This window comes from Capsella rubella, unplaced genomic scaffold, assembly GCF_000375325.1.
Source record: "Capsella rubella cultivar Monte Gargano unplaced genomic scaffold, Caprub1_0 scaffold_4, whole genome shotgun sequence".
Taxonomy (NCBI): Eukaryota; Viridiplantae; Streptophyta; class Magnoliopsida; order Brassicales; family Brassicaceae; genus Capsella; species Capsella rubella.
Genome location: NW_006238920.1, coordinates 5,740,160 through 5,878,379, shown reverse-complemented (window position 1 = coordinate 5,878,379; position 138,220 = coordinate 5,740,160). Strand labels below are relative to the sequence as shown.

The window sequence follows — 138,220 nt, the reverse complement described above, 5'->3', positions numbered from 1 at the left end:
AAATTTGAAAACCGAATTAAACTGAAAGCCAACAAAACCAAACCGGCTAAGTTCAACAACATTTTCAAAACTAAGAAAAAAAAAACCAAAAAATCCGAAATAACCGAATATGAAACTGATTCATGCTAAGACAGGGGAATTATGGCTCTTATGGGTGGCGTTCTATACAAGAGGGGCAAGGCTCTCCTTCATCAAGGGGCTTCGGTGCGTATTGGTAAATGGTAAATCAACAAAACATCTGGTCTGATCCTTGGCTCCCTTCTCTTCCTCCTAGTCCAGCTTCTGGCCCAGTAATTGATCCTACTATATATGACTATTGCTGATCTGTGGTTAGAAAATAAGATAGATTGGGATAAAAGTGGTAATGTTTTGTCTTCAGGTTGCGCTAGGCTTCCTCCTTCGAATTCCTCTCTTCAAGCGGAAGCGTTCGGCTTCCTTCATGTTCTGCAAATCGCTTGAATGCATGGTTACAGACATGTTTGGTTTGAAGGAGATAACAAAGAACTAAACTAATTTGATTCATTCAGGTGGTGATCATAATCATATTGGTACTTTACTTATTGACATACGATACTGGATGATGAAGCTTCCCTACTTGCTCTCTTGCTCATGTTCGAAGGGATCAAAATGCTGATGCCGACAAGTTAGCACAAAGGGCTTTTCCTTCTAATTCTTTGTTCCAAACTTTTACAGTACCACCTCTGTGGCTTATTAACTATTTGTATTAGCCCTGGGCACGAAGCGGATATTCGGAAAATTTGTGATATTTGTGATTTGCTTCGCTTCGACCGAATAGTTGATTTTGCTATTTGCTTCGCTTCGTAAATTTTCGAGTATTCGGAACTTCGAATATTCGAATATTTTTCGTAATATTTGCGAATTACTTGCTTCGCTTCGCTTCGACCATCTTTTTTTTTTTTTTAAACTAAAAACATATAGTACACAAATATAAAGTGCAAAATATAAGATATTAGAGGTTCTTGTTTGACATGTTTTCAAAATAAGAAGAAAATGTAACCACCGTCCATAGAATTCTCACATTTTATTTTTAATATTGATTTTTCTAATAAAATTTTATTTGCTTAAGAACAACATTTAGCAAAAAAAACCAAAAGGACCAAAATATAATAATTTGAATAATAAGCCTATAAGATATATATCCAAATCTATAAATACACATATATTATATATATTATAAAATAATTTATATTAATACATATATATAAATAAACGAAGCGAAGCGGATATTCGGCACTAAGAAAATCAATATTTGTTATTTGCTTCGGTTTTTACGAATACTACATTTTCATATTTGCTGCGGTTCAATATCTTATACATATTTGAATTTTTCGAATCGAATCGAAACGAACCGAATCTAACGAATATTTTGCCCAGGGCTAATTTGTATGACACAGTTTGATTTTAATATAAGAGCAAGGCGTTAAAAAGAAGAAAAAAATGAAACTGAAAAAAAATTGAAATTATTCTCAATCAACCTCTTGTAATATTTTTTCATTTTACAAATTTTATTCTCTCGAAATCTCAATACGTACGTGAGAGACGACTTGGCCTGCATTTAAGCCATACGTATGTTGTGTGTATCAAAAACCAAAACAACCTCATCCTCACTTAATTTTTATTAACCCATGAAATGATTAAAAAATAAATATATTAATTTAACTAAATAATTGTGTTAAAAAAAAAAAAAATTAGAAAAAGGTGAAAAGATTTGGTTTTTCTATCTTCTTGTGACTGACGAAGGAAGAAAAAACAATGGCGATGCTTCTACAAGTTCCTCCTTCTTCTTCTTCTACCTTGTTGAACACCACAAACCCTAAAATCAGATTCTTCTACTCTTCAATTCGAGTTTCTTCAACGAGATTCAGATGCAGAGCCGTTCGCGAGAAGGCCGAAGAGGTTGAGAAGAAGAACGTTTCTTCTTCTTCTTCCTCTGCTGAGGAAGTTACCAAGAAATATGGACTTGAAGTTGGTTTATGGAAGGTCTTCTTTCTTCCTCTTCAATTTCATTCTCAAGTTGTTGTTAATTCGTAATCTTGATTGTATAAGTTTGAAATTGATGGTTCTGTCTCCAAATTTTGGGATTTGTAGATTGCTGTAGAAGCTTTTTAAGTGTAGTAAATTTGGTGTTTTTGGATGAATATATAAGCAGATATGATTGTTTCTGAGTTCAATGATAGGTTTGATTTAGACAAATTTTGGTGGGTTTTGAAGCTGTGGAGGAAGCTTTAGGTGTACTAATTGTTGTTTGTGAGTTCAGTGATAGGCTGATTTAGACAATTTTTTGTGGATTTTGAAGTAGTGTAAGCTTTTAAAGGAACTAAATTGGTGTTTGGGATGAATAGTGTGAGCCGATATGATCGTTTCTGAGTTAAAAGATAGTGATTTAGACTAGTTTTGGTAGTTGTAAAAGCTCTGTGTTCTAAATTGGTGTTTGGGGTGAGTAGTGTGAGCAGATATGATTGTTTCTGAGTTAATTGATTGGCTGATTTAGACTAGTTTTGGTTGTTGTAGAAGCTTTTGTTTACTAAACTGGTGTTGTGGATGAACATGTGATTTAGATATTGAGCTCTAAAGATGAAGAAGGAGTTGATGGAGAGAATAAGAAGAAGAAGTCAAAGACAGATGAGGCTAAAGAGTTGCTAGCTAAGTATGGAGGTGCTTATCTCGCCACGTCAATTACTCTTTCACTCATTTCGTTTTCTCTGTGCTATGTCCTTGTCACTTCCGGTGTTGATGTTCAAGCTCTTCTTCTCAAGGTTTCTTTCACTTCTTGATCATACTAAGTTTTATGTTTTGTTTTTTTCCCTTGTGGATTGAGTGAAGCTGATTTCGATGTTTTTGTTTCAAGGTTGGGATTTCGACTAATGAGACAGGAGAGAAAGTAGGAGCCTTTGCTTTGGCTTATGCAGCGCATAAAGCTGCATCCCCGATAAGGTTTCCGCCTACCGTGGCTTTGACTCCTATTGTAGCCAACTGGATTGGGAAGAAAGTGGACAAAGAAAATGAATAGTATAGCTTATTTTGGAGGTATTGAAATGTAGATGTTATACATATTATAACCACCATACCAAATCATACACATTTGGAACATTCTTGAATCTTAACTTTTCTACTTTCTATGTAATATGATGATGAGTTAGAAAAGATACAGAACCAAAGTGTGGTAGAATACAAGTTGTGAAGTATAGCTTTAGACTTGTCCATTTGAGATCTCTTGTTGGTAGTAGATTATGACTTTACCCTTCACCTATCTGTACACAGCTGACTAGAGGGTTGTTAATCTTACATTCTTACCCATACCAAACTGATACAAACCAAACAAGAAAACCGAATTTTAATAAATTTGATATTTGGAGAAGGTAGCTTGCACGGTATATCGTTTAGGATATGATCAGTTGAGGTTAGTGAATAAAATTTGTAGGAAGATTCAGATAGATGAATATGTGACGAAGCTGAAATTGAGTTACATTCCAATGGTTGTATTAATTGACACAAAATCATATATTTATGATGATGAGGATCAAGAATTCAACTTGTGTCTTGGTTCGGGTATATGCGAAGATGCATAAATGCTCCGGGACTACCTTTAGTACAAGATACAAAATGAGAGACATATCACAATTAGTTGCATCCTTTTGCATGAAGATTTTCCGGGTCAATTTGAGACACCAAGATTATAGCGAAAGTGGTGGTCAAGATCAAAGCCAAGATTATGTGTTTGTACTTTGTACTATGTATAAAATTAAAACTTTTGATTGATATTATATAGGGTGGGCCTTTTTATATGGGTTGGGCCTGTTATTAACCTCAATATAACTAGTATTCTAAACGACAGTAGTACATGTATTTTATTTGTTATCCAACTAGGGTTTTCGTGATTCTATATAAGGTTTTGAAATTATCATAATCTCTTCTTTCATTTTCGTTTCCGCCGCAGTTCCCAGAATAATAAAATTTCAAATCCTTTGTATAGATTAAAAACTATTTGTGTGGGAGATTAATTGAAACAAAGAAGAGATTTCGAGTTCGGATACACATTCACTAAAGGTATGTTCATTTGATTTTTATGTTTGATTATCAGAGACGTGAATAAAGTTTTGTGTTCTAGTTATCAATTTATGGATTTTTGTTTTCCTTATTCGATTATTTGTCTGTTATGTTGTATATTATTTGTATTATTCGTTATTTGGCTGAGATTCATGAATATATAGTACAAATGTTAAGAAAATTAGGTTATATACAGATTTATACTATAGATCTACTACCATCTCATTGAACTGATAATGAGAATTGGAGCTTTATAAAAAAGTAGTATCACTACCACAAATCCTTTGATTCACTAGGGGAATAAAGTAGCAAATCTTCATGCTTACATATTTTTGTTTAGAGACAATAATTTTTCAATGTCTTTTTATTATTATTTTTTTCTTATTTAATTGTTTAATGTTTAGGGACATATTTATTTGGATACATATCCATATTTATACATGAAGTTCCAAAGCTTGCAAATTTTCTTCATCGAAGGTAACTTTAAATCTATGTTTGGTTGTTGATTGTCAACTACCGTATATTCATTTTAGATTGAATTCTTTTGTTCAATAGGAATATATATGAGATTTGATGCTTCAAAGAAGATATATTAACACCAATTAAAAATTCTCGTGATGTACTTATAAAAAAATTATATTTCAAATTATTCATTCAAGATAGAAATAATCTCTTACTTAGAGTGTCTTATATAGTAATATGGAATGTAAAAATAAAATACTTAACAAACAAAGATTTCATTAAAATGGAAGTAAGAAATTTTTGAAATCTTATAAAAATAAAATAGCAAATTAGTTCATAGAGAAAAAAAAACACATTATGATCCATTCACTCTAAGAAAAATAATTAATAAATGTAATATATAATTATTATCCTTTATATATGGAGGATAGTCTTATTTGATCTTCGAGTTCTGTTTAAAGCATATTATAAAGAAAAACTAAACACAACCATAAAATTTCTAACTTGTAATTCAAGGGCCCAAACTTGTAAGCTAAACAACTGTGTCATAATTCCTAATACTTAAAGACCAATTTTTAAACAATGTCTATAAAAGTATAAATTTTTGAGTTGTCGCCCTTAAAAAATATTTCACTAATTCCATTTCAACTCTTGCCACAATATTCTTCACCTCTAGTATAATGTGATGAAAAATACTATGGTAAAAGTTGAAATTCAATCAGGGGAAAATAGTTTTGAAGGATCACAACTCATAAAATTTATGAATTTAACAATGATGAAAATTTTGTCCTTATGAATTAAGACTTTATGGCAAAGGTATATAGTTTGTCTTCTAAGTTTAGGCTCTTAAATACAGCTTTTAGCGTTGTGTCTATCTCGTATTGTGAAAGTATGAATGGTTAGCTGATTAGTACTGCTTAAAATTTAATTCTGAAAAAAAAAATCATCTCTTTACTGAAAAATATGTTATTGAAGAGGATCAATGATTGTGTAAGCTTTGTTTTAGCAACCCAGTTTATGTTTTTGGGTTGCTAAAACATAGCTTACAACATCTATTGATCCTCAAAAAAAATATTTTTCAGTAAGCATAGATAATCTGAATTTTTGCTTTTACTAATTCAGCATATATCTAGATTTGTTTCTTCCGAGAAAAAGTATGTAGCTATCAACACATTTGATAAGTAGGTTTAAATAATAAATATTTAGTTAATTATATTTTACCATACATAGTGTGGATCTTTATTTGTTTATATAAACTTAATAATCTATTTTTGACATGTGTCATAATTTAATTAATTGAATGATTAAATTGTACTATATATATCACTAATTAAAATGTTGACATGTGTTAGAGGTTGTGGTTAAGTTGATTAAACAATTTGTGGTGATGTGATACCGTTTTATTTTGTGGTTATGCAAGAAGCTCTCATGCTTAATGCTTATTAAGAATGACGAAGAGGATGACAAATGTTGGTAATATAAAGGTTGAAGGAGTTAATTTTGTAAATAATAGTTTTTGACAATTTGTGGGTTAAAGGGAACATAAGTGTGGCCAAATTTTGTAATAAATAAATGTTAAAGATTAAATTTTGTAACTTAAAACTGAATTTTTTGATTTATTTGAAAATTTCAAAATTTAAAATTCAAAATTTAAATTCAAAATCAATATAAAAATTGTTAAAAAAACAATAACAATATAAAAAATACTATATGTATCAAATCTGTTATTGCGGGACCTATCCAACGAATTTATGCTATTTTATATATTTACTATCTCATTCTTATTAATGTAATTCTCATATTTCAACTACTATATTATTCTCCAATCTAACACATCATTACTCGTTAAAAGCCTTTAGTACAACATAATCCTCATATTTCAATTACTATATAATTCTCCAATCTAACACATCATTACTCGTTAAAAGTCTTTGATCATTTCATTATACAAATCATGCAAGAGAGGCTATACTCTGATGAGAGACCACAACCATCGCAGAAGGAGATGTTTCTTTAACCATTTCTCACTCTCGACTCTTAAGCTTTTGTTCTCACGTGCAAACAATTCATCAGTGTGAAGACTAAACCGTTTTCGAGTGTTCGATGAGAAGGTGGAACCAAATCTTTGATAGTGTTTGGCCTCTAAATCTGTTATGAAGTTCACGAAATCCGTATAAAAAGCGTGAAACCTAGAATCATCGGGCAACTCCCGTGCATGTACTAGAGGTTGTTATTGGTTTATTGATTTGTAAATCCATATAGGATTTGTGAATCTTTATTATTTATGAAATCAAAACACATGAATTTTGAAATAACATGTTTTATCTTTGGATTTGAATCTTACACTATCAAATTCTTTCAAATCCAATTAAAACATACTGCGGATTTTAAAATACAAAAAACAAATCAGTAAACAAATAACATAGGATTTTAACTAGTATTTATAAATCATAAACCAATAACACATAATTTTGATAGTTATTTTAAAATCAATGATTGAATAATATATGATTTTTGTTTGGATTTCTAAATGCATTAAACTCCTTGAACCAATAACTCCCTAAACCTTAAATTGTATACACTTCCCACATTAAACTCTATCACAAAATGGTTAGAGTTTGCAGATCTGATCTATAGGCCTCATAACAGTTTATCGGCCCATTATAGTATTGGGCCGTAACGTTATGGTCTCCTCTATTGCTTTTGCTTGATCCACCCCCTCCCCCTTTCCTTCATCGTCACTTTAGTTTCTCGATTTCTTTTACTTTCTTCCATGGCACGATCAATTTTTTGAAATTGTAACCCTAATTCTAATTGATTCTACAGCGAATCGACCAAGCTTTTTAATTAGGGTTTTTCTCCCCAGAATCTGCGGAAAGCAGGATTTGCCCTAATTTCCCGAATTCTCAATCGATTTCGCAGAGACATTGGTTGGTTCGTGGAAGAGAAATCGAAGATGAAGAAGTACGGATTACAAATCAGAGCTCCTACCCAGAAAAAGCAATCATCATCTCGACCACCACTACGACCCGCTGCTTCGATATTTGGTGAAGATGAAGATCACGATGTCGAGAAGGAGATTTCTCGACAAGCTTCAAAGACTAAAGCTCTTAAAGAAGTAAAGCTTTTCTTTTTCTAATTCATTATTCTGACTCTGTTCTGTTTTTTTGTTCTCTTCATTAGTTGATTTGGGTGTTTTTGTGTTTGGTTTAGATTGAGGAGCAGCATAAGAAAGCTTTAGAGGAGGATCCTTCTGCTTTTGCATATGATGAAGTTTATGATGACATGAAACAAAAGGCTGTTCTTCCTCGAATACAAGATCGTCAAGAGCGTCAGGTAATTGCAATGTTTATGTGTTTTGCTATAGGCTTGAAGCTTGTACATAGCTTAGAGAATCCAAATCTTTGTTTCCATGTGGTCATCTAAGAATCTAAGATCGAAATATAGAAACCCTGATGCTTGTCCCACTCCCTTTAGAAACCACCAAAATCTTGAGAAGAAACACATCCTGTAATACCCTAAAATGCTAAAGCGTAGATACTTTGTTTAGGTAGAGGAGGAAACCTTTGATACACTCACATCTAATAGTTTCGTATAGTGTTGCATTAGCAGTAGGTGTTACACTTTTAGTAGATTTCAGCATGATTAAGAGCGTCAGGTAAATTGCTTATCTCTGGCTCTGGGGAACAGTATTTGCAATGTTATGTGTTTGCTATAGACTTGAAGCTTGTACCTAGCTTAGAGAATCCAAAACTTTGTTTGCATGTTGTTAAGAGTAATATACGATCTGTGGTCATCCAAGATTGAAGTATAGAAACCATGTGCTTATGGAGTTACAAAGAACCTAGCTTGTCCCACTCCCTTTAGAGACCACCAAAATCTTGAGAAGAGACGCATCCTGCAATACCCTGAAAGTCTAAAGCTTAGATACTTTGTTTTAGTTAGGTAGAATTGAAATATATGATCCCCTCACATATAATAGTTTCTTACAGTGTTTCATTAGCAATAGTTGTTACACTTTTAGTAGATTTCAGCGTGATTTAAGTTGTTTTGCTTATGCCTTGTTTACATTGTTTTGTAATTGCAGCCAAGGTATATCCAGAATTTGATGAAACAGGCAGAACGTAGAAACAAAGAACATGAAATAGTTTATGAGCGAAAGCTTGCGAAGGAGAGGGAAAAAGATGAACATCTTTTTTCAGATAAAGAAAAGTTTGTAACCGGTGCTTATAAAAGGAAACTCGAGGAACAGAAGAAATGGCTGGCAGAAGAAAGGTTGCGTGAACTTCGAGAGGAAAGAGATGATGTACGTTATGCTTCCTCTTTCATTATATATCATGTTTGTATTTCTATCTCACTGGCTTACTAAACTAGTGGTCACCAGGATATCCAGAGTCTTAGTTTTGTCCTTAAGTAGCTCTTGGTTAGGAACTGTTTCAAGGTAGTTTAAATTATGGCAAAATTTTCTTCTTAGAATCTTGTTACTGGTTGTGGCTTTTAGTGCATGATGGGTGGGTTTAGAAATCACTTAATTGTCTCAGGGTTTGTGAACTGAGTCAAGTTAGTTTTGTCGATCCCTGCTTTGGTCTCTGGTTTGATGGTTGCACGTGCTAATGCTTGATCACAATCTTTTATTCGTACCACCTTATTGCACGTCGTGACCGCCAGTACATGATGGGTGGGTCTAGAAATAACTTTCTTGTCTCTGTATATCTTAGCAATGGGGAGAAAATATAGGCATTTAGCTTTGATGAAATTTTAACTGATTTGTATTTATAGCTATAACTCATGTCAACTCTTTTCCTTGGTTTTCATCTTCTGTTAGGTTACAAAGAAGAAGGACTTGAGTGATTTCTACTTCAACATTGGAAAAAATGTGGCATTTGGAGCTCGAGATATCGAAGCTAAAGAGGCAGAGATGCTCGAGGAACAAAGAAACGCAGAGAAGCTTGAGGAACAAAGAGAGGCAGAAAAGCTCGGAGAGCGGAGAAAAGAAGAAACAAGCAAAGAGAGAAAAAGGAAATCACCAGAGAAGGAAGAGACTCCTGAATCTGGAGATATTAGATCAAGTCGAACGAAAAGTATTGAACCACAAGAAGCAGAGCAAGCAGTTTCTGAAAAGAAGATGGGTTCAGGTGATACAGAAGAGAGACACTCATCAATCGAAGAGGCACCAAAAGAAGTGCAGAAAGCTAGTAACGACCCCAAGAAAAGAGAGGATGCGGTTGCTGCTGCGAAACAACGGTTCTTAGCCCGTAAGAAGGCAAAGCTTGAAGAATAATTGTGCTGTTGCAACTTGGAAGATTTCAATCCAACGTTACTCTTTGGTGAACTCGTCTCTCTTGCTGATATCCACCACCTCTGTTTTATTAATGTAACTTTTCAAGATAACGCTTCTTAGGTCCTTTTTTTTTTAATTAAACAAAATGTCCTAAAAAGTTAAATTGAATAGTAAATAAGGAAAAAACCTAAATAAGGAAAAGTTGGAACTTGATAGATTAATTATAAAGAAAGTCCCAACACAAGTTGAAAAGGGTTTTAAGCTGTGTTTCTTCTCGACAAATTGTTTTGAACAGAGAAACAATTCTGATTAACTCTTACATAGAGGAGATGAGACCCTCGGCGTTAACTTTTAGTGCAAGATTCGATCCTTCAACCCCATTAGGGTTTTTGGATAAAGCCCTTGACTTTATCGAGAAACAGAGCAATTTCCTTAGGAAAGACACGGCTGAGAAAGAGATCACCGACGCTGTTACAGCCGCGAAGGAGAGGTTGAAGAAGGAGGTGGAGAAAGTGAGACCCACGACGGTGCCGTTTAATACAAGTTTTGATCCTACAAACCCATTAGGGTTTCTAGAAAAAGCGTTCGACTTTATTGGGAAAGAGAGTAATTTTCTAAGGAAAGACAAAGCTGAGAAAGAGATCATCACTGCTGTTATGGCCGCTAAGGAGAGGTTAAAGGAAACAGAGAAGAAGAGTGTGAATCTTAAGAAGTACGGACTGCAAATTAGGGTTCCTTCTCAGAAAAAACAGTCATCGTCTCGACCACCACTTAGAACTGCTTCAATATTTGGTGAAGACGATGAAGACAACGATGTAGAGAAGGAGATTTCTCGACAAGCTTCAAAGACCAAGGCTCTTAAAAAGGTATGTTTACGGTTTGTCCTAATTATACTGACTCTGTTTTATTATGTATCCTTCAAGTTTATTTTCTAAGTGTTTTGAATGTGTTTGATGTAGATTGATGAGCAGCATAAGAAAGCTTTGGATGAGGACGCTTCAGCTTTTTCATACGATGAAGTTTATGATGACATTAAACATGAAACTCTTCTTCCACGAATCCAAGATCGCGAAGAGCACAAGGTAATCTACTCTCTTACTCTTAATACAGTTTCTTATGGTGTTACATTCTCTATAGTATTTTTTGCTTTATATATATCTCATTTGATTTACTCTTTTGGTTTTTCAATTGCAGCCAAGATATATCCAGCATTTGATGAAACAGACAGAACGTAGAAAGAAAGAACATGAGATAGTTTACGAGAGAAAGCTTGCGAAAGAGAGGGCGAAAGACGAACATCTTTACTCGGATAAAGAAAAGTTTGTAACTGGTTCATATAAAAGAAAACTAGAGGAACAAAAGAAATGGCTAGCCGAAGAAAGATTGCGCGAAATTCGAGAGGAGAAAGATGATGTAAGTCATATTTTGTGTCTATCCTAAACGTAACTAGTGCTTTTCTAGGATCCTAGTTTATGTTCTTTTCTTCTTATAACCTTGCTGGTGTGTAGAAGTCATTTGGCTTCTATTGCTTTTTAACTCGTATCAGCTCTTTAACTTTGTTTTTTCATCTCTTGTAGGTTATAAAGAAGAAAGACTTGAGTGATTTCTACTTCAACATTGGAAAAAATGTGGCGTTTGGAGCTCGAGATATCGAAGCTAAAGAGGCAGAGATGCTTGAGGAACAAAGAAATGCAGAGAAGCTTTGGTGGATTATTAACTGATTTTGTTACTATGGCTTTTTTTAATAACTTATATCAGCTCTTTAATTTTTTTTTCATCTCTTGTCGGTTACAAAGAAGAAAGACTTGAGTGATTTCTACTTCAACATTGGAAAAAATGTGGCATTTGGAGCTCGAGATAATGAAGCTAGAGAGGCAGAGACGTTTGAGGACCCGAGAAAAGAAGGGAAAAGGAATGAGAAGAAGAGACAATCACCTGAAAACGAAGTGTTGCCTGAATCTGGAGACATTGGATCAAGTTGTAAGAAAAGTGTTGAACCACAAGCAGGGCAAACAACACCTATGAAGAAGATGGATTCAGAGAGAGTCTCAACAATCAAAGAGGCAGCAAAAGAAGTGCCAAAAGCCAGTACCGAGGATGCGATAGCGGCTGCTAAAGAACGGTTCTTGGCTCGTAAGAAGGCAAAGATAGAAGAATCGTAGTGCAACATTGTAGATTTCAGTTAAACACTGATTACTTATTAAACTACAGATGAATTACAGTTTCACCAAAATGTTATATAGACCAACTTCGATGTATTCGGTCTTGTATGTCTTACATTTGGTAATCAAAATTGCACTAGATTCACAAATTTGTAAAATAGACGGTGTACAAATATCATAACAAAAAGTAAGAAAAATAAAGATTCCAAGAATTTTCCAATATTAAAAATGTAGTTTCCTCAAAGTATCATGTTATTAAAAAAAATGGCCATATCTCAAAACTCCCATATATGTGTTTTGTATGAAAGAAAGTTCAAAATTTTGGATGTAGAAAGTGATGAGAGAAAGTTCACAAATTTTGTAGACGAGAGAAAGGACGATGAACAGATTGTGCATACCATATCAAAAAGTAAGTAGTAAAAGAGAAAATGGTTTTCGTATGAGGAGATCAAAAATCTTGTTTATCTCGTGGGCCTAACCGGAGATCTAGTTGTTCTCCTTCTTCAACTCTTCTTTCCAGGGCCGGCCCTATGATAAGGCAAGTAAAGCATGAGTTTTAGGCCACATTGATTTCAGTAAATTATCAAGGCCACATTTTTTTTTTTATATAGGTTTTATTATGGTTAATACTCCTATAGTCCTATATATTATTAATTAATATATACTTCATTATCATCTGTTTAGTGTCAGATTCTTTTATTACTTGAACTTACGTGGCCTCCATATATAATATCGTGGCTTTCTTTCATCAAATGATTACAGTCCAGTTCGTTTTTTTTCTAATTGTCTTAGTTTCTTTTAGTTTTAGTTATTATCTTCAAAAACCTATAGTATTACAAAAAAAACTTGGAAGAAATCTCCACTTCTTAGTATCCAACGAATTTCACTGGAAAATTTATAAAATGTTAGCGTATAAAATTATCTTTCATCATATACAAGCACATTGAGTTATAATATAGTTTCAACATATGTTTTTGGGAAATAAATTCGGATCATATTGATTCTAAAAAGAAGTATATATATATAAAGGCCACATTTTTAAAAATGCTTTAGGCCTACGATGATCTAGGACCAGCCCTGCTTCTTTCATTCCTTAAATTTTTTCGGTCATTTTGTCCTCGGATTTAATCTGTTGTTTTACTTTATAATTATCCATTAAGCTAATATATGTTGGATAATAGCCTTCATTCTTTACATTAAATGTTGCAGAGAATATCCCATTTGACAATTTTTTTTTGCAAATATAAGCCACTGAAACAAAACAAAGCATCTGAGAGGGTATTCTTGTCATTTTGCCTACCTAATATGGCATCGCAGAAAATACTTTGGGAAAAATGGCATTTTTAATTTTTTGAGTTTCAAAAAGGACAGAGAAAAAAATTCCCAAAATTAATGCGCATTTATTACAAAAATATTTATTTGATTTTTAAAAAAACATTATGTTGGAGGAAAGCTTTGAACACGGATTATATTGACACAAAAGCAACTATACATGGATTGTATGATGGGATGGGTTTGAATCGATATTACTAAAAATTATTAATCTTATAATTCAAAACAGGTTAAAACTTCATCATACTATTTTTTAATAACACCAATATAAGACATGTCCAATTGAACTGATTTAATTAAGTTTGATATTATTCTGTTTTTAATGATTTAAAAAAAAAATCCAGCATAATAGAAAAAAAATTGAGTCTAAGAATAAAAAAATAAAAAATTTGTCCCGCAGCGAATAATAATTTTATGTTTTAGTATTTAAATAAAGTTTGTGTGCTAGTTTTGGAAAATGAGAGAGTGTATGATAAATGTGGAAGAAAATTTAAAATTTATAAAATAATTTATAAAAAAAAAATTAGAAAAGATATTTTCTATGACCAAAAAAGAAAAAAAAATATTTTTCAAAATGTAAAATTTCCAAAAAGATATTTTTCCAAAAACACAAATATATTTTTCAAAATGTAAAATTGAGATTCAACTCTTTTACTGAGAAACATAATCACACCTTTGTTTCTCACCTTGGGCCTCGAATTGCAAAGAGAAAATTGTGTTTATTTGGGTTATTTAGAAATTAGGGCTTAATTGTGTGATTTGGGAATTTTTCGATTTTTTGATTCACAGACAAAACGCTTGTTTATAAATAACGAATGGAGTTTAGTTATTTCGGTTTATGATTCTACGATATATGTAAATTGGTTTGGTTAATTAAATTTGATATTCCTATTTAAAATAGTCAAACAAAACTACATTATTTATTCAGTTAGGCAAAGTTTAAATAACAAAGGGTTTAATTTCCAAATTTAATCTTTTGACACTCTGATTTCCGATTTCTTCATCTCCGATAAGACACTCTGATTTCCGATTCCTTCGATTGGCTCTTTTGAGGTTCGTCTCTTTCGATTCTGCTCTAAGAATTTTGATTCCTATATTTGAATTTTTGATTCCTGGGTTTGATTTGTGATTTCATCATCTGTGATTTACTCATACAGTTGGTAGTTTGAATCTGCTCTTAGATATATCGAATCACTACAAAAGATTTGGCTCCTTCTTCTTCGTCTAAGCCATGAATGAACTCCCAAGCGATGTCCTAATGAACATTTTCTCAAGAGTTCCTGGAAAGTCAATAGCTAGGTTTCGTTGCGTATCAAAACTCTGGGAATCCATACTTAACCATCCTGATTTCTCCGAGTTTTACTTAGCTACATCTCATACTCGTCCACCTCTACTCTTCTTCACCTTAGAAGACAAAGACAACTTCTTCTTCTTCTCCTCACCTCACCCTCCACACGACGAGAACGCGTCCTCTCTTGTACCCTCCCGTTACCACATTCACCATAAGAACACTCCCACTACTCTTACAGCTTATCTTGCTTCACCACTTTGTGGATTCATCTGTCATCGTGATTGGGGAAGTCATGATTCCTTGGTTGTTTGTAACCCACTCACTGGAGAGTCCATACCCTTACCCAAAGTAAGTTTGAAGAGTAATAATACTCAGACAAGACCTTATCTTGGGTACGATCCGATCGAGAAACAGTTGAAAGTGTTGTGCATCAAGTCCGATAACCTCCCGTATCGGTGTGATGAGCATCAAGTCTTGACATTGGCTGAGAATGGAAAACGTTTGTGGAGAACGTTACAATGCAAACCACATTATCCTATATCTGATGGAATATGTATAGATGGTTCTTTGTATTATACAGCTGGGTTCGCTATGCGGACAAGGGTTTATGTAATAGTGTGCTTCGATGTTAGGTCTGAGGAGTTTAGCTTTATCAACATTGATGAAAGCATTTTGATGACTACTTCTTGTACTTTGATCAACTACAAGGGTAAATTAGGTGCACTTCGGTTTACATCTTTCTCTCCGAAGCGTTTTGAGTTATTGGTTTTACAAGATGCTGAGAAACATGTATGGTCCAGAGGTATCTACACATTGCCTCCTTTGCAGAAAAACATAGAAAAGAAAACACAGTTAGTTATCGTTGGTATGACTGGTGGAGGTGAAGTTGTCTTGGCACCGGCTTGTCTGGTAGACGGATTTTACGTTTATTACTTCAACCTTGAGTTCAAGAGCCTCAGTGGAGTTGACATACAAGGTTTTGGGATTTCTAAGCGTACGAGAGTTTACACCTCTCTCGACTATGCTGAGAATTTGAAACTTATGTAAGTGTTCAACTCTTGTTTTAAAGCTTTTTTAGTTTATTCTTTCAGTTGATTAGTGTCTTCTATATTCCACTCTTTTGTTCAAAGGACCGAGTATGCTAGAGGAGCCAACACATTTTCTCCGCAAGGGACGCTGTTTCAAGTCGAGTCTGCCACTGAAGCTAGCAAGGTAAACTTTTTATTAGGGAAAAGTTGAAGAAGTTAAGGGTTTCCCCTTGGAAAATGATTAGGTGTTGTCCTTGATAACATCGTTTGAGTCTGCCACTGAAGCTTGCTATGTTCTGTGGCCATTATGTATTAGTTTTTAGTAAGCTAGTTTTTCAATAAAAGGACAAATCACACATTTGGTGAAAGGAAAGAGGCAAATAGCAATACGGTACATTTTGTGAGTGTGATCAGCTTATATATGTGTATTCTAAACCGTGTTATCTTTCGTTGTTCACTATGCAGTTATCAGAGCCAACTTGTCAAACAAAGAGAAAGGTACAGCCAGTTACAGCGTATCTTGGAAACCCACTTGCGGTGCACATTTGTTGTGCCATTTGAGGATATTGATAATTTTCTTGTCTCCTTTAGAATGATCAACTTAACAGCTACCACTTGTAAATTATGTCTGCAGCTTTTCATGGCAAGGAATTGCACGGATTATTCCACAGCCGAATTGGTGGACACATTCATCTTTTAACTGATGGGACTGCGACAAACAATACATCTACTAAGATCTTCGATAGGATTTGCCTCCACTCTGAAAAAATATACCTAGGCAAAGCCAAGGATCGTTATTGGAAGTTCCATCATTTAAAAAGATTTCTCTAAATAACATTTAACCACAGCAAAGTTGTATTTAGTATTGTAGTTAAATTTAATTTATCATTACAATAAAATGCTCTTTATGGACTTAACACTGGTTCTGGTTTAGCAAAGTAACAGCTGAATCTATTAATATGAACACGATGATGCTTCTTCTTATTCTTATCCTTGTTCCAAAACTCCTCCAACGAAAACGGTGTAAAAATCTAAGGCCTTGTAGCTAAACTAAAGATGACCATTTTAATAGTGTCGCATATGTACTCATCTGTTTCTCTATTTGTATTATGTTTAACTACAATATGTTTCCAATTTCTTTTGAAAAAGTTAAAAAATGTTCTGCAAAAGAGAGTTGAAAGGTTTCTGAGTTTTGACTTTGCTCTCTCTCTCTCTCTCTCTAAATGTAGTAAGGCATATACTTGGGAGTTGCTCTGAACTTTTGATAACCTCTAACCACTTTGTTCACTGCGTTCAGGAAGTCGTCTCACTGCCTTTCTCCCAGCTCTGATTGCGTACAGCCCGGCTTCTATGCAGGAAATAATTGCTAGGATCCTAGTTTATATATGTCCTTTTCGTTTCTGTCTTTAACTCTTAAGTAGCTCAGGTTTAGGAATTGTGTCAAGCTAAGTTCGCTTAATCGTTAGATCACAAACTTATATTGTTACAACCTTGCTTCTGTATAGAAGTAAATTTCTTGTTTTAGTAGTGATTAGGAGATTAGCTTTTTGAACTCCTATCAGCTCTTTAACTTTGTTTTTCCATTTCTACTTCAACATTGGAAAAAATGTGGAATTTGGAGCGCGAAAAGAGGCAGAGACGCTCGAGGAGCCGAGAAAAGAAGGGAAAAGGAACGAGAAAAAGAGAAAATCACCTGAAAACGAAGTGTTGCCTGAATCTGGAGACATTGGATCAAGTGGTAAGAAAAGTGTGGAACCAAAAGCAGGGCAAACAACATATGTGAAGAAGATGGATTCAGAAAGCGACTCAACTATCAGAAGGCAGTAAAAACAAGTCCCAAAAGCCAGTACTGAGGATTCGATAGCGGCTGTAAAGAACGGTTTTTGGCTCGTAAGAAGGCAAAGATAGAAGAATCGTAGTGCAGCATTGTAGAATTCAGTTAAACAATGATTACTTATTAAACTACAGATGAATCACAGTTTCACCAAAATGTTATACTGTATATGAAACTGAAGTTGTATAAAATAGTTTTATTTGTGACTTAAATGTCTCTTATTTTTGTGGAACAACTTTGATGTATTCGATCTTTATGTCTTACATTTTCGTAATCAAAATTGCTCATAAGAAGGAAAAGATAGAAGAATCGTTGTGCAACATTGCAGAACCTTAGCAAATTAAAACGTTATATAGTATTGAAGTTGTAAAACTATGAATGCGATGTATGATCCATACACATGTATCAAAACCGCCGGAAATATAAAGAATGTTTCTATATTACATAACCAGAAACTAAAGCTAGGATATTTCTATTTATTCTACTTCTTAACAATTCCAGTTTCCCAATTTCGATATTTTTGTCTCTTTACAATTCTTGTTTATAGAACATTTCCAAAACCATATAACTCTCTCCACCCTCTTTAAGTTTTTCTATATAACTCTACGTTTCATATAGTTTACCCCAAAAACCACACAAAGAGGATTCACCAGAGCTTAAAGAAAAGAAACAACGATGAAGAAGAAGGAAGAAGCAAAAGAAGAAGGCGCAGCACCAAAATACAAAAGGATATGGGTTGCTTCTTCAGACAAAAGAAGAAGATGTATAATCTCCTTCGTCCCCGTTTTAGTTTTTCTCATAATCTGTCTCTTTGTACCTATCATCAGCTATGTAGTTATCCAACCTCGAGTTCCACGGTTCGTGCTCGAAGATCTCTACGTTGATTCCCACTCCAAAAACTCTAGTGTAATTGTAAGTATTCTCAAATTTTCCCTTTTTACTTGTTGAATAAGTTAAAGAAACCATTCTAACCCTAAAAATATGATTATTGGTTTCTCTAGGTGAAACTGTCATCGACCAACCCAAGCCACAATACCAGTGTTAACTACATTAATATGAATCTACACATACGAGTCCTAGGAGGGTTTGAGACAGAGAGAGTTTTCTTGGGAGGCACGTTTCAGCAGAAGCCACGCAGCACTAAGACTTGGGAAGCTGTTGTAGCGAAAAATAACGACACCGGAAACCCTACCGGGGCTTTTCTTGTGAGACACGGTGAGGCCAACGGTGATGTTATCGCGGATATGAAGATACAATGGAAGAGAGGGATCTTCTCGCCATTAAAGTTTGGTCTGCAAGTAACATGTCCGGTTTTGCTCAATTTGAAAGATTTAAGCTATGCAGATACCATACGAACGATGTCTACTTGCTCTCATCACTTTCAGTTTTGAAATCTTGATTCATAAAAAACATATATATGGTGGAGTTCTGAGGAAACTACTCTATTTTTAATATTGGAAAAGACTTTGGAAACCATTCTCTCTTTATTTTTACTTACTTTTTGATATGGTATGCACAATCTCTTCATCGTCCTTTACTCTCGTCTACAAAATTTAAGAAACTTTATTTTCTATGCTAATGTATTTTTATTACGGACTGAGAGAGATAAAGATCAAAAATACATCGAAGTTGATCACTACACTAGCTAGCTCCATGACAAGACTCGACACCATGGAGATTTTTCTAACGACTTGTTAGCCGTACATTCGCACGCTCGTATTAAATATAAGCCAACCGCGGATGTTAAGACCAACATTATTGGTGGGATTTTAGAGGTAAGATGATACATTCGCACACGGTGAGACCAACATTACCTCTAAAATCCCACCAATAATGTTGGTCTAAGAGGTTAGAGTTTAGCAAATTAAGTATTAAGATGATATATTAAACGTTTTCGATCTTGGTTCTCAACTATGAAACTATGGAAAACTACGAATGCAGTGAAGAACAAGTCGTTCTTAACAGAATAGACTAAAGCCAAATACTATGGTTAAGAGCCTGATTAATTATAGTAAACAAATTTCTCAAATATATTATTATTTTGAGTAATTTAATATTTTTGGATACATTAATTCGATTACATTTGTACTATAAATAACAACTAATATTTTAGTTTTTTTGGAATACTTTTAATATTTTGGATATTTCTTTTTTTAATACAAATATCTCAAGCTAAACTAAAATTTAAAAAATACTCAAATAAATTTAGCCCTCTTGTCGAAATAAAGGATACTTGATAGTTGAAACCATGAGGGAAGAATCTAATAAAAACTGTTATCCCAAAAGGTTTTACATTGCAATTTTGTATTCACTGGATTACCAAAATTAAATAATTATATTATATGCTTGCAGAATCTTACGCACTTTATATATATATATATACTTTTAACATTTTTTTTTTATGTTAGCTCTTAACTCAAGTAGGGTTGGGTATTAGCCAAATAAATTAACCAATGAACGTAAAAAAGATTAAAAATAAAAATCAGAATTGACCTTTGTGGCTTCTTCAATCAGTCTCTTGTCGCTTAACGTTACACTCGTCTTTTCTAGTTTTCTAATCTCTCTTACCCCTTCATTGCATCTTCCAGGCTGTTTCATCTTTCTTTGACATCACTGTATCGGTAACGATTCGACCACATATATAGACAGCGACATACTTAAATATTTTTATTACTTAACAGCAAGTTTTACAATACTTTATGGTGTTAGCTTTGATGTAAACAATTAAATACAAAAGCATAGTATAGATGGAATAAATTGGATTTATAAAATGCTAAATTTGTATCCATTAGGAGTGGTCAGATGGATATAACGTAAACACTCATTATTTAGATTCAGTATTAACTAAACATTTGATGTATGAAAGACCCTAACCCGAAATCTAAAAATTCATCGGAGAAAACATTTCGACGAGACTTCCGGCGAGAAATCAACTTACCAAAAACATACTTAAAAACATGCTTAAACCATTTCAAACACATTTATAACAAACATAACTCCATACAATCATTACTAAGAACACATTTACCTCAATGTGTTCCTTATAGATTTGGAGTCTCGGATCGACAATCATTCATCCGCGTCTTAATGCCCACGATCCAGCTTTCATAACTCCAAAGCTCACATTACCGAGCATCATCTTCCTCGTTCACCGATGACCATCCCTTATTGTTTCTTAGTCACACAACCAACCATCCCCAAGTGACAGAGTAAACAATAAGAGCTACCAAATTCAAAATTTGTTTAAAATTGGTGATGGATGAGATTGATCACAGCTAGGTTAAAGAGTGTTAAATTCAATAATTTCTATCTATATGTTTAACATGTAAAATTTGAATAATTGTAATGGTTAAAGTGAATAAATTAGTTTGTGTATCGAACGCTTTTTTATCTATATCTTATATTAGTGTGAATTAAAGAAAACAAAAAAAAAAAATTTTTTACCGTGGATTGGTTATGATTTATGAATCCTTTTTACGTAAAAGTAAATTCGATTTACAGCAAATTATTGTCCACTCAGAAAATAGAACAAATTAAACCATAGACGATCTAATTTATTTGACTTGTAACATCTTTTCGAACGTAATTCATTTTATTGTATGAAAAAAATATAATTATTATTACGTAAGAAAAAATATTTCCATGAAATTATAAATGGTGGTAAATCAGTAAATTAGTTAATCTAAAAAAAACAGTAAATTAGTTTAAGAAGTAATCGGCCCAAAAGAGTAAGCAACCGACGAAGCAAAACGGAATCTGAAAAACAAATTATTAAAAGGAGATCTGAAGTTATTTTATTTGGTATCATCGGACGGCTGAGATCTGATAACATCAGACTGACACGTGTCAGTAGTACTCCAGGTATCATTCTCTCTGCCTCAAGTGACATCAGCCGATGGTACCCTCGATACGGCGCCGTCAAAGGCTAATCCCTTTTAATTTAAATGTTTGTTTTGCCTGTAATAATAGATTTGGTCGATGTCAAAAAAATAAAAATAAAGATTTGGTGATGGATTTGATACTCTAATTAAATTTAAGGTAATGCCCATATTTTTTCAAGTTAATAGTACATGTAATGTAATTTTTATTTGTTTGGATATTTAGAAAGTGAAATACTTTTTAATATAATAATTTAATTTTTTCTTTCAAATATATCACAATTTTTTATTTTTTCTAAAACTAACACAAATTTTGATTTTTTCAAAAATATCATAAACATAAAAAAATTAATTTTGATGACGTATAGTTTTCTTTTATTATGTTTGGGTTGATTATTTATATTTAGGTTATAGTTTTTAGGGGTATGATTTAGTATTTAGAATTTAGAAATGAGTTTTGAATGTCAAAAAATTAAATCTTTTTTGTGGTATTTTTGATAAAATCATATTTTAATGGAATTTATGGAAAATAAACTTCATAATGATATTTTTGAAAAAGATTCATTTTATTGGTGTTTAGATAGAAAAATTCCCCTTTTGAAAATCCAAATTTTTTCAGCTCTAAGAAAAAGAAAAGGGTTATAAATATTTAATATAGTTATTGTTTATAAAAAAGTGGAGGAAAAAATGAAACTACACACTTAAAACATGGGTTTAAATATTGGTAATAATAGAGAAACACCATTGATATATTAATAACTATATGTGTAATGTGCAATAATGTGCTGTTCATGAAATTAAACATGTTAATTTTTTCACAAGGTTTATTATAATGCAAACTAACCTACTTGTCATCTGCTTACGATATTTATCATATCTATTAACATAAGTCCACATTAAACCACATATACATACATATTCGAGATTTATAAGTTGGGTCGCTAAAATCTCCAAATCTTGTGAAGGCTTAGGAAATAATTAGAAGTGGACCAGAACTTTGAAATCTAGTTATATATACTTTGAAATCTAGTTATATATACTATATATATACTAGAACATATAAATCATATAATATACAAAAGTAACCAACAAAATATACCTTTTCTAACAAATAAAATGATTTATGAAATAGATCCCATTCCTCCTCCATGTAGGCTTACGCTATAAATTGGACTGTCCCCTTCTCATTTCTTCACCACCGCAGTAAAGAAAAAAAAAGAAAACAAAACAGTTTATATCTTTCTCTCTATCTCTCTTGTTCAGTTTCTCTCTAAGTAATGGATTCATCAAGAAGTCTTGTGCTACTACTACTCTTCTGCCTCTTGTTCCTCCACGATGCTTCTGGTCTCTCACTCTCTCTTTCACTCTTCTAAAATCTCTATCACTCGTTCTTAGCTAGAACTATCATTTTAACTTGGTTTTGGTTTTATTATCTTACTAGATCTCACGCAAGCTCATGGCCACGTTACTTCACTTCCCACCCGCAAGGTTAGCTTCAACTTGTACTAGTACCTCTAAGTATATCATGTTCATACATATATGTAGTCCAAGTCCAACCACTGTTTCATCGCTTTAGTTTCCATGTTCTACACGCATATACATATCTAAGTACTATGGTGTGCAAGTGTCAGTATGAAATATATTGAAATGGTCTTTACTTTGGCAGATGATGATGATGAACAAGGGTAGTGAAACTGTAGGAGCAAATGAAGAGAAAGAAGAGAAGAAGATCAAAGGTTTAGGGCTAAATGAAGAGCTAAGGACCGTTCCTTCAGGACCTGACCCTTTGCACCATCATGTGAACCCACCAAGACAGCCAAGAAACCACTCTCTTCTCCCTTGATCTCACCTAGCTTGTTGCTTCTACTTATTTCTTAGTATTGTATATTATTAACTCTTCTGATGTTTTATCGGTTTTATCATCTGAGGAAACTTTTTCTTGTGTTTGTGATGTATTCAGCTTCGTTTGCTTAAGCTTTGTTTCATTAAACTGAATGTAAGATATGCACTACTTTTTGTTGCTCACCTTATCTCTCATATGATCATATAACGTTTCTATTTTACTCCATATAAGAAATTATGGTTTTAACGTATGAAAAGACAAGTATATATCTCTACAAGGCAATGTACCGTTGGGAGAATTTATGAGTACTTTTTGCAATTGTCAATGCAAATAATTAATAGAAGTGATAGTCATAATTAACCATACAATGATGATGATGATTTGATGATGTGGTGGTAAGAGATGCTAAACTAACAAATCGTGGCTTTGGGGCTATATAGCTAAGCTAGTGACAGGCAGTGTCAGTGTCAAAAAGATGACCATTTGGTGTACTCACAACTTCTACCGGAGGATGCAACTGGTGGAGGAAGAGCATCAAGAAGACGACACACATACTTGAAAAGGTTGTTGTTATGTAATAATAATGATATGAAAATATATATATTTGGTGATGGCGTAATAACAAACCTAGAGAGGTAATTATTATCCTTAATGATACCAAATCTATATGATACGATATTTTGTTTTTTTAAAAGAGTCTCTGACACTTTGAGATGTGACACTGGCGATTTCGCTCACGTACGTCACTACCTTTCCCACCTCAAATAACGCTTACGGCTTTATCCATTCATTTTTATATAATTTTAAGTTCTTTTTTTTTTTTTTTGTTCTTGCCAAATCTAATTGATTCTTACTAAATCGATGTAAAAAGAAGTATATAATTGTTGTCATAACAAGTTTATGTTCTTACAATTTGGATATTTCCTCCTATGTTATCCCAAGACTTCTTGTTTTAAAAAATTATCTAACTTTCTTTTGAATCGTATGAATTAGAATTTTATAACATATATCTTCACATAATACTTAGATAATTGAAAACCAGTTATTTCAAAGAAAAGAAATTGCTATAAAATGCTATAAGAAAATAGAAACAAGACCATTTCATAAAATATCTCATTTTAATTATTACTTCTAGAATTTAAAATTATTAAACGTACATACCAAGGTAATATTAAACTTTAAATTACCATATTGGTTTTTACAGAATTTGAAGAAAAAATTCCGTCATCAATGGTGTGAATGGTGATATAAAAATAAATTCAACTCAATTCATGAACTTTTTTTTATTTATCAAATATATATGCATGATATGTTGGATAATATGAAGATAATGTATTGGTGATTTGAATATATAAAACCATTCGTCGAGAGATTAAACGTCATATTCACGACCTGGTAATTTGCGTAGCTAAGAATAATTTTGAATAATTTTGTAAAATTTTGGTCTGAGGTATTTTTAATGATTTTAATAAGATACTTGTATGAGACATTTAAAATTTTACGAAAACAGTTCATAGATATGCTATATATTATTAATAATAATAAAAAATAAAAAATGTTATGCTAGTGGAAACTTTTTTTGACATGTTAATTTTAAATGTTTTACTATCAAATTTCAATAACTTCTTCAAGCTTTTTCATAATCATTTCATGTTTTCAGTAGTTCAAGAAAATCATGGAAAAAAAATCAACATTACCAACCAAACTATCATTTAATACCGTCAATGAAAAACAAATGTTAATAATTTCATATACTAACCCATCATCTCATTTTCATTTAAATAAAAGTTTCAATTATTTTGTTATTTTCATAATATTTGATTAAATTTAAGTTATTTCACCTTATTTTTTGTTGCTATCATTTAAATATATAAAATTGTTTTGCTTATGAGTTGCTGAAAATCAGAAACAAATTTATTGTTATTCATCGAAAAAAAAAAATTGAAAACAAATTGTTGTTAAAAAAAATTGAAAACAAATTGTTGTTATTCTATATTCATTAACAGTGTCAGTCAAATTTACATTAGCCATTAGCCAATATCTCATGTGATTTGGTTTTGGTCTAAGCTTTTGGAAATTTGGTGTTTCAGTTTTATAAAATTTTGTCGGAATTGGATCAGGTTTGGTTAGAAAACTAGTTAGGTGTTATTGGTTTGTGAGTTATATGGTGTTTTAATGACTTTAGATGTTATTCAATCAAGATTTTACTAAACTCTTTCGAAGTTTGGTGTTATTAGTTATTGATTTGTAAAAATTCATTCAAAATCTTCATAAATATGACGTTATTAGATTCAGAGTTTTACTAAGTCATTAAAAATTATGTGTTATTCAATTAAAACCGAGTTTGAGAAAACAAATCTGCCAAATGTAAATTGAGGTTTTAGACTGATTCGGTTTGAAAGAATTTTTCCATAACAGTACAAAGGCTTTTATGTCCACTAGAACACTGTTTGGTAGTGCAATGTGCATGGCAAATATAAACATAAAGGAGTCTACAACTATCACAATACATTAAAAATTCACGTCGACACTAATATACTTGTTCATAATTCAACCACGCTTACAAATGATATATCATCTCTTCTTTACACTTATATAATTCTTGATACTATGTTTCACAATCTACCCAAGAATTTCTTTTCTACAAGCCATGATCTCTTGATTCTCTGATGAAGCCTTGGTCACACATATCTAACGAGCTTTACGGGAGTTGTTAATATTTCTAACGAGCTTTAGGAGAGTTGTTGGTGACACACGTTTTACGCTTTTGCTACCAGATCTTCTGTCTTTGTCCTCCGTGAGTCCCTCAAACAATGGTGTTGGATTTGGAATTATCTTCAATTCATTTTGTAACGTTTCTAATGTCTAATTTTGATGTGATTGGAACGGTATTTAATTAATTGATTAAACATCTTGAATAATCAATTTCATGAAGAGAAGCTTTGTAAAGATTTGATAAAAATACAATAGATATCTTACTTTGTTTGTCCTCCTATTGAAGTAGATTTCTTGATTATTTGAGAAAAAATCGTACTATGTAATCATTTTTACAAGATTATTTTCATTAAGTATACCTAAGTTTCTCGGAACCTCGCCGTAGCAAATTCGGACATAAGTACCATAAGAACTTGTTAAAAATTTTATGTTTTCATTATTCGGATTAATTTCTTAACTGGGGTTCAAATCATTTTGTGTATTAACTTTGCGGATCACCATTATCGCTAAATTAATTATTTTAAACGCTTTCATTAATACTATTTTCAAATTATTCAAAACACTGAAATAATCTAAATGAATAATGGAATAAATTATAATACAAATACAAAGAAGACATATTCTAATATTAGCTTCATGTAATTCTTGAAATACACTATATATAGAGGGTTTATTCAATCATTGATTTGTAAATCTATATAGGATTTGAAATTTTTTGGTTTATTGGTTCATAGAATTTAATTGATTTGGAAATCCATACAAAAATCATGTGTTATTCAATTAATAAATAAATATCAAAATCAGGTGTCATTAATTCTATGATTTATAAATACTAGTTAAAATCCTATGTTATTTGTTTAGCGATTTATTTTTGGATTTCAAAATCCACAATATGTTTTAAATGGATTTGAAAATTAAAAATAGAAGGATTCAAATCCAAAGAACAAACATGTTTATTTTGGAATCCATGTGTATTGATTCTCATAATCAATGAAAATTTTCAAATCGTATATGGACTTACAAATCAATAAATTGATATTGAAAAAACTATATATGAATTTTAAATAACATATTTTACTCAAAAATTTAGTTATTCTAGTTTTCACTTTCAAATCTATTTACTAAAGTAGATTGTTAATGGGATTATATTTTTAATAACATGTAATACTTAAAAGGCATTTCTAGGAAATTTCATATAACATTAAAATTAGGTTCTAAAATGTACTTTCTCAAATCATAATATAGTAAGACTTCGATAAGTGATAATTTCACAACATATATTAAAATCAATAAAAATAATAATCAATCATTATGAATTCTTGTAGGTTTAATTATACCATTATCTACATTCTACAACATCACAAAGACATGTGTGACCACATGAAACACATCTTGGGTGTACATGTGTATCACCAACGTCTTCATGTTTCCCCATGGTTCGAAACCTCTTTCATCTTGCGACTATCATTTTTTGATGTGTCATCATCATTACCATCATCTTCAATAATTGTGATCACATGATCATCATCATGACATTTGATCGGCCGGACACTAACAATACTTTTGGCACTTGTTTTCTCGGGTAACAAATTAGGTCGTTCAATCTTGTTCTTAAACTTTGCAGCGGATGCTAGTTCATGTAAGGATTCCAAGATTTTCTCAGTCAGATTAATGATATCGATGAGTAAAGAGATCGCGGTCAGAAGTGAGATCAGTTCTAGTGGCTCAACTTCTTTCAAGATGCCTGAATTAAGCAAGTTGGTAAGAGATTTGCATGCAGATCGTGCGTTTTGAACATGGAGTTCACAAGAAGATGGTTTGGTCATGTTCTTTAACGACATTGACATTTCTTTCATCGCTTTGCCAGATTCCAAACTCATTCTTCTCAATGGTTCTCGTAGTTTCTTTTTTATATCAATTGATACCTAATAAGTTATAACAAAAGGATGATTCAATAAGGTTTCAAGATAGATAGATAAGAATTATTAATTTAGACAAATTAAGTTGCATATGACACATTATATATGCATCAAGAACATGATTTTAATTTCGATTTTACGACGATTTAGTGAGTTAATACCTTAGTATCATCATTAAGATATGAATTGAGAGCATGGATACGGTAAGCACATTGTCGGATTAGTTCACCAAGAGCTAGATATTGTTTCCAAGGGTGTCGGAATCTGAATTGGCCGTGACCAGGTTCCCATTTTGCAAAATTAGCCTATACAAGAAAACGACAAAAAAATACATGGTGGAATGAGATGTAGTGGTGAGAATAAAGCAAGAAGTGAAAATTTTCAGGGTTCACCATTCACCACTAACCAAAGATTCTTCATTGCTTTTTGAGTTGAGAACACTTTTATAGTTGTCAAAATCATTTTTTCGTTTGTCAACCTCTTTGGTGTCATCATTTCCTACAGCTTCACAATACTTGTCCCCAAAACCTGCCAAACTCTAATTTTTATTTTTCTTGATAGTAAGAGAATAAATATTAAATTTCATATCATAGTTGAAATACAATGTCATATATATTTGGAATTTAAATAAATATTAAAATACATAGGAAAAAATATATTTTGATTTCAACTTTGTAAACTATTTCTTAAAAAGTAACATAGCTGATTGAAAATTTCATTATACCAAAATTTTAAAATACCTAGAAAATAAATATTTTTATGTCAACTTTGTAAACTATTTCTTAAAAATTTGCATTCAATCATGGAAATTGTTTATAAATTTAAGTGTGGTTGACACTTGACAGAAAAAAAATTTACAATATTCAAAAAAATGAAAATGTCAACCGCTATATATATATATATTTCTTTTCATAAGTATATCAAATGTCATTCCATGAAATTATTTTTTAACATCTTTACAAATAAAGAGTTACCAAGGAAACATAAATCTCTAACATGTTTATATTTGTTAAAGATCATTATCAAAAATATCCTTATCAGTCACACAATCACCACACAAAATAGAAGCAAGTATGATAAAACTTGAAAACTTTTCCAACGAGAAAGAAGCATGACCAAGTGGCAAAACACCTACCAAGCAAACCAACCTTAAAAAAAAAGTTATACACTTCAAATCAGAAATAATAAAACATGATGAAAGGGAGATATAAATACCTAACAAGAAAAAGGAAAGTTTCTCTAAGTTAGAGGCTAGGAGTGAATGAAGATCTTGGCCAGCCCAAACAGGACAGACAAAGATGGAGATCAGGACACAACTAAGTCCTCCGATGATCACTGTTGAGATTCTCTTATGGGTCAGCATTAGAACCTGTTCTTCTCTAAACCCCGACACTGATATCAACGCAAAGGTGAGTATGAATATCAATAGACTGTAATCGTATCTCGCCTTCACCCGTGGGAAGAACCTCACAAACGTTGACAACGCAGCTATATATAACACCCAACCAAAGAAAAAAAAAAAAAAACATTAGTCCGAGTACTGATCAAACTCTAATTAGAGTTATAACTTTTACATTTTCTGGTACGTTACATATAAAATATATACTTCAAGACTCAGTTCTTGTGTTTATATACAACTATACAAGATACTAAAGTTATAGTTTCATTTGAAAAGTAAAATGTTACATATCTTTCGTTTTTTTAACCGCTTAACTATATATTTACAAAAACATATACATATATATAAGACTTAGTCGTCCTTATGGTTATACATATAAGACTTAGTTGGTATATATTAATATACCTTGTACAAAGACAAAGATTGCGAGAAGAATGGGTTCTCCTGTTGCACCGGACATGCTAGCCAAGTGATGAGCTCCGATACCAAGCCCTCCGGCGAATAGTGTTGCCGCCACTCTGTTAAGTCCTTTACCAAGCGTGGCCCCTGCATATAGATGTACACACATGACACACCAACTAAGTTTGTTATACACAAGATAATCATGAAGTCTTTAACTATAACAAGTGATCATGATGCATGTTGTTATCCAAACTTTGGTTCTTGTAATATTTACGTGTTGCATGGCATGCATGCAACGATCATGAAGGGTTTAATTATAAATAACAAGAAGCTTAAAGTAAAAGAATACGAAGACGGACCAACAGAGAACTCGAAGACAACAACAACCGTCATAACAGCCCACATTGCATTAACACCGAAGCTGTCGTAGAGAGGTTGGTAATAATAGAAAGAAGAGACTAAGGCAAGAACCAGACCAACTTTAAACGAGTGAACAACTCTCCTCGGGTCTTCTTTTGCCACTCTTCTCCCTTCTCTCACAATCTCTCTCACTTTTTCCATATCTGTCGATTTGTCTCAACAAACCTTTTTGATTATCAGTTGTTAGAGAGAGAGAGATAGGGAGAGGGAGAGTATATATGAGAGATGTTTGTGTGTTTAGGCTTTATCACATGTTATCATGATGAAGTATATTTATAAGGAGAATGTAACGAGAGAATCTGATGAACACCTTATAAATTAAAATGATATTAAATTATGTATATCTTGGCTTTTGTAGACCACTTATCAAAAGAAAAATATCATGTATCAAAAGAAACCTATATATATCACGTGTTTTCTTTAATTAATTTTTGGGTATTAATATATAAAATATTGGCTTTTATATTATATTTTAATCAAAAACATATTACTTTTTTGTTGTTGTTAGGATAGCTAGTTCTTTAAATGAATAAATATGGGTTTCTATTTTTCTAGTATCAATCTCATTTCATTTCCATCTCCATGATTAACACAAAAGATAATTTTCATAATAGTAAATGTTGTTAAAATAAATGCACACTACTATTAATTCATGAAAAAATAAGTTCTCAAATTCTTATGTATAGATTGAAATAAAATTAAACAAAGGGATCAATATTCATACTTTGCTATTATTGGGAAAATTTAAAATAAAAATAATAAAACACAACATAAAACCAGCTACATAAAAATAATGCTCGTTATTTCTTAATGTAATATCAAAATTTTGGCAATATCCGACTTTACGGTCACTGAATACCATGCATTATTTCATTAAAAGTATTTATGTGTATATATATATATATATATATATGTATTAAATTGCAACGGGCAAATCCAACGAATCAATTCGAACCGGCTATATACGCCGAAAATTCTCGATGACCCCTAAAATATTTCTTGATATAAAACACTGGTCATTTGCTTTCAACAAACCGTTGACAGACATTTTTCTTTGAAAATTTTGAAGAAATTTCCAACGGATTACAATTTTTCGAAGAGTTTATGAGAAACTTTTTCTCGTTAGAACTCCCTAGGAAAATTCTTGAAAATCTTTCGGAAAACCGCTAAAACTTTTCTTAAGATTTTTTTCCCTTGAAGATGGACTTGCTTTCTTGTAGTGCCAGCTTTTAATCTGTTACGTAAATATAGAATTTTTAGAGATTTATTTCTAGTTGTATGTAATATATAATATCATAAAACAATACTTGATCAGGTACTCTGACACAATTGGGAATTAGTAATGTAGAATCCACATGCCGACATGGGCTGATGCACATATTACTTGATCACTGATCACTGATCATGTATAGTGAGCTTAATCCTCCTAAATATATTTTTTCTCACCAAATTTGGCATATTCTAAGGCTGAAGGTTCTGGGTGATTCTTCGTTCCTGGGCTTAATTAGCCAGTTAAGCTCTTTTTTCCTTGTTTTGTTTTTACATCTCTCTTATATTTTAACTCTTGCATCATATATAGACAAAACCCTAAAACCTGATCTTCACTATATATATATAGAGTCATAATCCTACATTATGTTTTCAACTCACTTTGGCATTTTGTGAGTCATATTATATATATAACTTAACTATGTAAATGATGTTCGTGAAAGTATAGTGTCATTTTGTATTCATAGCATATATATAGAGAGGTTGTACAATCAAGGACCATGGTAAGCATCTAATTTCAAGTTGGTGTTAACCTCACTAAGTTAGCTCAACTTGTAGCCTCTACTTCTCTAATCCATACCCAAATGAAGAAAAAAAGTGATTTCACTATTTTCAACTCGTCAAATTATTAAGTTTTAGAACTAATTCATCCATATGATGATCCCTTAAGAAAATCTTAATTATAGACTATAGCTTAGTGTGAAAACAAGCCTCATAAACTCTCTTTATTATATCAAATTATATTGCTATAGGAGTTCATTCTACGAATGACGACCACTAAAATTCTTATAATCTCCATTTGGATTACGACATGTGATAAAGTAGATGAGTTGTCTCTTTGCCACATTCTAAAATTATATACTTACCCAACTTCTTATCAAATCGATTTGGTATGTGGTAATGGGAAACAGAACCACAAGTTGTCCTATAAAGAAATAAGTATATAGTGCATGCATGTCCTTATATATATATCATGAAGTTTCTATCCTACTTCCTATTAAACCACTTTTGTTTATATCTTTTATATATTTTTTCCTAACTCATTAATCAAAACATCTTTATACTAGTGTTTATCTAGTTTTGCATGCGGTAACGAGGATTAGAGAGGGTTTAATTTCAACCTTAAAGAGTATAGTTTGTAAAAAAAGCAAAAGATATGATTTGGTAACAGCTAAATGTCATTGACTCTATATAGCTTTGGTTACATGATTTGATGGTTTTGTACTTACAATTTAAACCAAGTGGCGCAATAAGATGGTGACATGGAAAATGCAAGTGCTGACTCACCCGCACTCACTATCTATTGTGTATGTTGTAATAAGGAATCAAACTCCAATATCATTTTTTCTTCCTCTTTCATAAGTTGATGTGTTGATCAGTTTCAGCCTCAAATCATTCTTTATATTTTTTGTTTCTAAAGTTATAGTTTACACATCTCATTAATGACTCAATAGATAAATAACAAACTCACAAGATATATGAACAAGGAGCTAATTAAGAGAGTCAACAAGATTATAAAGTTGTGATGTATACAGTCGTAGGTGGGATGAACCATATACTTCCCTTATTATACACTCCGTACATAAATTAGCTTTGTGATGTTTCGAAAGCTATCTCCAATGAATTAACAGTCTTTAGACTAAGAAAATTGGATGTATACTATCTATGATGTTGTTAAATCAAATAATTGTCTCTTTATGCCATTGCTGAGATGAACATATTAACCAAGTCGCTTTGGTCCAATAGTAAAGGAAAGTACGTTCCACCATCTTGTTTCCAGGAACATTGGCTTTGGAGGTTCGAGAATTAACATAGTTTCTCCTGGCTCCGTAGAACAACATCTTCTAGTAGAATTAGTGTCTATAGCTACTCTAAAACAAAACCTTGAAAGAACTTGACACTAGGTAGTCCAAGAAAATAAAAGCGTAAGGAACATAGATCCTTGATGTTGAACTACCTACGTAAAACAACCAATAAGAGATTTCAAATCAATATAGTTCTGGTGATAACAACATAAGCAAGAAACATGAATCATTGCTTTTTAACAAACAAGGTAGTATCAACCCAAAGACTATGTGAAACCATAAACAAGACATATTAAAAGATTAGATTTGTCGTCGTGAATCTTGTTTCAACCTAATAAAGAGTGACTTATACCGTCTATAAACAAGATTTGTCTTAGTATCACTCACCATCCATGATTAAATTGCCGATTTTAACAACATTAAACTGATTTAGAGTGTCAACATGTAAATGATAAATGGGGTAAGAATAATTGCTTTACTGCTATAACAGTAATACAGTATATAGATATAAATAGTACTATTTTTTTCTTTGCTTCTGATTTACTCTACAAGCTATAGAAAAAAAATATCAATGAAGTAAGAAAAGTTTGGTATTATTAAAAACCATTAATCATGTTGACTGATTCTGATAAATTTTTATGATTCTTAAACTAAATAAATACTCCCTCTGTTTCATTATAAGTGACGTTTTAGCCAATTTTTTTTTGTTTTAGTATAAGTGATGTTTTCAATTTTCTATGCAAACATTTAATATATTTAATATTTTTTAACCAATTATATTTTACATCATATTTTCTTATTGGTTGAATTCATATTAGTTACTGATGTTTTTATGGAAAATGGGTAAGTTATATGTTTTATTAATTAGTGTGTCAAAACCTTAAACATCACTTATAATGGAACATAGAGAGTATAAGTTAACTGATTATAAATCAATGAGATCTAATTATTCTGGGGTTACTAAACATACAAGATACAAGTATTAATCAGTAAACTGTATCCCCAGGCTCCATCCTTGAGTGGAAGGAGCTCAAAGATGGTGACCATTGTGTAGTAGATGGTAACGATCAATACGACCATTTAACGATTAAAAGCCGAAACATATGATTTTCTCATATATGTTCTAAGTCTCAAATCATGAGGAGTAAAGTTTTTTTTATATATAAGATTGAATTAGTGAAAATATATATTTGATATCATTTTTAAAATATATTCTCTATGTTTCACAAAGAAGATTATTCAGATATGTTTAACACAAATTAAGAAAACTATATGAAATTCTGTTATATCTCTTACAAACACACTTCAATAATTTTCTTTCTAATTAATAAGTTGAAAGACATTCAATTATATTCTCTTTTAACTAAAATTTAGCTCATACTTTAATTTAGCTAAAAAGATTATTACAATTTTTGTTGTTGTTGTTGTTGTATGGATCCTCCCCAATATTGGATTTTTGAACTTTTTACTTTTATATTGTGAATGATTTAATCCTTGGTCTTATATAACTTAATCAGAATGAAAAACAAACAATCACATTTTTATCTATAAACATCTAATTTTTCTTAGCCTAATCTAATCTACTCATATAATAAAAGAATTTGAGATCTTTGTTCATTATTTTTAACCTCCAAACAAGACAAATCAATGAATCATGCTATATCCTTTAAGAAATTTGGGGGAATTTCAAAAATACCCCTTTTCATATACCTCTTTTTAAAAATACCCCATTTTCAAACTTTATCAAAAAACTCAGTAAAAATGTTGAAATTTATCCAAATATGTGTGTAAGCTGACAAAATATATACATAAATTACCTTTATATGTGTATAAAACTTTATATACCTTTCATAAATAGCGTAAAAATAAATTATAAAAACCTTATAAAAACCTTATAAAAACCGTATAAACCCTTTTAAAACCTTTTAAAAACCTTATAAAACTTATAAAAACGATTTAAAACTATTTAAAACTATTTAAAACATTTTAAAATATTTGTATCGAATCTCCCAGTAATAGTTATTATATAGAAGTACCTTATAAACTATATAAAACTCTATAATCTTTTATATTTAAAAAAGGGTATTTTTGAAAATGGATAGATAAATAGGGTATTTTTAAAAAGAGGTACACCAAAAGAGGTATTTCTCAAAAATTCTCAAGAAATTTTAATAGTCGTATCTATTTATATTCATATTTACCCATAAACTGTATAAGATACTATAATATATACAACTTGCGGTTAATTTCCACAACTGAAAAAAAGTGCACACTGTATATTAGTATAAAGGAAAAAAGAAGAATATACAACATCTGTAGCCTAGTGGGAAAATTATCTCTCTACTAGACTGTAGATAAAAGTATTCTTGGAAGCATATTTCAAAAGTGATGAAGAAAATTGAAGGGCCCAAGAAAATGAATTTGTGTGAAATCATAATAATGTGCTGTCGATTAAACCCATCATAATCTCTAGAGTGGAGGAGAAGGCTAAAGCAGGACAACAAAGATGTTCATGGCCACCTTTTGCAGCAAAGTTTATGTACCTCAAAAGGGTAAAATAATAAAGCATATATTGAGACAACAAACAAAAACATAACATAGTTTTTTAAATTTGTATCCTCCAAAATTTAGGATTCGAATGGTTGCAACGATTGAGGCGGACAAATATGTTCTATAAATTAGATCGCTTTTTATTTACCATTCATTGTATATATTTTGTAATGATGCGGTTCTACAAAAATAAAAGAAAACTGCTGTGGATCAACTACATACCACTTTTACATACAACTGGAATTGGTTTATGACGGAAAATAAACGGACTAAACCGCTAACTGTTGTAACCATTCAAAATCTTAGACTAATTTTGATCCACTAATCTATATGAGAAATTGTAAAACTTAGGAATGGATTAAGACATCCATTAGATATAATAATTAAGGCTGTTAACTAAAGTATTATTTAACAACTAACCATTATTAGCTTTTTATTCTAGGCCTCCCATTTTTTAATAAAGAGTAGAGTTTATTGAAAGAAGAGCTTCTTGTTTTTTTTTTTTTTAATAATAAGCTAATTATATACATAGAGTTACTACTAATCAAAGTAACATAAAGTTACTTGTAACATGTGAAAGCTTTTGTTGTCTACTGTTAAAGCTGTTCATGATGGACCGGTTCTTTCACCGGTTTCGAAATCCGTGAGAACTCTTACTGGTTGAGAATAATTTCAACTTAAAAAAATTTACAAGTCCAAAACATAAAATTAAAAAGTGAACAAAAAAAAAATCCACACAAAATGATAGATAATTCCCAAAAATCGCAAAATGTACAAACAAAAAGTACAAAAAAAGAGTGGAAACAAAAAAAAAACACTTAGAAATAATTCCATCTTTGTTTTCAGACTGACTTGTTTTAAGTTAGTCATAGCGAGCCTAAGTCCTTGAGAGCGGTCCGCTCGTAACCTCTATATGAATTTTAACCAATCCGGTACGGTTTAGAATTTGTGTTGGTTTACATTGAACAGCCACCAGTAACCGGTAGAGGCATTGTAGCTTTGATACCATCCAAAATAGTCTTAGAGTTGCCTCCACATTTCATTGTTTGCTCCAAGATATTCACTAGTTGCATAAAGATTTCCATTCTTGTCACGTCTCGATTCGCCTATAATGCAATTTGTATCGCGGTTTTGGTTAAATCAAGACACATTCTAACACAAATTCTAATGTTTCCAAGCTAAATAAACTTGTAACTTATGATATGTATGTACCTCGACAGTGAAGCGAGCCCAAATCTTGTCTATTCGAGTTTCGATGACACCCTTCAAGATCGTTAAACCTAAGCTTCTGATCCAATCAGCGATTTCTAGGAAGAATCCTCGTTGTTCGCATAACATCTGTCGCGTAAAAATGGAAACGGATTTGATGAAAACCAAGACCATGAATGGTTTTCTTTGAAAGCATTTAGAAGGTAGCAATGTGTTACCTCAACTTGGAAAATGCGAGGCGGGTTTATATCCTCTACGACAATTGGACACACCATAGACTTTGACCCAACTTCAAATGCCCATGTTGCTCCTCCACCTTCCTCTTTCATAACCTTTATAACAAGAAAACTAAATGTCAGAACAAACAAGAATCCAGCATAGATACCAAAATATAATTATTCGTTTTACCTTGGATTCCCCGGTTTGTTTCAGCTTATCAGCATGCTTCGAGACATTTTGCAAGAAGAGCATGTGCTTTATTGTACGTTCAAGGAGTGCATCAATGCTACACTGTTAATCAAAAACCACATTTACTACTTGTTAGTAATAATCTTTCTAAGGGACTGCTTAATTTCGCCAGAACAGATAATTTTTTCACTTACTTTTGCACCGTTTGGTATGATTTCACGCAACTCCTTGACACGATCTTGAATCATCTGGCGATCTTTAGGCCTTGGTCTTGGGTTCTCTCCTGGTTTAAGCCTTTTACGGTTGTTAGCCGGTTTTGCAGTTTCATTCTTATTCATCATCCTTGGACTGTCCTCGCGCTTCAAGCTGTGCGCTTGCTCAACCCAAGAACTGATCTGAGACCCGTAGACTGATGATGGCCCCGCTGCTTGCCTGTTTTTCTTCTCAAATAACTGGTTACCTTGAGGACTACTATGAGATGGCGTGGTAACCGAAGAATTACTAACTTTAGTCAAAGTGGTTTTGCAAGACTCAGATGTTTCATCCGAGATCTGCTTTGTGGAGGAGCAAGCACCCGAGACCACAGCATCTAACAGATGATCTGTTCCTGAAAGTTCATACCCCGAAGAGCCAAACTCAGGATCCATTTCTTGAATGATCCTAAAGTCAGATAACTCCCTAGTGAGCACTTCTGTTCTCATCTGTGAAACCCCCCAACTGTTGTCACAACCTTTATTCTTATCATCCAAACCCAACATATCGAACAAGTCATCGCTTCCAAGCGAGCGTTTGGAACTGATGTCATCACACTGGATTTGTTGCCCTGCTGCATCCACATTAGACATACAAGAGAAGTTTTGATTCAGCCATGCATCTGGATTCGAGGGTACTGCAACTTCCGGAGCTGGTATATAACCCATTGTATTTTGCCATCCTCCATCATTTCTCTCTCTCATATTTGCTTGGTTGATCTGTTCATCCACGAGATTAGAGGGAGCTTCTTCAACCATTTGATCATCTCGATGATCTGATGATCCAGTGGAGTTGAAATGTGGTTTGCTAGTTTCAGCTACAAAAGCCGATGATTGGAGAATCTTGTGTCCTTGAGAAGGTACCATCCGGGACACTGGCACACCAATAAAATCAGCAGCAGGTTCATATGTTCTGTAATTTTCAGATAAGAGAGCTCCAGGAACACATCCTAGTTGCAGTATAAGACCCTTCACATCATTCACAAACCCCAAGTTCTCCATAATCTGAACACAAAACAGTTTACAATTTAGTTAAGAAACAAGAGTCTTTCTTTACACAACAATGTAACTTGTAAGACTTAAAGAATAAAGCATGTCACAAACTAACTTACAGGCAGAGAGGAGCCGAGTTGAACAACACCATGAGGAACAACAGGAAAAACTGCAACAGTCTGAATACCAGCAGAGAATTGGAGAAGCATCTCATTTATAACCTCAGGTGGATGAACATCGCGGTTGAAACTATTAGCTAGAATCCATTGATGATGTCCAGTAAAAGCAGCTCGGCCAACTAACCTGTTAAAACACCAGTACATTAATCCCAAGTGAGCTACTCAGACCATCATCATAATCATAAACACTTCACAAGTACACAGATACATACCCTTCACCGACTAAAATGATTCGATTGTTCAACATCATCCTATTTGTAAGTAACTGAACTTTATCATTCCCTTGTGTATCAACACCAAGTCCACACACTCTTCTTGGATGTGAGCTAGATGCAGTTTCATTATAACATTCCTCCCAAATCAACAAGCTGCACAAAGAAACAAAAACACATCCAAATTTTTTCTTAAGTATATGATTAAAAAAGATGACACACACACACGACAAAAAGATGCAACAATGGTTAAGTTAGAATACAAGAAAAAGACGATTTTACAAAAGATTTTGAGCTAAACAAAGACAAAACGAACAAGACAAACTGAAATGACATGAAAGTTAAGAACTTTGAACTCTTTTTAGACAATTCATTAACCAAAGTGAAAAGGATATGGCTTTTTTTTTTTTTTTTTTTGACTAAACAACAACTACAAATCGAAAGATTCTTTAAGACAAACAAGATCAAACCAAACACAAAACTCCAAGAAATCAGGGAAAAACAGAGATAAATAATTCTTAGTCATCCTCGAGATCTGAGTTTTATCAAAAATTCTTTAAAACTAACAAACATGTCTCAAAAAAATCTGACTGAATAAAGCTTTTCATTCAAAACTTTTGTCACATCTAAGAGACAGAACAAGAACAGTTAAGAGAATGAGAGAGTGTTACCTAGAATTTTGACAACCAATCTTCCAAAAAACAGCATAAGACCATTGATTATTAACACACATAGACCTCAAAGCTTCTCTTAACAAAACCCCCATAGCTTCTTTCTTCTCTTTACTCTTTCAACTCTCACTTCAGCTCCAACAAGAACTAATCTTTTCACTTACAACAGTGCAATTTCAAACTGCCCAGAAGATAAAAATCAAAACTTTAAACTTCAAAACCAAAAAGAACAAAACATTCTAACAATATATGAAAAACCCATTAATATTACATTAAGAAGATTTGAGGAAAATGGATTTTGAACAAAGGACTAACTTCCACGGCAAGATCCTCTTCCAGCTTGTTTTGTTCGAAGTCCTCCACTTTGTTTTCTCTCAGGATCTAAACTAAAAGCGATCATACTCCGACATGCCATTACTTCTTGTAATAATAAAGAAACGAAAAGAAAAAAGAAACTTCAAGAAAAAAAAAACCCAGAAAGGTTTGGTTTTTTCTTCTTTCTTCTTCACAAGATACTCCAAGCTTCAAGCTTTAAGATTCCAGTAACACCAGCCATTGATACACACAGAGCTTATCAAAGAAAATTTAAAGAAGAAGAAGAAGAAGAAATCTTTGTTTCTCTCTTTATTATTTTTTTTCTCTAGTTCTTGGTGAAAAATAAAAAAAAAGTAATGAAAATGGGGGAAAAGGTACTGTCTTAAAAACAAAGAAGACGATGAATTCGAGAAAGGGTATTGATGTTTAGTAGAAATTACAGGATTGTGCCACTGAGTGGGGTAGTCGAAGTCTTTTGTCTTTTTCCGATGGTGGTATGACGAATAATTTAATTTTTTTTTTTTTCGTGAGAGGTAATATCCTAAAAGTTTTGTTTTTAGATAAAAACAAAATAGATAAAAGGAAATAAAGAAAAAAGTGTTTTATATAAATATTTTTTTTTTTTTACAAGATTATAATTTAGAGGATTTGTGTACTTTGTTGTTGGTAGCTAATAAATATTTTCTTTTTTGTTATTGCTTCCCGTACACACACAAAGTCACATAAGTTCAATGTGTTTAAAATTTGGATTATTCTAATATAATATGTATTAGTTATATGTGTTTTTCTAAGGAAATTTTTAGAATTTAACACATTGTTTAATTAATATACAGTTTATGAAGATGAATCACTAGATAATCGTTGCAAACAACTTTCAAAACAATGGATTTAGATTTAGTTATTTTCTTGGCTTTTAAAAAATATTTTCAGAGATAGATTAGGTATTTCAGTGGGAAAAATCAAAGTCATCTTAAATTTCTTTTAGTGATAAGTCTAAATGATCATAAACGAAATGAATTAGAAGTTGGCGAAATATTGGTAGTTTATATAATTTTTTCGTTAAAGATTTAATAGTTAATGAATTAGAAGTTGGTGAATTATTGGTAGTTTATATTTTTTTTTCGTCAAGAAATTTGAAACTATTAAGTTTTTATAAGAGAGTTTTAGCCAAATCAAATCGGAAGATTTTGGTGCAGATCTACAACAAAAATAAATATGCAGTTAAGTGCGTATTGCTAAATTGAAGGTTGTCTTGACTATGTGGATCTAACTAAATCAGTTGAAGATATATGTATTCACTATAATTTGGATATTTTTTGTATTATTTTTTACTAACCATATTTAATGTTTGGATTATTTATTGATATGATTTAAGAGTCGATTATATTTGTGTCGCGAATGGAAAAAACTTTTTTATATTAATACCCCTTATACCTTCTTTATGTCATTATATGCAAGAGAAAGAAGTTAATAAATAGAATTTTTTAAGCGGTCCGATCTACAAGTGGTAAGTAGTGTCTAACCTTATTTTTGTGAAGTTTTGGTGAGAATGTGTATGAATTTTACTTTTTGTAGTAGAAGGCTTTGTTTTTTGCTAGTATCTAGTTTGTATATTGTATATTAATTTTAAGAGAAAAAAAAAAGATAATGAAAGGGAAGTGAGAATCGATTATTTTATAAGAACTCATTCAACACATAAGTCAGTTTATTCACTTAAACACACATTCTTAAAATTCGATCAAACTGGTATTAAAGAAAGAAAACACATGAACAGAATTTTGAAATATCAGTGAAATTACTTTACTAATATATGTTGCATGCAATCTTAGCTATTGATTATTTCAATGGTGCATATTTATTTAAGAGAAAACTAAAATGTAAGCATCATAGTTAAATTTTATATATTTGATATTAAAAAAAAAAACTCAACTCATGGTACATGGATAAACAACCAAACGAGGTATAGATAAATCTTGCGCTTCTATAAACATCTTCCACAAAGTAGTTTGCTCCTAGTCGTTTAAAAACCAAACCCTTAAAGGCTTTAAAAAAACACATACACATCATAAGCATGGTAAGAAAAAAAAACCACAAGCCTCTCAAGAATGTACACACAAATAAAATCATTGCTTTGACTAAGCTAAACCTATTAGGTGCACCTTTCAAGTATATTGTGTTATAGGTTCCTTATATGCTTAGCCATGATACTTACTAAACCATTATATACTTTGTCAAACCATTATAATGCCTATGTCCAACAATGTTTTAGGCTTCCTAGGTGTTCTTTGGTCTATTGATTTGCCAAGTAGTGTCGAAGTAGTGAACTCATCAGAACTAGAACCCAATAACCTAATATACAAACTTGAGAAAAGTAGAATTAATATTAATATTACAAAATTATATCACTAAAAGAACATCATAATATTTTGACCAGTACTAATACAGAAAATATCATATGATTTGAGCTTTGTGGGATTGATCTTACAATGCACAATACACCAATTTCTCAAATAATTTTGATAGTTTAAACCAAATATCGTATGATTATTTACTGTCTAACAAGTTGACCTAAATGAAATTTTTTTAAAACATGTGATTGCTACAGAAGGATAATGAAGACTTCACACGAGAATAGACCATACACAGCTTCTTATTGTTTAGTTATCTATACATATATATATTTGAGACAAAATACCATATTTTAGCTTTACAAAACTCCAAATAAATTATATTTCGTAGTGAAGAAACATATCAATTCTGTTCATGATATACGACAGCAACAAAAATAAGAAATAGTTCACATGACATCAATCACGATCAATTTATCAGTAGTCTTCCACAAAATCTACTGTTTTTTTAATTCTATATTAAAATCTAGTGATAGCATAAAAAATTATGCATTACCACTTATTGTTAAATCATATAGATGAACGCAACATTTCATGTAATGCTATTCTTGTCCATGTTCAGATGATGAAGGGAAAAAAAAAAATCAAACTTCAAGCTTTTGTAACGTACGATACCATGTAAGAACACACATAACATTGATTGTAAATTTGCATCGTCTATGTTTCTTATGGAAGAAAAAACATTTTGCTATGTTACCAAATGAATATAGACATATCCCTAGTTACTTAGATGGTACATAAACTATAGGTGGTAATAAAGTAAATAATTTTTTGTGGTAGCTAGGTTTTGCAATTTTTTGAGAAAAACAAAAGCAAAAAAAATAAGAAGAAAATGATTATTTGTTACAAACAAGAAAAGGTAGTAGATAAGCATTTGGGAGAAATTCACAAACAAATAAAAATGAAAACATTTTGCCAAGAGAATAAAAATGAAAACAAAAACAGAAAATAATAATTTGTTACGATGTTAGAAGAAAAGTTTGCGGAACTATGAATGGTTCTATCTTGTCGGTATGAAGATTATGATATGAATTTTGTTACTTTTAAACAGTTTGACATTTTAATAAGAGGTTTGGATTATCGATGGTTGATCATAGATTTTTTCGAAACATATTATTATAAAATTAAAAATAAAATTATTTGACGAGTTTAGTTTGTTTATTTTGTATCTAATTTTTCAGTTTTTTATGGTCTCGCATATAGAATTGTTCATCTATTTTTAGATATTTTTTAGTATTAAACTCCGAATAAATCTTGTCTTCAGCTAACTTATATTTGTATTCCTTAGATTATTTTACCAAAATATTATTAATAAAATTTCACACAACAAAGAAAAATAAAAAATGAAGTAAAAAAGAAATAAAAGAGGTTTGAAAATGGTTAGATGTGGAGAGAGTCTTGTAAACCATCGAGATTGAAACTAGTGGTTGTTGCTGTCTTGATGACGTCACCGGTGACAATTTTTTGCCATTCACTCTCTGAAGTTTTCACAGAAGTGGCAGTGCCTTTATTTTTTTTACTCTTAGAGACCACCTATGGCAATAGAGGTCCATACTACATTCTCTTCTCAATTACATCCACTGAACATTAAAAATAATTTCTTACAAAGAATATTGTGCAAAATTAAGAATGATGTTTACTGCTTTTTAGATTTTTATTTCATTTAACTACTACTTTTTTCTTCTTAAAAACAGTATATATCATAAATGGAAGGTAAAGTTACATTTTAAAGCAAAACTTCATGTAAATAAGTTGTAAATTTATTTTCTACATGAAAATAAAAAAAGAGTTATAATTTTTATTAAAATATAATAATTAATAATAAGAGAAAATGTTTAAAATATAAATAACATGATGGTGAAAAAAGTGAGAGGAATTCTGATTGGTTCTATCTTGCCGAATTATAAAATTTAACATTAGAATTTTTCTACTTTTAGGTAATATAATATTTCAGAGAAGGATTTGATTATCGATTGATCTTCGTGGATATCTTCGATTTATTCAATCAAAATACCTCTTTAGGATAATGATTTTTTTGTTTGGTTTAGTTTGATTCCAGTTTGTCGAGGTTCTTGTGTTACATATGTTTTTGGTTATAGTTGGCCTCTTCTATTATTTTCTTTTTTTATTTAACTTTATAGTATGATTTTCTTTTATAAGATTTTAAACTCCAAAGAAATTTTATCTTCCACAAGTTTACGTCTAAATGGTTTATCTTATTTTGCTTTATGGATATACTATTTATAAAACATGTTCATCTTTAATTAAATTAGTCAAGTTTGGTCTTAAAATATATATATCTATAAAACGATACATAAAATTTAGTTGAGTTATTTATTAGATATATAGTTGTTAAATATTTAAACTTTTAAAATACAAAAGAAAATTATATGACCATGTTGTTTGATAATTGTATGTTTATACAGTTTATTCAGTTATTTTAGCTTAAAAAATACTATAAAACATTTGGTTCCCTCTTCCATATTATATATACTAGGTGGACATACGTATTCCAAAAATAATAATTAAAATATGAGATATATTTAAATCATACTCACAAAATGTAATAATTTATGTGGAAAAAGAATAGAAAAAGAGAAATGATAAAATATACCGACATGCATAGGAATGATAGAATGAGGATGTTGGAAGGTTGGAGAGATGAAGAATGCCACGTGGGCAGTGTTGGTAGGGTAAGAGATGTGTGTTTGTGTAATAGAGTGCCAATAATGAAGAATCATGAGAGACACCTTTGCCTTTAGACACCTTTGTTTCAAAATTCAATCCTCATTTTCTCTTCTTCTTCCTCAAAATCAACATTGTCCTCTTATTTTTATCAAATTATTTTGTATAAAAATGTGTTACTTATTTAATGAGAAGTTGTGATTTAAGTTGACATACCCTACCATAGAAGAAAAAAAATATTATTAACGAGTTTGTGAAATTTGGTTTATGTATTTAAGTTAGTGATTATATGAATATTACTTAAGTTATCTAAGAACATTTTGAGGTGTTGTTTAAATCTCAATATACTTTGAAAACGGTAAATAATGAAGTTTCGAATATATTTATAATGTTAAATCGTAAATAGAAATAAAACACAATCATTTTGGTGCTTTAGTCTAAAGTTTTTATTTTCTCATTCTTATGTTAAAAACTCATAAATTATTTAAATCGCGTTCTAATGCGGTATTAATGAATTTAAGTCTATCATTAAATTATGCTAAAAATATTTTATAAAAATAGCAACTAAAGAAATTTGTGATTTGGCCAAAGTTTTCATTTGCATGCACTATGTAAAACAAAGTGAATATTGTTTTGAAGTTCCCCATAAGATTAAATACTCTGAATAATGGTTTCTTGATTTTGGGATGTTTTATTATTATATGCAAATTACAAAGAATAGCCTTTGATGTTTGAACCAAGTGATAAAAAACAATTATGTTTGGTTTGCAAATCAATGTATATACCAATTAGTATAGCCTTCTAGAAGTTGTATTTGTTATCATTTACCTTTTAGATGTTTGAATATTTTATATTTAATGGAAACCTTAAATTTTCTCAGTTTTAAGGTGAAATAAGTAAAGTTATATTTCTTAAAACTTCTTCAGGTTTTAACATGACTAGGTGAAATTTTCACACTACTGCGGTTATCTTTTCGAAAATTGTTCAAAAAAATATTAATTGCTTGATTACTTGTTGTAAGTTTGTGTTCATTTGTATGTGTTTATATGTTAATTATAAAGTTAGATCCATCTTATATTGTTATAACTTGTATGGATAGATACATCTTTGACTCAAAATATCATTTATATAATCTTCGTTTATTAAATCTGATTATATATAGATAATATGCACAAAATTTCCTTAAAACCAAACATAATATTATAAACAACTAGTTGTTGATCCGCGCTGCGCGCGGGAGGTTTATAAAATTTTTCTTTTATTTTTAGTTATATTATAATTTTTCGTTGATTTTTTGTTTTGTTTTGCATTGTTTGTTTTGTTGGCTTTTTACCGTTGTTATTTTTTGTTATTCTATTTTTCATATTGGTTATTTTTTTTAGTTTTATAGTAATTTAGTATTTGAAATGTTTATCATCATTTGGTATTCGTCAGAGGTCGATGGAAAGTTTATGCGGCATTCTCTCTTTTTACTAAGTATGTGATTAGAGAGATAAAGTTTTCGGTGTCTGGGTTTGATACATTCTAGGATCTGGCTTGTTTCCCGTTTTTCCTATGTTCGAATCTGTGTATTCCGGGCAATGATTTTGAAATCGGTATCGTTGTTGCAGATGTGTTGCTCTTGTAAACGATGGTTTTAGAAAATGTTTTCCCTGTTCCATTTAATCATCCAGTTCCAAACTCGTGTATCCCACGTTTTTCTGATTTTTTTAACCGGTTTGATTGTTATGTATTGGACCTCAGGCCCATGCTTATTTAGATTTTGTATTTTGATCGTTGTTGAAGTGTTGGACCTCAAACCCATATTCTTTTGGATTTAATAAAAAGAAAAATGATGATGTGGTGGATGATGTGGCGCTGACGTGGCGGAAGGAGAAGAGAGGAAATGTAACTTTATATATATAGATTAAGAAAATGATTTCATTATCCCTTTTTCATCCTCTATTTTCGATTTTAATGAAAGATATGTTATCACTGTTTTAGTCACAATAACTCTTAACCTAATCTTTTTCACCATAATTCTCATCGGAACACTGATAGTTTTGTCTCCCCCTCTCGCTGGATCTCTCAACGACTCACTCAATCATCTTGCCAAAACATTTACGTACAAGATCCCAATCTCTATTGACAATATTCTCAATGGTATCCAATAAAGCTCCTAGAAAAAAATGTCTACACCACCCATCAAGTCATATATATCAATAAGCTTGGACGAATTGGTTACCTCACTAATCCTTTTTTGAACATGGTACATGCCTCACAAGATTATTTCAACTATCTTTTCCTATATGTCCAAGACATGCATGAGGACGTGAAATCAATGAGAGATTACATTCCCATTCGATGTTATAACTTGTTGGTCTCTACATGTTCAATTTCAAAAGTATTTGCATGCAAATTAACTCTCTCGTAGATGATAAAACCTAATTACTTAACACTTAACAAGAGTGGTCTTATACTTGAATACAGTATATCATATTCAACCACGGAATTTATTAGAAACTATGAACTTTTTGTATAGGTTTATATGTGCATCTCCCTTCTCTAGCTAGTATATACTATATAAAACATTAATTTCAATTTTAATCGATTTTTTAAACTCATATTTTTCCTTAAATCTTAACATTCAAAATATAATTTATATAAATTAATTTCACTATAAATTAATAAAATATTATAGACTTAATATTATTAATTTATAGAAGTTTTTCTGTATATGCTTAATCATTTTTTAAAATCTAAAAGACTTATGAAAAGAACAATTACTCGATTAACGTTTTGAGTTTCTGAATTCTCTGTTTACTAGTAAATGAACTATTAAAAGCAGTCGCTGCTATACTTTGTTTTTCTTCTGTTTGCTGCCATAAATGTCAGTAATTGTCACACTTTCTTACAGGAGTGACTGGTGAGGAATGAGGAGTCAGCATTTCAAGATTCCACCATTGAAGCTTATTATTGCATGTGTGATGTTAATTAGAGAGTGTTTATTCCGATAAAATCAAACGAAAAATTCCGGATTAAAAATTAAAATCCGACAAAAATAAATGAAACGAAAAGATGGATTTAAAATTAAACCGTATTTAACATGATTTTAATGATTTCATTTTTTATATACTAAAAACCAAATTTGGATTCAGATCGAGAAAACTGATTTAAAATAAAAATAAAAATATACTTGACTAATAACTATATCATAATTTGATATTATATTAAATTTGACTTTATTTAATAAATATTTATCAACCAAAATTGTAAAATGGAATCTAAGAGTTTATATATTTATGTATCAAAGAGGGTAATCACACCATCTAGTGACATGACCCAAAAAAATGAGATATTACTCATCAACTAGTTTACATTTTTCTAGCTAGAATATCTTTCATGACAAATCATTTGTCTAGAAAACAAATGAATGAAATAAATAAATACAAACAAATTCACCTTAAAAATAAGTTATAGCCAAACATATAGTAGCATATGTAAGTTTCCTATTATTATTTTGATATGTAATACAATATAATTTTCATAAATTCGTATCTCAATCAATAAAATAAACTTATTTTATCTGATCCCTATTTTTTTTTTTTCATTTAACGTATATATCAATAAATTAATAAAAGTTATAGAGGTTTTATTGTATATATATACTAAAATGTGGAGAAAATGGTAAGGAGCTAGGCCCATATATCCCACCAAAGAGTTAATAATACCAAACGCTTGACAATATTGACTCTATGCAAAAGTGTTAATAGGCAAATGATGATTCTGACTAAAACTAGATGTCTAATGTAAAGTCGCTTAATGTTATGACCATTCTATGTTATGAATGGTCAAGAACAAAGATGCTCTCTCATACACAATACACTAATCCCAAATGTGTTCCTCATTGTCTACTCTACACAATACATAAAGAGTATATTGTAGAGTTGGGCCACAATTTTGAATTAGTGTTTATTGGGCAAGGCCCATGAACACTTTGTATAGTCCAATTACAATAATCATACCAAAATAGCTCTTGTTTTAGAGTTATCAAGAAATCAGAAAATGTGTGAATATATTTTGTATAGTAAATTACAAGCATACCAAATTATATGATGGTCTTCAAATTATGAATATATTTTGCATAGTCCAATACAGTAAGCATACCAAATTATTCAAACTTAAGAATTTATTTTACATTTAGACATATGATCTTCGAGCAGATCCCATGTAAACAAAATATGTAACTATATGTCTCAAACTTAGATCTAGATTATTACAAAGTCATTCATGAAATTTCAATAGTATTGGAATGCATTTTGAGCAAAGTAAAATGCATGAGAAAATATACAAATACCGAATTCTCTCTATCGCCAATGTATATCACAAGTACACAAGGTTGACTAATTTTATACTGGTTGGTGAAATAATTTCTTAATATATATTACAATATCAAAATATTGTAATTTAAATATGGATGGTTGCCTAACTTGAACAACAGTGAACCCCGAAGTTGTGGACATTTTGTTCTAATTAGGGAAAAGTTCAAATAAAAATGTATCTATATATAATTTGCATCTATATATCTAAAAAGTATTTTCTTTTATGTGCTTTCTCAATTTTTATTTTGACATGTATCATTTTTATAATTCATTTAGTAAATATTTTAACCTTTATACAATGAATATTGAAGTCCAAATTAACAATCTAAGCTATTTAAAATTAATTTAATTAGATAAAAAATTAGTTATCGATGTATCGTTGCAATATAGCTTCTTTATTTATAAGTGAAAACATTAAAATTTGGAAAATAATGTGCTTATAAGAATGAATTTTCAATCTGAAAATATTAGAATATTTTTATTAATGGTTGTTTTAAAATAAATTTTAACACATGAAGTATTTCTAATGCATACGTAAAAAATATTTTAAATTTTTAAATAAATGATAAGTTAATAGCAATAAATTTTAAATTATCTGATGATAATTTTTGTATATCTTTATTCATGTTTTTTTAATAAATTTTAATTTATTTAAAATACATTTCAATTATCGAAGATAAAATTTTACATAAATTTTTAGGGAGAACTTCAAAAATACTTTTTTCCAATACCACTTTTTAAAAATACCCCTCTTTCAAATTTTATCAAAAAGTCACTAAAAATTTGAAATTTATAAAAAAAATATGTGTAAACTTATATATCTGTGTAAATATAAATATAGAAACAAATTATCTTTATATCTGTGTAAATTTATATATCTATTTCATAAACACCGTATACTCTTTAAAGATCATTTAAAAATCATATAAAAACTTTGTAAACCTTTTAAAAACATTATAAAAACCTTATAAATGTCGTTTATAACCTCTTCAAACTTTATAAATATATATATATTTTTTTTTTATATTTTGAAAACCAAAACATCCCAAATGGGCTGGGCCAAAACCTTACACAAAAGAGACCCAAAAACAAAGGAAACCCTAGATCTACGGGGAAGGAAGAAAAACTCTGGCTCTGCTGATCGCCGGAGGCAGAGTGACCGGAGCATTAAATCCGGCGGACTCAAGATCCACAACTTTGCGGCCACGACGAAGGATTGAAAACCAAAGGCGAAAGAGACCGGTTTCCGCCGATGATCCCTTTTCCTCCACCGTACCAACCCGTCACAGATCTCCCGGAAAGCTAGTCACTCCGACGACACGGTTCCGCGGTGTCAAATCCCGACCTAGCAATTCGACACACTCAAACCTAACATTTCTCCTCCTTACCCGGATTTCATGGGATCTCCGAGTAACTCCTCTTCAATCTGGACGTGAGGATGCAAAAAGACGGCGGATTCAGATGACGGTGGCTCATACCCGCCTGCTGAACCCGAAACTCCGCTCAGCCATCTAAGACCATATAGATCTACAGTTAACCTCCTCGTCAAACAGCGAAACCCACCAAACCTTCACCAGCTTCCGCCATGGACGCAGCGTACAGAAATAACGGCTGAGCCTAACAGATCTCCAAAGCATCCCGCCGTCTTCAAAACAGGAATCCACGCTGCAGAGAACCACCACCGCAAATCCGAAGCCACAACCACATCGGTGAAGAAACCACACCACCGCTGACAGAGAGGAAGAGCTACTCACTTTTGGATCTCCTTTGATTGACTATGGCAACGTTGAAGAACCGATTGGAAAAAAGGAAAAGAAAAAAAAACTAGATCTGAGAAACTTTTCGCAAGAGAGAGAGAATCTCGACTTTCAACGCAACGATTGTGCCTCTTTTATTTAGATTGTGTCTTCCAGTAGTAATTATAAATATTTAGATTGTGTCTTCCAGTAGTAATGATGATATAGATGTACTTTATATAAAAGTTTACAATTTTTCATATTTAAAATGATATATTTTTGAAAATAGATAGATAGAGTTACACCAAAAATGGCATTTCTCGTAAATTCTCAAATTTTTAACCCGTGTACACCTTATCTAATATACGTTATGAATAATCTAAAAAAAGTAAACGGAAGAAATTTTAAAAATAAAAGAAGACCTATGCAAAATTCTGAAATTTTGGCACTTTTTTTTATATATGTATTTTGCATTGCAATACAGTTAGTCGTTTACATGTAAAAAAGAAAAGAAAAGAAAAGAGTGATCACTTGTCGCAAACTAATATGCTTATTTATTTTTAAAATAGAAAGAAAAAAGTAGACTTTTGATGTGTGAAGTAGAAGTAGACTTCAACTATCATGCTCTTATTGTTGATATAAAAAAACCTTATTATCTTTTATCTTATATTGAACAAGTGTACAAGTCTGTTTCCCTTTGTGTGTTTTGTTATTATACAATCTTTATTTTGGTTTATATTGGAAATTTACTAAAAAAAATTCTATCATGTTCATCAATCTCCTAAACATCATTAAGCAACACTAAGTCAATAAGAAAAAGTTTCTTATAAAAATGAAAAAGTAATAAATTGTTTCCATAATGGCTATCTAAGATTAGAAGTTGCATGATAATCAATTAGCTTTATTTTTTCACTTTATATTTTACGTTGCTCTATAGTGGCTTTTAGCAAGCTAAGCTTTAACTAATTAGCTTTATAACTCACTCTTAGCATTTTTAATGATGGTCGTTGATCAGTTATGATGGTTTTGACAAAGTAAACAATACACTTGTCAATCTCTGATTCTAACATGCATGGCTTTAGGTTAATTCATGCTAACCCAACTTTTTTCAATATCTTAGTGGAATCTCCAAGTCACCTCCTTAATAATCAACATGATGTGTTTTCAATGTTATCGTGTCCAAAGTTGAGGTTTAGGTGCTATTTTTTGTGTGGACCATCGATCCACAACTATCATCAACCGTTGGTTTTGAAATTAAAGAACAAAACGACTTACAATATATATGCACCAAAATTCTATAAAGTATATTGAATATCCTTCTTTCCAATAATGAATGTAAAATTGTATTCAGTCAGAAATCTCATTACAAAAGAGTTTGTAATCAGTAACATCTTGATCTCATCGATCTACTACCTCCTAATTAACAACATAAATAGTTTTTTTTTTTTGTTTTAACTCTTGATTTATTATTTATTGCAAATTATGAGAATTGTTACAATGACGATTCTACTACCGGCAATTCTGTCCGACCCTTTTAGATTCACCACAGATTACACCCTTTCCTGACGACACCTCCTTCTCCATGCGTAGAATCACGGCAAACGGCTCTAATTATGCATTGTTATAGATCTCCTGTAAGCTTATCTCCTTAATCTGCAAATTAAATAAATCGCATTACCTGGATGTCGAACCCCAGACCTTTTGGTGTAGAAGCTTTAAACAACCCTTCGTCAACCACTAAATTAAGGGAGCTTCCACTAAATAGTTTTCTTTCAGTTCAATTTTTAAAAATAATAATAATAAACAATTAGTCTTATCATAAATTTTCTAACATTAAACCGATAGAACTTTATGAAAATTTTCGAGAAATATATTTTTTAGTGTACCATTTTCAAAAATATCGTTTTTATGTATTTATTTTCAAAAATACTTCTTTTTAAATATAAAAAATTATAAAATTTTATATTCCCATCGCAAAACTTCTTTTAAACTCTTCTAATATGCTTATTTATAATTTAAAGATTATAAAGTAGACTTTTGATGTGTGGAGTGGAAGTAGACGTTTCCTCGTTCTTCAACTATCTCCATGGTTCTGCTGACCCACCTCTATTTGTCTATTTGTCTTTTCTCAAATATATTTACTTATACATAGATTCGTTGTAGATTTATAACATTAATACTATATAATATAAGTAGTAAATAATGTTGACCTAATAAGCCATTCATGTAGATCATTTACATGCGCTGCCATATATTAAACGTGCGTACATATGGTAGCTACACTTATTATACTTAGATTGTATTTGGTAGATCTATATTTTGGAGATTAAACAAGATAATGTGATGTGAATGCTTATGGCAAAATATGATCGACTTTTTAAGAATTGGAGTGGTTAGATATATTAGTCAATAAAAACCTACAAATTTGATTTCAGTAACATATTTGTGTGCCCCATGACTCCCATATAAAGTGGTTCAAGTTCAAGTTCATTGGTGATACATGTATACAAATTTACACATTTTTGCGTTTTGCATTAAAAAAAAAAGTCTAGTATTTTATAATTACTTCATCTGTTTCACAAATAGTGTAATTTTAGAGTTTTAATTTTGTTACACAAAAAGTGTCATTCTACATTTCCAATGCATCTTTTACACTAGATTTAATAATTTTACGCTTAATCTAAAACTTATTAAACTCATAATTCACTTATTAAATAGGAACATATATGTATATATTAATATTTTCTTAATTTGTGTGACATGTGTCAAAATGACACTCTTTGTGAAACGGAGGAAATATCATTTATAAGTCATGTTTTAACAATTGATTTCGATATATACAAGGTAGTATAAATTACTAAAAACATTTGTGAGTTATTATATAAAAGGAAAAAAAAACATGTTAGTAAGCTACTAAAACTATTATGGTTATATTTTTGCATAAACTCTTGGGTGTGATTGTGTGAATTGTTTATGCCTAAGATAAAATCATCTTTGTAATAGAAACTTTGAACTTGAGAACATATAACAAGAAAACAAACAATCGTGAGTGTCACTGTTTAGTTGTCCAATGAGATTAAAAGAAGAAAGTATATATATATTTCACATTCCTGAAAAGTCCAATCACATTTTTATTTATAAAGGAGACTTATTGGACTTTCTTGTTGATGACAGATCATTGAAGCAGAGGACAGTCTTAGATGATCGATCATCGCAAGCAGAGAGAAAGACACGTTGAAGAAGACAATGAGAAACTCACAACCATAATTTGCTGCTCATCATCATTTCTAATTATATTTAAAAATGGTAAATTATATTTTCTTAATTTCATAATCTTTTTGCTTACCTTTTCTTTCCTATGCTCTTGGAGATATAATGTCATATCAGTTTTATAATATAGTTTGAGATTGTTCTTGAACTTTATATGTTTTGTCAGAATAATATGGCTTCTTTCTTCAATGGAGAATCTGATATGAGAGATCAACCCTCTTCTGATCTTTTTATGATGAATTTGAATCCATTCACCGAGCCGACAACAACCACTAATGGTCATAACCATCACTTCTACAACTTGTGTTTTGTGTCTCAACAACATGGACCGCGAGATGAAGTAGATCATTTAGAACAAGGAAACTCTTCTATCTCTACGTTTTCAAACCAAGAGTTAGTCTTTAAGGCTTTGGCTCCTATCTACTTGAGGGCTGCTCAAGAACTGCTGAATGAGATTGTAAATCTTGGAAACGGTAGCCATGGCGCGAAACAGAAGCAACCAATGAGTAAAGAGTCCGGGATTTATGGAAATGGGGGCATCCTTGGTGGCCATAAGCCCGGCGTGGCTGGCTATCGCCAAGAGTTGGAGATAAAGAAAGCAAAGCTCATCTCCATGGTTGAAAAGGTAACTCATTTATACCACCTAGATATATATGTGTTGCATAAACCAATGTAAGAAAATTGTATGTATAAAAACTGTATGATAAAATGGTTTAGTGTGGCTATTGTGTTTAAAATGTTTCCGAGTTTTTAGGCATCAAAGATTGGTACAAAGCATAGGGCCTTGGGGGAAGAAATCAAAAACAGATTTAGTAGCTCGTTAAATAAACTAACCTCTTACATGAGAAAGGGGGAAAAATCATATATATGTACATTTTAAGCCGTGACAACAAAAATAAAAGATCTAAATTTAAGTATGTTTTGTTGATCGGTAAAGGTTTTCAAATATTTGATTTGGGATATGATTTATGTAAATTACACAGGTTGAACAGAGATACAAGCAATACCAAGACCAAATGCAGACTATAATCTCATCGTTTGAGCAAGCCGCGGGTTTAGGCTCAGCGAACGCATACACAAATATGGCGTTACAAACAATATCAAAGAAGTTCCGTGTCGTAAAAGACATGATATGTTTGCAAATCAAACACATAAACAAGCTGTTGGGAAAAAAAGAATGTGATGATGAGAAGCTTAAGCAGTTGGAGAAGATGGCAGATCGCCATACAAATGCTTGGAGACCGCAAAGAGGTTTGCCCGAAAAAGCTGTTTCCGTACTACGTTCTTGGCTCTTTGAGCATTTTCTTCATCCGTAAGTAACGTTTACTTCTATCTTCAATTTTAGTATCGATTATAGAGTTAGTTTTGTGTAGACGTGCATGCTGATTAACTAGTTGTGTCTTGTTTTGGTTTGTGTAGATATCCAAGGGATTTGGATAAGGTAATGCTTGCTAAACAGACTGGACTTACTAAGAGTCAGGTAAATGAGAAGTTTATTAACATAATGAATTTTTGTTAATGTTAAATGTCCCATAGTACATATACAATTTTCATAACATCATCTATCAAAGGCTCGAGCCTAAAACTTAAGCTAAAAACGAAAATCTCTAGCAAAATTTATTTTGTTTCCCAAGAATTCTTAAAATTGAAACAATTTTGTAATATTATTAGATAGATGATGGTCATATATACATTTTCAAACTGATGTTTCTATTTTTAATTATAATTATCTTAATAAGAATGGTGATGATTGTATAGTGCATATATATATTTATGAAAACCTTCTAAAACAAAATCAAATGTAATTTTGTAAAGTTACTAATTATATCTTCTTGAGGAATGGTAATATTTATGAAACTTTGTATAAAATGGATGTAGGTGTCAAATTGGTTCATAAATGCTCGAGTTCGAGTGTGGAAGCCAATGGTGGAGGAATTGTATATGGAAGAAATGGATATTGAAGAAAGCAAAAAAGGAAATAACCCGAATGAAAACAGTACCAAGGCTTCATCTTCTAAGCAACCTTACAATAATACTACTTCAGATGAATCCTCCAACTCGATCCTACCCGTCTTTTATCAAAGATTCAATGAAAATGAAACCCCTATGCAAAATTCATCATCAAGTTACAGCATAGGGAGGTTCAAGAAGCATCACATGAATCAAGATAACTTCATCCATTTCCATGGAGGGTTTGAAAACTATCACACAATGGTTGGAAATGGTGTCTCCCTTTCTCTTGGCCTGCCTCATTCTTGTGACCAAACCTTTAACAACATTCAGTTTGGATCGACAAGTCAAGGAACTGAGATCTCGGGGATATATCCCTCTTCAGCTTATCAAATCATGGATTAAGAACTAATTAATAGGGATGATATTGTTTTCAGCTTGTTGCTTATGTATATTTTGTGTATAGCCTTGGCCTTTGGATGGTTTCGAAAAATGGATGTGTGTAAGATAGATAGAGAGGAGATGATTTAAGTATAGGGGTTTGATAAGAAAAAATGTAAATGACTATAGTAATATAAAGAAACTAGGTCTAGTATGGTTTCTACAGTCAGGTTTTAGTGAGTATTGTTATGGAGATGTTGATCAAAACGGTGATCACGATGGCGTAACAACGAATGCTTGAACAGATAGGTGTAAATGGAGATGAGATCAACCATGAGATCCATGTTCCCTTTTAGTTGTGTTTTTATGAATGTATGTGTGTGTGTGTGTGTGTGCCCAAAAGCCCCAACTAATCTCCCACATCTCTTGTATTTGGCTTTTTAATCTTTTGTTCAGCAAACCTATATATGTTTTAATCTCTTACTGTCCCAATGATAAAGCTACAAATCCATTAGTTATGAGCTTAGTTCTTTAAGTTCATATTTTATTTTTGAAGTTGGCTGTGAGAGTAGCTAAAATGAATACACAAATTCCATCTATATTTTGAATGGCTTGATAGGTGAATGTCCATAGGGTAGGGAACAAAACTAAGTGGAACACTTCCATAGGGTATCATAGGCATGTGCCCATCATTCCCAAGGTACTTCTAAATGGTGGTAAAGGGAATGGAACTGAGTTGAACACTTCCATACCAAACAATGATCCGGGAGATTTTGGTGCCAATGTAAGCCATCGACTTCGCAATGAAGAATTGGAGCCTATGAATCAAATCCAATGATATAGAGGTTTTCGAGGAACTATTGAGAAACATGAGTCCAAGAATATACGGTTATATAAACTCTGTTTATTCAAAGATGTTCAATTCCACAACTCTTCGTATAAACTGAGCTGCCAAGTAGATGGTGGCCTAAGGATAACCAAAGATGGTCGAAATGACCGGAGATTAGAAAGAAAGAAGAAAACTTTGGAATATGATAGAAAAAATGGGAGAGAATTTTTGGTAACATAAACACACACAAAACGGTGGTTACAAATTACATAATGAAAAATATGAATGGAGAAATTACACAAACTCTCAAACACCTCTCTCTATATGCTACATAGAATACCCCAAAACTAATACACCTCTAAGACTCCTCACCTTCTACTCACTCGTGTGGTGTATCTCGCCAAAAGACCAATACCACATATATAATAATTAATCAATACTACGAAGAAATCATATAATTATGACAAAAAAAACCTTATACCCAACAAATACTCTTCCTCACACCACTACTCAGTACTCTAGTACTCACCACCGACCTGACTTCTTTACTCTTTCATCATCTGACCTGTGAAATTCCCCAAAATCTCAGACCCCTCGTCGATTCTCAATGTGATCTGATCCATCTCGTCGGTAAAATAGCACATTGTGGATCAAGAACGGTTTGGTTGGATCTGTACGCAACATGAGGATCACCAAGAGGCGGCTATCGGGAGAAGTATGTACTCTCTCATGCGTCTCTCTTTCTCTGGGGGGGTTATATCCAAGCAAGAGAACCGCGGTCATTTGGATTTTGTGGGCGTCCTCTTGTTGGTGTTGGTGGTCGATTTGCGTTTAACTCCTGCAATATATAAATGCTCGGTTATGCCATTTTCCAGGTAGGAAAAAGAAGGAATAGTCTCTGTCTGAGAGATAAAAACCTGCATCCATGTGTCCTCTATATGTCTTTCTGGCGAAGTTTCAGGTGAGGTAATTGCTGGAGGCAATGGATGGATAAGCTTAGGAACCACAACAAGATCTCTCCCCAACACCAAGATAGCCCCAGCATTGTTTGCAGTACCTGAAAAGGAACATGATATGATTTTGTAAGATTCAGGCTTTTTTTGGCGGCTTACTAGAGAGTGTTTGGTTCCATAGACATACCACAATAGTTTGTCGCCGAAAAGAGCGTGATCAAATGCCCCTGAGCGAAACGCTCAAATCCGTCCATCACACATTCATGCGCTCGTACAATCAATTGAAGATCATTGTTGTTGCAGAACTCCATGACACGGTCAGGCTGCAATCACCAAAATCTTTGTCAGTAACAGAACCAGCAGATGCGAATTAGAATTATATTATTCAGTATCATTGTCTTGATATAGAAATTGAAGCGAACTAGAAGTATATTGTTCAGTACTGTCTAACAAGCTCATGAACAAGTCTAGAGTCGTAAGGGTCAACCAAAACAAGTACCCTTCTCCACACGTCAGAAACTTAAAATGACGAGGAAAGGAATGAACAACAAACGTATGTAAAGAATATGAAGAGAGGAGGGAAGGGAAAGAGAGTATGTAATCAATCAAAATGTATGAATTAGAGGAGGAGACCACTCACCCCGAAAGTAACCAATCCAGGACCTCTAGCATTGGGCCTTAAACCTTCGACACTGTCATTTTCAGTTGGATCGGACCTAACAGATTGCAAAATGACATACTGGTTAGACAAGGGTCAAGAAAAAAAAGTAGAATGATTAATGATATAGCATTAGACATGGACTTTACCATAGTAAATCCATAAGCACGATAGAGCCTGCTTCCATTGTAATCGGACGTTGTATATTTTCAATCTGCTCCACATGATTTATCGACCGACCAATTCCCCCATGCATACAGATTATTTTCTTTTCAATCAGTGCAGCCAGAGGTAGCCAATTGAATAAACGGTTTATCCGGTGCCACACCCAGATCCCATCACGTTCACCCTGCAAAGTAGCCACGACATGAGAACCAAAAAGTGAAAACAAGAGATTCACAGCGTTGAGACACTACCATCCGCTCAATACACTCTATCCGGAAACCAAAAAGGGCATTAATATCGGCAGCTTCATGGTTTCCACGAATTAGATGTACGTTATGTTGGTATTCAACCTGCAGTGTCAACCATTGGACGTTATACTCTTTCCTATCAAGCGTTTATAATACCTGAATAGAAAACACTAATATGATGCTCTAGTACTACCTTTAATGCAAGCAGAAGTGTAATTGTCTCTAGGCTGTGTTGACCCCGATCAACATAATCCCCTAAGAAGAGGTAATCGATATATCTGAAAACCATTGTACACACTCAGCAAGTCAGACCAACGATAGCAATATCGAAAGTAAAAATCATATAGCATTGAGAGATTTAGCTGCACACTTACGATATGTCTCCAGCTGTTGAGGGTGAACCATATTCATCAAAAAGGCGCATGAGATCCCCAAACTGACCATGCAAATCACCAAATATCTTAATAGGGGCTCTAAGCTGTAACACAGTAGGTTCACTCGAGAAGATACGTTCTGCACTGTCGCAAAGATCAGCTATTTCATTGCAATCCAAGAAAAACTGGCGTCGAACTGGAGGCTTCCACCCTCGAGGTTTCAAAAGATGAGCTACAACCTAATGAAATAGAGTTGTAACTTCATTAGAAACTATTGAATGTCAACTCGGCACCTCATACTGTTGAACAATACCCAAAAAAGTTTACAATCCTATTAAACCAAGTGGTAACATACCTACAGTATCTAACAACACTTCTTATTCCTATCAGACCAGCAAGAAAAATTATCTACAACAGTTCAAGCAAACAATCTTCCGTAGGAAAATGTAACAAATGTATAATTGTTATTCTAAATCCACATTCATGAACATAAAGCTTTCTGGAAGCAATTCATTTGGAGAGCAAAACTCTCTACCTTTTTCGGAACACTATTGATTGACATCTGCCGATCCAATAATTTCCTTGCTGCTGTAGCACTTTCAGGTGTCCCATAGCTAACACGGCGTCCCTCATTTTCAAATTGATCAATGGATAACTGTCTAACCATTCCACCTAAGGCTCCACCTGTTTCTGCAGCAACCACCACCTTACAAAGTTCCAAAATAAATGTGAAGTCAAAATAAGAAATTAGAGAAGTACGCCACTATTACATAAGGACGAAATATGTTGCGAAGTGTCTGATTTTATTTGATAAGTTAGATTGACTCACAGCTCTATGATGAAGTCGAACCCCCGCAGGAATAACACTGTTGGGTACTGCAGAATCAGGCTTAATTAATGATAATGAAGCTTTTCCACTGGGTGTAGCCTCAGCACCACGATCCCTATCCGGTAGTTCAACTTCACCGTTGACCTGTCGTGCCTTCGCAGCAGCTAAAGTTGCACTGATAGCCTCGGCTTCCGCAGCAGATGCTTCAACGAGATACTCTACACCCTTGCTTGTTCTCCTACAATGTTGTTTGATAAATATTTTTCAAGAAAAAATTCACAGGTTCGGTAACAATATGATACATCCCCAAGTAAGACACTAACCGAGTTCCTGGAACTAATGCATTTTCAGTGCTTATATCCGTATACATATCACCATTTACAGGGGGTGCAACAGGACTTCCCAGCACCACGGCATCAGGAGCTGATTCCGGTGGCTCTCCAGTCCTTTCATCAGAAAATCCATATCTTCCAGGTGAACGGCCAGGTTGTGAGTTTGTTGCTGCAGCAGCCGCAGCAGCATGAGAGGCAGCAGATGTTGTTTCCGCAGCAGCAAGATCTTCAGCAACCAATAGGTCATCAAGTAACACTCCTACAGAACAGCCAGAATACTGTTAAGTTTTGCAGCTATAATTTGTAACTAGATGCATGGGTCTACAGGAGAAGGAAAAGGAGAGCAACATCACCAAATAACAGGATGTTCAAACTAACTAATGTTGATAATACAAAGTCCCAGACTTAAAAAAAAAAGATCAAACTACTAAATTCTACATTACCATACATTGGCAACTCGATGAAATATTATACCAATTTTACATAATTATTTGGGTCTCAGATGCTGTAAGAATGGTTCATTTTCCTGGTCAAATATGTAAAAAGGTATAAAATTTGTCAAGCTTTTTTCCGTTACCTCCACGCAAACCACCATAGATAAATATCAAATCACCCACTGCAGCAGCAGCATGCCTGCAACGCCTAGTTAACTCAACAGAAGCATCACCACCAGGTGCGTCAGCACTATACCTACCAGTTCTAGGACTAGTAACAACCGATTTTGTATCACACCATACACCTGCTGCAGTATCCAACACTGAACAAAGGGAAAACATGAACCAGTCAGAGAAGCTTAGAGGAATAGATGTACTATTTATTATGAATATAATTTTGTAGCCCTTTCTACAATAGATGAGTGAACCATTTTTAACAAAATCTCTGTTTGGTCTGTTTTGGACAAAACTCAAATCAAATTTGGCTTCTAGAGTCCATTGGGAATAATGATACAGCTAAGAGAAAGGATGACTATAAGTGTATAACCATGCCTTTAGGAACAATATGCTTCAGTCACAATCCATCGATTAAAATAACCTAAAGTTCTATAGAAAACAACATATTTCATTGGTTTAATTATTGCATGTATAAGAAAAAATCATATGTATTAGCTCATTGAAAACTCCAAAACAACACAAACATAAGATTATTTCTTTCCTTTTGCTAACCTGCAACACTGGAAGAGTCTTCTACCATGCGTCCACCACCAAGTGCCCCACCAGAGACATGGAGTCTGGCGTTTACAAAGACCTAAAATACCACAAAAGGTTAGTTTTTCTGATGGAACTACATAAGAGAAGAAAATAAAGGAAAAGAAGTGTTTCATACTGCTGCATGCTGGTATCTGGGAGAAGGTGAAACACCAGGGGCTATGGCCCATTCCCAACGTCCATCTCTGTGCTTGGCAAGTCCATATGCACTTGCTAAGGGCTATCATGCAAAGGTACGAAAAGACATATTAAGTATGGCAATAAAACATTTAAGATCAAGACAGACAAAGAACCTCCTAAACTCTAATTCCCACTTTTATGAAAGCATGGTAAATAATATTCTACTTGAACTCTTATTTGAATTAATTTACAAAGAGAAGCTATTCCCTGTCACCTCACTGCAGAATTGATATAATGGTAGCGGAGAGCAATATTGCATTTGGATTCCCTCCAGGTGACAAATTTAATTACTTAATGTACAACAACTGTCTATTTTCAAACAGGGGATTAACATGGAAGCAGAAACTCTTAGGCTTACCACACTATTCGCATCTCTTCCTCCACAGAGAAGAAGAAGGCCATCAGACCGTGCACTTGCAGTTGCATACCTAGTTATAACGTACAAACCCAAGAGATCCAAATCACTTAAGAGAACCAAGATTACATCAAACTAATGAAGCCAAGGAAGCTAAATTACATGCATGGAGGTGGACCTTCCCCTTCTGGTTCCAGCTTACGCCATTCGTAAGGTTTGGCAGCAGTGTCCAAAGCCCATACATCCGCTAATGGACGTTTTCCTGGTAATTTAATGATAAGAGAAAAAGAGCTATTTAAGGATAATATAAATACACTTTAATGAGGAAGCGAGTAAAACTGCTTACCATCATTTCCACCAATTGCCATGAGATACCTCTGTCCTACCAGTGCCATAACATGTCCATAACGCGGACCTGGTCCAGGACCCTGAACAACAACCCTATATAAAGATATTCTAAATCAAGCGACAAACTAGCATAATGAATTTCAAACTGAGCTCGCCATAAAGAGCAGATATCTATTCTAACCTGTGCCATCGTGGCCGTTGCTGAGTGAGGTCAAGAACGTGAAGGTCCTCAGCTGATAAACCAGCAGGACCTATTCCACCCTGTGCACCACAGAAACAATTCAATAGCAGGTTCAAATTGCTGACCATAAATGATAACTTTGCTAAACTACAAGAGATAATTTCTCCCCTACCTGAATAACTACCATGGTCCCAACAGCAGTAGCAACGTGTGCAGCTCTTGGGCTAGGTGGTTCTCCATATGGTGTAAGTCTGAAGCATTATTCCATCATATTAAACTCCACACTTACTAAAAATGACTAGATCTCATACATTTTGTCTTATAAGGATACAAATTAACTGTCCAAGATACAGACAACACAATTCATATCTTATACTCACCTCGACCACTTATTAGTAAGAACATCATAACAATGGACATCAGCAGTTGCACCAGCAAGTCCTGCATAACAAACATTCTTCCAAACATCAAAATACAGCATTGCAAGTCTAAAACCAACAAGCCAAAACAACACTTCAAGAATAGAACTAATACAAATCTAACATTAAGGAATGATTTTTCCCATCGATACTACAAATGCTGAGAAAACAGCTTCACCCTCACAAGCAAATAGCTTTATTAGAACACTAAAGTAACCGAGAGAAATCGAAAAAAACATACTAATGCCAGCACTTCCCGCTGAAGTAGGCGTCCCTGTTCCTCCTGAATTACCCTCAAGAGCCGTAGCACCACCAAACAAGATCAGTCTAGGTCCAATATAACAAGACGTCCCTTCCTCACCAACAGCCGGAACCGCCGTCAACGTATGACCACATCTAGGACCAGGACCATCCTCTTTCTTCTCAATAACAGCATTCACAACCGAATACGTCGGCGCACATCTCGGCCCAACCACCGGCGTTACCTGTTGTTGTTGTTGTCCTCCTCCCTGTGACGACGGAGACGAAGGAGTCAAAGACGCCGATTCGGATTCGGATCCAGTTTCCTCCGTTGATTGCTCAGACGCTTCTTTCTCCATAGGTGACGATGAAGCCGTCGTAGTAACAGGATCTTGATCGTTCTCTGATACCATAGACGAATCCAAATCCATTTTTTTCACAACCCTAAAAAGCTTTAAATTAAGGGAAAAAAAAGATCCAAGCTAAAATTCGCAACACATCTTTCTCTTAATTAAAGTTCTCGTTTTCCAAAAATCTTCACTTTTGTGAAGAAGAAAAAAAACCCTAACTTTGCTTTCTCCGGTGAGATCCTCCCGGAAAAAGTTAATCGGAGTAAAAGATTCAGAGAATTTGAAAAATGTGTTTTTTTTTTTTGGTTTACGAGAGAGAGAAGACGAACTCAACGCCCAAACAAACAAAACCTGCCCTTTTGTTATTTTTATTTAATTTTATTTATTTACTGTTTCTCTCTTCAAGTGAATTAAATTTTAATCACTGAAATTTAATTTTATATTAATCACTTTTGTTTTTGTCGTCATTAAATTAATTACTTAAATTTAATATTAAATTTAAGCATTATGTTTTTAGTTTTTACTAGTACTTACTAAAATAAAACCAAAACTATTTATTTGAGGAAATTAAAAAGACTTATATTTGTCAACTGTTTTAACGAATTGAAGCCATTTATAGTTTTGTACTAAGGAACAGTTTGATCATTTATGTTGATACAAACAATACACATGGAACCAAATCCAAATTTACTTTTGTGTGTAGTGTGAGTAGCCTCAGCTTATAACATAGTGTAGTCATTATTAATGATGGGTTTTGTATGTATGTATATCAAATATGTGTAGCACATTTTGCTAATAAATTTACTCTTAAAACTATATAGACGATTTTAAATATTATCTATTGCAAATATTATACAATAATTTTTTTTTTTTGGTTAAAAGCCTAGAATTTTAGTAGTAGCTAAGAAATTGTGTTAAACATGGTATATATGAACCGAAACACATCAATATAGTTATCAAATAGTTTGTAATAATAGAAATTTGGGTTTAAATAAAACAATCTGAAACTGAATGATACTTAAACAAAGCGATATGGTTACCAATTTATAGTTTAGTAGGTATGTTTTCTTTGACGATTAAGCTGAAACCAGAATTATCCGATCTGAAATTTGGAATTGACGATAAACATTATATGAAACTCATTGATCAATATGGCTCCCAATATGTATGATACAATTTGCTCTCTCCATTTCCACTAGAAAGATATCTATTTCTTTTTAAACAAACAAGAGTTTCCATTCAAAGCCTCAAAAGAGAGAGGTTCATACAATCGGAAATAAAGATAATACAACTTAAATAAAGATAAGGGTTCTATGAGTTCTCTAAAGAGATGCTAAACTTTGAGAGATTTGTAGTGATTGAAAAATCTTTTGGAATCATAGCGGATACAACCTTGAAGATGAGCTTCACGAAATCCTCAACCAACTAGTGGTAATAGACGGCTTTGAAAATAAGTAATGTATCTCTTCTTTTATGTTTCATAAATATAGATTTCTTATATTTTCTCTAATAACGAATTGTAAAGTTGTAAATATATTAATGAAAAATTTTAAAGGGAGATTCTCATAGATAGCATCATTTAATGTTTTTATGCCACAAATAACACACGCTCCAACAATTTCCAATTATAACATTCGTCACGTTTTCTTTGTCTCACCTCTCCTCCTCACCTAGCCTCACCTCGTGTCGCCTCCTCCTCATCACGCCATAGACTCTTCAGATTCTGCAGATCTAGGCTCTGGAGCTGCCGGAGACGAACCTGCTCGAACTTTGAAACGACCATGTCTCGTTTGGACGCCGCAGCTGCATAAGCGTTTCGTTGATGCGGTCGCGCATTTAGGGATTAAGAACGAAGTTCCCCAAACCATTATGCAGCTTATGAGTGTTGATGGGTTAACCAGAGAAAACGTTGCCAATCATTTGCAAAATTATAGGCTTTATCTTAAGAGAATGCAGGGTTTGTCTTCTGGTGGTGGAGCTGGTTCAGATCCGGCCATAGATCGTCTCTTTGCTAGCTCTCCGGCTTCTGCTCATTTTCTTCATCCGAATCGAGTTCCAAGCTCTGATAATTTCATGCCGTCTTTTGTTCTCGTTGCTACTCTTCAACAGCAACAACAAATGGCTGCAGCTGCTAATCCTCATTTACAACCGCCTCAGTTCTACCACCGACAAATCGCAGCCGCTCATATTGGCTCGCCGACGAATGGGGGATTCCACTCACCGACGAGTAATGGGCAATTTGGATAGCCGACGAGTAATGGGTTTGGATCACCGACAAGTAATGGGTTTGGATCGCCGACGAGTAATGGGTTTGGATCACCGACGCATGGGAAGTTCGATCCTTCGTTCTTGGCGAGGCAAACTCAGCAACAACAGCAGTAACCAATTCACAGAATGCCAACACCATCATTGCATAGTCCAGTTGGTAATTACGCTGAGGATTTGGAATCTGCCAATGCTAATGGAGGAAGAACAGTCTTAACTTTATTCCCTACTCGAGACTATTAAAGTCTAAATCTTTCGGTAATAACACTTATTCAAGATTCTGAAGACATTCATTAAGTTTAGGAAGACATTCATTAAGTTTAGGAAGACATTCATGAAGTTTAGGAAGACATTGTAAAATTTAGGACAGCCTTCCTAAACAGATTTAGGGATTCGTAAAAAGTTTATGAATAACTTAGGAAGGACTCTTTAAACTTCATGATGGGCTTCATAATAAAATTGGATTTTCTTAAACACGAGGATGTGCACAAATTGAATCATTACCTCTCACTGATGGATTGATATGTGAGACATTGAGGCAAAATATAAAGAATTAAACACATATTTCTTTGGATTTGGGAAGGATTACATGACGTTCATAAAAATTTATGAAGGATTCCTTGAAATTCAAGAAGGAATCCTTGAAATTTAGGGAGGAATCATCGACATTTAGGAAAACTATCCTAAAACACCAAGTTGGATATTCTTATTTTTTACCTATGTAATAGAACACCATGGTGTGCACAGAATCAAATCATTATCTCTTACTAATGTAGTAAAACATAGATGCAAACCATAGATATAGAGATTTAAAAACACATTTCCTTAAAATTAGGAAGAATTCTATAACTTTTAGGAAGGAGTTCTTGAATTTTAGAGAGGTCTTCCACAATAACCTGAATTCAAACTTAAAGTCAAGTATTTTCTTATCTTTATCATCAACTCCTAAAATATATGCACCATGTATATCATAGGTCACTTGAGTGTAATGTGAACAGCCTATAGAACCGGATCAAGAAGAAATTGAGGAACCCCTTTTTCAGCAGTTGAAGATATAATCGAACTGAGATCTCACTTCCCCTTTGTCGATGAAACTCCTATAAACAAAAACACATTTAGGTAATGAAAAGTTTAGGGATACTTTCCTAACTCGTTAAGACTATATAAGTGTTATAGCCATACGTCTCCTTCTAATTCAATATCTAGGGGAGAAACACAAAAGCACAAAGATATTTCCAAGTCCTATATTCAGATTCCATAATCTATACTAACAACCACGAATATTGCAAAAAGCATTTGTATATTTTATCATCAAGTAAAACCATTGCTAGAATTTTCCTATTTACCGATTTTCATTGGGAGCACATATAGATATAAACACAGAATCTCTCCCAAACATGTGAATGGATTGGTAACTCGTGAGAAGAGATTGGAGTGACTGCATTATTAACACTATTAATATAGTTAAGTTTCTTTTTAACATTGCTTCAAGTGATATCTTATTTAGCATCCCATATGTAAACTAGTTCTGCAACACTACGAAACTAATTAACCTTGAAACCCCAGATAAAACACTATCAGATTGATGTGTGTCATTAGCTAAACAATTCAAAAACACATAATACACTCCTAGACAAAAAAAAAATGTGTAGAGGTTTAGAATGATAGCAAGTAAAATTATTCGATTAAGCAAACAATTGGTCTAATCAAGCAGTTAGAGCATAGAGAATACCTTGTCACCAATTCTATTAGAGAAAATTTGACTTGCAAATTTGCTATATTATCATCGAGGTTAATTGCTCAAAGGAATTGAAGAGCATGTCGAGCCTAGGGACGAATTGGTCTCAAGCACCATCGACTCATGTCCACAAACCTTCTTCCGTGCCGCGACTACCAAATGAACCACCACTGTTGATGGTTGCGTCGCGGGTCTAGACACGTTGATGGCTTTGGAAAGACCATTGTTGTTGATCTCGACCTCGAACTCGACAGATTCATCAGAATCGAGGCTTTACAAACCCTCAGATCTGGTGGAGGATTGGTGAATGACGAGATTGCTGTCGATGGAAGTGAAACGCTTCTAATTGTCAAATCAGTTTCACGACGTCGGAGGAAGACGAAGATGAGCAACGTCGTAGATAGACAGAGTACTCTCATCGGAGACAATAAGAACTCACCGTCTGAGCATGACGATAAAGACGGTAGAGAGATGGAGAACGAGATTGCAAAAGCGTCTCTAATCTTGAGTTTATAAGAGGGTTATAATAGTCTTTTTAGTTAATAAATAATGGTATTAGTGGAAAAATAAGTAGTGTGTGGTAGATTAGGAATCAAAACTATATTTGATGGTACTTAGAGGAATTTCTCAATTTTAAATTTATTGAACTACTCTTGATTAAAATTATGGAAAGTTGGATAATAAATATTAATATTTTTAACATGTGTAAAAACTCTTTAAAAAGAAATCATTTCTAGAGATATATAAAGTATAAAATTGGAATAGAATAAATAAATAAAACAATAATCATTTTCGCAATGTCATGATGCCATGAGGATGTCAATAAATGTCATCTACAAGACTACAACAGAATGACATCAAGTCAGATTTTATTTTCGTACAAACCGCCATAATAGTTATTACGACTTATATATATCTTGGTACCATAAATATTTATCAATCTAAATTTATGATTGTAGTTTCAAACATTTTTATGTTCATGAAAAAGAAAAATCACATTTTTGTAGTTTCAAGCATTTTTTATGTTCATAAATTTTATTTTATTTTTGGTCAAATTTGCATGGCGTAAGTATCAAAGCTTAGACAGTGTTGATTTCATTACTCTTTAAAGTTTCTTTGCTCTCTCATTTATTGGAATCCTCCAAAGTCCATAGCTATGGAAAATATAGCAGACAATGCAATATCAAAATTGTTCTGAACATTGCATGTGCATTGATTTAGGTACAAGTGTGATGCTGGAGAATAAAAAGGTTTAGAAAAAGTTTAGATTCTCAAATCGAAAAACACAATAGAACTTTGTGTATTCCAATACTGGAGTTTAAGTTACCCGATTGAACTGCTTTTGCGTATGAGTGAGTCTTGTGAGTGATCAGATCATATGTCAAAGAGAACATATATTACAAGTTTACAACTACAGAACCTGCTTCAAAGGATTCTTCATCGATATATCGACTAGCATCACTCTCGTATTTGCCACAGACATAACATCTATAGCCAACAGTTGTTAGAACATTTTCACAATTTCTACATAAGAAAATTTCACAAATGTATCATATGTTTCAGCATTTGTCGATCAATGTATCGTGATTGTTTGTCGGTTTCTAGGAACTTCTCAGCACGATTTCCATCAAAAACCGAATCAATTTTTCCTATGTGACTTCTTGTTCTGTGTCTTCTTTGATGGCCCAAGTCCATTTGCTAGATCAAATGAGCTCAGATCATCTAGAACTTGTTCAAGACCAAGACTAGGTGCTTCTTCACTTTTCTCCACAGGCTGTGAACCTTTAACTATTTCGGCTCCCAAAGTATCATCTGCTGTTTCGTTTTCATCTTCTCGGGTCATCTCTGGAGGCATTGCGAAATGTGGAAGCTTACCTTCAATGTAATCTTTCAGAATCTGTCTAGCTGCTTTGGTTTCATCAGGTAGTCCACTAGAGGCGACGTAACCACGAGAGAGGCAGTACGTTCTTAGAAGCTCTGAGGCAAGTGGTGGGCGGGACTGAGGCTCATAGGTTTTGGGTTTAGGTAGAGAGATGTTGTACACATCCTCAATCGCATTCCGAGGAACACGTTCGGCCACAACCTTAATGGCTTCACGGTGCTCGGTCATCCGGTCTATTGGAAGAACTCCAGAAGCAATCATTTCATATCTTGAGCTTGAGAATGAAGGGAAGACTAAACCAGGGCAATCGCAGAGCATTAGCTCTTCAGAGATAATCAATGTCTGGAAATGCTTTGTTTTTCCCGGGGTAGATGTGACACCTGTTCGCTTCTGACCAACCAAAGCGTTGATTGTCGAACTCTTTCCCACATTGGGGTACCCAACAAAACCAACCACAACTTGTTCACGGTGCGATTCAGCAGAAGTTGCGGAAACTCCTCTAGATTTCCTCATTTTTACTATCTCTTGAGCCTCAAGTTTTAATCGAGCCAATAGCTCGTCCCTTCCATATACTTTAACAGCTGGGTCATCTGTCTTCTGAGAGGTATGAGGTGCTCCCCACTGTTCTTTCAGGGGTTTACCTTCTAGGGTAGCCGTAGCAGCTTTGGCTGACCAGAATACAAACAAAATATTGTTGCGGGAAAAGTATTCAGCCCATTTCTCCCTGCGTATACAATATGTACAACCCAATTGGTAAGCGAAAAACAAAAATAAGTTAAGAGGCAAAGAAGCAAGGCAGAATTTTACCTGACATAAGTAGGTAAAAGATCCGCCTTGTTTACCAGAAGCATTGTTTTTTTATGCTCATCAATTTCTTGTGCATATGCCTGCGTCAGAAAAATTCTTTACATAAATTTTTGGTATGATCAGGAAAATTCTACTAAGAGAAAACTTCGAGTTGGCAGAGATAGAGTTACCTCAAGATCAGGGCACCGATAAAAAAGAGGATCTCTAGCATCAACAACCATAACAATCTGAAAGAGAAGTACATATACCCAATGAGATTTTACATTTAACGTAATCCAGGTAAATGAGAGAGACGGAAAAAAGTATCCTGGAAAAAATGACATACCAAATCACTTCGTTCAAGCACTCGCCAAAGCTGTCTCCAGATGTCAAGGTTCTTCTCGAATGGAGTCAACACAAGCTTTTCATTTTCCTCGAGGCTGAATACAGGAGAACAAGTAGGTGGGCATGCATAAGTATAGAGTACTAAGTCCCAACGTAATTTGCACATGCAATCAAACCATACATCTAAAATAGCAGCAAAATAATATCTTGAGTAGACTATAACATGCTTCAAGATGCGAAATGGATATTTTTTTAATCAGCAAAAGCAAAATTAATTTGACTGTTCTGGTACCATATCCCAAACTCTTCCCAACTTTCCTTTAAACACATAAAAAAATGGTTATCTTGAACACACAATGAGCTTACATATGTGTTGTTAAAGTAGTTCAGCTTCTTCAAGTGCTAATGTTAGATAAATATATCAACTCGAAACCTCAGAGCCATCATTTAACAAAACAAAATCGATACTAATGCAATTAGGTGACTTAAGTGATAACCAAAATCTTGCAGTTTGTAGCAAGCAACACTTGGCAAATACAAGAGTAAATATTGTTGGTAGCTTATGAGCACTGATTCAAGTATAAATTCTCCTCAACTTTTCATTAATTGTTCCCACATCATAGATAAGTATTGTAGTATTGTACAAGACCACTGACAAAAACGATTTGACTTTGTCGAAACTGTGTAACTGTTCGAGCACTTGCATATAAGCAACCCTCAATTCCACGAACAGCAAAAAGCCTTCTAGTGACATATATTTATCCTGTTTATTGCCAACACTAGCAAGAAGAAGAACGAGGTCAAACAGAACCAACCTTGCAAGTTTCCGGCGCCAAGTGAGAAAAGCTTGTTTTTCATTAGCATCAAGTTGCTCCACATGCATTTTAGGTGTCCAGTGAGGTCTAAATATAGTCAAAAAGAAAGAATATTACACTAAAGGAGACTTTATATAGCTCCTGAACAAAAACTAAAGAAGAAGCAGAAGAGATGGATACAAACCACACACCTTCGTGGCACTTGAAGGCTACTAGCATGTAAAGCCTCTTCTCTCATCCGTTGCTCTTTCCATTCTTTAGCTGTTATACCACTTGAACTCGAACCTATGTCCCTATTTACACACAAAGAACAATTATCTCATGAGAGAAATGACTCAATACAAAGAAGCTTCTTCAGATTCAGAAGCACCAACACAAAGCAAATCTCAAAGAACACAAACAGTAATCACCAATTTAGGCATCTCCACAATCAATACACAAAGCTCTAAGCCAATTCTTCAGATTAAGAGCATAAAACACATTCAGATAAATCAAATACAGAGCTCACAAGATTGAAGAACCGATCAATTATACAAAACGAATCGAGAAACTCACATATTGATAGGCACAGGGGTTGCGGAATCGTGATGAATCGCGTAGAGCCGTTCAGCTTCCTCGGCTTGTTCGATGATAGCATCGATGTCACTGACCTCCGTAACAGATTCCAAAACCTTCTTGTGTTGATCCTTGTACGACTTGCCTTTTTCCTTTGTTTCTTGGATCATATGGTTATGGTGCTTCACTAGGGCTCGTCCTAAAGACGTCTTCTCGTTCTTCCCCATTTTCTTCGCCGTGAAACCTCGATTTTTGATTTTCCGATTATTCGGAGTCGGAGATGGGAATCGCAGAGATTGTGAGAAGATTGAGTGCTTTGGGGTTTCTCTGCTTTGAATTCAAAACTCGAAAAATGGCAAAGGCTCGTGTGAAGAAGCGAAGCTAAGCCGCCGTGGGGTGAAAAATTAATAAAGTAAGAGTTTAGGTCATTTAATGGAATTTTGGAAAACTTTTTTTTTTTTTCCGCTGAAATTTTTTTATTATATAACACAACGATGAAAAACAAGGGTGGAATACAATTTTGAAATCTTAAAGCCAGCGGAAAACAGAAATATCCCCGAAAGCTTAAGCCCAATACACGGAAAACACAAAGTAGAACAACTAAAGCCAAAAGACAAACTTTCAAAATCATTGGAGAAGTCGGAAGAAAACATGAGACGCATGACTACGAACTCAAGAGTCGATGTCAAGAGGACCTACAAACGGAAATGAAAGAGATCCAAGGATAGAGGCCACCGCGAAGATTAAACCCAACTGAAAACGGGTACCTCGAACACAATAAGCAAGGAATTTTGGAAAACTATCATAGGCGTTCTTTCTTTTTTAATAGCTTCTTTGTATCTTCTTGTCCATAGGCATTTTACCTTTTAGTGAAGTCATGCCCCCAATAGTTAATTTTAGCCCTGGGATAAAAAAAAATCAAACCGAGGCAAACCAAAATTCTGAGTGTTCGGTTTGGCTTCATTTATTAGGTCTAAACCGATCAGCAGGAAAAATAAATTGAAAGCCGAAATATTTTGGTTCTGTTATTGATTAACCGAATTTTTTTATTTAATTTTTGATACATAACCTAAATTTATCTCTAATATAACCAAACTACCCATAATAACCAAATCCAAAATAACCAAAACAAAACAGAAAACCCCAAAATTATCCTTATATAACTGAAATTTAGTTTTTTTTAAAAAACTAAATTTTGGTTAATTTTGAATTTAAAAATTGTAAACCAAAATAACCAAAAAACAAAATTTATTTTGGTTAATTCGGCAAAATTTTCAAAACTCAAAAAAACCAAAAAAAAAATCCGAAATAACCAAACCGAAATATCCAAAATTAAACAAAGACCCAGTGCTAGTTAATTTCTTTGATGCTATTTGTGAAGAGTAAAACTTAGTTTAGCACATAGAACAAGTTTGAGCATATTGTTGTATTATCTCTTTCAAAGATCACTTTTTTCTAACCCCTTATCCACATATGTTGCATTGCTATCAACAAACTTTGAAGTTCTGATTCCAGCATTGAAGAACACAAGCTTCCTTTACTGTTTCCTTCACATAGGAAAACACCTTCGGAATCTCTTGTAATCCAAGCCGACTGTGACGGTTTCTCCATTTTGCAATTAGTTACATTTGTTTTAGTTTTTTGCAATGCTTTAATCGTTACAACCTTTGTCCTCATCAACCTCTTTGATCCCACCATTGCATCGACCAGATGTTAAGAGATTTTTTGCTTTTGCTCCCATTGTTAGAAAATTGTGAAAGTGTTTATGTTTAGAATTAATACGTACATGAATCCTTGACTAAGGATCAACGGATACATGTTGGCCGGTGAAGCCTATGATTGATTTACAACCGTCGCTAGGACTTTGTTACACCTCTGCGCTGGCCAGCCTCGGCCTCCCTTTCACCAGGTCCTCTCTCTCTCTCTCTCTCTCTCTCTCTCTCTCTCTAAGGGAAGTGGCACAAGAACATATAACTGTGATTCTAGCTGAGTTTTTCAACACTGGTTTCTCAACATGATAAGTTGGTATTTCTCTTTGGTTTTAGACTTTTAGATAAGTTTTGTATCTTAAGATGTTAAACTGTGATTCTAGATGGGTTTTCAACATGATCATTTGGTGGTTTTTCTATGGTTTTTGAAAACGTTGAGGAGTAATCTAGTTTAGTAATCTAAGAGATTTCGGTATGTTGCTATGTCTTTATTTACTTATTGAACTCTAAAAGCTTCAAACTTTGTGCCTCTTGATTCTAATTATGTTGTTTTATATGTTTTAGGAATCTAAGAGGATGACAAAGCAACATAGATCAGAACAAACAGATGATCCATCTATTGAGAGTAAAAGATTTAAATGGCCACCTAATCTGGCTCGTGGACACTTAGAAATTTGTGTAAAAGAGAAAAGGAAAGGGGACTTAATCAATGTATATTCTATAAATTCTATTAAGTAAAGTAAACTCATTTGTATAATCTGTTTCAGACTATTGTTTATGTTTGTCTTTCTCCATTAGAGGAAAAACCTGAAGCAAAAACTCTTCGTAACTATCCTATTCGAGATATTCCGCTCATTGAACAACTTTTTTTTGTGAGGAGTCAATTTCAGTAGGTGATGATGGATGGCAACACCATGATGGAGCAAGTCATTTGCCTTTCGAAGCAGATTCTGTTGAAGATATTGAGCTTAACAACACCTCTCCTATAGCTCAAAATTCTGAGCAACCTCAGAAAAATGGTAAAAGGTCAAGTCAAAGCAACCTAAATCATCTCGAAATCACTCAAGGGAAGATCAGTGGGATCGAGTCTTAGATCTTATCGAGGACCAGGGAAGATTTTTTATGGGAGGCAGAGAAAGTTTTTATACGTATAGTTCTGCTGCTTGTGTTAAGGAGATGGAAAAGATGGTATTTCTTAATCTGTATACTTGCACTAGATGATAATAAGTTTATGTTTGCTACTCATGTATAGGTTTAAAGCTTGGGAATCGCTTTTGGGAATGCAACTAGCAGAAAGGGATGTCATCATTATTAATAACATTTTTTTTTTCTTAAATAGATCTTATTTACATGTAAAACAGGTTTTGGATTTTAAAATCTCATTTTGATGTAAAGACATATTTGTTAGGGAATTTTGTTCTCGGTGCCATTTTTGAAACTCAAAAAATTAAAAATGCCATTTTCTCCAAAGCATTTTCTGCAATGCCATATTAGGTAGGTAAAATGACATAAATATCCTCTCTCAATGTTAGCACATAAATGAAAAAAAGTTGTCAGATGAAATATTCTCTGCATTATTTAATACAAAGGATGAAGGCTATTATCCAACAGATATTAACTTAATGGGTAGTTAAAAAGTAAAACAACATATGAAATCCAGATGGATTTATGGAAGACAAAATAACAGAGAAAATTTGAATAATGGGAGAAGGGTCGAAGAAGGACAACAATTAGATTTTCGGTTAAGCCCACGAGATAAACAAGATTTTGATCTCTTCATACGATTGTCCATCACAAGTGTCATCTGCTATGTTGTCTACAGAGATCCTAAATAACAAATTTTGTCCATCAATAAATAGAAAATGGAAAGGACGAATGGTAGAGCATTCAACAAAAATATAAATGGTCCATCTCATAGTTTACATGGGCTGAGGAGGGTTGTTTACTGGACTAACTGATTGACAGACTTGTTTTGTATATCTGATAGACCATTTGTAAAACATGTTAGAGGACGACTTACTATAGACAAAATGATAAAGATAATTTGAAGAAGGGAAGAAGGTTGAAAAAGGAGAACATCCAGATTTTTGGTTAGATCCACAGGATAAACAAGATTTTTAATATCCTCTTACGGTTGTCCATCGCTGGTGTCATATGTTATGTTGTCTACAGAGATCCTAAAGAACAAAATTTGTCTATCAATAAATAAAAATGGAAAGGACGAATGGTATCCCACAAAAATATAAATGGTCTATCTCATAGTTTACATGGGCTGAGTAGGGTTGTCTATTGGACTAACTGATGAATAGTTTTGTTCTGTAGATCCGATGGACAATCTGTAAAATGAATGTTAGAGGAAGACTTACGATGGACAAGAAAAACTCATGGACAAAATTTGGTATAGATCTGGTCCGTAAAAACTTACATTGACAGAGATTTCCTTTGGCCGGAATCAATGGTTCCAGCGGCTTTGCGGGTTCACTACTGTGTTGCCAGTGGTTGTTCCGCTGTCGGGAACGGTGTCTTCAACGGTGGTGACGGTGAAAATATTCTGGTCAGCCATTAGGTTAGGAAAAAAAAATTGCATCGGTGATAGAAAGGAGTTGGAGAACTTATTTAACAAAAAAAAATAGAAAGGGTGAGTTGTTTATCCATTTGATAATACTTCGTTGTTGTTGCTGAAAATCTGATGGGTAAGAGAGAAAAGGTTGAAAGTTACGCTTTTGAGAAATAATGACTTTATGTCTGATTTTGCTAGGTTAATTAAAGAGAAGGACAAACATGTCTTTCTATCTATGGGCTGTGGCAGGGGGGAGAAGCCCATAAAAAAATTGGCAGTCCATACAAAAATAATCACTGTACTTGGCATAATATATAATATTCTCTATTTGTTATCATATATTACAATTTTATGTTTAGAATGGATGTTGGTTTGCATATATTATTAGTATATAAATTTAAGTTAAGAAATGTTTATATATTATTATTAGTCATATACTATAAATTATACTAAATGTGAAAGAAAATTGAAAATACAAAAATAATATAACTAAAGGTTAATTTGGTAATATTGTATTCTAATCACACTCAAAGCACATCCTAATCGCTTTGCCATTCAACAATACGATGTAACCACATCGCACCCGAATCGGATTTCCATTCACAATTCTAACTAATCGCATCGCTCCCACACTTGAATCGCAATCGCATCCGAAACGGACTGCCATTCGGTAGCAAGCGAGAGTGGTTAGTATACTTGTAATGAATCATTTCTTCTGGTATCTCTGCGCCCCCACCCCGAAACTGACCCACAGGCCACAGCACAGCGCCCATTCGCTTTGCGCGCGGGAAAGCAACGAAGTGATCTGATTTCATTCCGGGATAGGCGGCTAATACTAATCTAATAAGTGAGAATAACTCCTTACCTTTTTTCAAGAGAAGCCTGATTCTAGTCAGGATTGAAAAGATAATGACGAACCTTAAATGATATGTGACTTGACCAAATAATTCTATATAGCCCACAAAATAAAGCAGTCAAGTTTAGAAGATGTTATTTATGATAAGCTTAATAGATTTGTCATTTGTGGTTGTAGACAATTTATGTAGGATAAGAATTGATTTTATTTATTTCGATATTTTTATTATCTTAAAATATATTATTCTCTTTATTTGAAATTAATATTGTTTTCAAAATCTTCCCAAATTTAATGTTATTTTATAATCTTAATATAAGATTTGATGTACAGTCAAAAGTTTGTAGAAATATGGTAAAAGTTATAATTTATCTTTTAGTTTGAATGATTATTTTTTAAAGATGCTTATTGAAGGAAATGTATAGTTATCATTAAGTTTCAAAAATAACTTTCAATCAATACCATATGATATGATGAATAATAATTATTGACTAGCATTAAATTATGACAACACAATGAGTTATAACATTAATTCAATGTATTGACTATGACCAAAAAAATTGGCAAGAAATTTAATTTTGATGTGTAAATAGTTAAATTTTATATAATAACATAACCACATAGATATTTTAACAAATCATTCAATGTAAAACCAAACCAAATCCAACATAATTTGGTAAAAAATTTAATTGGTCTTTGAATTAAATATTATTAAGCAACTTAAAAACATTCCACATAATAGTAAATAGTAATTAATTTTACATCTTTGACTAGTATTAGTTTCTGAAATCTTATCTCCTAATTTCAAGTCTATTTAAATGAATTTGCATGTCCTCTTCATCATATCCCAACAAAAAAAACTATAACAACAAGAGAGATTAAAGTCATATAGCAACCATGCCAAGAAAGAATGTAAAACTTGCATGGGTTGAGAATGACAAGGCAAGAGCAAAAAGTTTAAAGCAAAGGAGAGAAGCATTACTCAAAAAGGTGAAAGAGCTAACCATATTGTGTGATATACAAGCTTGTCTAATCATTTTCAGTCCTAATGAAGTTGGTCCAGTGGTGTGGCCATCAGTTGAGAAGGCTCGTGGCCTCTTAGACGATTTCTTTGCCTTACCGGAGCTTGCGCAGAAGAATAAAGAGACGAGTATCGAATCATTTCTAAAGGAGAAGACGAAGACCGTTCATAAGAAGTTGATGGAGAGTGATAAAAAGAATAAAGAGTATGTCATTGATGAGTTAATGATGCATTTACAAAACGGTCGTGCGATAAGTGATCTTAACTTAAGTGAGATCTATGCATTACTATCTTTCTCAAAAGAGAAAATTATACATTTTAGGAATGAGCTAGGTTTCATGCAGTTCTCTCCTCTTCGTGATCCACCAATGCTTCCATTTGAGGTGCAAGTCGAGCAGCTGATGATCCCCACAAAGCATGATGTTGTAGCAACTACAAGGGAGACTAAAAATCACTACTTAATAGATCAATGGGTTCTCGATCCCAAACCACTTGAGCCTTTAGGTTATCAACGAAGTTACTGTCCATACAAAGGAAGCAGTAGCAATGGAAACCCTAATTTGGAGATGGAGCTCTTTTGTCCTGAAGTGATGTCTTTCTTTGGTTTGGGTGAGTCTACTGCTCAACCATTACAACATCATAACATGAATGATAATCCAATAATGGATATGAATCAAAGAGAACAATACTCTTTTGATTTCATGAGTCATGAGATGGAAATACAAGAGGAAGGGAACAACAACGCTACAATGACCAACGATGATGTTCGCCAAGAGCCACCTCGTAATGAAACAACTAATATGGCGATGTTTGATATCAATAGGGATTGGCTGAATTTGAATAATAATCATTTCTAGACTCCTAGTTGGTATTATGTTCTAAGTTTGGTATGAATTTATCTTTAAAGTTTGTTTGTTTTTTTGTTTTTTTTTTTTACTGTTTTGTCTATTTCAGTTGTGAACCTTTTTAAGGTTTTTACCTTTGTTATTTTGAAGTTATTTGTTTTTTTTTTCTTTGAATTAAATAGTTTTAATCATACAAATATACGCTGACTTAATATATTCTTTATAAACTAAAATCGTTATATAATCTCGTTTGATTGTGAATATTAAACTCTAATCTATGTGATAAACCCAAACCGACATAACTAAAAACTAATTTAATAATTTAATTACTGTATTTCCTAAGATTAACTTATAGTTGACTAACTTATTGTAATTTTTTTCTTTTTTTGTGTGTTAGTTTCTTAATTCCTTAGACCTAATTTTTATTAATAATTTCATTTTATAATTACTATCTTTTTTCCTTTAGGATTATTATTAAGTACTTGTTAAATTTTCTGACTTTTTATTGTTTCTTTCTGTTTTAAAAATATTATTTTTAAAAAATTATTTATATTATTTTTTTACCATTAATTATCTGACATATATCAACATCTTATCAATTCAATTAACACATGTTACGTTCTTCTTAATTAATGACTAACTTTGAAAACCTAACTTTATATAATAAGATTAGACTTTATATCCACTTTAATTGTCGTAATAATTTGTACTACTTTGTGAGTTTGACCCCAAACAAATTTTTTGTGACTTTGACCCCAAAAAAGTTTCGAATGTATTTTTATCTTTGTAACAACAAACAAAAACCACAATGAACATAAGATAGATGTTACCATTCAGCACAAAAACATCTACCTTATTTTTGATTTTTGAGTTTAATAGTGTTTTCATTATCTCCAACAAACAACAAACAGAGATCAAAAACTAAAAATAGGTTGTGATTACTGATTAGAACTGTCAAAATGGGTGTGTTGTACATGGTCCGTCCATATCCAATTTATTATAGACCGTAATGAAATAATCCATAATAAAAACGGGTCTAAATGACCTTGATCATCTTTTAAAAAAAAATATGATTATATAAAACAATCATCGGATCGAGTATAGGTTTTGGATTTCTAATCGACCTTAATTATCTAATGTTGAATAAAAATATGAAATAACTAAATTTCTGTTTTCTTTTTTTTTTTGGAATATCCACATTTCGATCCTTGTTGGAAAACTCAAAAAAGTCACTATGTCCATGTCAGGCAACTAGACAAAGCTATTTATTTAATTTCCCAACCAAAAAAAAAAAAAAAAAAATCTAAATCACGTTCTTCTTCGTCTCAAGATCCAGAAAACTAAACTAAACTAGAAGATGAGTTCAAGATCTGTCCTTACAACAATCTTGCTAAGTCTTTTACTAGTTGAGTTATGCTATGGAGGTTTCACAAGTGAATATGTCAGAGGAACTGATTTGCCCGATGACATGCCATTGAACAGCGATGTCTTTACAGTTCCTCCTGGTCCTAACACTCCACAACAAGTTCATATAACTCAAGGGAACCATGAAGGTAATGGTGTGATCGTTTCTTGGGTTACTCCGGTTAAGCCCGGTTCAAATACTGTTCGATATTGGTGTGAGAATGAGAAGTCGAAGAAGCAAGCTGAAGCTACTGTTAACACTTACCGGTTCTTTAATTACACTTCTGGTTATATCCATCATTGTCTCATCGATGATTTGGAAGTAAGTACTTATAAGTTTGAAGCTGTTTTGGATTTCGATTTGGTTTCGGTTCTGTTTTTTTTTTTTGATTCTATGGTACCTACTTCTAAATTCAGGTTTTAATTAACTTTTTTAAAAATTGGATGTGTTTGGAATCATTGGATTTAAATTTAGTTTCTTGAATATAGAAAAAGTATATTTATTTAAATCTTATTAATAATAGGTTTTGGGATCAAACCTTTAAGATAAATAGGTTTTTTACTCTTTCCGTTCAATGCAAAATTAATTAGTTTTTTTTACTAAATTTTAACGATTATATTCGACGGATTGTTGTATTATTGGTTGAATCGTGTTTTGATTTTCGGTTTAAAATAAACTAAAATTAAACGATTCCTTAACCGCAAAAACCTTCAAAATCAAGTATTAAAAGATGGAGGGAATGTTAAATATTTAAACTTTTAACAACTTTTTGTTTTGTATTTAGTTACTGTTGTTTATGGTACTTCTAAATGAAGGTTTTAATTAATTTAAAAAACAATTGGATGTGTTTGGATTCAATTTTAGTAGTTTCTTGGGTATGGAAAAGTAATTTTATTTAAATCATATTAATAATTGGTATTGGGATTAAATCTTTAAGACAAGATAGGTTTTTTCGATGTCAATGCAAAATTAATTAGTTTTTAATGAATTTTAACGATTATATTCGACGGATTGTTGTATTATTGGTTGCATCGTGTTTTGATTTTAGTTTTAAAATAAACAAAAATTTAAATGATTTCTTGATCGCAAAAGCCTTAAACATCAAGTATTAGAAGATGGAGGGAGTATTAAATATTTAAACTATTAACAACTTTTGTTTTGTATTTAGTTACTGTTCTTTTTTCTTTAATTCTTACTCATTATAGATGGTTATGTGCAGTTTGATACAAAGTACTACTATGAAATTGGTAGTGGCAAGTGGCGTAGACAGTTCTGGTTCTTTACTCCGCCTAAGTCAGGCCCTGATGTACCTTACACCTTTGGATTAATCGGTATATTAACTAAAATGTTGTCTTAAAAATCATGTTTATGAGCTAACAAGTGTGAGTGACACATCAAACCTCAAACTAAATGTCCAGGGGATTTGGGACAAACATATGACTCAAATAGTACATTAAGCCACTATGAGACGAATCCGGGGAAAGGACAAGCTGTTCTGTTTGTAGGAGACTTGTCTTACGCGGATCGCTACCCGAACCACGACAACAATAGATGGGATACTTGGGGAAGGTTTGCTGAGAGAAGTGTTGCTTATCAACCTTGGATATGGACTGCAGGCAATCACGAAATCGACTTTGTTCCGGATATTGTAAGTAATTGAGTTCTTCCCTTTCTTGTTTTCGCTTTCTTGAGGAAGTACTTGTAACTTAACTTGAAGAGTTTGGTTTACAGGGTGAAATAGAACCATTCAAGCCTTTTATGAATAGGTATCAAACGCCATATAAGTCATCAGGAAGCATCTCTCCATTGTGGTATTCGATCAAAAGGGCGTCGGCTTATGTTATTGTTATGTCTTGTTACTCATCTTATGGTAAGGAATCGAAGAGACGAACTGCTTTAAGAAATTATTCAGAAGCTTGTTTGTTGCTTATGTTTATAATATTACTGATTAGGTAAATATACTCCTCAATACAAATGGCTGGAAAAAGAGTTGCAAGGAGTGAATCGAACAGAGACGCCGTGGGTTATAGTCTTAGTACATTGCCCGTTTTACAGTAGCTATGTGCATCATTACATGGAAGGTGAAACATTGAGAGTCATGTATGAAGAATGGTTTGTCAAATACAAGGTTGATGTTGTGTTTGCAGGTCATGTTCATGCCTATGAAAGATCGGTAATTTCAACTTACTTGTCCCCAATAGTATTGATATCTATATATCTACACCTCCCTTGTCCCTCAAGCGATAACTAAAATAATGATGTAGGAACGTGTTTCTAACATTGCTTACAACATTGTCAATGGACTGTGTGAGCCAATATCGGATGAGTCAGCTCCTGTTTACATCACTATCGGGGATGGAGGAAACTCCGAAGGCTTGGTTACCGAGTAAGTTTACCATATTCGTGCTATCGCGTGTGTGTAAAGATCGGCTAAAGAAAGAGTTTTATGTCAATAACAGAGTTAGTTACAGTTTCTCTGCATTTTCTCTGTTATTTGATACAAAGCGTTTGTTATATATGTAGCATGATGCAGCCACAACCAAGCTACTCCGCCTTTCGAGAAGCTAGCTTCGGGCACGGGCTACTAGAGATTAAAAACAGAACTCATGCCTACTTCAGCTGGAATCGTAACCAAGATGGGAACTCTGTAGCAGCAGATTCTGTGTGGTTGCTTAATCGGTTTTGGCGAGCTCAAAAGAAGACACAAATTGATGCATTTTAAAACACAAACTTAAACAAGGTTGTATTGTTTCTGCAATTCTAAATAAATAAATCAATCAATGACTATTTTATAAAAGGTAACTTTGTGAAAGCAAAGAAAGTACAATTCTATCATCTCCAACTTTGGTTTCTCTTTGTCTCTCCCAAATTTGCATTAGCATTGACCAAGATTAGTCGGTTTTATACTCCTCCCACGGCCGAAACTCGACCGCCTCCACCAACTCCACCATCACAAGTGAAAGCTCCTCCGCAGCTCTCTCTGCAATAGCCTCAGCCTCCAATTTTCTATCTTCAAAGTCCAGCGACATTCTCCTGACTTCATCTCTTAGCTCTAGAAACTCATCAATCTCTTCATCTTTTATCAACCATCTCATATTTTGAATCTCGTCGATGATTTCTTGTGTAACAAGGTAGCTAAGATTAGCCCTATCAGCTGTTGTTTTCGCTGCTTTGGCGGTTTCTTGGATAACAAGATAGTTCTTACAAACTTCATCACCTACAGATTCCACAATGTTGTCTCTCGAATCTTTGATATCCTTATAAACTCGTACTTCATCCCATATTTCATCAACATTGAGGTTCAAGTAGTCCTTCAGAGTTACAAGTTCTGAGTAGATAAATTTCTTCATCAACTCTCTACATCTCCTCATCTTCTCTTCATCATCTCTCAACTCTTCACGTAACTCTAAGAGTTTGGCTGACAAGTTTTTTCTATGATTTTCAAGACGTGAGCTGACAATATGCTCCAAAAACTCTGTTTCTTTTTCCATCTTCTCTTCATCTTCTCTCAACTCTTTCACTATATGTCTCATCTTCTTCACTTCCTCGCTCACATCTCTTACATCAACAGTTTCATCACCACCTTCTGAAAAAACCAATGAAAAAGTTATAATTGTATACATTAGCAATCAATCCCTATATGGTTAATGATGATTATGAGACTCGAACTAGAGACCTAAGAAAATACTCTTTTTATAAGGTTTAAAGAACGTAATAATTAGATAATTAAAAACAAAACATTATAGCTAGGGTTTCTTCATGTACAAATACAAAATAGTTACCTGTTGGTATCAAACCCTCATTGTTGTGAGGTTTAGAAGATCTTCCAAGGTACTCAAAGATGTAAACTGAGTGGTTTGCGATGAAGATAAAAACACTGAGAGGCCAAAGGAACATGTACTGATCAGCCCCAAAGCTTTTGAACGCCAATAGAAACATGAAGCGATCCGACAGAAACAGCGAGAACCCACTAATACCCTAATCAATTAGAGAAGAAAAGATAATGAGATTGTAACACCAAAGTCAAACGTAGATAATTTAAGATTGTATACGATTTTACTTACAGAGAGTTTAGGGCATAAGGAGATCAAGATTAATGAGAGAAGAGTCGAAAAGATTAGGACAAGACCGATCAGATTTGTGTGTACTTCGGAGGAGACAAGAAGCAAGAAGAGAAACAAACGTTCTGTCCAAAACAAAACAGTTGCTAGAAGTTCTACTTCTTGTTCAAATCTTTCTCCTTGTTCAATAATATTCATCGTCCTCATCAGTCAAAAACTTTTGGCCAATATTGATACAACACTTTTTTCTGATATTTGATGTTAATTGTATTTATATATTGGTTTACAAATTCGTTTACGAAGATAAAAAGGATTTGTATATATATTGTATTTAGGATTTGTGTTTAGGGCTAATTTTCATGAATCTGATAAAACAAAATAAAAAGTAATATACGTGTTGACACGTATCTTAGCAAATTGAATTTGCTGAATTTGCAAAAAAAAAAAAAAAAAACGTGAATAAAGGATTTATTGAAGATATCAATTGCAAATCTATATATACTTAGGATATGTAACGTAACTATCTCCTCTTTCTCGATGTTAATATATAGTTAAATTAGACAAAAAAAAAAGGAAAAAAATAAGAGAAATTCATTTTTCACCAATATTGCACTTTCAGTTTTTTTTTTCTCTATATATATATTAATTATTTTAAATATATATTATAAGTTGAACAAAGGGAAGTTAAAATATATTTTTAGTTATATGATTTGAATAAGTTGAACAAAGGGAGGTTCAAAATTTTTGAAAATGATTCTAACAGATTTTGTTGAGTTTCTCTATAAGTAACTTTCGTAATTAATCATTCTCTATAGAGACTTTTAACTTATTAGTTGGTGTCAATTTATTAAAGTTATATACATTATAATCATATAATTGATTCATATACACATGCAAATCACATGGATCTAGAGCACAAAGATGAGAATGTGTTATCCTTAATATGCACGCAATCAGCTACATTCAGCTACCATAAACTGTTCACCTAATATGACTCACAAAGAATATATTAATTAAGTGCTTTCTCCGTTCTATAATAGATGATCTTTTAAGCAATTTGCACACAGATTACCATGCGAAAGTTGAGAAACTTCTTGGTAGCATGTTTCCCAGAGCTTACATTGAACACTTTGTACTTTGTTTCCAAAGCACTCCACAGCTTTTTAGACGTCGTCACTTTGCTGTATATTTAATATTTTCTTATTTCTATATAAAACATCATTTAACATCTTTATAAACACAGTTTAACCATTGAAAAATAATCTATATATAAATGGTTGAAATCAATAAAAAAAACTAATTACTTTTGCTAGATTAGTGAGAACATCATATAATTTTGGGGAAAAATATAAAGCCAAAAATCATCTGTTTGGGTTATGTTAAAACGGTTTCATTTTGTATTTGACGGATTTCGTTAATGACATTCAAACCCGTTTAATTGCTCCGTTTGGCGTCACAAACTTTATGTTGACTCTCTCTTTAATATGAAACTTTAGTTGACTTTGCCAATTTAGGCACATCTTTAAAACGCCAAACAGTTGGAAAGTTCGAGATTTAAACCAACGAAATCGTACTCTCCAGGATTTTTATGGCATTTTTCCCATTCTAAAATGGAGAGATTATCATTTTCGATTCTGACGATATGATGAAGCATGTAACTCCACAAATTTCAAACAAAAAGGACGTGAACAGAATAACCGAAAACACAAAAAAAAAACCTCGGAAAATTATTAAGCGTTTGAGACATATGACATATCCAATGTATTCATAGTAGTCTAAATAAATTCAAAAGTAAATAGTTTGAAATCCTAAAAATAGTAACTTAAATCATCATGGGAGTGAGGTTTAGGTTGTGGAAACAACACCAAACTCGACCTCTATATTCAAAGCGCCATCCATGTCCAAGTAAGTCTTCCTAAGATCATCCATAGACACAAATCGAGCGTACCCCCAAGATGAACTATCTTTGCATGCTGTGCCATGTGTTACCTACAAAGAAAATTGTTATGTGATAATTTACTCCATATATCGACAGTGTATTACTACAAAATTGTCTCTCAACACTTCAACTAGAAGACCTACTTGAACGTGACAAATGGTTGGATCCATGATGAGAACATAACCGAAGTAAACCAATGTCGACTAAGATAAGGATCGAAACGATGAGAATATCATGCGTGATCTGTTAGTGGTTTTGGATAGATTATGTTAAATCTTTGATTCATGTATATCTCCTATATTCTAGGATCTAGATAGCTCATCCTTAATATGTATTAATACTCATAACATCTTATGATGAAATATATGGGAAAAAATGTTTAAAGTCTATTGTTCTTATAAGCTCTTGATTGGGACCTATCAATCCACGAGGGTCTAGAATTCGAATAACAGCTTGCTTAAAAATCTGTTCATCTTCCTCAATTGTTTCACTCTCGTCGAGGCTTAGAAAAATCGATATCCATTTGCTTTCATCTCGTGTTAAGATGGCCTTGGGATACAAGTCTATAACCCTATACAGTATATATGTGTCACGTACATATATGTATCAACAATACCACTAAGACAAGAGAACGTATTCATTCATGCATATACAAGTATGTACGTACTTACCATTGCCTTCCTTCAATTGTAAACCGGGGTGATTTGTGACGATAATCTTTCATCTCAGAGAAATTCTGATCATTCCAAGAGAATTTTGGATAATGGAGATTGTTATTAAATGAGATGATTTCCCAATTAGTAGGCGGTGGAGCAACAATTACATCAACACCAAACTCGCATTGATCTTGATTGACATATCCATTTTCAGGGTCTTTGAATATACTAAGCGGAATCACTTGAGGCAATCAAGCTATTGAACGGCTTCGATTCGACATATGTATATACATATATATGTTTAATGATTAGAAATGTAATCAAAGAAGATGCATATATGTAATAGTAATTAGATGTAAGATATGAACATAACCTACCATGAATAGTACAATACTTGTTTAGTTTTTAGTTAAAGACGAAAAACCAAAAATCCGCAAACACCTCATCAGTTGATGGTTTTGAGGACAAGCTAGTGCTATCTAATTTCACATACATTGAAATAAAATCACTTCCATTGTCCTCATTGTTCCCTTTCGGATACAAGATCATCCTCCTGCGTTAGCATTAGTTAAAGATGATGATTAATGCATCTTCTTCAAGTTTGAAGGGCAAGAGAAAGATTTGGTATGCACTTATATAGGGACTATACATGCATTGCCATGCCCATGCATACGTACCAGTTGTAGCCACCAGAGGAGAAGATACGGGATTGATATTTGCCATCAGAGTAGAGAGTTGAATTCTCGAGCTGTGAGAAGTTTTGGATCTTTAGTGAATATGAAGAAGGAGAACGTTGTCTCAAGCTCCGGACAGTTGTAGAAGACATTCTTTTACCCAAAAACGACATGAACTGTGTTGTGACCTAAACAAGAGATAGAGAAGAGTACTTTGAGATGGTCATAGAGATCAAAATTTTCACTAAAGAAACGTTCTTATATTAGAAACAAAGGTGTCTCGGAAATTGCATTATAAAGACTATATAGTATAGCACCTCTTGCATACAAATTTTTGGAATTAATTCCTAGTTTGTAACGATTTATATACCTAAATTCCAAAGTCAAATTTTATGATTTAGGTAAATTGATGAATTCTATATGACTATCAGAGCCGGCCCATGGGCCAAGCTGGTGAAGCATCAGCTTGCGGCCCTCGATATAATACATAAAATTCGGCTTTTTTTGCAAAAGTTTCTTTTAGTCCAGTAGTACATGTATGCACCCCAGTTCGAGTCACATACTTGTATTCAACCAGCCATTTATTACTTTTTGATTGTGGCCTGAAATTTTTTAGAGACTATATTGTTATTACCTGGAAACTCTGAAGTGGTACGGTGGATCGAAACGACTTGAGGTTGTGTAACACTCTTAACATCGTGTCTTTACCGGTGAGATCCTAGCTACCTCAAGAACTCGACGAACGTTTTCGTGTGAATCAAGGTTTCTTAGCTCACTCCACACCTTTGAACTAGAACGTGTTATCGTCTCTGCGGCAAAAGAAATAACCCCCTTGTTTATATATTTACTTATGTATATATATGTTAGATAAGGATTACAAGCTTTATCAAAATAAAGATTGACTTTACTTGTGTTGAAAAAGACCATAAACTTTATTTGTGGTGAATTAAATAGCGAACTTTAGTTGACTTTTAGATAAAATTGTTAACTTTTGTTGACTTAGTTAATTAAGACATGTAGTTTGGTTAACTCACATTAATGATATGTGTATATAAATTATAAAAAATTTAAATATATAGATCAAAATTTTTTAACAGTTTTTCGAGTAAATCTTCAAATAACATTTTTTATTTAAAAAAAAAGAGTACCGCATATCATAATTTAAAAGGGGAAATTAGCATATAATACTTATCCAATTAAAATAAAACAGAATTTTTTCTAAGTTTTCTCAAATTTCTCAAATTTTATATTTATCATCAAACTAATTATTTTAGTTTTTTCTTTTTCTTTTAAGGGAATCAAATATCATAATAAAAAAATAAACATTATCATAACCATCCAAATTAAAATTTAAAACATAAATTTACTTTGTATTTATGTTAATGTCATATATTGTATTGTGGCTTGTGTAGGTTTGTAGCAATTAGAGTTGCATAACTATCGAAGGTTGAAACTGTAGCAATATCCTTGGTATACTTTACATTTCTTTCAACTGTTGGTGGTACCTGAAGGTTACGCAGAACCGGCATGAACATAACAATGATTTTGGCCCCAAAATTTTCAAAAATATATATATAACATAATATTATTGCAAATAATCCTCGAATGTTTTTCACTTTTACAAAAAATACCCCTAATTTTTTAATATCAAAAAAAACCTTGCTCAAAAAAATCATTTATTATAGAACAAAGAAAGTATATTATATTAGAAAAATTCCGCTAACTAAACTGGAAAAATTTGGAAGCCTCCTTGTCCAAGTAGTGTTGACTAAAAGTTTAATAATGCTTTTACATCAAGAGGTCTCGAGTCTCAGACAATGTGATTTATTAACAATTATACAAATTTAACGAGGCAAGTTCCTAAGAAATCTCCAGTGATGACAATTAGAGCGGTTCACCGGAAATCCACCTATTGAAAGAGAAGAAGATGTCTAAGATCAGCAAGAAAAATAAGGTATTGAAGATCAACATTGGATTTAGCAAGGAGAAAGAGGCATTCAAAATCAATGTGGAGTGTAGTCAATAGTGGATCTAATTGGGTTGGAAGGAATTGCGCATAGTAGAATTATCAATATAAACGTTCTCATAATCTATAATAATTAATAAATTTAAAAATGATAAAAAAAACTGGAAAAACTTGTTTTTTTTTTCTTTTTTGGAAACACTGGAAAAACTTGTTAACATACAAAAAAAATGCAGTGAAAAACACATATATTTTGTGCTAACCTAAAAAACATTCTTTTTTTACTATAGTTTTCTTTATGATGTACCATGACATGACCATGTGAGCAGAAAAAGTGGTATTATGACCACATGTTATCAAAATTGAGATTCATGGTAACAAATTTTTCAGTATAAACACACTTTTCTCGAATCATTTATAGTTTTCATTCGATTCAAATTCTGACTCAATGAGAAAAAGTTACATTTACGACAAATGTTGTAAAAGAATTAAAAAATGGTATAAAAGAAGCTATGTTCTCCTATTCACATACCCACATAAACATATGAAATTACATAATTTTTAAAAATAAGTAAATAAATTACTATTAATTCCCTCAAACAAAAACAAAATAAAAACCCCAAAAGATTCATAATTTGAAGAAGAAAGAATTCAAAAGCTTCCTGATGACGTGTCCCTCTGTGACGGGCTTCTCCAAAACCCAGCCCCATAGAAACGTTCCAACATCTCATTCTCAAGCCTAACGACGTCGTTTAAATCACCACCACTCACGTGACATTCCTCAAAAACAATCTCAGCCGTCAGATCATCTTCCTTCAATCTAGCGTGTACGGTGCTCTCGCTCCCTTCCGCCGTAGCTGACGCAAGCAAACCATGCCGTTTCCTCGTAAAACGTCGTCGTTTGCTTCGTCTCCAAGCTTTTTTACAAACCGCCGCCGGAACTTTATACACGGCCAAAACCATCAGATTCACAACCGCACATGGACAACAACACCACACCGCCGCACACTCCGCCGCCGCTCCTCCCGCTACTTCCCCAACTTTTCTCCTCTCTTTACTCAACGACGTCGGTGGAGAAGATAAGTTCCTCATCGTCGGTGATTCTTCCGACGGCGATTTCAGAATCACGTGACGAGTCATTTACTCACGTGACACGAATTAAACGGGTTTTGGTCCCGGTTATCGAGAATTAGTCCTCCGGTTATCGAGATTTTTCCCGGTTATTGAGATTCAGATTAGTGAAATAACCTTTAAAATTTTTCTCAGATTTCTCCAAGAAAACAGAATCTGGTGAGAACTGACCTTAGAAGAAGGTCATTCATCATTGATTCTTAAAGGTTATGTGACTAATCAAATCATGAAGATGAAGATCATCCCAAGGAGAAGGAGGAGGAGGAGAAAGTTGTGGATGGTTAAAGTAGAAATAGGGGAGAAGAAGGAGACGATGGTTAACGAAATTTTTTTAGATGAGTTAAAAAATAGCTGTGTTTTTTTTTTGTAATTTTCTAGGAATGGTTGTAAATTTTCCGAGAAAGTGTGAGAGAGAGAAAGAGAGAGAAACGTTTGGTCAGAGATGATAACTGAATCAGAGAAAGGTAAAAATGGAACCGAGAAGGTCGGAGAAGATATATATAAATTTAACAGTTAAAGATTTTTTTTCTTTTTTTTTTTTGTATTTCTAAATTTAACACACGATAATATTGTATTGTAGTTGTTATATTTATAAAAATAATTATTTATTGAAAAAAACCTCTAAAACTAAACAAATAAGAAAAAGTTTGTTTTTTGGATTCTCTTAAATATTTGTCGGTTTTAAAATTTGATTTTAATGGTTTGACATTTTAACTACTTTCAATAACTTCTATCAATATTTCGTTTCGCCAATTTCAGAAAAAAAAAATTAAATTTAAATCTTTGAATTTTTTTAATATTCGAATTGATAACATTGTTTGACCGTTTTTTTATGGTTTTGTCTTCGAAAAACTATTATAATTTTAGAAAATAAAAAACTTTCCGAAAAATAAAAATTTAAAATGTTTTGAACTAATATAAATTTCTTGTTTTAAATATTTGTTTTATGTTTTTGTATTCGAAATTTACCCTTTAACTTAAATTTTTTTTAATAACTAATATATTTGGGACTTAAAATATAGCTAATATATTTGGGACTTAAAAAATATTTTAAATCCCTTCTCATACGCCCCAAATATTTAATAAAAATGATTCTTTACTGAAAAAAGAAATAAAAATAATCGATAATATTCACTTTGGCTGCGATTGATTATTTGAGAAAGACAGAGACTTGTTTGGTTTGGTCCACACGTGACCGTGTGAGAGTGAAATCTTGTTATAAAGTCGTTTTTGGACTTCTCTTCTTTTTAGGGTATATATATATATGAACCACAAAATTATTTGCTTATCAAAGCACCTGATTTGTACTTTCTTCAAGCTCATTTTTATTCAATCTGTTTAATCAATTTTTATGTAACCTTGCCAGCTCGATTTCTTAATTTTATATGAGTTTTTTTTGTTTGAATGGATCTTATTATGTGTAAAACGTATGGATCATACGACATGTTTGTGACAAAAGTTGTTGGATATCATTTTCAGTCTACGTGTAATCTTTAGACATTTTGTTCCACTTGCACCATTTTGCCATGTATATGGATGATGCATGTGAATTTTTTGGATCGTCCCTAAGTTTTGTCATGCTATTTTAAGAATTAAGATGAATTTCTAAAAGTAAAACCAAAATTTAAGAAGACGGTCAAAGTCAAGAATGAGTTATGACATTTAATTACTTAATTAGTGTGGGATCTTTTCAAGGATACATTGATCACTCTTGATTCAGCACTTAGGGCATGAATGGAAAGCACATAAAAAACAATTATCCTACCAAACATAAAATAAATACGATGCAGTTCAAAAAAAATTATTATTAAAAAATAATTATCCGGCTGACATATCAAAACTTAAAAGAAAATTGTACTGCACTATTGTAACAACCCGTTTAGTGGGATCATCCGCCATGTGGCACACCTCGCAGATCAATTGGTGACAAATTCCACGGTGGGAAGGTTGTTAAAGAGTGAGGACCTGGGTTCGAGGAACGCCAGGCGCACCAATAACCTACCTGGTGGGCCAGGAGGCTGCGAGCAAGTGGGCTGCGCAGTTTGGACCCACAGGAGAGAGGTTAGGGTCGATGCGCTGCAGCGCTTGTAGCTGCCATATGGCGGGGTGTGCCATGTGGTAGGGATTCCCACCGGGATGGGTTGTTAGAACTATGAACAGTAAAAACGCTGGAGATTTGGAGTGTTTGATTCGCTATATCTGTTTGATCTGTTTTTGTTCTGCTAGATATGCTTGAAACGCTTGATCTGCTATGCCCGATATGCTCTCTCCATTTGAAGCCTTAGTTCATGCATGATCTATATATAAGGGTTAGAGTTTTGAATCGAGTAGAGAATGATCAAAACTTTAGTATGATATTTGATCAATCATATATGTGAATAACAATGATAGCTTTAGATATCTTGATTTGAGGCTAGGTGACCTAGATCTCTTTCAAAAATATTGCATTGTAATAGAAACATCCATAAGTATGACCCATCTGGAATCTCTCCATAAATTCTATCGCTAAAACTCTTCAAATCAAAAGTTATACTACTAAAACTACCCGAAAATCATAATGCTCATCAATATCCCCATAAATCTAGGTTTACTGTTTGCTTAACCGACTAACAAATACACTAAACCAGATTAAACATAATCTAAACCAATTATAAACATGTTACACCTAATTGAACCAATTACAATTACGACGAAGATGAGGAAGGAGGAGACAACGACGATTGTTTTTATGAGTCTCTTGACGTTTAGAGTTTAGACTCTTCATCTTCTCTCTCTTACTATGTTTCTAACTCCAATTTACGATTTCAAATCCTACCTATTTCTCCCTTAAAAATATTACATCTTATCAGAAAAACCAATAACTATGATTCTGTCTCAGATCTCCCAAAACAAATGTCTCTCAATCTATATTACCATGTTGGACAAGCTGTAAATGTTGGAAAATGTTACATGTGGTAATAAACAAGAAAAAAAGCAACCATAACAGAAAAGTTACAAGGATAACAAAACAAACACTTAAAAGACTAATACAATGGACTAGTAAAAAGAAACAAGAAATAAAGAAACAAAATGAGTACAAAGAAGATTTGACGACAATCTAGGCTAGCAACGAAAAAGAAGAAAATATACTAGATGAGCAAACTGGGAGAAGAGCCAAGTAGAATAAGATAACTAGTAGTTGGTAGTAAGAGGCTAAGAGCATTCTTATTGGAAGGCTCTTATAACCGAAAAAGTATCTTAGCACAGTGTTTTGTATCGTATATAGTGCAGTAAAATCGTCATCATTTCATCCAAATTTTTTAGTTTCAACGCTTTGATCAAGTGGATGGAACAAAATCTTTGGCATCAGATTTATCATTTATGTTTCCATGTTTTGTTCCTTTTATATTTTGCTATGGAACCATTTATTATAGATCTTTAATCATCATCAATAGGTATACATAAACGGGAAAAATGTCAATTAAACCCTGAACTTGTTGGTCAACGCCATTTAAACCCTGAACTTTGCCTAAGGCCATTTAAATCGTGTAGTTTTGTTTGACTATTATTTTAAACATCACATTTTATTAACCAAGCCAATTTACACATATCGTAAAATCATAAACCGGAGCAACTAAACAACATTTAGCATCCGTGTTAAACCATTCGTTATTTACAGAACGAGTTTTTCCGTGAATCAAAATATCAAAAAAATCCCCAAATCACACAATTAAACCCTAATTTCCAAATCACCCAAATAAACACAATTCTCTCTTTGCGATTCAGAGAAGAGGAACACGTTCCGGTACAAAACGATTTAGGCACCACAAGGCGTTTTAGAGGCTGTGACCGCAGATGAAGTTGGAGCACCACCGGAAGGCATTTCAAAGGCTGAGATCGAATACAGAGTTGAAGCTCCACAGCAAGGCCTTTTTCAGAGGTCGAGAAGAAGAAGAATTCTAGTTTAAAATTGTGAAGAGGAAAAGGTGAAGAAGAAGAAATTGAGAAATTGAGAAATCGATTTTGTGTTTAGAGTAATGTTTTTTTATTTGGAGATTTTTTTTTCTTATATGCACCGTGTAAATTGGCTTGGTTAATAAAATTTGATGTTTAAAATGATAGTCAAACAAAACGCGATTTAAATGGCCTTAGGCAAAGTTCAAGGTTTAAATGGTGTTGACCAACAAGTTCAGGGTTTAATTGACGTTTTTCCCATACATAAACTGTTTTCGATTAAATAAATAAGATATTTACGTTTTTTTTTTTTTTTTTTTTTTTTTTTGAAAAAGTAAGAAATTTATCAAAAACCCATTTGTCATCGGAGGCGATTTTTAGTAGAGAGCATCGAATCCCTTTTTTGGGTATATGACCCTCTTTCTCGTCTAGTTTATTCCATTAGGGTTGAGAAGAGAGCATTTGGGAAAAAAAAACGTGTTTTCTCTTGGTTTTATTCTTCGTTTCTTCAGCCGCAACAACATATTAGATCTAATCTTCGTGTTCGTCTGTGTTTGTTCTTGGGGTTCTTAAGTTCAGCAAGGAAAACTCAACTCCAACTTCCTTTTCTCGCATAGATAAAAGGGTTTCTCAGTTTCCTTTTCTGTGGTTTTTCTAATTAAAGGTCACTAGTTCGTTTTCCAAAACCAATCAAGATGTCTGCAGCCATGGATAAGGCGTTGATGGCAATGTCACTTGAAGAAGAAGAAGATACTCCGTTCGATATGCTAGATCTCCCCGAATTCTCTTCCTCCCAAAGGAATGTGCTGAGTCTGGTAGGGAGATTACTAAACCCAGAATGCCAAGATATGCAAGCTTTGGTTAGAAATATGCCAAGGAAGTGGCAAAAATGGGGTAAAGTCACGGGAGTGGCACTTACAAAAGAAAAATTTCAGTTCATTTTCAACTCTGAGCACGATCTTCAAGATGTGCTGGATAAAGGAGCTCACACCTTCAATGAGTGGTCTATTGCTGTGGATAGATGGTACGAGCATCCACCAGACAATTATCTTCAGTTCATTCCTCTCTGGGTTCAGATCTGGAATTTACCAATCAACCATTTCACTATTGCTGCTATAACTTCGTTGGGAGAGCTCATTGGACAAGTTTTAGAAGTGGCTTACGACCCTGATAGACCACAACTACAGGAATACGTCCGAGTCAAAGTTATGTTTGATGTTTCCAGACCATTAAGAAGATCTAAAGTGATAAACATCAAAGGAGGTTCAACAACAGTGAGATTTCAGTACGAGAGGGTACAAAAACGTTGCTATGAATGTCAGAGGCTCACCCATGAAAGAGATGTTTGCCCCATCCTTGTTAAACGAAGACAAGATGAGGCAATAGCAAGAAGATTAGGGAAACCAATAGAAAGAGCAAAGAAAACCTTGGTGCTGAAAGAATCTAATCCCTTATTTGGAGTTCTGCGTAAGGAACAGGTTGGTATAGATTCTCTTACGGGTAGACCAAGAATAGCCCCTGAAGTACTGGAAGGCATGAGACAGTACTTGATGGCAGCCAATGGGGAAGATCAGAAAGTCAAGGAAGAAAGAGTGAAGAAAACTGTTGGAGAAGTAGAAAAAAATCCTATAACACAAAAAACAATCTTGCGTCTTGAAGCTCTTCCCATGGTTCATCCTGAGATCAACAAAGAGAAAGGACTTGTGTTCAATTATGATAGTGAACAATCTTCTAAACCAGATGGGGTATCAACTGGTCTAAAACTTGCATAATAGAGATTCACAAGTTGCCATGGATAGATCTTGGTTGGTAAATGATGCATCCACGTTCACACATGAAGGTGAAAGGAATTTCCTTGGGCTATCTCAGCCTTTTCAGAGTTTACCAACGGTTTTTAGGACCGGGTCCTCTGGGGCTGGTCCGTCCGGGTTTACTTCTAAAAAGGAAAAGCCAAGGAGAAGACCTACAAAGAGTAATAGAAAACCCAAACCTTTCAAACCACCAACGGATGGTGAAGCTCAAACGTTGAAGTGCGGTAAAACAGTGGGTGAGAAGGATAAAAGAAAAGCAGAAAAAGAGGGAACAAGCGCTGCTAAATCATCAAAGCTTAATCCCAAAGAGGTGATCCCAAAGGGGGGATTGCCTAATGTCCAATGAGCATTTTGAGCTGGAATTGTCAAGGCTTGGGACGGTCTCAAGACTTGGCTTTTCCTCGTCTTAGGGAATTGCGTAAAAAACATTTTCCTGAGATTTTGTTCTTAATGGAAACGATGCATGATAGGGATACTTTAGTGGATTTGCAGGAATGGCTGGGGTATAGTAGGGTGTATACAGTGGAACCAGTAGGGAAGTGTGGTGGTTTAGCAGTCTTTTGGAAGAGTAGTGTACAGATAGAAGTGAAGTATGCTGATAAAAATCTCTTAGATTTTCTAGTTCAGTTTGGGGCATCAACCTTCTACGTCTCATGTGTGTATGGGGACCCTGATTTCAAGAAAAGAAAGATGGTTTGGGAGCGAATCAGCAGAATTGGAGTTAGTAGAAGAGATTGTTGGTGTATGTTGGGTGATTTTAATGACATATTACATAATTGAGAGAAACTCGGAGGTCCAAGGAGAAGTGACTCTTACTTCAAGCCTTTCTCTGAAATGTTAAATGCTTGCGATATGGAAGAATTGACTAGTCAAGGTAATCGTTTTACTTGGGCTGGAAGAAGATATGATTTGTGGATCCAGAGTAGATTGGACAGGGTGTTTGGAAATAAAGAATGGTTCAAACAGTTTCCAGCTTCTAATCAGGCCTTCTTGGAGTTTAGAGGATCAGATCATAGACCGGTTTTGATGAAACTTTTGTCTTCTCAAGAAGCTTACAGAGGGCAGTTCAGATTTGACAAAAGATTTTTATACAAACCCCAGGTTGAAGAAGCAGTTGTAAGAGCTTGGAATCTTTCAAGTCCAAACATGGGATCTACTACAGCTGACAGACTTCGGGTTTGTAGGAAAGCTCTTAGCTCTTGGAAAAAGAAAAATTGTACTAATGCCAATGACAGGATACAACAGATGGAAGTTTCTTTGGAGAGAGAACAGTCGTCCATTTTCCCAATGCGTGACCAAGTTTTTTTCCTTAAAAAAGAACTGGCAAGAGCTTATAGAGATGAGGAAGAGTATTGGAATCAAAAGAGTAGAGAGAAATGGATGAGATGTGGTGACAGAAACTCCAAGTTCTTTCATGCTTCAGTCAAAGGAAACAGATCAAAGATGAGGATAGAAAAACTGTTGGATATCAATGGGAATTTTCAAAAATCAGAGGCAGCCAAAGGTGAAGTCGCTTGTGCATACTTTCAAAATCTGTTTACTTCATCCAATCCCCCTAGTTTTACTAGCTGGTTTGATGATTTCCAACCTAAAGTTACTGAAGATATGAACAAGACTCTTTTGGAATTAGTGACAGATGAGGAGATAAAAAATGCAACATTTTCTATAAAACCATCCAGTGCACCTGGTGCAGATGGTATGTCAGGTCTCTTTTTCCAACATTACTGGAAGATTGTTGGGCCTCAAGTTATCTCTGAAGTAAGAAAGTTTTTCGAGACAGGTATTTTTCCTTCTGAGTGGAACTATACTCATTTGTGTCTACTTCCCAAAATTCTGCATCCAACGGAAATGGCAAACTTAAGACCCATCAGTTTATGCTCAGTTTTGTATAAGATCATTTCCAATGTAATGGTGAGAAGATTACAGCCTTTCCTTCCTCAGCTGGTGTCTCCATCACAATCTGCTTTTGTTTCAGAAAGACTGATCTCAGACAATATTCTGGTTGCTCACGAAATGGTTCATAGTTTGAATACAGTCTCATCTATTTCTTCAGAATTTATGGCAGTTAAGTCTGATATGTCAAAAGCCTTCGATCGAGTTGAGTGGAGTTATCTCAGATCCTTACTATCTGCTCTAGGTTTTCATGAAAGATGGATTAATTGGGTGATGTTCTGCGTTTCTTCAGTAACATACTCAGTTTTAATCAATGATCAGCCCTACGGAATGGTCATTCCACAAAGAGGACTAAGGCAAGGAGATCCCTTATCTCCATTTTTATTTGTCTTATGTACAGAAGGATTATCCCATCTCCTTAATTCAGCTCAGTCAAGAGGTCTTATTAATGGCATTCAGTTCAATGAAGGAGGTCCTACCATTAATCACCTCTTGTTTGCAGACGATAGTCTTTTTGTATGTAAGGCTAACAAAGACCAAAGCCTAATGTTACAAAAAATTCTAAAGGTTTACGGAAAAGCTACAGGGCAGACTATCAACCTCAATAAATCTTCTATCACCTTTGGAGCTAAGGTTCATGCTTTGCAAAAAAAAGACATTCAAACTACTTTGTTGACTCAGAATGAAGGTGGAGCAGGAACATACTTAGGTCTTCCTGAATGTTTCAGTGGTTCAAAGGTTGAGATGTTGGGGTATATCAAAGATAGGTTAAAATCCAAACTTTCAAACTGGTTCTCTCGTTCGTTATCTCAAGGCGGAAAAGAAATTCTGTTGAAATCAGTGGCATTGGCTATGCCGGTTTTTGCCATGTCGTGTTTCAAACTGCCAAAGACAACTTGCTCTAATCTCTCTAGTGCAATGGCTCATTTTTGGTGGAGTTCTTTTGAACATAATAGAAAGATCCATTGGCAAAGCTGGGAAAAATTATGCTTGCCAAAAAGTCAAGGAGGTTTGGGTTTCAGGGATATTCAATTGTTCAACCAAGCTCTTCTAGCAAAGCAAGCTTGGAGGATTCTGCAATTTCCAGATTGTATTTTTTCCAAGGTTATGAAATCTAGATACTTTCCTGATTGCCAATTCATGGATGCTTACCTTGGGCAAAGACCTTCTTTTGGATGGAGGAGCATCTTACATGGAAGGGATCTGTTGGGTAAAGGGCTGATGAAAAAAGTTGGGAATGGGGCTTCAATTGGAGTATGGGTTGATAGATGGATTGATGATGAAGTTCACGGTTTGAGAGCTCCTTGGATAAAGAATGATTTCATTAATCCTGGTTTGATGGTTAAAGATCTAATTGATTTTAGCCAAAGAGATTGGGATATAGGGAAGCTAGAGGAGCATTTCTTTCCGGCTGATATACTCAAGATAAGAGCATCTAAACCTGTGGTGTCACAAGAAGATTACTGGATTTGGAAACTCAATAAAAGTGGAGACTTCTCAGTCAAATCAGCTTATTGGCTTGCAATGGAGACAAATGAGAACTCTCTGATTCATGATGCCCGCTTGCAACCATCCATTAATCCTCTTAAGGAACAAGTTTGGAAGTTGTCCACTGATCCCAAGATAAAAGTTTTCTTGTGGAAAATTTTAAGTGGAGCCTTACCAGTAGCTGATCTGCTATCGCACATATGTATGAAAGTCGATAGTAGATGCCAAATGTGTGGTATGGAAGGAGAATCAATAGAACATGCCTTGTTCACTTGTTCTTTATCTAGACAAATTTGGGCTTTATCTGATTATCCAATGCCACCAGATGGGATGCAGATGGGTTCTCTCCTTTCTATTATCCATCATTTTCTCGTTAACAAGGATAATATTAAATGGCCTTGTGAGCTAAGGAAGAGCTTCCCTTGGATTATTTGGAGGATTTGGAAAAACATAAATTTGTTTTTCTTTGAAGGTAAAAGATTCTCTTCCTTAGAGTCGGTTCAGAAAGTTAAACAAGATGTAGAGGAGTGGTTTTTGGCTCAGGTTATTCAAGCTGAAGGGACTGCTGAATCAACATCTCAATCAGTTGGAGCCATGTCTTCACCGTTAGCAAATGACGAAGTTTGGAAATCTCCCAATATTGGATGGTTAAAGTGCAACGTGGGGATCTCTTGGTCGAATCGAAATTTGTTGGCTGGTGGTGCATGGGTTCTAAGGGATGAGAAAGGGGAAGTGTTGTTACACAGCAGAAGAGCCTTCTCTTCTATTAATACGAAGGAGGAGGCAAAACTCCATTGTGTTATTTGGGCAATTCAAAGCATAAATAGTCATAACTTGAACCATGTTATTTTTGCTCTGGAAGATGCAGAGTTAGTGGGAGCAGTTCTCAGACCAAACGCTTGGCCAGCCTATAGATATCAAGCAGTAGAGTTGTGGAAGGTTTTGGGGTTGATTCAGTATTGGAGATTGGTTTTGGAAGGAGCATCAGCAAACAGAGGAGCTAGTCTCATTGCGAAAAGTGTTACGTCGGATTGTCGGCTGCAATCTTATGTTGCAGTTAGTCACCCAGCTTGGCTTAATAGAATTTTCGAAGATGAGAGAGTTTGATCCTCTGTTCTCTGTCCTGGGTATCAGTCATGTTGGGGAGTAATTTTTTGGTATAGGCCTGATTTCATATAGGCGTTAACGGTAGTATTTATTTAGCGTAACTAATCTAATTTGGTCTTTCATGATCTTGTAAGGTTCGTCTTTTTGGCTTGATTAATATATATAACATCAGATGACAAAAAAAAAAAAAAAAAATTTTTTATCAAAAACTGAAACCCTAGGTAGTTAATGCGAAGACCTAGAGGATTCGTTTGACCCATTTGTCTCCTACAAAATGCGGAAGCAAAATTCCCACCTAAATTCCATATTCTCTCTTTTACCTTACAAAAGCAAAAATCTTGTCGCTTGTTTGTTAATTCTTTCTCATAATAATAGTATACATTTAATTGTCTCTTTAGTTTTTAACATAATAAATTTATTTCTCTTTTTAAGAGTACAATATTCAATAGTAAAAATAAATCTTCCTCTGATTTGGTATACACTTTAAGTAAAAATTAATCACTTTCTTTTTATTAAATATGTTTGAACAAAATCCACAATATATTTAACACTCCTAATTTTTCCTTTATATATACAAACCGTCCCATCAAAATTTCAAGAACAAAAAGAAAAACCCATAGAAACTGTAAAAAATGGAGAGAAACAATATCCAGCCGCCACAAAATAATCTACAGCTAAAAAGTTACTGGCTAAAGGAGATGGAAGGTGACTTGGATTTTAAAAACTATGAGTTTCCCTTGGCTAAGATCAAGAGAATCATTAAATCTGATCCAAACGTGACTATGCTCGCATCTGAGGTTCCTCTCCTCTTCTCTAAGGCCATTAAGATGTTCATCATGGATCTCACCATGCGTGCATGGCGCCATACGCAAGAGGGAAATCGCATAACGATTTATAAATCAGATATCGCTGCCGCGGTGGCTCGAACCTTTACGATGGATTTTCTTCTTGATGTTGTCAATGCGGAGGAGCCTGTTGCTGCAATATCTAACTACGTGGCCATGCCATATCACAACAATGATGTATTGCCTCCAGGAATGGTGATAGGAACTCCTGTTGTTGATGGTACCGGAATATACGGTGACGTACTCCAGCCGTGGCCGGGTGCTTGGAACATGGCGCCTAGTGAGGGTCGTGAAGGAGAGGATGCAGTAGGGGGAAACAACATACATTAATGTTGGGGGTTTGAAATCGTTGTATTAAGGATTTGAATATGTTTTTCAAGTTATCTTGTGAAATGTTAATTTAAATGAATTTTTATCCATATTTGCTTGAGATTAATTTAGGCATACAATGACATCCTTTATAAGGATAGTGTTGTGGCCAGGTTGACCAAGGCTTAAGGCAAAATTAAAATTGGGGGCCTTTTCATATATATTTTATTTTATAAAAATGAAAATAAAAAACGACATAAAATTTGTAAAACAAAATAAGAATAAAATAAACTAATAAAAACACATAAATTATGAAAAACAAAATAAGGATTAAAAACAACTAAGACCTAATTTTTCTTCCTTCTGTTCAATAAACTCTTTCACCAACTTTTCGTAATCTAGATTTTCTAACTCGTTCTCTTTCGATAGATATGATAGCTAGTCCATTCAATCTTTCTTGTGACATAGTTGATCGCAAATAAGACTTGATCAGCTTTAACTTTGAAAAGCTTCTTTCAGCAGAGGCAACAAAAACTGGAATCGTCAACAATATACCATAAGCAATCTATGAGTTTGGATAACAATCTTCCATTCCTTTCAAAAAGTTCAACACATCAAAAGGTCTCTTGCAGTCGTCAGGCAAAGCATCTTTTAAAACTGATAGCTCAAAATACAAATCATCCCCAACAACATCGGAATGATTCCCATGTTTTAAACATCCTTCAAGATTTGTGCAAGACGCCCTCAAACTATCATCACTTGCTGACTTTAGTTTCTTCAAATCAAATAGGAAGCCAAACGTTTGTTCATACTTTTGAAATTGCTCAAATTTTGTCTCAAGAGAATATAGAGCTTGATCCATAACTTGTTTCTTTTGATGACACGTTTTTGATTAGGATAGAAAATAATCATATTAGTTATTTCATAAGATGAAAGATAAGAGTATTCGAGACTTTGGGGTCGATTGGTAACGGTTGTTAGCCTGTTACTTGTGGCTGTAAAGACTGTGACTATAAAACTTTGACTGCAAAGACTTCGGCTGTATTTCTTTATACCACTTTTCCATGTTCAAAGCTCTGTGTTTGCGGCAACAAGATACATAGATCTTGCATCATACCGTATTTTATAACATGATATATGTTTGAAATTTTCCAGCTTGTTTTCATTTGGTGAATCAAGCTTGGTTTTCCAACTGAATTTCGCGCGAAACAGTTTATTTGAGCTTAGTTTTGAACAAAATTTGGTGCACTTTTAAAGAACTTTGGCGTAATAGCTATCTATTCATTTATATCATGGTTTTATTTTATTTTACTCAAGTAGGAATTTATTTCAACACAAGTTTTCAGATTTTTGATTTTAAACCAAATATGCGTTATGAGTTAAAATAAATTTTAGAAGTATGATGAGATCTTAGGATCTAGCAAAAGACCTTATTGAAACCCAAAGCTGTTTTAAGAAGTTTTTCAGCTTCTTAATTAATTGAAAAACTAATATAAAAATATAAGAAACTAGAATGAGATGCATTAATTTCTTTCTATTGATGAAAAAAGAATGAGATGCATTATTTTATGAGAAGTTCACTCCAATATCACATTTTAAATTCTTTTCCAAAAACACCAATTTTTTTTCTCTAAAAATACCACAATTTCTTTTTATAAAAAAACCATTAACTAAAAAAATTAATTATTTTTGAAAATGTAGAATTGATTTTTTAGGTTTAGCTTGACTATTATATATTTAGGGTATAGTTTAGGGTTTAGAAATTAGTTTAGAATGTGAAAAGTTACAAATTTTTAGGTTTGTGGTAATTCTGGAAATATGTATTTTATTAGTACTTTTAGAAATTAAAACTCATAATGACACTTTTGGAAAACACCTATTTTAGTGGTATTTTTAAAATTGTCCCTTAATAAAAATTCATTATAATTAGGTATTATCTTATATGTATTAGTTATGTAGAATTTTTTAAGATAGGTTTATAAATTTAATTTTTAAATATTTTAGTCCTAAATCTTCACATGTCAGTATCTTATCGATACAATTGACACATGTCATGTTAATGACTAACTTATTTAGATTAACTTACTGAATGAAAATATTTAAATATTACATAATATTCACGATAATGCAAATATTTTCTAAGATTAACTTATATTTGACTAACTTATTGTATTTTTTTCTTTATTAGTTAATTTTTTTTATTCCTTAGTCTTAATTTTTATAATTTTTATTAATAATTTTATTTTATAATTACTACCCTTTTTTCCTTTAAGATTACTACTATGTAATTGTTAAATTTCCTGAATTTTTATTTTCTCATTTCTTATTTGAAAATATTATTTTTATCTGAAAACGAACTTATATAATTTCTTACCACTTATTATCTAACACTTGTTAACATCTTATCAATTCAATTGAACACATGTTACGAGATTGTTAATGGCTAATTTTGAAGTTTGAAAATGAGAAAAATGTTATTTAAATCCCGAACTTAAAAAATTTGGCCATTTTAATCTTCGACTTCTACTGTGGCCATTAAATCATAGACTTCTTGTTGATGTGATTTTTAAATCACTATCTTCTTGTTGATGTGATTTTTTAGTATGTCGTCAAATCAAATTTTCTAACAGATGAGTTAACAGTCGTTTATGATCGTTAGTCGATCTCTGTTAAGTCGAAAAATGAGTATCACAAAAACAAGCAACGTCCCGAACCGATTTATGCATTTCGTTTAAGGTAGCACGACGTCGATGGTTAGACCATCAAAAGATGACTAAGAAGTTTAGCTTTATATAATAAGATATTTATTTTATTTTCCATCGTTAGACCATAAAAAATGTTTATTTGCTCGTTTACTCGTTTATTTTCCTTCGTGTGCTTGCAGTACCATTTCTTTTTTCAGTTCTAGTTTTTGGCTGATTTTTATTTTCCCGGTCATTTTTCTTCTACTTTGCCTCCATTTTCTTTTTCCTCCCATCAACTCGATCTATGAACTAACCTCTCAGTCTTCACTAGGCAAGTTTTTTTTGTAGAGAACTCTTCTTCTTCTTCTTCTTCTTCCTATTGCTACATCTCTCCTCCGTCTTCGTTTCCGCTTGGATCTATCTCCATTAGGAAAGTAGTAAACCCTAGAATTTCAACTTCTTAGTCATCTCTTTGAGTTTGATACCAAAAATTAGGGTTTTGATTGCTTCTCCGAGTCGAATCTGTTGCTTATCTTCTTCGCTTGACCTAATTGTGTCTGGGCTTGGTGTTGATTTTGACAGGTTTGGAGTAGCTAGTGAGGTGTTTCGCTATGCATATCAAGCAGGTGCGAATTTGTTTTTTTCTTTTTCGTATAATTGTTTAATTGGAACTGATTTGTTCAATTTGGTTTTGATTTCATTCTGTGGATTTTGGATTTGGTTTTTGTGAAGGTTATAATCGAAGGATTTAAGAGTTACAAAGAGCAAATTGCTACTGAGGATTTCAGCAACAGAGTTAATTGTGTTGGTAAATGTCTTCTCTGATTCACTTGTTTGTGGATCTTTAAATTGTTTTATTCATTCTTCATGTTTGATTTTTGGAGTGTTGAACTTGTTGCTGAAACTGATGAAATGTTTTTTTTCCTTATTGCAGTTGGGGCGAATGGGTCTGGTAAAAGCAATTTCTTCCATGGTGAGAGATTGAGTCTTCTTGATTAGCCGATGTTCTTCCTTTTTTTTTTTTTGTTTAGAGTGTGAATATTTGATTCTAAGTGAAATCTTTGGTTTCGGATGCAGCAATTCGTTTTGTATTGAGTGACCTCTTCCAAAATCTAAGGAGTGAAGATAGGCATGCATTACTCCATGTATGTTTACATTTTTGCTGAAGGATTCAAAGTTGATTCGTTGTGTGCTTTTCATGGTATTGAGATTTTTATTTTTTGCTAACTATGACCCTGTTATTGGACAGGAAGGTGCTGGTCATCAAGTTGTGTCTGCCTTTGTGGAGATTGTGTTTGATAATTCTGATACTCGGTTCCCGGTAATAACTCGATTGCCTAAAACTTGTTATGTCTGAATTCGGGATGTGATGTTTTCTTTTGTTTGATCAACTTCTCGTTCATGTTTGTGCTGATGTTGTGGATCTTAGTATTGGCATCTACCTGTATTTCTGTCAGGTAGAAGTCTAAAAACTGTGTTACTAAGCTTGGAAAATTTAGTTCTGTCATGTTTTGGTCTAGTGTACAGGTTGTTTTTAGTTAATTTCATGGCTTCATGTCAATCAGTTATATACTAAATTTCCCTTCGGATTCATAAAACTGTCTTCATTTTCTTGGCTATTTGGGTTTCCGAAGTCATAAATATGTAAAGATTAGCCGCACCTAAGAAAATCTGGTAGTATCAAAACATACTTGGGTGCTATACAAATTAAAATTAAAACACAAAGGCAGTTGAAAACCTTGTATTCCACCACATGCTTTTTATTTATTTATTCCTGAATGCTAAATAGTTCCACAAATGGTATATTTCAGTCCTCATCTGTTGTGTTTTATTCTTCTCCACTAGGTTGAAAAGGAAGAAGTTCGCTTGCGCCGAACAGTTGGTCTGAAGAAGGATGATTATTTCTGGGATGGGAAACACATAACGTACGCATTGTTTCTTCAAGTTTGAACACTTTTTCCGATGCCCTGTTTTGTGGATGTTTGAAAATTTATTTGATAAAACTTGCAGAAAAGCTGAAGTCATGAATTTATTGGAGAGTGCTGGATTTTCTCGTTCCAATCCTTACTATGTTGTTCAACAAGGAAAGGTACGCTCCTGTTAGGGAAAGTATAGTTGGATTAATCCTATGCTGCCAAGCACAGAGAGAAGCTAACGTGGGCAAGCAGATTTCTGTACAACAGCGTTTTGCATTTTAAATACCTTATTTTTGGTACATTTGTAGATAGCCTCATTAACACTGATGAAAGACGTGGAACGGCTGGATCTGCTAAAAGAGATAGGTGGTACTCGCGTTTATGAGGAGAGGCGTCGTGAGAGTTTAAGAATTATGCAGGATACAGGCAAGTTATCAATTTGCAGTAAATTTGGAACCTCTTTAATTTCGGATGCATGCATGGCTACCATTTTTTTTTTTTTAACATGCATGGCTACCTTAAAACTGATATGGCCAAATTACTCGTCTCCTAGGGAATAAACGGAAGCAGATCATAGAAGTTGTTCACTACTTGGATGAAAGACTAAGGGAATTGGACGAAGAGAAAGAAGAACTCAGAAAATATCAACAACTTGACAAGCAGAGAAAATCACTAGAATACACCATTTACGATAAAGAGCTTCACGATGCTCGGGAGGAACTGGAACAGGTTAGGCACATGTTTTGAATGTTGTCTCTTGTTTGTTCAGTGAACGTTCTTGTTTGGTCTTTCGATTGCTGGTGCTACTAATATTTTAAAGAGTAGCTCCGCCAGACTGTTTTTATGCGCTTCTCTAAGCAACTGTTATTTCATTATTCACTCTTTGCTGAATTACCTCTCTTACAAATGTGTATTTTCTGTCATGGTTTAGGTAGAAATTAAACGAACCAAGGCATCTGAAGAGTCTACGAAAACGTATGATAGCCTTGAGAAGGCTCAGGACGACTCCAAGTCCTTAGATGAGTCGCTGAAAGGGCTGACAAAGGAGCTGCAGACGTTATACAAGGAGAAAGAAACAGTTGAAGCTCAACAAACCGAAGCTATAAAGAAGAAGACAAAACTGGAGCTTGATGTGAAGGACTTTCAGGATCGGATTACTGGAAATATCCAGACTAAGGTATTACTAACTTAGTAGCAACACATGTGGTCACAAGCTGGTACTTACTTGCATTTGGTTAGAAAATTTGAGCAGGAAGTATACATCATGATGAATATAGAAGTTGCATGCCTGCAAATGAATGTGTAGTTGATTTTTATTTATATATGGATAATGTGCACTAATGGAGTACTATGGCTTACAGAATGATGCACTTGAGCAGCTTAATATGGTGGAAAGAGAAATGCAGGATTCTTTAAAAGAACTGGAGGCGATTAATCCTTTATATGAAAGTCAACTTGACAAGGAGAAGCAGACAACAAAAAGGTGGGCATATACTGAATAATGCAGTGTAACACGGAAATAGCTTTGTTCATGCTGTTGAATGTTCCTATAGGACTCCTGTTTGAGGGAAGCAATAGGAATAATTCCTTAGATAAAATACAACGATCACTTGGGTAAAAGCTTAGGTGTTAATTAAAATGGGAAGTTCTGCTGTTTGGCTTTACTGAAATAAATTATAATTTATTTTTTATTAGAGTCATCTTATATTGATAAATCACTGTTTATGCTTTTTTCTTACAGAATCATGGAGCTGGAAAAAAAACTTAGCATTCTTTACCAGAAACAGGGCCGTGCAACTCAATTTTCAAACAAGGCTGCCCGAGACAAATGGCTCAGGAAGGAGATTGAAGATCTTAAGCGTGTTCTTGACTCAAATATGACTCAAGTGAGTTTGCATTATTAAATATGGAAGTTGTTCTGTAGTATATAGTTAGCTCATATGGTCACACAATGTTTTAATGTTGAAAGACTGTAAAAATGTCAATGACATTTAGATTCCTGTATAGTTTCATCTTTTGCAGTAACTATATGTAATCAGTTGGATGTGATTGGTGATCCAACATGTTAATTCTATTGTAGGAGCAAAAACTTCAAGATGAAATATTTCGCCTCAATACTGATCTTACAGAGCGTGATGGACGCATCAAGAAACATGAAGTTGAAATTGGTGAACTGGAATCTCAAATTTCCAAGTCCCATGAACTATACAATATTAAAAAGAGGGAGAGAGATGAAGAACAGAGAATTAGAAAGTAGGAAATGCTGTCATTTCATATACCTATAAGAAAGTAGAAATTTTTATTTTGATATAACTGGATATATGTACACCAGGGAAAAATGGGGAGAAGAAAGTCAACTATCTTCCGAAATCGAGAAGTTGAAAACGGAACTTGAACGGGCAAAGAAAAACCTCGAGCATGCAACTCCAGGAGTAAGTGATTGCTTTGGTATCCCTTTTCTTGTTGCTGACAGTAATATGGAGGAAAATTGGTAACTGTTTAGCCATGGTTAGAAGTTGACAAGCCATTTTCTATTTCCGTTTCTGGTGACTCAACCCATTTGTTTTCTCAGGATGTAAGGCGAGGGCTGCACAGTATTCGACGGTATTGCTCAGAGTATAAGATCAATGGATTTTTTGGTCCACTTGTTGAGTTGGTTGATTGCGATGAAAAGTTTTTCACTGCAGTTGAAGTCACTGCAGGAAACAGGTATGTGGGAAACCTGCTCATATTTACCTCACAGCTACAGTATCATACTGTTCACTATGTGGCTCTTTTTTCTTTCTTCTGATCTGCTCTTGTCATCTCTTGCTCCATGACCAGCCTATTTCACGTGGTAGTTGAGAATGATGATATTTCAACGAAGTTAATTAGACACCTGAATTCTCTAAAGGGTGGACGAGTGACCTTCTTACCTCTGAATCGGGTAAAGGCGCCCCATGTAAACTTTCCGCAGGATTCTGATGCAATACCACTGCTGAGAAAGTTAAAGTACGACTCTAAGTTTGGACCAGCATTGGCTCAGGTGTTTTTTTTGTTCTGACTACTTTTTTGCCCAGCAATTTCTTGTCACTTTCTGAGCTTTGTTTTCATATGGCCCACTTATTTAGATATATAAGTACATTTGGTGGAACTATTGTACTTTGTGTTTATGTTAATGTCATTATTATATTGTAATGTGTCTTGATGTAGGTTTTTGGAAGAACAGTAGTATGTAAAGATCTGAATGTAGCAACAAGAGTTGCTAAGAATCATGGCCTCGATTGCATAACTATGGAAGGTTGAAACTGTGATTGCATTTATATTCACTATACATTCCATTCAGCATGTATTTGGTACATGAAGGTTATGGTGTACCATGACAGGTGACCAGGTGAGCAGAAAGGGTGGTATGACAGGTGGATTTTATGACCACAGGCGGTCAAAATTGAGATTCATGAATATTATAATACAAAATACAAAGTCTATAAATGCGAAAGAGAATGAATTGAAGGATGTTAGAGGGCAGCTGCAAGATATCCTTTCCGTAACTGACTTTGGCTTATTTGTTATTGCATTTTTGTTTTCTGATGAACTATATCATATTGTTCATTGATGTGTGTTGAGTATCTGTTTATTTCTTTTCATTTTCCATGTCAATAGTTCCCCATTCACAGCGTTTACTTAACATGTCTCACTGATAGATCAGCAGATTACACAGTTTGTTACTGAGCAGCAGAGACTTGAAGCAGACTGGACGCACTGCAGATTACAGGTGGAGCAACTTAAGCAAGAAATAGCAAACGCGAATAAGCAGAAACATGCTATATATAAAGCTCTTGAAAATAAGGTACCTTTCTTTATGCTCCTTTAATCTGTTAATTCATTTTTTGAAGTGGCCGTCATTGTTAATTATATCGTCCCTATGTATTGTAAATACTAAATTTCGTCATCTGTTTGCAGGAGAAATCACTAGGTGATATTAGAACACAAATTGATCAGATTAGATCCAGCATGGCTATGAAGGAAGCCGAAATGGGAACAGAACTTGTGGATCACCTAACTCCAGAAGAAAGGGAGCAATTGTCGCGATTAAACCCCGAGATTAAGAATCTTAAGGAAAAGCAATTTGCATACACGACTGATCGCATTGAGGTTGGTATTGCTTTTGCTTTAGGTTGATTTCTAATTTGCGTGCATTTTTTGTTTGAATAAGTCTAACATGTGTGCATTTATTGTGTTTGAATAAGTCGTGATTTATGTTCGTTTCTTTTTTTGGAATAAGTCTGATGTCTGCTTTTCATCACACACAGAGGGAGACAAGAAAAGCAGAGTTGGAGGCTAATTTGGCTACCAACTTAAAGAGGAGAATAAATGAGTTACAAGCTAGTATAGCTTCCATTGACGATGATAGTTTGCCTAGTTCAGCTGGCTTAAAAGCACAAGAACTTGATGATGCAAATTTTTTGGTAAATGAGGCGGCAAAAGAGCTCAAAAGTGGGTCCCAAACATTCTGATCTATTTTGCTTGATCTTGATCTTGATCTTTTACTATTCGTACGAGTACACTCACTACAATTTTGTGTTTTTAGGTCTCTGTAACAACATTGACGAGAAGAAAAAGCAAGTCAAGAAAATTAAAGATGAGAAAGAAACGTTAAAGGTAGTATATTCTGTAAGTTAAGAGACTGGCGTTCGTCTGTATAGGTATCTGACAATGAAAAACACTTTTTCTCTCAGATATTGGAAGATAAATGTAAAGGGACTCTGCAAGATGTAGATAAAGAGTTGGAGGAACTATTTAGCCTTCGCAACACACTCCTTGCTAAGCAGGATGAGTATACAAAGAAGATTAGGGGATTGGGTCCATTGTCATCTGACGCTTTTGACACGTATGTTTGATTCTTCTCTTACATATTGGTCATCATTCCAGCCATTTCAGCCTTCTTAATTTTAGTTGGAACTTTTACAGCTATACTGTCCTCAATAGCCATTTATCTTTTCCAAATAGGTCTTAGTTGTCATGGGCAAATCATTGCTATATGTCCTGAGAATTTTTTCCTAAGAGTTTTATAATATGCAAAGTGATGAAATATTATAGGTATAAACGAAAAAATGTCAAGGAGCTGCAGAAGATGCTACACCGGTGCAGTGAACAGCTGCAACAATTCAGCCATGTTAACAAGAAGGCGCTTGATCAATATGTAAATTTCACAGAACAGCGAGAAGAACTTCAGAATCGGCAAGCAGAGCTTGATGCAGGAGATGAGGTAATAAATGGGAGGTTTCATACTCTTTGCCAAATTCTATATAGAAAATAGAACTTGACTGACAAATCTAACGGTTCTGCAGAAAATTAAAGAACTTATAACAGTTCTGGATCAGCGGAAAGACGAATCTATAGAACGTACATTCAAAGGGGTTGCACATCACTTCAGGGAGGTATTCTCTGAGCTTGTGCAAGGTGGACATGGTCAGCTTCTCATAAAGAAATTAAGGGTATGTTTCTGCTTCCCTTTCCCCGTAAACACTTTTTTAATCTCTGTCCTTTGTTTAGTTTTAATCCCTTGTGAGTTTTTCCATTACCAAAGTGGTTGACTAATTCTAGAGTACAATCAAAAGAGATATATTTAGTATTCTACTAAACCATGTGCAGAGGTCTTCTAGTGAGCCTTAAGTGTGAGAGTACATCCCTAGTATTATTATATATTCGTCATCTTACATTTAGAATGATATATCACATAAACCTTTACTTTGTCTCCACCAAGGAATTACGTATAACTACCAGTAGTATCTTCACTGAAGTTGTTTGGATGATTCTTATCTCTGTGTAAAAGCTTGTGTGATCCCTTCACTAATTAATTAAGTGGACATGATAACATTTTGCCTACATATTCAGGATCGTGATCATGATGATGAAGATGATGACGATGATGGAAGTCGTAAAACTGATGCAGAGGGAAGGCTTGAGAAGTACCTTGGTGTAAGCGTGAAGGTACATAAAAACACAATCGAAATTATGTAAAAAGAAATGTTTATTATCATCATTGGTTTAGCTTTCAGGCTGATAGTAGTTGTCGCTTGTTTGGTAGGTGTCATTTACTGGTCAAGGGGAGACACAATCAATGAAACAATTGTCAGGAGGCCAAAAGACCGTTGTTGCCCTCGCATTAATCTTTGCTATCCAGCGATGTGATCCTGCACCATTCTATCTTTTCGATGAGATTGATGCGGCTCTTGACCCTCAGTACCGAACCGCTGTGGGAAACTTGATTCGTCGTCTAGCTGATGATTGTGGTACTCAGTTCATAACCACAACTTTCCGTCCCGAGCTTGTGAGAGTTGCGGATAAGATATACGGAGTATTTCATAAGAACAGAGTGAGTGTCGTGAATGTTATTTCAAAGGATCAGGCATTGGACTTCATCGAGAAAGACCAATCCCACGATACCTGATCAGTGTTAAGGTTGGTTTAACACTTGCTCAGTTCTCTTTTGAGAGCTTCCATGACACTTGTTTAAGTGGGTTAACATTTTATCAGGTTTGCTTCTAGGAATATAATATAATCTAATGTGCAGTTCAGGTTGTAGAATCATCTAAGTATTAAAATTTCTGTTTTCTTATCTGACTGATACATTTCTAGACTTTGATGGATTGATATATAAATAATTTATTTGATGGATTGATATATAAATAATTTAGTATCTTCCTTTTCTAAAAAACTTATTATTCGTAACCAAACTGTATCTTTTCTGTAATTCATTGACACATTCCTGAGGTTATGAATTATGATATTAATCCTCTGGTTACAAGAAAACCAGCTTAACATAGAAATTAGTGTTATATGCAACAATTTATACGAATCTCGATTGTTGCATATACGGATAAAACATACTGTAACGAGGATACTATACAAAGTTAGAGTGTTAAAGTTCATTAAACCATACATATTTAACAGAACATTTTAGTTTCGGAAAAGCATAATATAAACCATTCCAAGTAGTGATTTATTGATTTGGTTTTGGTATTATGCACAAAGATGTACACAAAACAATTTATATTCGCTCTATAAAGAAATTTTGAATGACAAATTTTAGTATGTGTAAAACTGTAAATTTTGCAGCAAGAGAGATTTGCTTGCCTTTATTGTCCGTTGATCTTCCCTTGTAAGTATTTCTCTACACTATACAACCCGCATAGCGACTTCACCACGGGCATAGTCGCTGGAACCGGCAACTCAAAATCCGAACCAGACCCTTCATTGTAGTTCCATGAAAGGGACTGTTTCCGAGCTTCCCTAATAGCTGATCTCGTTGCACAATGAACAGAAGCCGCTAAAAGCAATGGCGGCTCACCCGATGCTACAGATGAGAATGAAGTTGTTGCTTATGTAAGTAGTGAACCCCCAAATACAGTATGGAGCAGATAAAAGTTAGCTCAAATAGGATAAGGAAAAGTATAGTGTACCTTTGGAAGAGAGAACACGGTTTTTGTGATGACCGGAGTTGAGAATCTCGACATTGAAGTGTTTGGGGATTGTATCCACAGTAGGAATTTTGTAGTCCCAAGTGCCTTCTTGCACCACAAGTCCCTTCTCATCAGTAGTGTACTCTTCTATCATGAAAAACCCGAGTCCTTGAACAAACGCTCCTTCGATCTTTTCACAAACCATTCATTTTTTCTTCTTAGCTCAACAAAATGATAAAAGAAAGCTAAGAAAACATGTGGAGCTAACTAAATACTAACCTGTCCTAAATCAACTGCAGGATTAAGACTTTTCCCGCTATCGTAAATGATATCGGACTGTAAAATCTCGGTTTTTCCTGTCACAATGTCCACTTCCACCTGCAAGTAGACTCAGATTAGTGTTGGACTGATTCAATTTTTTTTAAAAGAATAGTTTCCCATAGTGACTTGCCTCGCTGACTCCAACTCCATAGTTGAGGTATTCCATAGTAGAATACTCTGGCTTATACATTGTACTCGCTGATAAATTAATAGTCTGAGCATACGCCTGACAAAACACATATATGCAAACTCTAAGGTTATCTATGTTAGAGTAACTAGTATCATAATTTTATTTACTAGGCTACCTACTTGTTGAATAAGCATGTTCCATGTCACTGAACCAAGCTTCTCAATCATCATCTGATCCATTGTAGGTTTCAATCTCTCCACCAAGGTAACACAACAAAGCCTTACAGCTTCACAACTACTCTCTGATGTTGTGCTACCAGCAGTGAAACCTCCTTGGATCATACCAAGTGTATCAGACTGAACAACCCGTATTCTCTCCAACAGCTTTTCGCTTCCTTCGCATTTAACCATACCGAGACCATAAGCAACCATCTGTTGTACTTTAGTCCACAATCCTTGTCCTATCTCAATTCCTCCAACCTCAACCACAATAGAACCATCACTCAAAATGCTCACTTTCCCCGGTGTTGGCCTCTGCATAACTTGATGGAGAATAGGTACTCGAGATATCCCTCTCTTCCGCCATACGTTACACACATTAAACTCCTTCACCATCTCAGCTCTCTCCTTGTATTTAGAAGATTTCTCCAGTTTGTCCCATAGTAAAGGCAATGTATATTCATCAGGATCACCAGCAATATGCTTGTAGAATTTTCTAAGACTGTCATAACTATGAAGGTTTATCTTTCTCACTGCATCAACGTCCATTTGAAGAGAAGAGGCTACATTCTCGATAATAGACTCCGCAATGTATGAACCTTGTACTTCCCCAGGAGCTCTCATTGCCGTTCTACTCAGGCAGTTCGTCTTACAAACTTTTATGTCAAATGACAAAGCTCCCCAATCATACTTCCTTAGCGGACCCATTATATTCCGTGGCAAGATTGGACTTACGTCTGTCTCAAACCCTGCATCTATTAGCATTGTAAACTCCAGTGCAGTGAGCTTACCATCTGATCTAAAACCGACATTGTAAGATATTTTCATTGGATGCCTTCCTCCAGCCATTATCATATCAGTCTTGCGGTTCATATACATTTTAACAGGACGCTGCAACTTGAATGCGCCTAGCGCACATGCTGTTGCGACCTGAAAACATCGATTTCAATGAGCATTCACGAGCGGCTGGCCATATTCTAAAACACACCAAAAGAAACCAAATACTTACAGGCATTGACTTTACAGCTTTACCACCAAAGCCACCACCAACTCTTCTAGTAATGACTCTTACATTATGTTCTTGGATGCCAAGACAAGTAGCAATTACCGCGTGCACGTACTCAGGTGCTTGTGATGAACTAAATACTTTCACACAATTGTCTTCATCTGGCAAGGCAAGTGCTGTTTGTGGCTCCATATAGAAGAAGTACTGTGACCCCAGCCTCAACTGTGATTCATATATAACCAAGTTTCAAACACATAAATTAGATGTAACTACAAAACTTTGGTGGTGAAAGATCGGGAAACGCAGTTGTGATACCTCAGCCGAGATTATCTTTCGTTCTGCTTCTTCCATTCCTTTTAAAACATCACCTACTGATTCCGGGTAAAGCATTGGAAGAACCTCGAAAAAGCTTGATCTTTTCACTGCATCTTCAACAGTTAGTATAGGTTCTTCTACATTCTTTGTATCATACTCAACTACTGCAAGTGTTGCTGCCTTATCTGCATGTTTCTGTGTGTCTGCAACCTACAAAGCCATATACTTTTCGATTAGTTACGCAACGAAAGACGAGAAAGAATTTAAAAGAAAAAGAAGAGGAAATTTTGAAGTTACCACAAGAGCAATTCTTTGACCAGCAAATCGAGTTAGTTCATCTGCAAATAAAGGTCCTGTTCCCAAGACAGTCTTGGAACCAATGTTTTGTCCTTGATCTGGAATATCCTTAAAAGTAAGAACTGCAAAAACTCCAGTAGGAGTCACATTCTCTCTGAAGCTTATGCTTTTTATCTTAGCTAAAGGCTCTGTGCTATAAATGAATGCTCCATGAAGACAGTCTTGTAAAGTCGGTATATCATCAACAAAAACCGCCTCACCTGAAAGAAAGCTATATTGAATCTTTACTTGAACCGATATCGAGTTACTTAAAATGATAATAACAGAAGGCATAAGAGCTAACCAGAAGCTTGTAATGTTGCTCCAACTTTGATAACTGCTTCACCTACAGGTTGATATTCATTGCTCTCCAACACTTGCTGTGAAGATGAGAGGAAGGGAAGAGATTTCCCGGTATCAAGATTATGTAATCTATGGCCACTCTCGATCAGTGGGTAGAAAAACTCGAAAAGAAACCCAACAGCCAAGCTTTTTCTATACTCGGGATGCGGTGTGTCTTTCTCGGGAACTATGATTCCTTTAAGTAAACCAACAGCTTCATATAAAACACTGTAGCTAAGTAATTTACCTGTCAGGAAACTCTCCACTTCTACCGCCCTGATTGAATGATCACCGCCATAAGAACCAAATGCCAAAAAGCATTTATCAACCGTTACACCTTTTCTTGATGGTTCTTGGCGAGACACTAACGCAAAGAAAGCAGCGTTCACATATGGCAATGCGTTTCCAATAGAGCGAGGTGCAGCTCTATAGCTTTTAAAGAAAAATTCTGTGTCATCACCACAAGCAGCAGTACATGATGGAATCTCAACCTTTAAAAGAACGCGTTTGGAGTCTAAAACCGAAGGCAATTCAAGAAACTCCTCTAGCCTCATCTTCTCGGTTTTCCTGCCATTTAACATATACACCGATGCATCTACAGCGAGCAAAAGCGTTGTGATATCAGAAGGAAACTTTCTGCTCTGAGCCATCACTAAGTTACCACCAATACTCCCTGAGTTCCTGATAGCATGGTTGCCAATTTTCTCCATATGAGCTGCAATCTTCTTGAAAACATAGAAAGATTTGCTTTCCTCTTTCAAAGCATCAATAGCATTCGATATGGTAACAGCGGCTCCAATCTCAATCCCTTTCTCATCCTTCTTGATCATTGACATCTCTGGAATCTGACTAATATCAATATATCTATCAAACCGTTCCTCATCTTTATAGTAACCTGTCCCAGTGTTCCCCACAACTAACTTCAAAGAGCCTATAGAATCAGCATCTTCCAATATATTATGAAGCTCAGCTACACTAAAAGGAGTTATCCAACGATACCTCGAATGATCCAAACCATTATGAAGCTTCTTTATCTTCTTCAAGAACTCAGGAAATGTTACAAGATGTTCTTTGGGGTTATAAGGAGGCAAAGACTTCAACATAACCTCTTTGCTATCTCCTTTTTTCCAAAAGGAATTGAACCCTAAGTCCTCAATATCAACATCAGAAGCAAAACTCTTACAAGCATCAACAATGGGACGGTAACCAGTGCATCGACAAAGGTTTCCCGCAACGGATTTCTCAGCTTCGGAAACCGTAAACTCTTTATTATCAGCATTTGAAAGAGCTGAGTAGAGAGAAATACACATCCCTGGTGTACAAAAACCGCATTGCGAGGCATGAAACCCCGCGAATCGCTTATGTATAGGGTGGAATCCTTTCTTTGTATTTCCAAGACCTTCAGATGTTGTAATTGAACATCCATTTACACTACAGAGAAGAGTGAGACAAGAGTTTATACTACATTCTTTCACTTGATCTAACTCTTGATCATATCTTGATAACATTACAAGACAAGCACCACACCCTCCTGCACTATACATAAACACACATTACATTATTAGTCAAGACATTAAAATCTATCTGAAGATAGAGAACTCAGATTTAGATTTCACAGAATTGAATTAACTTCACTAATTCTGGTACAGATTAAAACAGAACACAAGACTTCAACAACACATATGGATTGTTTCTGAACATAAAGGCAATAAATTTTCACTAACAGATAAAAAAACAGAGAAGAGAGAAAGAGAGATTTGCCTTCGCCACAGCCGAGCTTGACACTCTTGAAAGGAGTATTCAATCGCAAGAACTCGAGTAAGGTCGTTGATGGATCAACAGAATCAATCTTGAATCTTTCTCCATTAACAGCAAACTCCAAATCCATTTTTTTCTTTTCTCTGGTCGGAATCAGCAGTGGCCAGTGAGTGATACCAATTTTTTTTTAATAAAAGGTTAGATTTTTTGAGGAACCCAGAAGAGATATGAAGAAAACACGAAGTGGGTTTGGTGATTTAAACCCAAATTAAAGAGAGAATTGAAATGCTTGAGGGAGAAGATGTGACAGAGAGTTTCATTTCTTCTCTTATTATGAGTTCTAGTTGCGCCTCTTTCACGCACATCTCTATAAGTTTTGAGTTTCAGACATAACTCGAAAAGGCACTGTCCGTGCGCCACGAGTCAGTTCACCACACGTCACTCAGTCTTACAAGTAAAAAGAATATTTTGACATTTGGAAACTAATCTCAAATCTCAAAAAAATACAATCAAGAAAATCTTTTTTTTTTTTTGGTAATCAAGAAAATCTTATTAAACTGGAATAAACGGATTTTCTTATAAAAAAAGAAGGATTTTCTTATAAAAAAAGAAGGATTTTCTTAAAAAAATTTAAATTATCAGTGAAAAAAGTGTAAAACGAAAATAACAAAACATATAAATCTCCTTTATGCAGTCTTGTCCATAGGACGAGTCGCCAAATTTATAGCAGTCAGGTTTATTGAACTTATTTATCTAATCAGTAAACAAAAAACTCGAAAACAACAATTTTTGATTTTGCATAACCAAATTGACTAAGCTATCAGTGTGAATGTGAGGTATACCAAATTTCTAAAATTAGATAAGTTTGAATGTGAGGTACACTGAATTTCTAAAAAAAACTATGTACACATATAGGATTAGGAGTTTACTTTGTAATTTGCTATGAAGAACTAATTTTAACTTTCACTCACCATTCTAACATTCTTCATCATATATTATATATTTCGGGTTGTTGTGGGCATCCTAATTTCTAAATCTCTATTTTAGAAGAAGATGTTTTGTTGCTTTGCTTCTTGTGACTAGTGTATTTTAATTTGTCAGGTTTAATTAATGCCTATTTGCTTGTGTTCTTAACATTTTAGTTGTTAAGTCTTCATCCTCTTTCGTTTTAGGTTTAAAGTTTATGTTTTATGCTTTGTAGTGCGACCTTCTATTTTCCTTTTATGGAGCCTAGATTTTAATGGAATCACATTTTTTCTCTAGTTGTATCTCTCTAAAACTTTCAATTCGTCCATCATCTTGTATGTGTAGGCAACTAACCATCTCGTCCTACACATACCATATCATCGACACCGACTGTGAAAAACATAGGCTATGAATGTTTAGGAGATTTTAAGTAGTTTTTAGATTATAGTTTATAGATTTTAATTTTTTAATTTTTAGATTTTACAATAAATAAAGAAAATAAACAAAAAAGAAAAATAAAAAGTCACGTAGATTTTGGATTTTGTTAACAAATTGGCAAAAACTGGATGTCCTATATTTTAGGGAATCCACTTTTACAAAATCTTGAATGGCCACTGATTGCGGTGAATCATATTTATGTAATGATTTCGGAGAAATAGTAGAATGAAAAATATTGTAAATGATAATATAATGCGTTTTCATACAATAAAAGAAAAAAAAACAAAAAAAAAATTAATAGTACGAAATAATATTTATCGATATATAATTCAATTTGACTTAATATATATTCTGACCCGTTGCAAAATTATCAATGATTTAATATATGTTCTGACCCGTTGCAAAATTATCAATAATTTAATATATGTTCTGATCCGCTGCAAAATTAGCAATTATTTTATATATTTATAATATTTGAATCATTTTCAAGTTTGAATATTTATAATATATGAACCTTTTAAAAGTTTCAATATTTATACATTTTAAAATTTTAATATTTTGAAACTTTAATAAATCTTCAATTTTTTAATATTTAAATATTTTAAATTTTTGACTGTTATAATATTTTAAAATTTTTAAAGTTTTAATTTACTCAAAGTTAAAACCGAATTATAGCAAATAAAACTTTTTAAATTTGGATGCATGATAAACCAAGCTTACTACTCATTCGTAGTTCGATGCATGTTTGTCTTATTTATAATCATATGAACAATTATCATAAAAATATTTTGACCGATGTAGGACGATGTACATACATTTTTTTTTGTCTATGGAGTAATATATGTCCGTTTTAAAAACTCATATTGCAACATATGTAAAAATATGTTGAATTTTTATCATACACTCGTATTATATATTGTAATATAATAAATTAAAAATAAGATCACATAAAGATAAAAGAAGAACAATAATTGTTTTTAATATATTATTTGTAGTTAGTAAGAGAAATATTAAGAAATCCGAACTTACATATGCAAATAATATAATTATAATTGCCTAAATTTATGCAATCAAATTTAATATGACCATTTATATGAATTAAATTGGATCTATCAAAGATCCAATTGAATAAACCGGGTTAAACACTTCTATTGAACCGACCCATAACAGTTTTGTACTTCTCTTTTAATATAGAATGAGAAAATTGTGAGTTCTGCCATGTACAGTAATAAATCTTTTACTCAGTGCCATTAGTTACTTTGCCTTCTCCCGCATGCCACAACCTATATACTAAAAGACGATTATACCCTCTTACATAATCTTCTTCTCTTTTCTCATATCTCTCCTCTGTCTCTTTTTTTTCTTCTTTCACTTTCCTCTTTCTTTCTCCACTAACAAACCAAGAGATAAAAGGATATCAATCAGCTCTGCAAATGTTGTCTAGAAGTTGTGTGCTGCATCTCTACTGGGTCAATTCGATGGACCAAATCTGGTAGATCAGACCCGGTGGACCATATTCAGTGAACCAGTTCGTGAGATCTTTTTCACCCATGTTTTCTCCTACAAAGGGATATCAATCAGCTTTGCAGATGCTCCCTAGAGATCGTCTGTTCTATTTCCGACGAGCCAATTCCGATGGATTAGATCTGGTAGACAATATCCAGTGAACAAGTTCCGGTGGACCAAACTTGTCTATTTTTACCAAGTAATCGTGTCCATCACGCAGATCTTCTGAAGTCATAAGCGATTGACCAGATGATGAAACAAGTGATGCGTCTATGGAAATATCATCTAAGATCCATCTAGGTTTACACTCTTGACTACACATTTGTCTGTAGATGGACCAAATCTCGTGGACAGATCTGGTGGACTAGATCTGGTGGACCAAATCTCGTGGACTAGATCTGGTAGACTAGATCCGGTGGACCAGACCCGATGTCTATAATATGTCCATATTTTGTTCCCTAACTTGTTGTTCCATTTTTTATAAACTAATTTGTTTATAATACATATGTTAGTGTGGTAATAATGTTGGGTAGTGAAAAAGAACAACCAATAATGATGGATGATACATGTATTTATCTTGTCCTCCGTAATTAATGGTGGAACAAGTTAGTTTATAATGATGAACAATACTATTTTTTGAATCTACTTATTCATTACCCAGAGGATATTACGCTACATCACATGCATTAATTGCACTGCTGGCGCCCCAAAAAAACGTCACATCTCTTCCTATTTTTGTACGGCGCGCACAAACCTTACTCAACAAATACCAAGGGCAAAATCGTCCAAGATTCCTCTTTTGTGGCACGTTTTGAAAGAGGTTTTTGTTAATGGCAGTTTTACAAATTTGAGTTTCAAAAGTGACAGACTTAACAAAATTCCCTAGAGAAATACCCTAGGATAGTATCATTTAGTTTTTTTTCTTCCCCGAGCTCATTCTCCTTAGAACTCTATTTCAAATATTTTCTTCAGCTTCAAAAGCGTAGATCTTTTTTTCCCACATATACCACACACTCTTTAATTTAATATTAATATAATTAATTATTGAATCAAAAGACTAATATACCCTCAAATACACATCCAAAGATTAGAGAGTTTTTGCAATTCACCGTTGTCGTCCATCACCGCCGGTGAGATTCTCTGTATTTATCGAACCCACAATCATAGTCTCTGCTGAGTTCTAACAGCTCTCTAATGGTTGTGATTGTCTACACCGCCGTTCGTCTTGGATTTTCTATGGCGTTGTTTGTCTCCGATTGTCTACGCCGTCGTTAACCTCCGATTGTTTGCGTCGTCGTTCTTCTTCGTCTTCCTCTTGAGTAATGAACCGATTCTCCTTTGATTAGTGTTCAGAGTGGTGTATCGATTCTCCTTAATCGTTCCTACTTTGATTAGTGTTCTAAGTAGTGAACTGATTTTCTTTTGACAAGTGTTCGAAGTAGTGAATTGATTCTCCGTAATCGTTTTTGCTTTGACTAGTGGTCAAAGTAGTTAACTGATTTTGCTAAATCGTTTTGGTTTGATTAATGTTTGGAGTAGTGAAACGATTATGTTCAATCGAAAGTAGATGTTGATTTGATGGTGAATGAACTAGCTTTATGAAATAAATTTTGGAGATCCAAATTTGTAAGTTCATTTCACATTTGATTAGTGTTTAACAAACCTAGAGATTTGGTAAGATTGAATTGGTGTATCTCAAGCTTTTTTTGTTTAGATCACATGAGTATAGTTGAACTATACTCAGTTTGTGGGGAGATTTTGCAGTCAATTGGAACAATGGAAGATCTCTTTTGTAAAGTAGATGATAATATTATGTATATAGGTTTTAGACTTAGTTGATATGGTGATTGAAGTTTTGAAACTGAATTGTTTAGTTAGTGATATCAAACTTAGTTGTGGACTTCCTCTAATGACGAAGAGGATGGTAGGAGATTCTTTGCTAGTGTATGTGCAAAATGATCGTCATGTTCAGACGTTTTGTGAAGACCATCCTGAAGTTCGTGGAATCCTTCCTGAAATTCATGGAATCCTTCCTGAAATTCATGGAATCCTTCCTGAAATTCATGAAATTCATATGACACCTGCTTGTGTATGATCTCAGATGTCTTTGTAAACCACTTCACCAATGCAGTCTTTCATCAATCCTAAACTTGCCAAAGTGCAGGTATGGTGGATGCTCCTCTTTAGAAGAGGACATTTTCCAGACGGATACAATAAAGGAGGGTACCTTCCCATCTTTTCACCACTTGTTGATCTCATTTCCTGCAAATTACAACAATAACCAGCCGTTATAAACCAGCCTTCTATCATTTCTACATACATTCTATCTTTAGCTTCTATCATTATAACCAGCCGTTTATGAATTATTTCACACTCAAAATCCATATGGATTTACTCTAACAGTATTTCCTGCCATAGCATTTGTATCTCTATTTTCAAAGTCTATGAAACCAATTGTTAATGTCATTGTCAATTCAATACAAAACCAACATGAGTAAAAACACAAACCGTGTGCAAATGACAACAATCACAATGTTACATCCTAGTCAATTCTAATATAAAATCTCATTCCATGTTACTACATACCATACATGCTTTATTTATATCAGTGTACAAGAAACCTCACCACCAGTTTATTTTGTCTTTTCTAATGAGAATAAAATAGTCCATATAACTACTTATATCTTAACTCTTTCACAATATAATACTTTAATGACACTAACTCTAATTAAAAACTCTGCCACCAAACAATATGAAATGTCATTTTCAAAGCCATAACAAACAAATTTCTTTTTCCCTCAACCAACCCGCCAAATTCAAATACAAGTTTCTATCATTTTCCAGATTTTTTACACTCCTATTGAACATTAACAATCGATAGTTACCAGATTAGAAAATTACTTTTTCTAATTCTAAGCAATCAACCAGATCTACCAACCATCGTTAATAAACTATACAAAATGAATCTTATACACTAACCTTATTTTTCTTCAAGCATGCCAGTTACTATACCCAACACCTCCGATAATGTCCCCGTCGTTTAAATACCTATCAAAAAGATACGATTTTTATAATCCATTTATCTTTCAAAACTCTAATTACCAAGACACTTGACTCAAATCTTACCCCCACCAATCATCCACAACACTTTCCTCGACAAACTAACAAATAAGGACGATTGATTTTCCTTAACTCTCGCCTACTCCTTTTCTAACCTCCGCCAATATACACCAAATCTCGCTTTTCCACCCAGGATTGATCGTCGCCTCGCCTCCCCGTCTCCGTCGACTCGATCTGTCACAGATTAAGACTCATCAATTTAGTTTCTCTACTCTCACACCAAACGACTCCTCCACTAACCTATTCAATCCACATCTTACCAGAAACTAGAGACAACGCCGCCCTCGACTCTTGGAATCGCTTCAACAATCGCCGGAATCGCTTCACGAGTCACCGGATTTTTTCCTCCACAAAGAGAGAAACGACTCTTCGCTTTTCTCTGAGATTAGGGTTTGATTTTCAAAAGATATATTTTTCGAAGGTTTTTCTTTTATTCGATTACTCTATTATTTTTATTTTAATAAGTGAAAGAATAACAAAATGGTAGTCACATAAATTAAAAAAATAAGTGGATGGGCTTGTAATTTCCTTATCTTTATAGGCTATTTAATTCTAACAAATTTTGATGGGCTAGTCTGGTTATTAACAGACATTTACGTGCTAGTTTCGTTTCTTTCGAAAAATATTGTCATCTTTTATTCATCGAACATACATAGAATTGATATTTCTTGAATATGTGACTATATATATTTACTTTTTTGTGAACTTTAATTGGTTTCATTTAAATGAGAAACTATAATAATTAATAATGAACGAGTCCAAAGCATTCAAGTATAGAATGAGAAAACTATAAACTTTGTGTAAAACCGGAACTTGAGGAGATAGATTGCTTAAATTAGGTAAGTTTAAATGTGAGGTACATTAAATTTCTAGAAAAGTATATATAGGAGTATACTTTGTAATTTGTTTTCACTTTTAATACACCATCAATTATTCATTCATAACACCACGATGAAGAGACCATTTCAACTTGCACTCACCATTCTAACTTTCTTCCTCATTCTTGAGCTAGGTTTGTTTTAAAAAAACAAATCTGCCTTAATATATTAACTATATAGATTAAACAAATTTCCATTCTTGTGCTTTTTTCATTACTATTTTCAGTATTTTTCCTTGTTTTGCATGACAAAAGTTTCAAATTACATGTTTTTCCCTTAAAAAACTATATGATCATTTCTAGTTTCCTATATATATATATAACTCATACTTTTTAAAGTTCTTATGTGATGGACTGATAGTTTATCAAGAAAACTTTATTTGATATTTTAAATTTGTTACATAGAATTCCTTAAAAAAGATTCTTATCTTATATATAATAGCTAATATTTTATGGTCTACATTCAGGAGTATTGGGGCAACAAGAAAGACGACAATGCTCTACTAATATTCCATTTAAATCTGGAAAATGTGTTCATGAAGAATGTAAAGCTGCGTGTACAAAGATGCATAAGATCAGTGCAAGTATCTGCATTCCTCCTGGGAAGTGCCGCTGCTTTCATTATTGCCCCAAAGCTGCATAAGTTTAACATACATAATAATACATTACAATAAATTTGTGCTTCTTTTGTTAACCTTTAATACAATTTAATTTTTGTTACAAAAAAAAGATAGCAAATAAATCAATAAAAAAAAGTGAGTGAGATTCTTCTTTTATATAACAAATGATGTGTTGTATAAATTTATTTTTATGTATAACAAATAAATGAAATATCCTTTAGAAACATGAAGAAACACACTTACAAATAAATTACCAAATATTTTTATTATAACTGGTGTTCTCCACCACAAAAGTAACTATTTCGAATATCTTAATTCTCCACCATGAAAATAATTATGTTAAATATCTTAGTAAACTAGGTTAATATCTTTTCATAGACATAATGATAATTTCAAATGATCCACCACTCATTTAAAAATGAACATAATTTTTGAACATAACCATAAATCTTATTAAATTCTTACAACAAATAAATAAATAATCCAATTCAATTGAACATAACTTTTGAATGAAATTAATTTGGAATCTCCATTCCAATATTAAATTCTGATATCAAATAAATAATTAAATTCAACTAACTGTAAATAATAACAGTTTTTTATAAAACCAAAACACTATGAATTTTTTGTATTGGTTAATTAAATTCTAAATACAATGCAAAAAAATAAAGTATGATAAAATAAGACAACTATAAGGTAAGAAAATGGTAATACTTATGTCATATCTTACCACTATATGAATTGAATGGAACTCTTATAAATGTAATAGTATACTAGATTTTACCCCGTGGTACACCACGGGTCCATCATTTAACGTATTTCTCTTATATAGAATTCCAATCGTTTATAATTTAATATGCTCTAATTAAAATTGGTTTAGCATATTAGTCGAGGTCCAACGGGAATAATGTATCATTTGCGGTATATATATTTCCGGTTTTGTCCTTGTATATGATAAGTTACCCGTGGTACATGACCACGAGACAATTTATTATTTTATGTTTTTATATATATGTTTTTATGATTTTGTATTATAAATTGATTGACTTTTTTTAACTTTTAATACAATTAAGGGAGTGTTATATATATTTTTGTGTATTTGCAATAAAAAAAGTATTTTTATTGCATTTAATACTAAATTAATATAATGAAACTAAAATTAATAGTCAATGTTATGTGATACATGACACGTGGAACGAAATGATACGTGAAAATTAATCTTATAAAAATTTTATAACTAATTTTAAAAAAATTTAAGTTATATTTGTTTGTTTGTTTGTTAGTAATGTTTGGTTGGTACATAATTTTGGTTGAAGAAGAAAATGCCATCAGAGGATGAGAAAGCTTTGACGAAAAAGGAGGCTGATGAAGACAATCAGAGCTTGAGTTCCCATGTGAAGAAGAAAGCAACGAAGATAGTATACATTTTATTGTGATATAATAGAGTTGCTTTTCGGATATGGTGTTTTTAGCTACTGAAAATTAAACATATTTATAGTGTATAATGAAATTTGAGGGGTATGCGTGAGTGATCATCTAAAATCTTGGTGAGCAAGCTAGGATTATGGAATAAAATAGAGGATATAGTATTTAGCTGGGGAATATGCCATGAAAAAATAGTGTAGATTTTGTAATTTTTTGTGAGACTATCAAATATAAATGTAAAGTAACCCAAAATAAAGCCATTAGAATCAGAATAAATTACATGACATACTCAAATTCAAACGACATGATATTAGACAAGAATTGATAATGCTCTTGAAGAAAAAAAATATCGATATTGCTTTTGATAGCTTTAGTACACTTGTGAGGATTATAGAACTACTCTAGTGTATGTGTCGGTTTTATGTATTTATAGAGATTTCGGATCCAACCGTAGGGTTTTTCTAGACCCCGAAAAGTAATATCCTTAATTTTTATTACTTAATATGATTTGATATTGATTGAAAATCTTTTAAAAACCATAATATAAGGAATTGTTTGTAATTCAAGATATGGAAATATAATCTTTCTGTTTTTTATAGTTATTAGTTCATTAATTTTTGAAAAAGAAAATGGGGTGCACAAAAAATAAAAAATAAATTAAAAAAAAGCAGGAGAAAGAAACATCATACGTGAAGAAATTAATTTAAATATTTCATAATAATTTCTTCAAGTTATCGATCATTCTAAGTGAGTAGTGAGTATAGTATAACACATTTCTGTGTTTTTTGTGGTTTGGTATTTGAATGGTTAGATTTGGTATATGTGTGTAAGTTTTGAGTTTTATTTGAATCAGTAAATTAGTTTATATTTCCTAGAGTTTATCGATTTCTAACTAATAAATATAGGAAATCCAGATTTGATATTAATCTTTTTAAAAGTAGAATAATCAATACGTATGTTTCCAAATAAATAAAATCAAGAATATATGGTTATATTATGATCCGATTTTTATGCAATATTATGTTTAATTTATTCATAAAGTTTCTATATCTGTTTAATTACCATATCAATTCGGAATTTAATAGGTTTTCGGTGATTAAAATAGGAAATATAGTTTTTGGTTTTTCAAAGATCCGATTAACGAAATCGGGTTTTAAATTTTGATTTAAAACCGATCCGACATTCAAGATTACAAAATTAGCCTTAATGATCTTTGGTTAATTGTTTAGAAGTAAGGATATTTTGTGTCCAAAATATTTTAGTAAAGGGTGGTCAAAAAAATGGTTGCAAAAATAATAAGATAGATTACATGCTTAAATTTATAGTAGATCCTAATTAACCCTACAAACTTGAGATAAGAAAAACTTTAGAATTCCAATATGTATATAAATTATTTTCATAAAATTTAGAAAAGTATGTAAGTTTTGAAATATGATGCCATCATTTTTTATCATATTAATTTTAACCCAAAACATTTGCATATATATATATATATATATATATAGGACATAAAAGTTGACAAAAGTTATATATATAAATAGGACATAAACATATTAACAATATCTTTACTAGTAAAGATAATATTTGGGTTTGCTTTTGCAGACGTTTTCACATGTTGTCTCTAATAAAATTTAAGGAGAGAAGCATCAAATCCTCGTTGGTCCTTAAATCCCCTCAAAGCAAAGCATTACTCCTCTTTACAAAAATTTATATTCTTCACTTTCTTGACATTGAAACCAAAAGCTGTAAACAAATGCATATAAAAGAGGAGAACTATACAGAAGGGGATCACAACAGTTAGGCAAAGTTAAGGAATAACCCAAACTCAAAGGAAACAACTTAGAAAAAATATAATTTCTTCATTGGTATATAAAGAACTCGCTTAGATACCTTCTTATACATCAAACATAACACAAAATCTTCTTACTCAAAATTCAAACCAAGAAATCAAAGATATGGCGAGAATCTCTGAACATGCTTTTGCTAATCGCGTCTACGAAGACTTCGAACCGCTTTCGAATTGGAAAACTGAACAAGGATTCGAAGCTCTCACTGTTTACCTTCCAGGTTTGGTTGCTCTCAAGAGACTCTAACGTTGTTTTCGTGTTTTTATAACCGGTTCTTGAATTTTGATGTAATGGTTCTTGAAATTAATAGGGTTTAAGAAAGAACAGCTTAAGGTGCAAATAACCACAACGAGGAAGCTGAGAGTGATGGGAGATCGTCCAGCAGGAGCCAACAAATGGATCCGTTTTCGCAAGGAGTTTCCTATTCCGCCAAACGTCGATGTCGACTCTGTCTCTGCCAAATTTGAAGGCGCGAATCTCGTTGTGAGGCTTCCTAGACCTGAGCCAATAGGCAAAGAAAATTTACCTAGTGGTACAACCGCGAAACCTCCTCTTGTTCCGGCAGCAAAGCCTCTTAGCCCGGCAGCAAAGGAAAGGGTTCAACCGTCAAAGGAAACAAAAGAGAGCGAAGCAGAACTAAAAAAACATGCGGAAAAGGTTCAATCGCCAAAGCGAGGAAGAGAGAATGAAGAAGCTTTTAAAGTTGCAGCCAAGAAAAAGAGTAATGAAGGAATACTTAACCAAGATTATAGAAGTAAAGTGAATGCATACAAGGAGAATCTTGGAGGATATATGGCACTGATGAAGAATAACAGAACAGCACTTACGGCTGGTTTGGTTATCCCCGCGGCTGCGGTTCTGTTGCTATCTCTTGGGTTCTTTGCCGGCCAAATGTTTACTTCTTCTTAACCTATTTGCATAATTCTCAAAGAAAGATAAAATGTATTAAAATTTGCAAATATCACAAACAATACTAATAAAGAAACATCTCCTACATAATGTTGTTCTGAAAACAAATAAACTAAACTCAACTGCTAAAAACTAAGCTTACCAATCTCACCTAAGACAGCTACAACTTAATCAGCTTATTAATTGTCTGATTCTTTTCTAGTCTTATTCCCAATTCTTTCCACTGAGTCATGCAAACAATATGACCATATAACTTTTCATGTTCTTTGAGCCTAGTCGAAAGATTACTCCAGTCATTGTACCCCGTTGTTGCCAAGTTACAACCGCAGTTTTTCTCGTGTCTGAACAACTTACAGCAAAAATAGAAAACTCTATCTAAAGCTTCGGAGTAAACCAACCATCGACGGTCTACTTTTTCTCCATTGACCATTTCTCTTGTGTAGAAAGCTTGCGAGAAACGTCTACCAATACCATCCTTAGGAAACTGATAATCAGTCGATAGCCTTGTCGCTGGACCGTTTTTAACCAATAAATCTCTCATTTTCATATCAATGTTTCCCCAATTTCCAGGATCAGAAAGATCTTCACATATATGTTTCTTCTTCTCTTCACTTCCCTCGCTTCGATTCACAACCTTTTTTTGCACATCATTCTCTTTACGTTCATCCAAAGTTTCACGAACAACATTGCTCTTACCAATATCTTCACATATATGTTTCTTCTTCTCCCCACTTCCCACGCTTTGATCCACAACCTGTTTTTGCTCATCATTGTCTTTACATTCATCCAAATTTTCAGGAACCACATTGTTCTGTCCAATAACATCTTCACTGTCGTTTTTTCGAGAATCGAAAACTAATTCGGATTTTTCGGGTTTCTTCTTGATGAACTTTAGAATAGCATTGGCTTGTGACTTCAAAAACTCTTGTTGCTTCTTTCTCTTTTTTTCTTTTTAAAGAACCAGATGGTTGTTTTCTCATACTCAATGGTGGCATTCTCCTATTGTTTCTACATATAAACAACGTAAACGTATTCATACAAACATTAAACAAGTTTAGTTCTTAGCTCTAAAGTCATCAGTAACTAAAAAAAAAATGTAACGTTACAAGCTTGTAACTTCTTCTACATATCACAAAAAATCAACAAAGGTGGTGTTGTAGCATATCACCAAAGTTAACCATATGGCAGTAAAGTATTGTAACAACCCATCCCGGTGGGAACCCCTACCACAAGGCACACCCCGCCATATGGCAGCTACAAGCGCTGCAGCGCATCGACCCTAACCTCTCTCCTGTGGACCCCCAAACTGCGCAGCCCACTTGCTCAGATCATTTGGTAACAGCTTGTCAAATGGGAATGTTGTTAAAGGGTGAGGATCTGGGTTCGAGGAACGCCAGGCGCACCAATAACCTACCTGGTGGGCCAGGAGGCTGCGAACAAGTGGGCTGCGCAGTTTGGGGGTCCACAAGAGAGAGGTTAGGGTCGATGCGTTGCAGCGCTTGTACCTGCCATATAGCGGGGTGTGCCATGTGGTAGGGGTTCCCACCGGGATGGGTTGTTACAAGTATGAATCACACTTACACGAAAAGAGAAGATGAAATGAAATCACTGAAGCAGTCGTCACTACAGAGAATCCACTTTGTTCGTCGTTTAGGGTTGTAGATTTTTAATCCTTTTAGAGTAAAAAAATGGAATATGAACGGTTTGTTAAAAAAGAAAAAGAGACAAACGTAAGAGATTTAGGATTTTATAAAATTGGGCCTGGGGTTGTGGCCCAGTCGTGTTAGGATATGTTACTCAAAAGTAAATTATTTTAATTTGTCAACAAGAAATTTTAAAGTTTATCTTTGTTTTCTAAAAGTATGATCTCTCTTATAAACTACTAATTTAAAACTTTAGGTAATATGAGTGGTTGAGAATTTGGGTAGAATCATTAATTACTATCCAAATCCTCACTAGTTTTAAATATTTTGATGAAGATATATTGAAGATTGAAGTACATTTCGATTAATCGAATAATTTTAGAAAATTATGACAATATAGAAGTTTATTTAAAAAAATAAATAATAGAAATATAGGTTTTTTGGAAGCTTTGGCTAATTTAAAAATAATTTTCAATGATTTTATGATTTTGTTTTTAAAGTATCTAAGCAAATAATATGGGTATTTGTTCAATGCTCGCCCGTTAGAATAAAATTTAGCATGTACTTATAATTGTATAATAATTTTGTTGTGATTTGGTTGGTTGATTTAGTTTGATTTAATTTTGGTTCAAACATTCACCCTTAGTTCAACCATTAATCTAAGACTCGTACATGTACAACACATCTCCTATGTGTCCAACCACATAGGAGAACATAAGTATATATGAAAAATGTTAGTGTTCAAAAGAAAAATGTTTTATACAAAGAGAAAAATCTTAAGAAGATTACAAAAGACTATTAGAATTTTAGACACTCAAAGTTACGATGAATTCTCTTCATCAAACTTGATATTTATAATACATGTCTTAGTGAATATTACATTGCATATTCCAAATTTTTCACATATTTAACATACATGTTTATTCTTTACCTCACATATCATACTTCCTACTTTTTTCTTTAAAACACAAGCTCGTAGATTAACTAATTAACCAAGATTTTCGACATATAAAGAGAGAGCAAGCTTAGCTAGGGAGACATCCTCATCGTTACAAGCTCGAAGAATGTAGTAACAAGAAAAACTAGTAAAAGAGAGAGAGAGCTGAGCTTTATAACAGCTAGAGTTCCATAAACTTCAGGTTAATTAGAAAAGTTCTGATTCTTATAGCTAAGCATTTCATACATCATATTTTATTCCTTACTTCACATCAAACTTATTTCACATCAATTGCTTTACACCACGTTTAACAAAATTTTTTGCTTTACACCACTTATTTCTCAAATTTTACATCAATTCTTTACTCCACTTCATGCTTTTATCAAAATTCATCATCAAATTCTCCGAAAACTTAAGTCACTATGTTTGACCAAATTGTATGCCAAGATTGTAGTCACTGGACTGGTTTAAAACACTCTTGTTTCTCATAATTATTGTATCAGCTTGGAAAAAAAAACCAAAGACTTGTTGTTGGTTCATAGTAAACCAAGCCAATATTACATTAGAGAATTATCTATTTTATTTGTTGGACAACAACACATACGAGATGCATCAAGTAGAGAGAGCTAGAGACTGTGGTTATAATGAAAAGACTTGGGAACATCGGCCAACATGACTAGGCAGAGACCAATGTGGCAGTTGAAGTAGGTACTTTGAAGTCGACGCACATGTTTATTATTGGCTCTTCCACGTATTTTTGGCGCAATGATACCGAGTACTTGAGTTCCTTCACAAGTTCATACCAAAAATACATATAGAAATGTCAAAAATTACAGAATATTTGTTTTGTTTTTTTTTTGGGTTTAAGAAAATAGTTATTCAAGTGAAAACGAAACCTTTGTATAGGTAGGTTTTGGTGTGGTTCGGTACACAGAAAAATAAAATTCATTTATGTCCGGTTTAATCAAGATTTAGTCGAAAAACCAAAATTAAATCTCGGTTTTTGTCTAATTATTAAGGTTTTTGAAAATTTGTAATACAATGATGAAAATATTTAGTTTTTGTTGTGTAGAGAAGATGCATAAAGACTGGGAAATTAGTTTTGGGATCTAGTTGTTAGCAGAAGTCATTTTTTTTACAAAACCAAGTCTTGAAATTAAATTACTTTTTAGAAATGTTAAAACCTCAAAACCATTAGATACACTTAAAATATCACTTCTTAGAAAATGATGTTTAAAGAATAAAGCCAATCTTGAAAAGAAAAACCCGGTTTAATTGGTTCGTTAGTTTTAAGGGTTTTGCCGGTTTATCGCGGTTATTAAACCAGTCTGACCCGGCTGTACATCAAGTTCATAGTTAATCATTAGACCAACATTATTAGAGCTATCTTAGAGGGTCTCTTATATCCTGGTTTTTGCAAAAAAAGATCTTATCTAAGATATTTCTTTGCAAAAACCGGGATATCTTAGCCCTGTAAGATACCCCCAATAATGTTGCCTTTAGTCCTAGAGTACTTAAGGAAGAAATTCACATTCCACTCATAAAATTTCCTAATGAGGTGTTATAAGAATACTTACCTCATCAAAACCAACAAAGAGAACATCAGGAAGAGTCAACTCAAAGTTAGCACCAGCTTCGATCCCAGCTTCATTGTTACATTCACTCACATCACAAATGTTGTAAGTTTTTAAAAGTCCAGTAAACTCCCCAGTCTTAATGGTTACGTATACAAGAGTTTCCACGTTGATGTTTTTGCCTGTAATATTTTACATATTTGATCAAACAAAATATTGAAAATAAAACAAGTTGAAATTTGGGAAAAGAAAAATAATAAAATAACGTACTTGCAGAAGCGTATACAAAGATAGTCATGCTTGAGCTTTCGTCAGGACCAACCGATGGGTTCTTAGAGATCTCGACGCGATTAACGTTACCGTAATCGTTTCCATTTTCTGTAACAGTCGCATAGATTAACTGTTAGAAATTGTATAACTTATGAGTCTATGTTAGATTTAAAAAATCTTGGATCTGTACATTTTTTCTTACAAAAGTAAATCTAGTTATTTAACAATCTTACAAAAAAAAAAAAAAACAATATTTCTTACAAAAGTAAATCCAATTAGTGTTTTGTTAATTGATTTGTTAAATACTCTCTCCATTTTGTACATATTTTTTTGGATTTAGCAATAACTTTTAAAAAACAATAATAAATCTATAAATTGTCTATATTCCAAAAACTTTTATTAATTCTAAGTCAATATTATAAAAACATTTTACAATAGTACACTAACTAGATATGTTTTTAAAATTAAATGTATTAATTGAAAATTAAAATCAATCTTTTTTTTGGACAAACCATTAATTCATAAATAGATAAAATGATATATAGATAAAATCAAACTTTTTAATATAGGAAAAAAACTTGAAAATTCATCTTAAAACACAGAGAGTTTGAGAAAAAAAAAAAGTAATAGAGAGAGTAATTTACTGAATATTTCCTTAGAAGTTAGAACCCAAAGAAAAAAATAGGAAGAGACATCAACAAGCCACAATCTATAAATCCAAGCCTATATCAAATTATTGAATTGAGTTTTTTTGTTTCATGTGCCTTTATAAATTCACTGAAGAGATTTTGTATACAACAAACATAACAAACTGATACTTACTGCTGCAGTATTCGAAATCGATAGCGCCGTGCAAAGCCGGTAAGGCGAAGAGCGACGTGAGGAGGAGGAGAAGGAAAGGTTGAAGATGAGACATCGCCATGAATCTTTCAAAAGCTTCTTGATAAATGTTATTTGTGGTTTTGGTTAGAGAGACAAAAGAAGTCTTTGGTATATATATATATATATGTTAATTATTCGACCTTACAAGATTTTAATTTTATAGTCTATAGTGGGATAGGCCATAAAGTGAATTATATATTTTTATTTCCCACGTTGTTGCCGACAGATAAAAAAATATATGTGTCACGTTGTAGGCAGGAACTTTAAATTATTATTAGTGTAAATGTGAATGATTCATTGGTCTACCAACTTTGATTTCAGAAGCACGTGACTGATATCGTTTGGGAGAACGAACCGTTCTCGAAGTAAGTATTAAAGATTCGACTTAACCCTACCATGTGGAAGCATTTGTTTTCCAAACACTAAAACTGAAATTAAACTGTGAAATTTTTTTTTTTTTTGGTAATTGAAAATATATATATTTTTTTTTTCAACTGAAACTATATTAAAATTTGTTGTGTAACCAAAGATGAAATACGTACAACGCCTAAAAAAGAAATTTAAGTTGGCGGACCGCGGTAATGTCCCTAGAGTCACTAGTCCTATGTAAGAGAATCTAAAGAAAGAAGAGAAAGAACATATCTCATGAACAAGTCGCATGCAGAGGACAATCGTTTCCCTTTTCCTTCTTCTCTTTTCTCTCTCCTCCGGATGTTCACAAAAGAAGATTTCTAGATCTGCTCCGGCGACCTTAGTTCTTCACTCCCGTCATTAAGCTTCCGATTGAGCCATCGGCCTTAACCACCACCTCGACTTGCTTCCTCCGGACTGGTCAGAAGGGGATTAGATCGGTTTTCAGATTTTTTCTAAGCTAGGAAGGAAGGGTTCGAGCTGAAGCGGTTGGCTTGCTAGGAACGGGAGCCATCTGCCACGTGTTGTGGTGTCGGAGCTCACCTTACTGGGAGATCTATAACGGGTTGGCGGATCGGGGGAAAAGGAACGGAGGCTGGGAGTCAGATGCTTCCCACCGTTGACTAGATACCCCGGTTTGGTTGCAAAGTGGTGGATCTCGCATCTGCCGGTTCTAATGGTGAGACTCTGCATCAGCGGTGTCAATAGGCTCAGATCTTCTTTTCCGGCGCCAATTGTATTTTCCGATTTCCTTTGCTTCTGGGCTTTTTTGTTTGTGACGGCTCGGCCTAATTAAGTGGGTATTAATAAGATGAGGTCCATTAAAAAAAAAGAATCTAAAGAAAAACGAGATACAACACAGAAAATTTGCAATCAAAGACGAAAGAAGACTAAACCTTAAACCAAGACCATAAGCAACATGCAATAAAACCTAAACGGAAACAATATATCCAAGATTAACAAGCGCCTTTTCTTCTGAGATACAAGTGAAAGATTTACTAAGGACCCCCACGGCCAAACCGAAAGTAACATCTACCACTTCATATCTTGACAAGCACGAACGTTCGGAAGCGACAACGACGTTGATACGCCAATGAACGTCTAACAAGAAGCCTTTCAAACGTAAACAGATCTCAACTGATTTGGAAAGCAGGGACAAGGAGCGAGGCCTAACAACTCAGAATTTCCAAACTCAAAGAGAGCGAGAAAACTATCAAGAGAGTTATCACCCACAACGAACCACAGCAAGAAAACGACAACACGACAAATCTTGGAGAATACCATCACATTCAAACAAAATAAGCTTCTGCTTGGAAGAGGATCAAACCCAAAGCAAACCAATAACTGGAACGATGAGATAGTACGAGAGGGAAAGCAAAGGT

The 138,220-nt window shown here is 33.5% G+C and overlaps 21 protein-coding genes, 1 long non-coding RNA gene and 3 pseudogenes across 27 annotated transcripts; 15 read left to right on the top strand and 10 right to left on the bottom strand.

Moving 5' to 3' along the window:
* Nucleotides 1-1,737: 1,737 nt before the first annotated feature.
* Nucleotides 1,738-3,224, top strand: LOC17889334. The gene is made up of 3 exons (XM_006294977.2): nt 1,738-2,001; nt 2,580-2,777; nt 2,870-3,224. The coding sequence occupies exons 1-3, from the start codon at nt 1,774-1,776 to the stop codon at nt 3,029-3,031; spliced, it is 588 nt and encodes a 195-aa protein (XP_006295039.1). The 5' UTR covers nt 1,738-1,773; the 3' UTR covers nt 3,032-3,224.
* A 722-nt stretch (nt 3,225-3,946) lies between these two features.
* Nucleotides 3,947-9,927, top strand: LOC17889529 (nuclear speckle splicing regulatory protein 1). 2 transcript variants are annotated; one of them, XM_023784689.1, is made up of 6 exons: nt 3,947-4,068; nt 4,473-4,545; nt 7,453-7,648; nt 7,744-7,866; nt 8,618-8,836; nt 9,356-9,927. In XM_023784689.1, exons 3-6 carry the CDS (start codon nt 7,487-7,489, stop codon nt 9,809-9,811), a joined length of 960 nt encoding a protein of 319 aa, XP_023640457.1. In that variant the 5' UTR covers nt 3,947-4,068; nt 4,473-4,545; nt 7,453-7,486; the 3' UTR covers nt 9,812-9,927. The 2 variants fall into 2 exon arrangements, with proteins under 2 accessions (XP_023640457.1, XP_006294624.1); XM_006294562.2 differs by lacking the exon at nt 4,473-4,545.
* A 533-nt stretch (nt 9,928-10,460) lies between these two features.
* Nucleotides 10,461-12,128, top strand: LOC17889634 (annotated as a pseudogene).
* A 2,139-nt stretch (nt 12,129-14,267) lies between these two features.
* Nucleotides 14,268-16,541, top strand: LOC17888219 (F-box protein At1g53790). Of its 2 annotated transcripts, XM_006294210.2 has the most exons (5): nt 14,268-14,358; nt 14,463-15,639; nt 15,727-15,808; nt 16,090-16,122; nt 16,259-16,541. In XM_006294210.2, exons 2-5 carry the CDS (start codon nt 14,537-14,539, stop codon nt 16,322-16,324), a joined length of 1,284 nt encoding a protein of 427 aa, XP_006294272.1. In that variant the 5' UTR covers nt 14,268-14,358; nt 14,463-14,536; the 3' UTR covers nt 16,325-16,541. The 2 variants fall into 2 exon arrangements, with proteins under 2 accessions (XP_006294272.1, XP_023640152.1); XM_023784384.1 differs by lacking the exon at nt 14,268-14,358 and having other exon boundaries at nt 14,388-15,639.
* A 1,291-nt stretch (nt 16,542-17,832) lies between these two features.
* Nucleotides 17,833-18,849, top strand: LOC17888039 (NDR1/HIN1-like protein 1). The gene is made up of 3 exons (XM_006295856.2): nt 17,833-17,860; nt 18,207-18,370; nt 18,460-18,849. The coding sequence occupies exons 1-3, from the start codon at nt 17,833-17,835 to the stop codon at nt 18,847-18,849; spliced, it is 582 nt and encodes a 193-aa protein (XP_006295918.2).
* A 3,744-nt stretch (nt 18,850-22,593) lies between these two features.
* On the top strand, nt 22,594-23,179 carry LOC111831232 (protein CLAVATA 3). The gene is made up of 3 exons (XM_023785205.1): nt 22,594-22,680; nt 22,778-22,824; nt 23,003-23,179. Exons 1-3 carry the CDS (start codon nt 22,614-22,616, stop codon nt 23,177-23,179), a joined length of 291 nt encoding a protein of 96 aa, XP_023640973.1. The 5' UTR covers nt 22,594-22,613.
* Nucleotides 23,180-27,236: 4,057 nt separating this feature from the next.
* LOC17888896 (aluminum-activated malate transporter 7) lies at nt 27,237-30,230 on the bottom strand. Its single transcript, XM_023784913.1, has 6 exons — nt 29,974-30,230; nt 29,618-29,758; nt 29,029-29,301; nt 28,220-28,341; nt 27,975-28,118; nt 27,237-27,819 (listed from the first exon to the last, which is right to left on the bottom strand). Exons 1-6 carry the CDS (start codon nt 30,173-30,175, stop codon nt 27,316-27,318), a joined length of 1,386 nt encoding a protein of 461 aa, XP_023640681.1. The 5' UTR covers nt 30,176-30,230; the 3' UTR covers nt 27,237-27,315.
* Nucleotides 30,231-36,311: 6,081 nt separating this feature from the next.
* LOC17888408 (transcription factor LHW) lies at nt 36,312-40,226 on the bottom strand. Of its 2 annotated transcripts, none has more exons than XM_006293753.2 (9): nt 39,853-40,226; nt 39,582-39,762; nt 38,911-39,066; nt 38,639-38,822; nt 37,470-38,531; nt 37,276-37,377; nt 37,086-37,199; nt 36,871-36,996; nt 36,312-36,764 (listed from the first exon to the last, which is right to left on the bottom strand). In XM_006293753.2, the coding sequence occupies exons 2-9, from the start codon at nt 39,674-39,676 to the stop codon at nt 36,615-36,617; spliced, it is 1,989 nt and encodes a 662-aa protein (XP_006293815.1). In that variant the 5' UTR covers nt 39,677-39,762; nt 39,853-40,226; the 3' UTR covers nt 36,312-36,614. The 2 variants fall into 2 exon arrangements, with proteins under 2 accessions (XP_006293815.1, XP_006293814.1); XM_006293752.2 differs by having other exon boundaries at nt 39,897-40,226.
* Nucleotides 40,227-54,311: 14,085 nt separating this feature from the next.
* On the top strand, nt 54,312-56,993 carry LOC17889102 (BEL1-like homeodomain protein 5). Its single transcript, XM_006294172.2, has 5 exons — nt 54,312-54,392; nt 54,523-54,981; nt 55,340-55,668; nt 55,776-55,836; nt 56,235-56,993. Exons 1-5 carry the CDS (start codon nt 54,390-54,392, stop codon nt 56,709-56,711), a joined length of 1,329 nt encoding a protein of 442 aa, XP_006294234.2. The 5' UTR covers nt 54,312-54,389; the 3' UTR covers nt 56,712-56,993.
* Nucleotides 56,994-57,697: 704 nt separating this feature from the next.
* On the bottom strand, nt 57,698-64,670 carry LOC17888035 (serine/threonine-protein phosphatase BSL3). The gene is made up of 21 exons (XM_023783977.1): nt 64,005-64,670; nt 63,725-63,785; nt 63,517-63,595; nt 63,345-63,424; nt 63,162-63,256; nt 62,978-63,077; nt 62,819-62,888; nt 62,399-62,500; nt 62,239-62,320; nt 61,653-61,832; nt 61,067-61,334; nt 60,744-60,981; nt 60,450-60,620; nt 59,915-60,153; nt 59,734-59,818; nt 59,544-59,642; nt 59,277-59,476; nt 59,110-59,185; nt 58,657-58,792; nt 58,434-58,573; nt 57,698-58,354 (listed from the first exon to the last, which is right to left on the bottom strand). The coding sequence occupies exons 1-21, from the start codon at nt 64,432-64,434 to the stop codon at nt 58,271-58,273; spliced, it is 3,015 nt and encodes a 1,004-aa protein (XP_023639745.1). The 5' UTR covers nt 64,435-64,670; the 3' UTR covers nt 57,698-58,270.
* Nucleotides 64,671-65,504: 834 nt separating this feature from the next.
* Nucleotides 65,505-67,102, top strand: LOC17889952 (annotated as a pseudogene).
* Nucleotides 67,103-67,358: 256 nt separating this feature from the next.
* On the bottom strand, nt 67,359-68,958 carry LOC111831241. Its single transcript, XR_002834460.1, has 2 exons — nt 68,351-68,958; nt 67,359-67,715 (listed from the first exon to the last, which is right to left on the bottom strand). It is a non-coding gene; the product is annotated as an uncharacterized LOC111831241 (long non-coding RNA).
* Nucleotides 68,959-69,735: 777 nt separating this feature from the next.
* LOC17889247 (GTPase LSG1-1) lies at nt 69,736-73,113 on the bottom strand. The gene is made up of 7 exons (XM_006293907.2): nt 72,740-73,113; nt 72,376-72,477; nt 72,185-72,271; nt 71,371-71,464; nt 71,216-71,272; nt 71,046-71,125; nt 69,736-70,962 (listed from the first exon to the last, which is right to left on the bottom strand). Exons 1-7 carry the CDS (start codon nt 72,964-72,966, stop codon nt 69,996-69,998), a joined length of 1,614 nt encoding a protein of 537 aa, XP_006293969.1. The 5' UTR covers nt 72,967-73,113; the 3' UTR covers nt 69,736-69,995.
* A 5,645-nt stretch (nt 73,114-78,758) lies between these two features.
* Nucleotides 78,759-79,739, top strand: LOC17888134 (agamous-like MADS-box protein AGL80). The gene is made up of 3 exons (XM_023784588.1): nt 78,759-79,087; nt 79,227-79,265; nt 79,322-79,739. Exons 1-3 carry the CDS (start codon nt 78,759-78,761, stop codon nt 79,737-79,739), a joined length of 786 nt encoding a protein of 261 aa, XP_023640356.1.
* Nucleotides 79,740-81,022: 1,283 nt separating this feature from the next.
* LOC17889385 (fe(3+)-Zn(2+) purple acid phosphatase 12) lies at nt 81,023-83,929 on the top strand. Its single transcript, XM_006294107.2, has 7 exons — nt 81,023-81,453; nt 82,352-82,463; nt 82,551-82,780; nt 82,864-83,002; nt 83,085-83,305; nt 83,397-83,518; nt 83,656-83,929. Exons 1-7 carry the CDS (start codon nt 81,085-81,087, stop codon nt 83,852-83,854), a joined length of 1,392 nt encoding a protein of 463 aa, XP_006294169.1. The 5' UTR covers nt 81,023-81,084; the 3' UTR covers nt 83,855-83,929.
* A 6,945-nt stretch (nt 83,930-90,874) lies between these two features.
* On the bottom strand, nt 90,875-92,022 carry LOC17888965. Its single transcript, XM_006295082.2, has one exon. The coding sequence runs from the start codon at nt 91,563-91,565 to the stop codon at nt 91,077-91,079; it is 489 nt and encodes a 162-aa protein (XP_006295144.1). The 5' UTR covers nt 91,566-92,022; the 3' UTR covers nt 90,875-91,076.
* A 4,174-nt stretch (nt 92,023-96,196) lies between these two features.
* Nucleotides 96,197-97,261, top strand: LOC111831078. The gene has a single exon (XM_023784587.1). The coding sequence runs from the start codon at nt 96,197-96,199 to the stop codon at nt 97,259-97,261; it is 1,065 nt and encodes a 354-aa protein (XP_023640355.1).
* Nucleotides 97,262-102,420: 5,159 nt separating this feature from the next.
* Nucleotides 102,421-102,963, top strand: LOC17888578 (nuclear transcription factor Y subunit C-8). The gene has a single exon (XM_006296118.1). It carries the CDS (start codon nt 102,421-102,423, stop codon nt 102,961-102,963), a length of 543 nt encoding a protein of 180 aa, XP_006296180.1.
* A 386-nt stretch (nt 102,964-103,349) lies between these two features.
* On the bottom strand, nt 103,350-103,804 carry LOC111831077 (annotated as a pseudogene).
* A 2,034-nt stretch (nt 103,805-105,838) lies between these two features.
* On the top strand, nt 105,839-114,214 carry LOC17889009 (structural maintenance of chromosomes protein 3). Of its 3 annotated transcripts, none has more exons than XM_006293521.2 (28): nt 105,839-105,957; nt 106,209-106,252; nt 106,359-106,434; nt 106,561-106,599; nt 106,704-106,771; nt 106,876-106,947; nt 107,472-107,551; nt 107,637-107,715; nt 107,851-107,968; nt 108,096-108,271; nt 108,474-108,719; nt 108,904-109,025; nt 109,284-109,428; nt 109,623-109,795; nt 109,875-109,974; nt 110,115-110,251; nt 110,366-110,567; nt 110,735-110,822; nt 110,908-111,057; nt 111,220-111,371; nt 111,485-111,676; nt 111,835-112,018; nt 112,113-112,183; nt 112,261-112,412; nt 112,622-112,790; nt 112,873-113,019; nt 113,420-113,515; nt 113,613-114,214. In XM_006293521.2, exons 2-28 carry the CDS (start codon nt 106,238-106,240, stop codon nt 113,973-113,975), a joined length of 3,612 nt encoding a protein of 1,203 aa, XP_006293583.1. In that variant the 5' UTR covers nt 105,839-105,957; nt 106,209-106,237; the 3' UTR covers nt 113,976-114,214. The 3 variants fall into 3 exon arrangements, with proteins under 3 accessions (XP_006293583.1, XP_023639491.1, XP_023639490.1); XM_023783723.1 differs by lacking the exon at nt 105,839-105,957 and adding an exon at nt 105,975-106,056; XM_023783722.1 differs by lacking the exon at nt 105,839-105,957 and having other exon boundaries at nt 106,087-106,252.
* A 224-nt stretch (nt 114,215-114,438) lies between these two features.
* LOC17888268 (abscisic-aldehyde oxidase) lies at nt 114,439-119,757 on the bottom strand. Its single transcript, XM_006293507.2, has 10 exons — nt 119,417-119,757; nt 117,618-119,186; nt 117,275-117,534; nt 116,978-117,187; nt 116,666-116,884; nt 115,618-116,586; nt 115,439-115,534; nt 115,267-115,365; nt 114,988-115,177; nt 114,439-114,881 (listed from the first exon to the last, which is right to left on the bottom strand). The coding sequence occupies exons 1-10, from the start codon at nt 119,541-119,543 to the stop codon at nt 114,664-114,666; spliced, it is 3,957 nt and encodes a 1,318-aa protein (XP_006293569.1). The 5' UTR covers nt 119,544-119,757; the 3' UTR covers nt 114,439-114,663.
* A 6,619-nt stretch (nt 119,758-126,376) lies between these two features.
* LOC17887812 (putative defensin-like protein 146) lies at nt 126,377-126,963 on the top strand. Its single transcript, XM_006296376.2, has 2 exons — nt 126,377-126,455; nt 126,788-126,963. Exons 1-2 carry the CDS (start codon nt 126,395-126,397, stop codon nt 126,961-126,963), a joined length of 237 nt encoding a protein of 78 aa, XP_006296438.1. The 5' UTR covers nt 126,377-126,394.
* Nucleotides 126,964-130,284: 3,321 nt separating this feature from the next.
* Nucleotides 130,285-131,197, top strand: LOC17889490 (inactive protein RESTRICTED TEV MOVEMENT 2). Its single transcript, XM_006294772.2, has 2 exons — nt 130,285-130,432; nt 130,523-131,197. Exons 1-2 carry the CDS (start codon nt 130,321-130,323, stop codon nt 131,119-131,121), a joined length of 711 nt encoding a protein of 236 aa, XP_006294834.2. The 5' UTR covers nt 130,285-130,320; the 3' UTR covers nt 131,122-131,197.
* Nucleotides 131,198-131,281: 84 nt separating this feature from the next.
* LOC111831076 (zinc finger MYM-type protein 5-like) lies at nt 131,282-132,650 on the bottom strand. The gene is made up of 2 exons (XM_023784586.1): nt 132,536-132,650; nt 131,282-132,069 (listed from the first exon to the last, which is right to left on the bottom strand). The coding sequence occupies exons 1-2, from the start codon at nt 132,648-132,650 to the stop codon at nt 131,282-131,284; spliced, it is 903 nt and encodes a 300-aa protein (XP_023640354.1).
* A 1,514-nt stretch (nt 132,651-134,164) lies between these two features.
* On the bottom strand, nt 134,165-136,523 carry LOC17887858 (MD-2-related lipid-recognition protein 3). The gene is made up of 4 exons (XM_006295031.2): nt 136,368-136,523; nt 135,546-135,653; nt 135,279-135,457; nt 134,165-134,488 (listed from the first exon to the last, which is right to left on the bottom strand). The coding sequence occupies exons 1-4, from the start codon at nt 136,465-136,467 to the stop codon at nt 134,378-134,380; spliced, it is 498 nt and encodes a 165-aa protein (XP_006295093.2). The 5' UTR covers nt 136,468-136,523; the 3' UTR covers nt 134,165-134,377.
* Nucleotides 136,524-138,220: the final 1,697 nt, after the last annotated feature.

Coding starts and splice junctions, on each gene's coding strand:
- LOC17889334 (XM_006294977.2), top strand. CDS start 1,774: ATGGCGATGCTTCTACAAGTTCCTCCTTCTTCTTCTTCTACCTTGTTG. Junction 2,002..2,579: donor TTGAAGTTGGTTTATGGAAG/GTCTTCTTTCTT, acceptor CATGTGATTTAG/ATATTGAGCTCTAAAGATGA. Junction 2,778..2,869: donor TTCAAGCTCTTCTTCTCAAG/GTTTCTTTCACT, acceptor TTTTGTTTCAAG/GTTGGGATTTCGACTAATGA.
- LOC17889385 (XM_006294107.2), top strand. CDS start 81,085: ATGAGTTCAAGATCTGTCCTTACAACAATCTTGCTAAGTCTTTTACTA. Junction 81,454..82,351: donor GTCTCATCGATGATTTGGAA/GTAAGTACTTAT, acceptor GGTTATGTGCAG/TTTGATACAAAGTACTACTA. Junction 83,519..83,655: donor TCCGAAGGCTTGGTTACCGA/GTAAGTTTACCA, acceptor TTATATATGTAG/CATGATGCAGCCACAACCAA.
- LOC17887812 (XM_006296376.2), top strand. CDS start 126,395: ATGAAGAGACCATTTCAACTTGCACTCACCATTCTAACTTTCTTCCTC. Junction 126,456..126,787: donor CTTCCTCATTCTTGAGCTAG/GTTTGTTTTAAA, acceptor GTCTACATTCAG/GAGTATTGGGGCAACAAGAA.
- LOC17888408 (XM_006293753.2), bottom strand. CDS start 39,676: ATGGGGGTTTTGTTAAGAGAAGCTTTGAGGTCTATGTGTGTTAATAAT. Junction 38,532..38,638: donor AACTCGGCTCCTCTCTGCCT/GTAAGTTAGTTT, acceptor TTTTGTGTTCAG/ATTATGGAGAACTTGGGGTT. Junction 37,200..37,275: donor AACAAACCGGGGAATCCAAG/GTAAAACGAATA, acceptor CTTGTTATAAAG/GTTATGAAAGAGGAAGGTGG.
- LOC17887858 (XM_006295031.2), bottom strand. CDS start 136,467: ATGGCGATGTCTCATCTTCAACCTTTCCTTCTCCTCCTCCTCACGTCG. Junction 135,458..135,545: donor CTTTGTATACGCTTCTGCAA/GTACGTTATTTT, acceptor AAAATATTACAG/GCAAAAACATCAACGTGGAA. Junction 134,489..135,278: donor TCTTTGTTGGTTTTGATGAG/GTAAGTATTCTT, acceptor GAACTTGTGAAG/GAACTCAAGTACTCGGTATC.
- LOC17888039 (XM_006295856.2), top strand. CDS start 17,833: ATGAATGCGATGTATGATCCATACACAT. Junction 17,861..18,206: donor GATGTATGATCCATACACAT/GTATCAAAACCG, acceptor TTGCTTCTTCAG/ACAAAAGAAGAAGATGTATA. Junction 18,371..18,459: donor CCAAAAACTCTAGTGTAATT/GTAAGTATTCTC, acceptor TGGTTTCTCTAG/GTGAAACTGTCATCGACCAA.
- LOC17888219 (XM_006294210.2), top strand. CDS start 14,537: ATGAATGAACTCCCAAGCGATGTCCTAATGAACATTTTCTCAAGAGTT. Junction 15,640..15,726: donor GCTGAGAATTTGAAACTTAT/GTAAGTGTTCAA, acceptor TTTTGTTCAAAG/GACCGAGTATGCTAGAGGAG. Junction 15,809..16,089: donor CTGCCACTGAAGCTAGCAAG/GTAAACTTTTTA, acceptor TTCACTATGCAG/TTATCAGAGCCAACTTGTCA.
- LOC17888896 (XM_023784913.1), bottom strand. CDS start 30,175: ATGGAAAAAGTGAGAGAGATTGTGAGAGAAGGGAGAAGAGTGGCAAAA. Junction 29,759..29,973: donor TGTCTTCGAGTTCTCTGTTG/GTCCGTCTTCGT, acceptor ATCTATATGCAG/GGGCCACGCTTGGTAAAGGA. Junction 28,342..29,028: donor ACTTTCCTTTTTCTTGTTAG/GTATTTATATCT, acceptor AGAGTTTGGCAG/GTTTTGGGGACAAGTATTGT.
- LOC111831076 (XM_023784586.1), bottom strand. CDS start 132,650: ATGGCACACCCCGCTATATGGCAGGTACAAGCGCTGCAACGCATCGAC. Junction 132,070..132,535: donor GCAGCCTCCTGGCCCACCAG/GTAGGTTATTGG, acceptor TTCTTTAAAAAG/AAAAAAAGAGAAAGAAGCAA.
- LOC17889247 (XM_006293907.2), bottom strand. CDS start 72,966: ATGGGGAAGAACGAGAAGACGTCTTTAGGACGAGCCCTAGTGAAGCAC. Junction 72,272..72,375: donor AGCCTTCAAGTGCCACGAAG/GTGTGTGGTTTG, acceptor GACTATATTTAG/ACCTCACTGGACACCTAAAA. Junction 71,126..71,215: donor ATCGGTGCCCTGATCTTGAG/GTAACTCTATCT, acceptor TTTCTGACGCAG/GCATATGCACAAGAAATTGA.
- LOC17888965 (XM_006295082.2), bottom strand. CDS start 91,565: ATGACTCGTCACGTGATTCTGAAATCGCCGTCGGAAGAATCACCGACG.
- LOC17889529 (XM_006294562.2), top strand. CDS start 7,487: ATGAAGAAGTACGGATTACAAATCAGAGCTCCTACCCAGAAAAAGCAA. Junction 7,649..7,743: donor AGACTAAAGCTCTTAAAGAA/GTAAAGCTTTTC, acceptor TGTTTGGTTTAG/ATTGAGGAGCAGCATAAGAA. Junction 8,837..9,355: donor TTCGAGAGGAAAGAGATGAT/GTACGTTATGCT, acceptor ATCTTCTGTTAG/GTTACAAAGAAGAAGGACTT.
- LOC111831078 (XM_023784587.1), top strand. CDS start 96,197: ATGGATAAGGCGTTGATGGCAATGTCACTTGAAGAAGAAGAAGATACT.
- LOC17889490 (XM_006294772.2), top strand. CDS start 130,321: ATGGCGAGAATCTCTGAACATGCTTTTGCTAATCGCGTCTACGAAGAC. Junction 130,433..130,522: donor TCTCACTGTTTACCTTCCAG/GTTTGGTTGCTC, acceptor TGAAATTAATAG/GGTTTAAGAAAGAACAGCTT.
- LOC17889009 (XM_006293521.2), top strand. Junction 106,600..106,703: donor TAAAAGCAATTTCTTCCATG/GTGAGAGATTGA, acceptor TTTCGGATGCAG/CAATTCGTTTTGTATTGAGT. Junction 108,272..108,473: donor CTCGGGAGGAACTGGAACAG/GTTAGGCACATG, acceptor GTCATGGTTTAG/GTAGAAATTAAACGAACCAA.
- LOC17888268 (XM_006293507.2), bottom strand. CDS start 119,543: ATGGATTTGGAGTTTGCTGTTAATGGAGAAAGATTCAAGATTGATTCT. Junction 117,188..117,274: donor GTCAAAGAATTGCTCTTGTG/GTAACTTCAAAA, acceptor ATGGCTTTGTAG/GTTGCAGACACACAGAAACA. Junction 115,366..115,438: donor ATGGAGTTGGAGTCAGCGAG/GCAAGTCACTAT, acceptor GTCTACTTGCAG/GTGGAAGTGGACATTGTGAC.
- LOC17888578 (XM_006296118.1), top strand. CDS start 102,421: ATGGAGAGAAACAATATCCAGCCGCCACAAAATAATCTACAGCTAAAA.
- LOC111831232 (XM_023785205.1), top strand. CDS start 22,614: ATGGATTCATCAAGAAGTCTTGTGCTACTACTACTCTTCTGCCTCTTG. Junction 22,681..22,777: donor GTTCCTCCACGATGCTTCTG/GTCTCTCACTCT, acceptor TTATCTTACTAG/ATCTCACGCAAGCTCATGGC. Junction 22,825..23,002: donor CTTCACTTCCCACCCGCAAG/GTTAGCTTCAAC, acceptor TTACTTTGGCAG/ATGATGATGATGAACAAGGG.
- LOC17888134 (XM_023784588.1), top strand. CDS start 78,759: ATGCCAAGAAAGAATGTAAAACTTGCATGGGTTGAGAATGACAAGGCA. Junction 79,088..79,226: donor AGTGATAAAAAGAATAAAGA/GTATGTCATTGA, acceptor GGTTTCATGCAG/TTCTCTCCTCTTCGTGATCC. Junction 79,266..79,321: donor CACCAATGCTTCCATTTGAG/GTGCAAGTCGAG, acceptor AGCAACTACAAG/GGAGACTAAAAATCACTACT.
- LOC17888035 (XM_023783977.1), bottom strand. CDS start 64,434: ATGGATTTGGATTCGTCTATGGTATCAGAGAACGATCAAGATCCTGTT. Junction 63,257..63,344: donor CAACGGCCACGATGGCACAG/GTTAGAATAGAT, acceptor ATCTTTATATAG/GGTTGTTGTTCAGGGTCCTG. Junction 58,574..58,656: donor TTCGGCGACAAACTATTGTG/GTATGTCTATGG, acceptor GTTCCTTTTCAG/GTACTGCAAACAATGCTGGG.
- LOC17889102 (XM_006294172.2), top strand. Junction 54,982..55,339: donor TCATCTCCATGGTTGAAAAG/GTAACTCATTTA, acceptor TAAATTACACAG/GTTGAACAGAGATACAAGCA. Junction 55,669..55,775: donor TTTGAGCATTTTCTTCATCC/GTAAGTAACGTT, acceptor TGGTTTGTGTAG/ATATCCAAGGGATTTGGATA.